This window comes from Atractosteus spatula, chromosome 9 (genome assembly GCF_055471065.1).
Source record: "Atractosteus spatula isolate fAtrSpa1 chromosome 9, fAtrSpa1.hap1, whole genome shotgun sequence".
NCBI lineage: Eukaryota > Metazoa > Chordata > Actinopteri > Semionotiformes > Lepisosteidae > Atractosteus > Atractosteus spatula.
Genome location: NC_142714.1, coordinates 3143707 through 3260588, shown reverse-complemented (window position 1 = coordinate 3260588; position 116882 = coordinate 3143707). Strand labels below are relative to the sequence as shown.

General features: G+C 42.8%; 3 protein-coding genes across 5 annotated transcripts; 1 reads left to right on the top strand and 2 right to left on the bottom strand.

Moving 5' to 3' along the window:
* Positions 1-2679: 2679 nt before the first annotated feature.
* Positions 2680-15380, bottom strand: kcnk13a (potassium channel, subfamily K, member 13a). The gene is made up of 2 exons (XM_088925262.1): positions 14895-15380; positions 2680-5022 (listed from the first exon to the last, which is right to left on the bottom strand). Exons 1-2 carry the CDS (start codon positions 15229-15231, stop codon positions 4127-4129), a joined length of 1233 nt encoding a protein of 410 aa, XP_088781388.1. The 5' UTR covers positions 15232-15380; the 3' UTR covers positions 2680-4126.
* Positions 15381-20249: 4869 nt separating this feature from the next.
* Positions 20250-62968, bottom strand: tdp1 (tyrosyl-DNA phosphodiesterase 1). Of its 2 annotated transcripts, XM_088925861.1 has the most exons (16): positions 62892-62968; positions 61509-62060; positions 61033-61076; positions 60000-60055; positions 58625-58721; positions 55905-55939; positions 54432-54524; positions 51766-51936; positions 51285-51363; positions 50759-50965; positions 49010-49058; positions 46854-46920; positions 45417-45524; positions 33758-33860; positions 28269-28377; positions 20250-21070 (listed from the first exon to the last, which is right to left on the bottom strand). In XM_088925861.1, exons 2-16 carry the CDS (start codon positions 62056-62058, stop codon positions 20997-20999), a joined length of 1842 nt encoding a protein of 613 aa, XP_088781987.1. In that variant the 5' UTR covers positions 62059-62060; positions 62892-62968; the 3' UTR covers positions 20250-20996. The 2 variants fall into 2 exon arrangements, with proteins under 2 accessions (XP_088781987.1, XP_088781988.1); XM_088925862.1 differs by lacking the exon at positions 62892-62968 and having other exon boundaries at positions 50759-50944; positions 61509-62222.
* A 515-nt stretch (positions 62969-63483) lies between these two features.
* efcab11 (EF-hand calcium binding domain 11) lies at positions 63484-107367 on the top strand. Of its 2 annotated transcripts, XM_088924574.1 has the most exons (7): positions 63484-63571; positions 65135-65230; positions 67518-67566; positions 71081-71182; positions 74240-74327; positions 87335-87494; positions 106616-106728. In XM_088924574.1, exons 1-7 carry the CDS (start codon positions 63497-63499, stop codon positions 106652-106654), a joined length of 609 nt encoding a protein of 202 aa, XP_088780700.1. In that variant the 5' UTR covers positions 63484-63496; the 3' UTR covers positions 106655-106728. The 2 variants fall into 2 exon arrangements, with proteins under 2 accessions (XP_088780700.1, XP_088780701.1); XM_088924575.1 differs by lacking the exon at positions 87335-87494 and having other exon boundaries at positions 106616-107367.
* Positions 107368-116882: the final 9515 nt, after the last annotated feature.

Below are 116882 nucleotides of genomic sequence, written 5' to 3'. Positions count from 1 at the left end.
CTGTCCTGTACTGTAGGTCAATCCCAGGACTACAGCTTGCTATAATCCTAAACCCAGATTTAACACAGGGTGGATTTGTACTGTAATTCTTTGATTTAATTTATCAATAGTATGACAACAATCAGCCTTGATGGCCTCTTATTTTTGGGCTTATGAAACAGTTATGCTTTATTCTATTGGCAGAATATATTGGATTTACCTTTTAATGGCTTATCTATAACAGACTACAAATCGGGGTGTCCATGATGCAGGAAACAAGACACCAGGAGGAGCACCAGCGATCTGCAGGAAGACTTTCAGCTTCATTAAGGAAAAACTGAACTGCAGGCGTTTGAGGCCGACTGTTTTCTGCAGAATCCCATCGTGTCGTGAGCTCAGCTGCTCCAAGTTCCCACCTCCAGAATGACAGACACGGTCCTAATTAAATCCTCCCAAACTCGCGGCAGAGAATGCCCCTGGGAGCCTCCTGCAGTTTTCCAGGATGATCTCTTGTTATCTTGTTATCTGACAAGTATATTAGTTGCAATTAGAATTCTGCCTCAAGTGTGTTGGTTTGTCAGGTGCATCACTGTGTTAATGTCAGAACTGTAAAAAACGAAATCTGAGATACCAGGTTTTCAGATTAGCACTCACTAAAGGCCTTCTCAAGATGCTAAACCATTCCCTTTAAAGGTAGAATGTAACTAGACTAAACGTAGGCGAGGATGTCTGTGTCTGGGTGGAACATCGATGAGCATTAGGGTTCACTGTCTTATGGACACTTTCAGAATACCAAGACAAGCCCTCTCTTTTGATTGAACTGACACATATTTTTCATGGTTTTCATTTTTCATTGTTGTTGTTGTCGGAAGTAGTCTCAGAACACTGTCACATCCTGATAAGTGGTTAAACAGATCTTGAATCTTCGAAAACTGATGGGTAGGCTTTGCCAGGAAATATCTGACAATAGAAGTTCTAGCAGGTGGGTCGCTATACAACTGGAAGCAAAATGTATGAAGCACAAGAGAATAGAGTTTAACCACATGTCCTTTGCGATTATTTTATAGTGGTGAATCTGTACTGAGGTTTTGCAGATTGTCCTTGGTTTTACCACATTCCAGCCCTGTATTCGTTGCATTTTACCAAGGTGTGTACTATGTCTTACATCATTCTGAATTACTTTAGCCACACTTACCTCAGTTTTTACCGTAATAGACCACAGGAGAGCTCCACAGTAACTGCGTCATGATCTCTGTGTCGAGCTCTGCAGGAAAGCACATGCCGAGAGCAACATTCTGTGCCATGCCAGTCTATAAACTCCTGTGAACATTGCACGCTCTTCACAGCACAGGTACTGTACCTAAAGCAGTGTCTGTATGTCTTTTTCGTGTTGTAGGACTGAAAAGAGTAAAAACGTTTTCCAGCTCAAAAAATAGATAGAAGTAGCTGTTTAAAATATTTGTTCTGCTATACCGCACTGTGATGGAACATCCAGGCTTGGTGAGCTTTTCAAAAGGTGTCTTTAACTGGCTGCAATTCTATTGACATGACAGAAGCACGATGCATATTTACATACATTTAGACATTCAGTCGGGTTCTGTGCTATTCTGAACATCACCTGGACAATGGCATTGATGTCAGCTGTAATCCTTCTTGTGTTTGCATTATAATTCTGCTAACATCTGTGGATAGGACATACCTGAATTAAGAGTAACTTCACATCACAGTGTTTATGATCTGATGAAACAGAAATGCACTGTACTGAACCCTAATCAGTTAAAAATCAATTAACTCTACTTCAATCATTCTCATTAATGGGCTTCCTTTCTGTGCTAAAATTCTAAATGAGACACAGCTCTGTTCCAGTGCCTCAGAGAGATAACTGTCTGTGTGTCACTCATGATGAGAAATACAATATTCTTCTTGTTTTCGGAAACATATACTATCTTCTCCTAATATTTGTTCTGTAGGTCTAATTTACTTTGATCTGCCCAGTTTTTTTAACACCCTTTATTGCTACAGGATTTTAACTAACTACTCTTATGGCAGCTGTAATTTATTTCTCAATAATTAAATCCAAAGTCAATATTCAATCATTTAATCTGTTTCATTTGTCATTGACTTCCGTTGGAAATATTGTCAAATCATAATTGTGCTGTAAAAAATGAAATCGAAGCTTGATCCCAGTGAGCATTCTTGGTAAAATCGTATAAAATAATAACCCAGATTAAAAAATAAAGACCAAAGGAACTACAGGAGGATGGATGGATTTGTTAGCGATGATTACTGTATCTGTTATATCCTTCTAACCATTAAGTGAATATTCCTCAGCCCGGGAATTATGGCTCTATCATTTTAGGATTATACCCACAGCAGTAACCTTGAGGAGGGCAGAATCCCCGAGACGTCAGTGGAATAAAAAAGATCACATTTTGTACAAAACAGACTGCAGGAATGCAAATAAAAGAGTCTTTATCAGTTTTCAGTGATTTACATTCTGAAAGTGCATTACAGTAGCAAATGCCTTGTAAACAGTACGATCAGCTTCACTAATAAAACCCACTCAGATGATAAAATACGATGAAAGGTACAGTGCTCGATACCAAAACTCTCAACTGGAGCAAGTATGAAAATGATATCCCATAGAAATACCTCTCCTTCAAATATTTTGACATTTTATAAAAAATACTTTTTTTCTCCTTTCTTGCTATGTACAATCAATAGATAATGTTATCTTACATCTTTCCAAGTCAGATATCATTGAATTTGACCAGAAAACAGGGAAGACACGAATGAATGCTCCTAAATATTCTCTTGGCAAAGTAGGACACAATTCACAACACCTTCAAGTGTGTGAGAAGCATTCTGAAGGAGCCCTCTCTCACATGTGTGTCAGTGCAATGCTTTTTCTAACAAGACCATCCTGGACAGTGTCTTTTGATGTCCAGAATTAAAAACTAGTCAGGGAAGAAAACCAGCTGCGTTTTATTTCTCTGCCTCTCACTGCTGAAGGAAGAGGGCTCTGCTCTCTGAACCCACATGCTGAAACAACCCTCTGTGTCAGTTTATCTACACTGCAGACAGCTCACTTCCCTTGCCTATTTATAATTTTGAACAGAAACACAGAACTCCTGTAAGAAAAGATAACTGCGGTCATGCTTGCATTAGCGTATCAGAGATGAAGTGAAAAGGGAATTTTTAGCTAATGCTGCACATTGTTTAGACACCTTAAAATGATCATGACAAAACCGAAGAATTCCTTCTGTGGCTTCTTGAAACCAATACATTAATTTTTCACTTAACCTTTCTCAAGATGATAAAGTTGTTAACAATAAATGAATCTGTTCCAGGACAGCCTGATTCATATCCGTGTCTCCTTGGAGATATTAATGGAGATATGAAATACCTGGAATTCACACTCGTGTCTCAGTGGACTGCACTGATCGGTTCTTTTTCATACAGAACAATTCTTCTCTGCTTTCTTTCCAAGAATGTCAGAGAAGAACAGATAGTGCTGCGTGAGAACTATGAAATAAGATACATTAAGACTAATGTGTTCTTCTTTCCTCTTGATATCAGCCTGAGAGATTAACTTTTTGGCTCAAACATCATGCATTTTTGCACAATCTGCCTGTTCAAGAAACACTGGCACTCCTTGGAAAAAAAAATCAGTTTCACTTATCCCACCTAAGATGCCTCGATGAAGTAAGGTTTTCTCAAAGAAACAGAAACTGACACTGTCAAGAGAGAATCTATGTTGTCAAACTGTTCATAACATTAAAACTGTTACTCCATCACATCTGCACCGGAACCAAATGGAAATAAACTCTTCAGCAGTAGACTGCAGCTTGCACGGTCCTTTGTAACCGTTTATGCTCCTCGGAGGTGAATCTGGCTGTGAAGAAGAGAACTGATGTCACTCAAAATCTCTTTCACCAGCAATCAAACATCTTTTAGATCCAGCTGCCTGCCACTAACGCATGATTCCAAGGCGTAAAACTATTACCCTATCTCCCCCCGCCCCAGGTGTCCAGGACAGGCAGGGGAACTCTGGTGGTTCTGGGGAAGGATCACCCCTGAAACGGTCAGTCAAGTGGACAAGAACCTCGGGTGGCTCCCTGGAGAAGGTGGGGCCTCCCTCCGGCTCTCACCTGTCCACGCTGGTCTCGGCCAGCCGGTTGTTCATGATGGCGAGGGCGCCCACCCCCCCCGAGAAGCCGTTGTGCCGGGAGCCGCAGCCCGGGGGTCTCGGGTGGCCGTTGGCCGTCTCCGACAGCTGCTTCTGCATGATGGCCAGGGACACCTTGTTGGCGGCCAGGAAGTCCTTCATGGAGATCATCTCCCCGGACATCCGGCGCCCGTCGGTCTCGCTCTCGTTGATGGCGTCCGTCTCGATGGAGACGTTCCGCTGGCTCCGGGGTCGCCCCGGCACCACCATGTTCCTGCGCACGCGGAGGCGCCTGGCCGGGCACCGCGGGCAGCACCGGAGCTCCAGCTTCCTCAGGATCCAGTTGAGGATCTGCTTGATCACGATGGAGATGACGTTAAACAAGGAGTAGATGCAGCACACGCCCATGAGGATGAAGACGAAGTTGCCGAACCTGTAGAGGCCCTGGTCCTCGTACTTCATGTTCTGGCTGCTGACCAGATCCCCGAACCCGATGGTGCTGAAGGCCACGAAGCAGAAGTACAGGGAGTCAAAGAAGCTCCAGCCCTCGATGGCCGAGTACATGGCCGAGGCGCAGCAGGACACGATGACGGCGGCCACGCACAAGATCAGCATGACGTAGTAGACGGAGGGCTTCCAGCCCGCCAGGCTGTCGGCCCCCTCGGAGTGCGAGGAGTCCCGCAGGTGGTCGTGGGGCGCCACCCCCTGCCTCCGCCGCTGCCTCTCGTAGCAGGACTTCATCACGAAGGCCAGCACGGTGATCAGGCGCTCCAGGAAGAGGTTGAAGAACAGGATGGTGGCCGCGCAGCCAAAGAGGCCGTAAAAGATGAGGAAGATCTTGCCCCCAACGGTGGCAGGAGTGGTCATGCCAAACCCTTTAAAAACAGAAGAGAAAAGGAAGAGAGCAGGGCTCAAACGCCACATCCTCTCAGCAGGCGGAAAATACATCAAAAGAACACACATCTGGGGGCGGAAATGCTTACAGCGGTATCTGCTGGCGATAACAGTCAAGTTAAACGTACGTTTAAAACGATATCCGAATGCAACCACTTGTGTTTGTTTTCGTTTTTTTACTTAGACTGTTTTTTGAGAGGAAAACAAAATCGAAACATTTGCTCTGTGGCTGGGCTTGGCCTGTACTATAAAATGTTACATTGCTCTACGTTGCACTTCATCAAAGCACAGCTTGGGCTAATTACTAATTAAATGTACCACAAAGTTTCGTGGACGTGTGTGTCAGGGAAGGAACAGAAAGCAACTGACACTGACATTAAAAGTAACGTCTGCTTTAGCTCTGCACATGAAGTTCCTTCCCCCTGCTCTCCTTTAAACCCTCCTTTAGGATGAGCACTGGGATCGGATTTCATGCTGAAATCTAAAATGATACTTAGCAGCAGGGCTTCACAACTCCCAGCTTCCACATAGTTGGGAAATATAAACAGCTACTTTGTCATCTTTAAAACTGCATGGATGACTGTGACATGGACTGGAGCAGCTGAAAGAGCTTCAGCGGCTGTGAGAATTGGCTGACAGCTCATCCAGACCTTCAGATGAATTATTTGTAACAGTCTACATGACTGTTCTCTCCTTGTACTGCAGTGCCTACCTGCCAAGACTGCACCACCTGCACTAAAAACGGCACAGACAGGTTGCCATTGGTGACTGTGAAATCACTGGCAGATACTGTATGTAAATTACTTCTCTTAATTTTCACGCCCGCATTCTTCAAATGAAAAGCCATTTCTAAAGTGACATCAAAAATGTTCAATCCCTACAGAATTGTTAGGGCTTTACAGCCTTTGGAATCGACTCAAATAAAAAAACAATGAACAATTAACAAAGAACACACACTATTTGTCAGGAGCAGTTCTTTCCGGGCCCTATGCGGACGACACGATCCGGAATGTGAGGATACAATTGGGAAAAGAGTCATGCAGGAGAAGGGTCAGGAGACAGGGGGCGTGTCCGAGGAGTGCAGGTGTCCGGGGGGAGTGAATCCCGGGCGAACAATCCAAGGGTAAATCCAGAGGGGGAATCCAAGACGGGAGGTTTAGTCCAAGACCAGGGGATCCATCCGAAGCTAAAACCAGAACCGGGTCGGGACCGGCGGGGCAGGGAATCAGGAACAGGAAACTAAAACCATAACGGAGCCAGACGCGGCAGCACCCCGGGCTCTCACGACACGGAAATCAATGAGAAGCCCCGAGCACTCGCCTGCGTCTGGCTTTAAAGGTGGAACTAAAGAGGGGCTGGAATAAGGAACAGGTGTGGGAATGGGACAGAACGAGGAAGGGCTGGAGCGCCCTTAAGAGGAGGAGTAACGATCGTGACACTATTGCTTCCTGCCCTTTTTCTGTAATATTGAGCAAAATGATTGTTTACCACGTGCAGTTTCATGGCTCCAGTCTGGCATCTGTGACATCAAGGGGTATGCCTGACAAAACTGCTCATTGCTGTACTCTCCATGATGGGTATTAAAGGTTACAAGTAACTAGTTCATTTGGCTAATTGATCCAAGGATCTAATCCAAACATTTCTGTCAACAACATGACTGGATAACACGTTCCACACTCCCACACCTCTTTGAGCAAAGGAAACCCTCCTGTTCTGTGTGTCAGTGCAATGTCCTTCTCTGTAATTTCCACCTGTGTCCTCAGGTGAGCGTTTCACTGCTGAATGTCAAGGCCAGTGAGTAGACTCTGTCATTAGTATCGAGGACTTTGAGAACTTGAAACAGGTTTCCTCATATCCTCTCCGCCAAAACGTCACAGAATCACTCCTTTATAGTTTCTAGCTAGAACAGTTTTGGTTCTCACTGCTAAAATGTTACATACAGTGTGTGTAAATTGACATTGTGCATATTATGGTTCTAGTCTTATTCCTAGTGTTGTGAAATGACCAGAATTAATTAATATTTGCATTTCCATCACCCATAGCAACAGCATGCTGTTCGTGAACCATGAAAGGGATTCCTTGTAATAATACTCAGTGCCTTGCAAAAGTATTCAGACCCAGTTTTTGTTGCTTTAAAGCTAGCTGTTTGAAATACATTTTGAAATAGCAATTAATATTTGTTATACAAAGAACCTACTCCACACATTCAATTCAAAACACAAAAAGGTGAAAGTTAATAGATAATTAATATGAATGTACAATGAGAAGGTCACAATGGCACAAATATTCAAATCGTTTGCTGTGGCAAAACTAAATAAATTTAGGAGGACAAAATTACCTTAATGAACTGCACAATTAGTTGAGTGGCAGTGTCTCACTAATAGTGGTTCACATGATTAGACCTGTCTCTGTAAAGCTCCTCAGTCAGGCAGTGACTTCCAAGAAAAGATTTAATTATGAAGACCAAGCAGCTTTCAAATAAACTCAGGGATAAGGTTTTAAAATGGCAAAGATCAGGAGAAGAGTAGAAAAAGACCCATTACAGAGACAGTTAACATCTCCTCGGGCCTGGCGATATGAATCATGAAAGACACGGCCCGGATCAGGCTGTCCCTCCGGACTGTGCAGCTGGGCAAGGAGGGAGCTGGAGGGGCAGGCCGCTGTGAGGCCAGTGGATTCAGAGTTCGGTGACTGAGAGGCGGGAAAACGCTCATGGATCAGCAATCTCACTGTCACTTCACAAACAGGGCTTGTATGGGACTGAAAAAAACACCTGCATGAGGTTTGCAACAAAGCACCTACTGTAATACTGCAGACATGTGGCGAAAGGTTTTATGGTCAGGCAAGCCAAAATCTGAACTCTTTTGTTGAAATGGAACAGCTGTGGCCTAAAGCGTTAGATCTGACACAAACCCACGCAGGGAGGCACCTGGTCAAAGCCACCAGCACTGTCAGGCACGGTGGTGGCAGTGTTATGCTGGCAGATGCTTCAGTTGAAATCGCAAAGCATGAAACAACAAAGAAACTACACAGAACACTCAGCGCCGTCTTCATTACGTGCTGGGATACTGCGCAGTGCTCTGGGAGTTTCAGTTCCGTTCGACAGGAACAGGAAACAGTGACATACAGTGGTGTGAAAAAGTGTTTGCCCCCTTCCTGATTTCTTATTTTTTTGCATGTTTGTCACACTGAAATGTTTCAGATCATCAAACAAATTGAAATATTAGACAAAGATAACACAAGTAAACACAAAATGCAGTTTTTAAATGAAGGTTTTTATTATTAAGGGAAAAAAAAACCCAAACCTACATGGCCCTGTGTGAAAAAGTGATTGCCCCCTGAACCTAATAACTGGTTGGGCCACCCTTAGCAGCAACAACTGCAATCAAGCGTTTGCGATAACTGGCAATGAGTCTTTTACAGCGCTGTGGAGGAATTGTGGCCCACTCATCTTTGCAGAATTGTTGTAATTCAGCCACATTGGAGGGTTTTTCGAGCCTTAACCGCTCTTTTAAGGTCATGCCACAACATCTCAATCGGATTCAGGTCAGGACTTTGACTAGGCCACTCCAAAGTCTTCATTTTGTTTTTCTTAAGCCATTCAGAGGTGGACTTGCTGGTGTGTTTTGGATCATTGTCCTGCTGCAGAACCCAAGTGCGCTTCAGCTTGAGGTCACAAACAGATGGCCGGACATTCTCCTTCAGGATTTTTTGGTAGACAGCAGAATTCATGGTTCCATTTACCACAGCAAGTCTTCCAGGTCCTGAAGCAGCAAAACAGCCCCAGAACATCACGCTACCACCACCATATTTTACTGTTGGTATGATGTTCCTTTTCTGAAATGCTGTGTTACTTTTACGCCAGATGTAATGGGACACACACCTTCCAAAAAGTTCAACTTTTGTCTCGTCAGTCCACAGAGTATTTTCCCAAAAGTCTTGTGGATCATCAAGATGTTTTCTGGCAAAACTGAGACGAGCCTTTATGTTCTTTTTGCTCAGCAGTGGTTTTCGTCTTGGAACTCTGCCATGCAGGCCATTTTTGCCCAGTCTCTTTCTTATGGTGGAGTCATGAACACTGACCTTAACTGAGGCAAGTGAAGCCTGCAGTTCTTTGGATGTTGTTGTGGGTTTTTTTGTGACCTCTTGGGGTAATTTTGGTCGTCCGGCCACTCCTGGGAAGGTTCACCACTCTTCCATGTTTTCGCCATTTGTGGAAAATGGCTCTCACTGTGGTTCGCTGGAGTCCCAAAGCTTTAGAAATGGCTTTATAACCTTTTCCAGACTGATAAATCTCAATTACTCTGTTTCTCATTTGTTCCTGAATTTCTTTGGATCGCAGCATGATGTCTAGCTTTTGAGGATCTTTTGGTCTACTTCACTTTGTCAGGCAGGTTCTATTTAAGTGATTTCTTGATTGAGAACAGGTGTGACAGTAATCAGGCCTGGGTGTGGCTAGAGAAATTGAACTCAGCTTTCCAAAGATGTGATAAACCACAGTTGATTTATGTTTTAACAGGGGGGGGTAATCACTTTTTCACACAGGGCCATGTAGGTTTGGATTTTTTTTCCCTTAATAATAAAAACCTTCATTTAAAAACTGCATTTTGTGTTTACTTGTGTTATCTTTGTCTAATATTTCAATTTGTTTGATGATCTGTAACATTTCAGTGTGACAAACATGCAAAAAAATAAGAAATCAGGAAGGGGGCAAACACTTTTTCACACCACTGTATGTGACATTTTTAGTAAAGACTGTTGCCAATAACCGGATTTCCCCTAGTCTTAATTAAAAATGTTTTTAACCAGATAAGTCAATTCTGAGAAGTTCCTCGTTTACAGTGGTGACCTGGAGACCCATCAGAGACACTTAGCAATCTGAGCGAAGAGCCCAGCTTGAGGGCAGAGCAGCATTTCAACCCATTTACTGTAGGACAGAAGAACAGTGTCCACTACTGCCTTCCGGACGATCACTGAAAAGGATGCCACAGTGCACTGGAAATAAAAATAAAATCCTAAGGGTTATTGCTACAGTAATAAAGTATGCACCGACGAACTCTTGTGGTTAATATTTGCACATTTGCTTCAGTGGGGCCAAGTGCCATGTGCTTCCTCTTCACACTGAGGCAGACTAAATACCGCTGCTTCAGTCTGAAGGGGGTGACAGCTCACAGAGAGTCCGCAGGAACTCCAAGCTGGGAGCTGCCAATGATCGCATCAAAAAAAATAATTTGTAACAGACTATACTTTTTTTTCTGGCTTTCAGAAAAAAGACTCGACTGCGCTTACAGCCAGAATGAAGGATACAAATCCTATCAGCAGCAATTCTTCAAGGGGAAGCTCTCACAGAGTCCACCATGTTTGGTGAGAAGACGCTGCACTGCTATAATAATGAACACATCATCTTTTTTTTTTTCACTAACATCGTGTTCTGAAAATGAGGAGCAAAATAAAGGCTTCAGAAAACTAGCAACATAAGAATCCTACAAGTTGCCATTGTAGGAACTAAGAATCCCAAGTGATAATTATTTTTAAAAAATTAAATTAAAACCAGAGTCTGTAGAAAGGGATAGGGGCCTAGGTGCTCTTGAAGACAAAGCCACAAAGTCTTTATTATAATCCCGATATTTCGTTCTTTTTAAAAACAATCAAATCACCATCCTTGTTGAATTTCGGCACGGTGTGCAGTTATTGTTGGGGCCTTCTGTATCAGTGCAGGTGCCTCTTAAAAACCCAGCCAGAGCAGGACCTGGCCAGGAAGAGGGGCTCCAGGGGAGCGGGGTGCTTTCCAAAGTGACCTCATGCTGTTTCAGCCTGCCTCCAGAGGGCTGAGGGTGAGTAATAACGACGAGCAGGCGGCTCCGAGTGGACAAGAATGCTGTCATCTACAGGGGTCGCTCAAGCACCCACACCTGATCAGCTTGAGAAACACCTGGATGGCCGCAGCAGCAAAAGGAAACATGAGTGAGAACTACTCTGGATGTTTCTATATAAGCTGGATCTTCTGCTGATGATTGAAGCCGGGACTGAAGTGAACACGCCCACCAGCACCAACAAAACAAACAGTCTGCCGTCTCCCTTCTCCTGGTGCCAGCAAATCTATTGTCATCTACTGTGTGTCACACACAAACCTTCAAAGTCTCTAATGTCTGAGACAAACGCTCCTTAAAGAGATAGATTAGTGGGCTGAAAATTTTCTTTATATTCCAGCATCGCGGATACATCATTGCCCTGCCTCTTGAAAAACAAACAAGCATTTTAATGAGCATTTTACAATAACCTTGGACCCACACAGCCAGTATCAACCAGTCACAATGAGCATATTTTTCCTGAGCTTCCTTTTAATGTCTAGGACAGGTACAACACCTGGAGCTGGACATGCTTTGCCAATTAGTATGCATAGTCCATAACGGTACAAAACATTTATTGAAATGGAAAACTCCGTAAAATCGCATTAGATTTCAGGTAAGGAAAAGCCTTCAAGTGGTAACATCCCCCACTTAGCTGTATTTTGTTATTTTTTACTCTGCATATCAATTGGGCTTTGAAAGCCTCATTCAGAATCAGGCATTGACTGTGCATGAATAAAACTCTCAGATGATCTTCAGTTCTGAGCACTACCTCTTTCAGAGTGGTTATGTTGCGCGCTAAGACTCGTTGGCAAAACTACTTTAAAAAGATCACAATTATCATTTTGAAGAAACTGTTTTGGGGATAAGTGACCCGGAAAGAAAACAAAATAATGTTTTAACAGACAAATATTAGCATTTCCTGTAGAAATGAACTTAGGAACTCTAGGTTCTCTAACTCTGACTGAAATATTTATTAGAAAATAGACTATTCTTCATGCAAAAAGAGGACTTACATCAAGAGTGCCCAAGATTTATGAAAGGGAGAGCCCATGCTCCACTGAGGTAATCAGAAAGAAATAAAAAGAGACTGCTTTCAAATTTGACAACCAGCAGCAGGGAGGGCACTGTGATTGTGCTCCTGTATAAAGGGACGGACTGCCTGTGGTCTGGATAAGCACCAGGCAGGGAAGAGCAAGGCTGCTACAACCAGCCACCTGCATCTAAACATTTATGCACAGGAGGTTTTGAAAGAAACATTCAGATGCCCTGACAGATTGGGAGGGTGGGGCTTCTGAGATTCAGCAAAGGCAGTCACTCGGTGGTCTCGGGCTCGAGATTCCCAATCAGGGGGGCAGGATTGACTCAGCGCTGCCAGGGGTAGGGTCAGGGGCAGGATCAAGGGTACAGCCAGAAGCAGGGCAGGGGCAGGGGTAGAGGGAGGGGTAGGGCCAGGGGTAGAATCAGGGGCAGGACCATGTGAAGTTTCATGGGTGGGATCAGGGACAGGGGCAGAGGTAGAGAGAGGGGCAGAACCAGAGGTCAGGTCAAGGATAGGGTCAGGAGTAGGGTCATCCAGGGCTCTCTCGCCAACCTAGCGACCCCTGTGACTTCCTGAGCGTTTTGCAGTGACAATGCCCTCCTGGACATCCGGTCAGCTGCTGTGGCACCTGCAGCACATCAAAGTGTGAAAGGGTGCGAGGAGCCTGTCTGCACGTCCTCGCCCATATCCCACCAGAATGAAGGACTGCCGTCAGAGTGCATGCCTGTTCTGTTACACACCTGGATGGCAGGACACTCTGTTTGCAGACGGCTCTGTGACCATGCGGTCTGTGCTGCTTGGCTGCCTACAGCAGGCCTAAGGAGGTACTTGGACTAGAAACTCCACAAGCTTTTACAGCCAAGATGGAAATCAAGACAATGGCAGTGTGCGTGCATGTCTGTATTTGAAGGCTTAGAGCAGTGACTAGAAAAAGAAGGGCATCCAGGCAGTGCCAGCCAGGGGCACCTGTCTTGGAGCACACAGGATATTGACAACTTCAGACAGGTCGTACTGTGATACCGAGAAGAGGACATCGGTAAACCAGCCAGAGCTTGGCTAGGAATAGAACTGCTATATTAGCGCAGGGTCTCAACACATGTTCACAAACAAACCAGTCTACACTCTCTGTCGTCTTCACACAGGGAGTGAGGCTTTGTTCTGTTTAGAGAAGAAGTACATAATTTGCAGTTGTTGAAGTGTTATTTATACATTGCTTAGTTCTTATCCTGTTAGTTTTAAATTAATAACCACATACATAGTTATTACTTGTGCCAAACCTTAATGGAAGAAAAGCTCTTATATTACTTTTATCTACATCTTAGATAAATTTAGGGGAGAACTTGTGATATTTTTTTCTTAATTTAATATATACATGTAATATAAAAGTATATTACCTACACCCACCTGAGCAATGCTCTCTTTATAATCACCTATTGCCAACAAATTAAATGTTGCAGACTGCTGCTGCAACGTACTTGAAGACAACCAGAGAGGGCAAACACGATTGAAACAGGACAGAGAAACAAGGAGCATGAAATCTATCTGCTCCCAGTCTCTCTGGATTTCTACTCACAAGGCAGACACACAACAGCTACCTCTGTCCACTGGCAGAGGAACTTGATGGAAGACTCCACTTCACTGAGAGTCACACATACTGGACATCCCAAACTTTAAGAAACCAAGACGATCCATCCTTAAGCATTTTGTAATTATACATATGGGCAGTTTCCAAATAGCAGCAGTTCTGAAATGTGACATTTAGAGTTGAATTGATTATACCTGTTACAGGAAAAATGAAAAAAAAAACAGAGCAAACTCCTCCGACAGACAGTAATATTTCTCATTTCAAAAGGCAGCTAATGCATTAACTGTAGAACCCTGTCATTAACTGTCAGTGGAAAGGAGCCCCCAACTGCACACACTCGAGAGGAGCTGGAATAACTTGGCGGTGTTTACGGTCTGGGTCTCTCAAGTCAAGCGGCCGTTCTCGCGGTAACAGGTGCACATGTATATTTTATGCAGGTATTAAACTGAAAGCCTGCTTGTTGCTTAGTGAACCGTAGTCCTTAACCAGAGACAACAGTGCTGTAATTATCACTCCGATTTAAAAAAAAATCGTTTTTGTGCTTGTAAATTAGTGAGAACGTGTTCCAACGTCTGATTACAGGGAATTTATACAGTAGATGCCATTTGAAATACCTATACCGAAAATACTCGTCTTGCTTGTGAAATTCTCACTGGCGAAGATCCAATCTAATTATCCATCCTTAAAAAAAGATGACAAAATAATTAAAAAAAATAAAGAGACGTCAATTTACCAGATCTATTGTACAACCTGCTTCATCCATATAAACTGCGGAAGATAAAAGGCGGCTGAATTCTCCACAGTACCAGGAGATGTTAAAAGCTCCATTAGAGGAGCAGCCCGTGTACTTGAAGAAAAAAGCCTTCTTTCTGAAGCACTTTGAGTAATGTCGTGGCTATACACGTGATCCAAAAGGCAATGAAAAGCTTTATAAATCATACATAACTTTAAAAGGCATCATCTTAAAGATCTTTTACATTTCTATTATTTCTGTATAGGAGACACAGGTGTAATGATTTATGCAGCAATTTGTGCACATTGAGTCCGCTCACAGTCGGAGCGGTCTGACACCGAGCTGCACCAACTTGATCAGATCTCGACAAACAAGAGACGATGAGGAAGTGCAGACCTGCCTGCTCCTCTTCAGCTGCTGTGAACTACAACATCTTGCAAATGCGTGGTGCAGGCGACGGTGTTATAAACAGCACTGATCAAAAACAAAACCCCACAAGAATGGACATTGCTGTCCAACTACTGCCCCTATCGAATAAGACACATGTCAACCTTCAGAACTGTCTGTACCACCCAACTTTTCAAACTGGCTGAGCGTGAAAGGAAAGCCACAGATGAACACTTGAATCGAGGGAGACCTCATACCTATCGTCGAAACCACTGTCCCAACGAAGTAGAAAGCGCCGGTGAAGTCCCACCGAGGTCTGACACTGTCCACCCGGATGCCGGCGACGTTGGCTTCCTCGTAATGCCGCAGAAACCTCTCCAGGTCCTCCCTGCTGAGGTTGTACCGCTGCGTGAAGTTGTCAAACCGCTGCGCCCAGCGCTCCTTCGCCTGCTTCTCCTTGGGGTGCTCCAGCGCGGAGAAGACGGCGGCCCCGCACAGCAGGTACATTACGATCAGGAGCGCCAGCAGGAGGAACCTCGCCGTGTCCTCTGGGACCGGCCCCACACTGCAACAGCAGCTGCCCCGATTAGCCATTATGTTGCAACAGTCGAGCTCCGCATGATCTCCGATTTCTCTCGACTCTCACCACCGGCGTTTCATTTTTACAGTCGGGTCTGCAGTCGGACTTCCTGCTCGGCTCAGATCACTTTTTTGAAAGCCCTTCGCTGGTGGCAGATTCCCCTGCTAATTGCTTCCCTCAGAGCTCATCCATTTTCAGCGCGCTTATTTATTTGGAAGTAGCGCAACAGCTTGTTCACCCTCAGCACCAACTAATAATGATGTCAGTAATGTGACACCCGGGGGGCAACGTATCTGTGGGAAAGAAACACTACCGTGTGGTATTGATTGGGTGCAAGAAAGCCAGTATCTCCAAACACATCAGCTGTAGGCTGTTTTCTTCCCTCCAGCTGTATAATTTCGCGCGGTCGAAAAGAAAAAGGCAGGTCAGCTCTAATCGTTTAAGGCAGCAGTAAACAACATTGTCACCCTTGCTGGTTGCGGGGTTCCAGTCTCCCGAAGAAGCGCAGGGGTACCCGTGAGAAAAGTGATCACTTCCATTACTGCAGCACCATAGTCCACCCGAAGAAGCGGCGAGAGGGGTTCCTTTGTTCGCTCCCAGCTCGAAATCGAGGATGACTGGATTAAAAACTTGGGCGATGTGTTGCCGCAGTTCCACCGGATCCAAACTTTCACCGGTGAAGCCCGCGAATGTCCCTCTCATCCCTCTCCCCCGGGGCGGCAGGAGCCCGCAGGCGTGCCGTGGCGTGGCCGCCCGGCGCGCAGCTGTGCCCCAGCGAGCGCCCCGTGGTCCAGTATCCCCTGTCGGACCTCTGCCCTGCCCGCACGCCGGTCTCCAAATGCGCCTCGGCTCTCGTGTGCTGCTACACAACCCCAGCGCTCGTCAGGCGCAGACCCTCCATTTCACGCCAGCGATCGCGCGTTCCTCCAGCCGAACCGGGTTTGAGCCCTGTCCTGCTGTTAGACTGCGTTTGGTTTTGCCTTCCCACCCCACCCAGAGTCTGACGACTACGGGTGCTCCGGCGCTGCGCTCGCACTGCTGTCCTCACCGGCGCTGAGCTGTGCAGACCCCGCCGCGGGACTGAGCGAGGTGCGAGGTGCAGCTTCAGCATTAAAGACGCCCTGCTGCGTTTCCCTCGGATTGAAAAACCACTCGGCTGGAAAAGTTCATGGTTGTCACCTGATATTTAAAGACGGGTGTCATAGTGTAAGTCTGAGATTTTCGGAAAGGATGCTGTTAGATTGAAATGACCCTATTATTGGGCTCATGATGCCCTCACAGTTCACGATCCAAACCTTTTCTTTCCTTTGGAGTTACAGGAGTTACAAGCACAAACCCAACGACCTAACCGGTAATAAACCAACGTGTGAAACTAAAAAAATAGTGTTATTTCTTTTTAAAACAGTGGACTGGCGTTCGGTTTAAAAGAGAATACGAGACAGAAAAAAGATGGGATTCTTCGACGTTCATAATGGGGAGCATTGCATACCGTTCTAGATAAAAAACATTACATGTTTAAATATTATCTTAAAACTTAAATGCATCCAACAGCAATTCGGAAGCTCCACCCGCCCCTCAGCTCGTTTATCTAAATTAAGTAGTTTTCTACAAAACCGCAAAGGATCGCATTTACTGATAATTGTATCTGACGTCACTGTGGGTTTCTGTCACAACAAGGGGAGATCTGTCCTAATGCAGTAGACATAAAAACAGATCGGACGAGAGGAAAAATTGGTGTCAGCAATGCTGGTTGAAAAAGGTGTTTGCAAAAAACAACATTTTCACAAAGAGACTGCGTTGATCGACATTCGGCATTCATTTGAAAAGCTCCTGTCTGGCTAAGTGAACTAGCCCAAAACATTTCGGCAATAACCACACTTAATCTGAATGTGCTTGTTCTAAAACAAAGGTGGGGAAACAGCGATCTAATGACAGTGAAAAATGGATGAAGATTTCCAGGAGGATTTTGATAAAGTTCCAACAGAATATAAATTCTCGAATTGCTGGCGGTAGTCGTTCAGGGAAACGTGTGTTTGGATTGAGAATTGGTCCTTAACTAGAAAACGGGGAGTACAGTTAAGGGGTGAATACCCAGACGGGGGGGATGTAATTGCTGGAGTACTGCAGGGCTCTGCACTGCTCTTCTGAATTGATATCAGGGGAGCAGGTTCAGGCGCAGTGGGGCAGTGGTCCACATTGCTGCTTCACAGTGCTGGGGCCCTGGGTTCGGTTCCAGCCCTGGGGCACAATCTGTGTGGAGCTTGTGTGTTTGTTCCCACGGGTTTCTTCCAGGTACTCCAGTTGCCTTCCCTGGTCCAAACACCTACCGGCAGGATAACTGGCTTCTGGGAAAGGTGGCCCTGTGTGTGTGTGTGTGTGTCTGTGTGTCCTGTGATGGACTGGTGTCCCATCCAGGGTGTATCCTGCCTTGGGCTCATTGCTTGCTGGGATAAGCTCTGGCTCCCCCACGACCCTGAATTGGAAGAAACGATTAGAAACTGATTCCAGCGGAGAATGAAACCAGCCGGGTGCAGATGATACCCAATTAGAAGGATTAGCAAGCATTGTAGAAGCAGCAGATACACACATGATTAAAAAGATTTAGATAAGATTAAGAACTAGCCAATCAGCCAGCATTAAGTTTAGACAATTGCAGGCAGGCAGTAAAAACATTAATTATAAAAACAATTAAAAGGCACACAAAATGCTAGGATATACAGTTAAAATGAAATCAAGAGGTGTTATGTTACAGTTGTACTGTATAACACACTTGAAAGGGCTCATTTAGTGTACAGTACAGTGTACAATATAGGCCAACAGGTTATAGAAAATATATTGCTACTCAGGAATCAGGACTACCTAAAGGAATGCCCTGTACTGACAGGCTGAAGGCACTGAACCTTTTTGTTCTTGAACACAGGAGAGTATGAGGGGACCCAACACAAATATACAAAATCTTTAAAGGCAGGCAATGCAGAAAAATGCTTCAAAACGAATAGAGGATCACGGCCCAGAGAGCAGGAGTGGAAACTACACGGAAGCGCATTAAGAACGGGGAGCCGGAGGCACGTCTTTACAATAAGAGGCTGCGGGAGGCTGGAACAAGCTGCCCAGCCGTGCTGGTGAAGCTGGTGCCCTGGGACTAGCTGGACTGATTGACCTTCTTACCTTTCTCGTGTTCTAGAAATGTTACGTATACAATACGACCACATATGCCAGCACAAGTAACTCGGAGACTTACAGTAGCAATGCATGACTTTCCAAGCTGGCTGTGCTTTAAAACTGTATTTTATCCTTTGTTGCTCCGTTGCCAGCTAGCTAGAATAAACCATATTCCACTTTTCCCTTTTCTTGACTGACGGGCTGCGACGGGAGAGATAGCAATGCGATTAGGACATGTTGCACCGAAGAGTCATCATTGCAGAGCAGAAGGCCAAGCCCAGGAATTAAAAACTGAAAACAGCTAGAAAACGCCGGGCGTATTAACCCTTTGACTGACAGTCAGAGAACTGCTCCTCCTGGTGCCGGGGTGTCGGGCTGTCAGAGCCGGTCCCAGACAGCCTGACCCTCAAGGGGAGCTGGGAGCAGGAGCTGACACGAGCCCCAGGCAGTGCGGGATGGCATGAGCCAGCAGTATAAGCATCACCTCGGAGCTGCACATAGGTGCCTCATGGCTTATTGGTGGATAAACAACTGGATCCCAGCATCACGTCTTGCTTCAGCACTGAGCACAATGTGGAATCTGCATTAATACACCTGGCAAAAACGAGGATCAATGCCGACCTTTTCAGAAAAAGTAGCAACGGTTTGAACAGAAGAGGCCAAAGATGAATAAACGAAGCATCCTGATCGGCTGATCAGAGCTTGCAGGGGTGCAGGTTGGGCCCCCACAAAAACATAGGAAACAGATAAATTTGTGGTTGTGATTTTTACCAAAAAAAGGACAAATAGCCAGGAGTAAGAATAACCTATTGATTTGTTCGTTGTCGGTGTTCTTAGTTATTCATACTGGAGCATGAGTGATGCCCAGCTCTTCAGCAGCAGTGTGACAGACCGCAGGCATGGCCTGCAGCCGGGACACCCGCCCTCAGAAGAGCCGAGCACATTTCCACTCTTTAAATGTGCAGGTGGTGGTCACCGAGCTGATAACCTGGCCACCTCGTGGTTTAGCACAGATGTGCTTTAATGGGTTTTACACTGGAAAATCTCTGCTTGTTCACTGTGTAAAGATCCAACTGTCACTGCACATGAAATGTATTTATTTATAGGTAAAAAGGCTATATTCCTATACCAGTCAACCTCAATAATCCAAGAATATTCAAGTATAAACACCTGCAATCACTTACAAGTCTGCTAAGAAACATGGTATTGTAATCTCGTTAATGTAACATTAACATTGATTGGAGCAACAAAAGTACTTTTTTTCTGTATGTCACAAAAGATGTATGCCATGGTAACTGTGCTTCAGTAGATTCAATTTAATTTTCTTTATTAAACTTGTGTGAATGGAAGATGAAACACATGATCCCTATTCAAGACCTTTCTGGTGTACTTTACTTTTCTTTTTCTCTTTAGGAAACAAATGCCTTCATCCACTATCTTTCTATCTATCTGCTATCTTTCTCCTTGTGTCAGTTCAAAACTCATTTTCAATCTGTATTTTGTTTCATAACCATTTACAACCACAGAAATCACTTTTTCAAGGTCAGAATATCCCCGACCGTTTTGTGACTGTTCCTGTTCTTTGACTATTTGCCAAGGGGTTTTTAAATCATCCCTGACAGGCAGGAGCTCTTGGGAGAGAGGCTCAAACCCATTTGCAGGCTGTGCAGGACTCTATGGACCTGCTGGTACCAGGAGAGGGTGGCTCAGTATATCCAAAAAGGCCGACTCTATAATTAGAAGCGTCAGAGGTTTACTGGCAATGAGATTATACTGAAGAAAAAAAGGTCATGCTACAGTACATATCCATTTGTCATTCAACAAACTCTGAACTGAGACAGGGAAAACAAACTGAAACAAGTAACAATACTTTGTAAAGAGATTACCTTTATTTACACACAAAGATGCCAATAATACCTAGCATTTGTTAATTTTAATCTAAAACATTAATACTAGACTGTGCTATTTTTTAATGACACTAACAATTATATAAAGATTAATTCATTAGACATAACATAACAGTAAGAACGACAATGGTAAAGTAACTTTTTTGGAAATATCTAATAGATACACAGTGGTTGGAAAGTCTTTATAAAAGAACCTACAATGCCGAGCTGGCATGATATGACATTAAATGTCAGCACCAATCAGATAATATGTTTAAAAAAACTTGAAAAAGACTAGTTTACCAGGCTGTTTTTCTGATGAAAACAGGGATAATCTCTGTATATTTCATGATCAGTTAACAACAATGCATTCCTGTGTAGTTTGGAGTTTTCCTTTTTCATCCAATAACTGCAGAACAAGGTTTACAGAGCTACACAAAACAATCATTATGAATTAGAATAGCACCATGTTTGCAATACACAACAAGCTAAATAAGAGAATCTACACATATTACCCTCCTATTTAAAATAAGCTTCAGCTGCAGGACTAACTTCAAAGTCAATGCCAGCAGCTCCCAGTTCTCTTAATCCTGGAAGAGGAAGAGGTTGTAGGGCACAGACAACGCAGCTCAGAAGGGCCGAGACTCCTCTTCTTCCAAATCGTCACACCTCCCTCAATGTCCTTTCTCTGAACCTTGGCACTGGCGGGCTCGAACAGGTTTTCCTTATGCTTACGATGGCACCCAGATGTTTCCATTAATGTCAGTTTCTTGGGTATATGGGATATTCCAAATCCAAGGGCGATCTGAACCACAAGCAGAAGCACAATTAGGCCATGAAAAGCAATCTAAGAATTCTGCACCACAAGCCTGAGTACGGTCAAGCAAAGAGAATGCTTAAATTACACTCAAAAATTGTCTTTTTAAGCAATATTTACAAAAATATTGTTTTATGTTCATATTTGTTAAAACAAAAATTTACACCACTCAAAATGCATGTAGCTACAGTAAAATACATTTTCTAGCTTTTTTCAGTTGCATGATAATACACATCTTCAAAAATATCAGGATTAACCACCTTAGCTCTTCACACACTTACTGACTTCTTCCTTCATGCTTGACTGCCTTTAGAAGGAATTTTAAACGGTCTTTCTAAATATCTGTACTAAAGAAGAGACTACTCAGAAGGGTGGCAGAATGCCATGTTGCATCGGATCATCAGGAAAGCCCAAAACATCTGAGACATGAAAAATACTGGTGCTCCGGGAGCGAGGGGCTCTCTCCCTGCGGGAGTCTGTGCTCTCTCCCTGCGGGAGTCTGTGCTCCGGGAGCGAGGGGCTCTCTCCCTGTGGGAGTCAGTGCTCCGGGAGCGAGGGGCTCTCTCCCTGCTGGAGTCTGTGCTCCGGGAGCGAGGGGCTCTCTCCCTGCGGGAGTCTGTGCTCCGGGAGCGAGGGGCTCTCTCCCTGCGGGAGTCTGTGCTCCGGGAGCGAGGGGCTCTCTCCCTGCGGGAGTCTGTGCTCCGGGAGCGAGGGGCTCCCTCCCTGCGGGAGTCTGTGCTCCGGGAGCGAGGGGCTCTCTCCCTGCGGGAGTCTGTGCTCCTGGAGCGAGGGGCTCTCTCCCTGCTGGAGTCTGTGCTCCGGGAGCGAGGGGCTCCCTCCCTGTGGGAGTCTGTGCTCCGGGAGCGAGGGGCTCCCTCCCTGTGGGAGTCTGTGCTCCGGGAGCGAGGGGCTCTCTCCCTGCTGGAGTCTGTGCTCCGGGAGCGAGGGGCTCTCTCCCTGCTGGAGTCTGTGCTCCGGGAGCGAGGGGCTCTCTCCCTGCGGGAGTCTGTGCTCCTGGAGCGAGGGGCTCTCTCCCTGCGGGAGTCTGTGCTCCGGGAGCGAGGGGCTCTCTCCCTGCGGGAGTCTGTGCTCCGGGAGCGAGGGGCTCTCTCCCTGTGGGAGTCTGTGCTCCGGGAGCGAGGGGCTCTCTCCCTGCGGGAGTCTGTGCTCCGGGAGCGAGGGGCTCCCTCCCTGTGGGAGTCTGTGCTCCGGGAGCGAGGGGCTCTCTCCCTGCGGGAGTCTGTGCTCCGGGAGCGAGGGGCTCTCTCCCTGCGGGACTCTGTGCTCCTGGAGCGAGGGGCTCCCTCCCTGCGGGAGTCTGTGCTCCGGGAGCGAGGGACTCTCTCCCTGCTGGAGTCTGTGCTCCGGGAGCGAGGGGCTCTCTCCCTGTGGGAGTCTGTGCTCCTGGAGCGAGGGGCTCTCTCCCTGTGGGAGTCTGTGCTCCTGGAGCGAGGGGCTCCCTCCCTGCGGGAGTCTGTGGTCCGGGAGCGAGGGGCTCTCTCCCTGTGGGAGTCTGTGCTCCTGGAGCGAGGGGCTCCCTCCCTGCGGGAGTCTGTGCTCCGGGAGCGAGGGGCTCTCTCCCTGTGGGAGTCTGTGCTCCGGGAGCGAGGGGCTCTCTCCCTGTGGGAGTCTGTGCTCCGGGAGCGAGGGGCTCCCTCCCTGCGGGAGTCTGTGCTCCGGGAGCGAGGGGCTCCCTCCCTGCTGGAGTCTGTGCTCCGGGAGCGAGGGGCTCCCTCCCTGCGGGAGTCTGTGCTCCGGGAGCGAGGGGCTCTCTCCCTGCGGGAGTCTGTGCTCCTGGAGCGAGGGGCTCCCTCCCTGCGGGAGTCTGTGCTCCGGGAGCGAGGGGCTCTCTCCCTGCGGGAGTCTGTGCTCCTGGAGCGAGGGGCTCTCTCCCTGCTGGAGTCTGTGCTCCGGGAGCGAGGGGCTCTCTCCCTGCGGGAGTCTGTGCTCCGGGAGCGAGGGGCTCTCTCCCTGCGGGAGTCTGTGCTCCTGGAGCGAGGGGCTCTCTCCCTGCTGGAGTCTGTGCTCCGGGAGCGAGGGGCTCCCTCCCTGCGGGAGTCTGTGCTCCGGGAGCGAGGGGCTCCCTCCCTGCGGGAGTCTGTGCTCCGGGAGCGAGGGGCTCTCTCCCTGCGGGAGTCTGTGCTCCGGGAGCGAGGGGCTCTCTCCCTGCGGGAGTCTGTGCTCCGGGAGCGAGGGGCTCTCTCCCTGCTGGAGTCTGTGCTCCGGGAGCGAGGGGCTCCCTCCCTGCGGGAGTCTGTGCTCCGGGAGCGAGGGGCTCTCTCCCTGCGGGAGTCTGTGCTCCGGGAGCGAGGGGCTCCCTCCCTGCGGGAGTCTGTGCTCCGGGAGCGAGGGGCTCTCTCCCTGCGGGAGTCTGTGCTCCGGGAGCAAGGGGCTCTCTCCCTGCGGGAGTCTGTGCTCCTGGAGCGAGGAGCTCTCTCCCTGCGGGAGTCTGTGCTCCGGGAGCGAGGGGCTCCCTCCCTGCGGGAGTCTGTGCTCCGGGAGCGAGGGGCTCTCTCCCTGCGGGAGTCTGTGCTCCTGGAGCGAGGGGCTCTCTCCCTGCTGGAGTCTGTGCTCCGGGAGCGAGGGGCTCTCTCCCTGCGGGAGTCTGTGCTCCGGGAGCGAGGGGCTCTCTCCCTGCGGGAGTCTGTGCTCCTGGAGCGAGGGGCTCTCTCCCTGCTGGAGTCTGTGCTCCGGGAGCGAGGGGCTCTCTCCCTGCGGGAGTCTGTGCTCCGGGAGCGAGGGGCTCTCTCCCTGCTGGAGTCTGTGCTCCGGGAGCGAGGGGCTCTCTCCCTGCGGGAGTCTGTGCTCCGGGAGTGAGGGGCTCTCTCCCTGCGGGAGTCTGTGCTCCGGGAGCGAGGGGCTCCCTCCCTGTGGGAGTCTGTGCTCCGGGAGCGAGGGGCTCTCTCCCTGCGGGAGTCTGTGCTCCGGGAGCGAGGGGCTCTCTCCCTGTGGGAGTCTGTGCTCCGGGAGTGCCGTGCTCAGTGTTGCATGCACTGCCAAGTAAATGAACGGAACAGAACCCCAGTGACCATGGAAACTGGCTACGCAAAACTGGGTTAAACAGAAAAGCAATCAACAGATTTTAGTCAACTGATTTCTTTTTTTTTAAACGGTTCATTAACAATCCAATCAAATCACACTTTAAAAATAACCTTTCAACACAACAACTAAAAAAAACTGTTTTTAAGAGGAACATCTGCGGAAATGGACTCCACCTTAAATAGCTGATGTTAAAAACCTGAAGCAAAATCAAAATCATCGACACAACCACATCCTGACACATAACACCCAATTATTTTTTCTCTATTTTAGAGTGGAAATTAATTTGATGTTCACAAGCACCTTACAGAGAGAAAGAAAATCTAATTCTACTGTGTAGCTTTTCTTCCAAATTTATGTCTTTGCTTTGAGTGAAATAAAAACTTGCCTCCCTTCATCAGTTTCAAGTTGATATGATTCTCCACACTAATAAAATGCAAATGGTACGACAGAGAAGGACCCAATTAATGAAATGCACTTTTAACTCAAAACATAATAAAACTCTCAATATAATCAATATAGATTACAAACTTTCCTGTCCCATTACCCCTTTGTCTCAGAAAACATGAAGGCAAGAATATTGCCATTATTGTTTTGAAATTCAAGTTAACCCTAAAATCGATAATATGAAAAAAAAACACATTCCTCTTTGCTCAAATGCACTTTGGACATTTACTTTGCAGAGACCAACAAATCAATATTTTGTACAGTATTAAATTCTGTGGCTATTTTTATTCTTGTAACAATACTTCATTCCCATGGTTTAATCCAATTTATATTTCCAATTTAAATGTACTGGGCATTCTACTTTACTAATTAAAACAGCTTTCTTTAAATCCTAGCTTTGTCTTATTCTGTGTTTCTGAGAAATCTAAGCTCTAACTTTACTGTAACACATAATAACAGCCTATTAAAAGCTATTACTATATTTTCAATATCTACTTTGCTTTATTAATTCTTCCTGACACTGTAAATGAGAGAATTCATTTAAATGCATAAAACATCAACTAAGGACCATATATTCACTTTGTTAGATAAGTCAGGCACTTTATACAGGATACATGCACACTCTGCTCATTCTCAGTCAATAGGGAGCTCCAAACTGCAAAAGCTAAGGTGTGTTATCAGCTAATCAATGTCAGAAATGAGCTCTCTTTACTTTCAAAACTTCCTTCAGTGCAGCATGGCAATTAAGTGACTTGCACTTGGATACTTGTCATGTGCAGTATGTGTTCAGTAATGTGTGTGACATGACCCTGTAGGCCTTTAATTGGATATTTGTTGCAAGATGTCAAGACACCCCAGGAGACAATTTAAATAACCACTTTGGAGTCTATTTAGCAGGTCCCCTGATGTGCATAAAATTGAGTTTAAGCCATTCTGGCAGCCTGCAGCTGTCAGTCTTTACCAGTCTTCATCAGTACAGCAGTCTGCTGCTAGAGAGACAGCACACGCGGAGGGGCGTGCGGCTTCGTCCTTCGTCCAGGCTCCAACTGCCCGCTAGCTAAGCTTCACGCCCTCACTCACTCCAGCCACACTTCCTTTGAAGAACAAAAACATTCCACACAACTCCATTTCAAGCGGTGTTCTCCAACCACCTGGAAACTGAATGACGTTCAGTTAATGACAAGAGCCAACTGCCAACAACCTTAACTCTGAGAAAGAAAAGTTCAAACATGCAAGTTCCAGTAAGCCCTGGAACATTTCCCTGCCAGGAGCTACAGCTCACTGCCATCAGTTGGAAACCATCTATCTGATGCTACAGTTCAACTGGGCCTGAGGCTCTACCATTTCACTTAATGATTTAAAACCAAAAAACATATGTACTGTAGATTTTACTCTCCTTGTTCTAAACATAATTTTCCCTTAAAAAAGTACAAAACATCTGTACAAATATGATTCCACACAAATGCCAGCAAGATCAGTGTAACTACTGTGGCAGTGTAGTACAGTCAACCACAATGCTCTCTGCTTGCTTCTTTTCCAACGGCTAATCACCAATCTCCTTTTCTCTCCTGTTGGTCTACTTATCATCCTTACACCACCACTATCTCACAGTAGAAAAACCTTGTGGATCAGCAAAGACATGAGGGAAAATATCATTAAAGGAGCCTTAGACAACACAAGCAATGAAGTCAGATGATGAAAGGGGACATTCACTTCCCCATGTTTACCAACAATTTTATCATTAGCCAATTAAAAAGGACGCATCTCTATCTGCAGCTCAGTCGAGGAGGTGGTATTTCAGCAGACCTAGGCAGGAAACGAAATGAAAAACACAGTGTGACAGAGGAACGGCACAGTGAGTGAACGCAGGTGCTGGGGATGTGTAGGCAGACCGTGAGGCACAGTCCTATTCCTATTTCTGGCACGGTGACTCAGCAGACATAGAAGTGAACATGTCAAGTGGAATACAGAATGGGTGTATGAACATGTGCACACGCTGACTTTATGTGTTCAAATATGGAAACTTAAAACTGTGTAAAATGTTTAAGAGGACATGGAGCTCCCTGCCAGACCACTTCAATACGGAGGGGGGGGTCACACAGCTACGACTGGCCAGTGTCAAATCCCACCAGGTCTCCAGTTTTGTTTTTTCTTCAAAGCCGATAGTGAAAATCCTGAGAAAAATACGGAACTCAAAATGAAAAAACATCAGCAAAATAAAATGCTCCTTTTTATTACATTAATAATTTGCTTTGAGCTTCCTTATCCAGCTGCAAGGCTGTGTAGCTGGATAAAGTCAGCGCTGCTCATCACCTGAAGGCTGCATTACCTCCATTACACTTCCATCAGGCACTGAATACACTCATTTTCCACTGTCTGCAGACAGGATAGTGCAAGATGTGAATTATGCACTGGATACTGCTAACATCAGAGAGAACAAGATATCAGGAGGTATTTTTACAATCATCATCCACAAATCTAATCTTGGAGAATATCTTGAGGGACAAAGCATGGAGTAAAGAAAACAAAAGAAAGGGACTACAGTATGTCCAGTCAGTGAGCTGAAGCAGTGCGAGTCCTAGTTTGGAAGCTCGGAAGTTAAGATACTCCTTGCACTGTGACTCAACAGTGGCAGACCTCTGGTTGCTAATGCGGGAGAGACGCTGTAATGACACATGGCACAGACACGTATAAACACGTATAAAGCAGCTTTAAAATGATTCACGTGTACTCTGGGATCTAAGGTGTCAAAACAACACTTGTTGAGTTCCTGCTAAGTTCTCCTTCATTTCAGGAGTAATGTTTCAAAAGGCATTTGCAGATACTATCGCACTGTTCAGCAAACAATGAAATAGTTGCCTTCCTGAAGACCCTGTGTTACAGAATAACCATATAATAACCATGGATTCAAAGGGAAATGAGAAATTAGGGGGAAGATGTCTAGAAAACAAAATCATGGTAGAAATCCCTATGTGTGATTTTATCTAAGCAGGACTTTACGGTTCTAACCTAACAGTCATTAATTAAATACAACTACAAAAACATCGAAAATAAGCGATAAAGGAGGTGGTGGGGTTTACATTTCAATAACTGTTAAAGTTTTAGTTCAAAACAGGTTTATCCTGAAGACGTCTTTACGATCTGTAATTCTTTGACATCGACTTGCTGTGCTGCGCGGAGGCAGCCACACAACTGCTTATTGTTACTCATTCGATCGCGTTCTAACCCACTCGCTTCGCAAAGAGGGGAGGCAACTCATCAGGTGACCACTCCGGGGCTGTCCTGTGGGTTGCAAGGTGATGGTTGAGGGGTGTCCCATTGGGGACAGGGTGATGGTTGAGGGGTGTCCTGTGGGTTGCAAGGTGATGGTTGAGGGGTGTCCTGTGGGGTTCAGGGCGACGACTGAGGGGTGTCCCGTGGGGTTCAGGGCGACGACTGAGGGGTGTCCTGTGGTTGAGGGGTGTTCCGTGGGGGTCAGGGCGATGGTTGAGGGGTGTCCTGTGGTTTATGGGTGTCCCTGGGTTGAGGGGTGTCCTGTGGTTGAGGGGTGTCCCGTGGGGGACAGGGTGATGGTTGAGGGGTGACCAGTGGGGGACAGGGTGACAGTTGAGGGGTGTCCCGTGGGGGTCAGTGTGACAGATGAGGCAGTTGAGGGGTATCCTCTGGGCAGCAGGGTGACAGGGGAAGGTGTGAGGGTTACCTTTGCTGGAATAGTGCACAGGTGGCAGATCGAAGGGAACAGTGAAGGAGGCGGAGGGGCTCTTGCTGCTGGGGAACGGGCTCCTCTCGATGGGGAAGCGGCTCATGTTCTGTGGAGCATAAGGGTGAGAACAAGCAGTCAGTCCTGGGAGGAGTGGGGATCCAGAGACTGCAAAACCCCCAACAGCAATCATCACTCCAACCCAGATGGAGAACTGTGAGGGTATGAACTTGCAACAGCATAAATAACATTACATATGTCAGAAAGTCCTTGCTAAATACTAGAACCTATTCTAGTATTTAGAAATTAAAGGCATTTAGTTCAGAAAAGAACACGAAGGAAGCAGGGCACAAAGAATTAGCAAGAAACCAGATCATTTATTTGACCAATTCAGTTTAAGGCTATTTTATGCTAACATACATCATTCCAACATGACCCCTGTAGCAATGCACATTTTGTTGTGCTCCACAGAAAGGAAAACCATCTGGACCAGAATTTCCAAGCCAATTTCCCAGCACGGTGACCATGGATAGTGTTATAGAAGCCATAGCCCTGCAAATGAGATGTTATACTGAGGTCCTGACTTTTTGATTGTAAAAAAATTCCAATCACTGTTTGTATGAATAGGTAACCCTGGTGTCCTGGCTAAATTCCCAAATCTTTCGTGTGAAACGTCAGGACATCCCCTGATCAGCCATGCAATGGGATTGCAGTGCAGAACTGTGTGTTGCCGTGTGTCACCCTGTTGTAGATGAACGGGTCCCTTTCCTGTATGTAGAGTCCCTTGCAATCCCTTGCATGAGAAGTGCTATAGAAAAGCAAGGAACACGTGACTGTCAAGTATGAGCAGAAAAGCGGTAACGACAGACATTATTCTGCCCTGAAATGCTGACTTGCAGATAGTTAAGAGGTGTAGTAAGAGTTTCCCTCTTCTTACTTGATTTCTTTTGTTTCACAAAGTCATTAATGTTTGCTGAAAAAAAGTCATAGAGAAACAGAAGTATGGAAGGTAACAGAAAGTATAAAGGAGGCCGGGGATCTGTTCTGAATCAGAAAGGAGAGAAAGTTCAGTGCAGAACAGCCTGCAGCGCTGTTACACAGACAAGTTTCAAATGGACTGCTACACAAAGAGAATATGAACTAGCGAAAGCAGCTTTTGTTACTGCAAGCGTCAGTTCTGAACATCAAATCCCAGACAGGTCTGATCTGCCCTGGAGAGAAAGCACACGCCTTTTTACTTAATCTGTTCCTCACATGAGCGTAGAACAGTTGACAGCAAAACTTCAAAAAAATATATTTTAGCTGTCACTTCATTTGCATGCAAGGTGTAACTGCTAGCAAAGGAAGGGTCCTAATGCCAATCTATAATGATAAAAACCCCGTGCACTGGCAGGGGACCTCTCGAGAGGACTTCAGATAAAGAGTTTTGTTGAAAATCAGAGGAAAGTCCTGCTGTTCACTTACAGCTCCTGTAGCCTCAAGTCATCTGCACTTCCTAGCGTTAGCAGCCAAGGGGAATGAATACAGACTCACACAAGCCTGATATACACAGGACTTCTCAACTGTTTGCATTCTGACATAGGCAGCATTGACAAAGTCATCACTGAACGATCACAATGAATATGCACAACACAATTACAGCTTATAGCTTACTTCAGTTTTCAAAGTCTGTATATTAATTGGTATAAAATGTCAAGAGCAATTCCAATCATTTAAAAACAACAACATTAATCTAATGTAGGGACTTTGGGGACCTCTGAAGGAACTGCACAATAAATCAATTAAAATATCAAATAGATGTACACAAATCAAAATGGCAAAATCAACACTCTTTTAGGGTTTTAAAGCATTGGGGTGTTTTGTTTAGCTCTGTGAGGGATCAGAGAAAAGAAAGGTTAGGATAATTATTTAAATTAGAACTACAAATTAGTCAGGTCACAGTGACATTTTTTGGAATTTTGCCTAAGAGGTAGAAAAAAAAAGAATTTGTGATTTACTATTGTTGAACCAATTAAAGAAACAATACAAGTCCAGAGGCAGAAAATGTCAGCAGTGGTTAAGCAAATATCCCTTTTGAGTTTGTTTGGCAAAACAAACTCAGGCCATTCTGCATTGATGACAAGGACTACAGAGGAGACAGTCACGATATCACACGTGCACTCGAACCACAGCACAATATTTTTCAAGAGGACATAATGTTCTTTCAGGATGCTCAACAAAACCGTGTCAGACGGAACGTAAGAGTAACTACTTTCGAAAACAAATCCGCCAGGCTATTTGTACACCACTGCTTCTGGAGCACCACTGCACACTTGGGCAGCGGCAGAAGACTCGGGCTGGATAAAAGGAAACCACTTGAAACCGCTGAGAGTGTTGCCTCCATCAGCCACAATGAATACTAATGCCTTCTTCTTCTCCTCCCAGCAGAGCAGCACACGGAACGGATGGCATTTCTTCCTAAGCGGTGCCATTTTCCACTAGTGTAAGGTTCCGTGCTTTTTTAAAATAATGGTAGAGGCAGTGTAAAGATTCCCTCTATGTAATATTGTTCTTAGCATGTTTTCATTTTTTGCTGTATTGATATACTTCCAGTGTTTAACCTTGCTGCCTTGTGGAACTGGGGCCCCAGGCTCCATTCCTGGGGTGCTCGCTGGAGTTCAACAATAATAATAATAATAATAACAATAATAATAATAATAATAATAATAGATTCCTTACACTTATATAGCGCTTTCTGGACACTCCACTCAAAGAGCTTTACGGGTAATGGGGACTCTCCACCCCCACCAGTGTGCAGTGTCCAGGACACCAGTACGGAGTAACACCCCTACTCTTTTTGAGAAACGCCCTGGGATTTTTAATGACCACAGAGAGTCAGGACCTCGGTTTTACGTCTCATCTAAAGGATGGCGTCTTTTTACAGTAGAGTGTCCCCGTCACTATACTGGGGCATTAGGACCCACATGGACTGCAGGTGGGTTGTCAGCTGGCCTGGAGCGTTTTCTCTTTATGGATTGTGCTGTGGGGTGCTGGCTGCCCCGCTTTCTGTCTGTCAGGCTGTGTTAGTGGGGTTCCCCCGGGAGCTCCAGTTTCCTCCCTCAGTCCAAAGTCATACTGGCAGGTTCACTGTCCTCTGGGAAAACTGGCCCTGGTGTGTGTGTGTGCGTGTGTCCGTGCGTGTGTCCAGTGATGGTCTGGTGTCCTGTCCAGGGTGGACCCTGCCTTGTGCCCACTGCTTGCCAGGACAGGCTCCAGCTCCTCCGTGACCCTGAATTGGAAGAAGTGGTTAGAAACTGGACGAACGACATACTTCCTTATTTTGATCACTACAGTACCTTTCTCTTTTGCTCCTTCATTATAGATCAGTCTAACTTGCCTCCTTCTGACCTCCTATGGTTCTGCTGCTTTCCTGTTTTTAACCAATAAAGCCCAACACATGCTATGTAGGCGCCAGCTCTTCCACGACCAGATTCCCTAGATACTTCTGTCCCTGTTTGGCCTTTGCTAGGCTGGCAGGAGGCCAGAAACATACAGAAGATGCGTCTACTGTACACAGGGCTGCAGAATCAGGAGAGGAAAAAGAAGAACAGAGCAGAAAGTGGACCCAAATGAACAGGACAACAGAGGGACACTGGATCACCCAGCACAGACTCTATGAAACACTCCTGATCTAGTCCTTCACAAGATGGACACACTCATTAGCACACATACAGTACGCCCACAGGCACACAGAGCGACAAATCGGAAACGGCAGTCACCTTAGACTGCTGTGGTACGGTGGTTAAAATAACACTGTCTTGGTAAAGTTCTGTGTTCCTTTTTTTAAAAAGCGGCTAGGGTTCTGGGTTCTTCAAATCTTATGTTATGAGCCCTACTGAGACCCAACAACTCACCCATAAGCATTCTGAGAATGAGCTAACCTCTCCTCCAGAAATAATAAGCACTCCACTGCATGTGCAAGTGAAATGCTAATATGCAGACTACGCTATTGAAATGCAGTCCTGCTAGCTTGAATGGGCCCTCAGAAACACTTGATTCACAAGACAGAGGAAAATTAGATATTTTCTCTGACTGTCAAGGAAACACAGAAATCCTCACCACACCAACACAACCCAGCATTCAAAAGAGAATCTGATGAGGCAAGACCACACCATCACGCTGACCACGCTCCACAACACAGCTTTGTGGTGTGTGGAACCACTAATAGGTATCAGCTTCCAGCGTACGGCTGCGATAAACTGCAAATTATTTTTATTAGCCAAACAGAAGCGCTAATCCTTATATTGGAGACTCCTTCAACAGAAAACAGCCACAACAATACTGTGGATGCTGGAGAGATACAATGGATCAATCAATAACCGCTGTCTATCTCTACACAGCTCAAAAAAGCAAGAGAATAAATGAAGCCTGTGCAGAAAACCCAATTTTCCATTAAAAGCATGGCTGTAATTCCCCCTGTGCAACATCACAGCGATGAAGAAGCACTCACCTGATGCACAAGCTATTTTCAGTCCCCTGGGGACTGTGTGATTTGGAGTTGGCTGATGTCAACCCCCTGCACATCTAGGGTTCCTTACAAGTACTCTGTTGGCTTCAACAGCTCTTTAGATTAGAGAAAGAAATATCCCACTGGGCTTACACACCTCAGTGCAACACGGCAACACCTATGTGGGCTGGAGATGGTGAACAGCCTCCAGACTGGTATCTGACCCCCTGGGGCAGCAGTCTGGCAACCACAGGCAATAAGACTCATCAGAGGACAGACAGGAGCTTTTCAGGCAACAAGACCAGATTTAAAAAAAATAAATCCTAATTTAAGGAAAACTGGCGGAGTAAACACCATGTTAAACTTAAGATACCACAATCTATTGGTGAGAAAACATCTACAAAATCTCTTGTACACAGAACGAGGGAAAACCTGGAAGCTCATTGTTGTTCTTGATGAATGTCATGGACAGACGGCAGCTGCAGTAACGCTCATGAAAGCATTTCTCATGCCGAGAAAGTATCCCGGAGCCCAGGAAGCAGCTGCACACTGCTGAGGGGCTGGGCAGTCTCCTAACTGAGCCCCAGACGTGCTGGAGCGTGGGGCCTAAGAGGTGGGCAGCTGCTGCATCATGCCCACAGCGCGGAGACGCCTTTCTTCTTTCCAGAAAGGACCATTTCTGCTGCTTGCTTTCCCCTGCATTCAGTGGGTGAAAGGACTATGAAGTGGTTGCTTAGCAACTTTTGAAGTATTTCTAAAGCCTACCCTAACAACACGGACAAATTACCCTGCGATTATACAGTGCTGCGGTGAATTCTCCTCTCTTTACAGAGTAATATTAAAAAAAACAATATCCCATAGTATCCAAAACAACATTTCGGGCAGGAATCACTCCTGAAGAAGTGAGCCACAAAGGCACCAAAAAACTAGAAACGAGAAAAGACCGTGGTCTGGAGACAGCACTGGTGTCTCTTCATCACGCAGCTCGGTGTGGGACACTTACAAATGCTGAAGGCAGGAAGAGAACGCCAAGCTCGTAAGAACGAACCGTCATCTGGGTATTATTCTTCTCCATTGTGCCCCAGGCAGCCTTCGACAGGTTGGCACTGGAAGAAAGAAAGCAGCATGTTAATGAGACACTGGCTCTGAAATCCCAGCGACACCAGCTCCCACCGCCTCTGTGAGCGCTCCGCCTGCTGCAGCCCTCAAGAGAGAAATGGGTCAAACAATACACAAGAGATTTCACAAATGGTAGTGCTAATTATACTGGTAATTAATGTGTGGTCAATAAAGCCATTTCCTGAGGTTTGTCATGTGGAGAACTTGCTTTTCCAGGGAGTTTACTTGCGTCAAATTAACTTGACCAGTCTGCCACAGCTCATTGGCTGGGCAGGAGCACAGAGCCTCCGTCTCTCTCGGTGAAACACGTCCTGCAGGGCGCTGGAGAACAGTCTGACCAGCGAGACGCCAGGGGGGACTAGCCGTGCTGCCTCTGGCAGGCGCTCTGGCAAGGTTGCTTGTGTGAGGGAGTCAGGGCAGGCGAGTGGCAGGGCAGCGAGGAAGCTGAAAGTTTCAGGCCTTCAGGACAACTGACCTGGCCCGTTCAAACAGGTTCCGCAGAATGACTACAAATCTCTACCAAGGGTAATAACAAGAGCTTTAGTTGCATCTTTCCCCAGAGACAAAAAAAGGCATTTTATGGTGCTGAGGAGCATACGAGGAATAAAACAAGATGACAAACATTCAATACGAAAGTTCCTTGCAACTCGGAAAATAAGAAAAGGAAATGTACTGTAATTTCTCAGCTGCCTGCTGTTGTTTTTTCCTGCCGAAAACGTGCACATTTCTCACCACCTCCCCAGTGCTCACTTGAGCTTTCCAGCACAGACACGAATAGCGAATTCTGTTTCATCCCAGCGAGCCGCTGTCAGTGCCTGTGCCCATCTCCGTAATGAGAGCTCGCTGCTGGAGCTCAACTCCCACCTTCCCCCGAGAGGCATCAGCTCACCTCATTAAAACAAAGGCAACGGCCTCTGCGACAGCCACAATTACAGCCCCAGCTTCAGCAGACCCTGCTCTCAAAGTTTTAACAGCATTACCTCCAGACATGTCACAGACTCAGAAAGGACCTTTTGAGTTTTTACACTCCAATTTTTTTCCTTCACTGCTTACTGAGGGAAAGGTTTCCAGTTCCCTTGAAGTCCTGCAATAATTCTAAGGAAACAAATGTTTAAGGAGCTACTTAGATTGCAGGCACACAAAACAGATCTAAACCTGGAAGATAAAATGCAAGCGGACCACCTCAGCTAAATCTGCTTGTCCACATCACCCATCTTTCTCTCAAGCCAGCTCACACCTCCGCCCACCCCTCACTGGACCGTCACTCACTACCCAGCCAGTACTCGTGGTCTTATTTGAGAGCTCTGGGCAAAAGGACAAAGGTACAAAACACATGCAACAGATCTAAGAGAATACAATGACATCCCACTGCAGACTCTGGGTGACCACATTGCCAAACGACAAGCGAGGCATCACTTTCGATCTGCTTTCTTAAGAGTTACATCTGCTTCAGTTGTTTATTAGAGCAAAAAGAATCCTTCATTTTTGCTGAAGCATGATACCCCCCAAAAAATGCACAATTTTATTTACAATGGATTATATTCCGGAGAGTTGATTTGAATCAAGTTCAAGTTTATTGTCATTATACGCATATACAGGTATATGGTATAACGAAATGCTATTTAGCTAGCTCTCGGACGATAAGAAGTACAAAAAAAATCCAACAACAATACAACTGTATAAGAAAAGAAAGACAGAGACAACAGGCAATGTGCAACACAACAACAGGTAACAGGTAATGTGCAAAATCATACATCAACAGAATGAGATAAAGGATAGAAAATTATGGGGAGTGAGCTTCTTGACATGTGAGGTAGAGGTAGATTTCAATGTGTGTTTGAGTTTTGGTAAGAGAGAAGGCACTGTAAGGGTTCAGATTGTAGGTGAGAGAGGCTGGGAGTGCGGGGGTAAAAACTGACTCTGAATCCAGTAGTCCGGGCCTGAATGCTCTGGTAGCGTTTTCCAGATGGTCGAGGGTCAAACAGTCTGTAGCTGGGGTGTGTGGGGTCTTTGATGATGCTTAGAGCTTTCCTCAAGCACCGTCTGTCATAAATGTCCTGGATGGATGGGAGAGCAACCCCAGTGATGGACTGGGCAGTTTTCACCACCTGCTGTAGGGCTTTGTGGTCAGCAATACTGCAGTTGCCATACCACACTGTGATGCAACCTGTCAGTATGCTTTCTGTAGTGCATCTGTAAAAGTTAGTGAGGATCTGGGGACATATCTTAGCCTTCTTCAACCATCTTAGGAAGTACAGGTGCTGTTGCACTTTCTTGATCAGACAGGTGGCGTTGAGAGACCATGTGAGGTCCTCGGTGATATGGACGCCAAGGAATTTGAAGTTACTGACCCTTTCCACATCAGTCCCATTGATGTGGATGGGGGCATGTCCGTTTTGCAGTTTTCTGAAATCAACGATCAGCTCCTTGGTTTTGCCGACGTTGAGGGTGAGGTTGTTGTCTTCACACCATGTTGTAAGGAGATTGACCTCCTCCCTGTAGGCCCTCTCATCATTGTCTGTGATCAGACCTACAACTGTGGTGTCATTGGCAAACTTGATGATGGGGTTGGTGTTGTGTTTGGCCTTACAGTCGTGGGTGTAGAGGGAGTAGAGTAATGGACTAAGCACACACCCCTGGGGGACCCCAGTGTTCAGAGTTAGTGTGCCAGAGGTGTGGTTTCCAAGCCTGACAGCCTGAGGTCTGCCTGTCAGAAAGTCCCGAATCCAGTTGCAGAAGGTGGTGTCAAGACCCGGTGCACTGAGTTTCTTGACTAGTTTCTCTGGATACATGACTGCATGTCACTGCAGCTGGTAGATCACTTGACCGTTCGCAAATGCCCGCGAAAGAGAATATAAAAGTATATCAAAGATATAAGAGAATATAAAAGTGCAAACCCAGCCTACAGTGCGGATATGTGGAGCTCTTTGTGCTGACGATCTTCCAGAGACGATCTTCCACTCCTTATCAGTCCAGTTAGAAAACAACGATCAAAAAAGAAAACCCATCACAGGGGGAGAAAAGAGCAGAAATTCCAAGCTAAGTGCATGGTGTAAGACCGCATCAACAAGCCTTTCTTCTGATGCAAGCGGATGCCATGCGCTGCACAGCAATCACTGGCCGCGCTTTAGGTACGAAGCGAAATTCCTTTTTGGCCGATACCAGCAGGAGTACCACTGCAGTTCCTCCTTCTGCTCTTGCAAGTAGCTTGGTAGCTCGACCTGAGAAAGAGCTCTCTCTGACCTTTCACCCTGCATGGCACTCAGCACTCGCACAGGCTGGAGACGAACGCTCATCAACCTCTGGCCAGATGTACAGTGTCCCCGGTCTCTCCAGGGCTGCCTGGGCCTTTGACCGGCTTTCTGCTCAGAAACAATTAATTGTTAGGACTGTGGGCTCAGGGGATGCATGGTCATACAGCCCTGGCTGAGGATTTCTCCTTGGCAGCAGTTATACAACACTCCCCAGGCACACAACTCACCGGTCTCTCCTTTGTAAAAACAAATATCAAAACAAAAACACTCCTCTTGCCAGGAAGTAGTGACATTTTGAATCCGATGTCATTTTTTTGGTTTCCTTCATTATATTGAAGCTGATAAGGATTCAAAAATCCAAAGCAAATGCAGTGTCAAATTAAAAGGAATACATTAAAAATGTATTGTGGATTAAAGGCTAAAAAATTAATTATTAATAAATATGTGAGCTGGTAACATTCTATCCTAAAGCAGCTGTAAAGACATTTTAGCAGTTGGATATTAAAAGTAATGGCATGGCTACAAAAGTTTCAAGCCACGTTTGTTGTCGTCATTGAAAAGTATGTATCCAGGTTTGTGTGTTATTAGTAATTCCAGTTTTAGACTCTATTTTATTCAACTTATTGAATAAGATAACTCATAACAAGAACCTTATCCTTATGGAGCAAACAGAGAAGGTAGATTAAACAGGTGCTCATAAAGCGAGGTGGTCAGGCCGAACAACTGTGTCACGGAAACTGTGCGCCTTGGAGCCACGACCACGAGGATGATCACAGTCCACACCAGAGGACCACTGTGTGTTTCTGGGGCACAGATCCACCAGCACACCCGCCAACATTCAGCCATTTCTGCAGTATTAACATGTTCTCCATTGCCCCACATGTGTGCACAACAGCTCTTCGATGCATTACTGTATATACAGCTGTACTGTATTATTAAACCTCTGCATAGGCATACAGGGTAAACAGTAAATGAGCTGCTGCATTAATAATACCCTGGACCCTCACTTTTCAGGCTAAATGAACCGTGTGCTGATTTGTTTAAAAGCCAGGGCCAGCAGAGAGACAGTCTGGTTAATAGAACATAAACCAAGACCAACAATAAGCAAAACAAATCCTCGCTGTTAGTCAGCCACCGAGCTCCTATAACAAACAACGTGCTCTACCGAATTCCCTGATGAGCAGACCTACACTGTTTGCTCAGCTCAGGGACTAAAGTGTGTGCCTGTAAATACAACAGAAGGATAGAAAAAGACCTACAGAATACATGAATATAACAATTAACATGACTGAATCTTCATGCTGACTTTTTTGTGAATGTAAGGTATTGAAACTTTTTAACACTGACTGACAAAAGAACTTTTTGGACAATTTTTCCATATACTGTATAGTAAATCCATTTTTATGCAGTCTTTTAGAATTTTCTATTTTTGATTTCAACCTTTTTTCTTTGGGAAAACATTGAAAATAAGACATACCCATCATGACATTAATTCTAATACCAATTAATTTTACCTCTAATTTTAACAGTATTTCAAACAGTGCATTGCCAGTGTCTGTAATTTCAACAACTGAGGTCATTCAAGGACAAAATACCAGCTTAACACAGAGCTAATATGCTTATCGAACAGTGCAGAAAACTGTACTTTAGGATCTGAACAGATGCTTAAAATGCTTGCCATTAATAGATCACCCTTGGAATACACCTCGTATTGACACAAACTGCAGAATTCTCAATTGTATAACGTCTGTGCATTACACTCTCAGACTCCTCAGTGGCTCTATTGGAGGAGATTTCAGCTCGGAACAAGTCTAAAAACCAGGTATGAGTAATCAACTGCCTTATATCGTATTGATTCCTCCACTTTCTCCGTATGTTCACAGATCTCCCGTTACTTCCATTACTGGTGCATGATCTACGAAGCCTTTTGATGTGATTGCCATTAAAAAGGCTTGTGTAGTTATTACATACAGTATATGAATATGATTAAGCATCTGGATGATGTTACAATTACTTATTTGTGTTACACATACAAATCAGGAACAGCCCATGTTACAGCTAGGTTTGCCGAAGCAGTCTGTGGCAGAGGACCCAGCTCCAGGGGACAGCAGCACCTGCGCAGGAGCCCCTTTGCATGGAAGGGGGAAACAGCCCCACTATGCATCAGATCAGGTGGGGTGAGAAACTGCTTCAGCAGCCGGATTTAAAGAGGAAATGCAGTATGAAGAATGACAGATGAAACAGCAATTCAGTAAACCAACCAGGCTTTTGTTCTCTACATGCCACATCCAGAGCTGGTCAAACGATAATGGAATACAAGTTCCGAATTCTACAACTATAAAAAAAAAACAACCTTGTTTGTAAATAGGGGTCAAACTGGTATTTACAATGCAAACTGGCTTCGGAAATATATAATTTTATTCAAAATCCCTCCCTCAGGTTTGAGCTACAATTTCACAAACTGGTACCCATTGAGAGACAAATGAAAAACAAAAATTTCCACAATCCAAAAGGGAACGTTCTGCAAATTTCTTCTCAAGATTAGAACAGAACAATCCGATTTCTACTGTTCTGAAACAGTAGCCTATTACTGCTCGACAGTGCTAAAATAATCAGATCTTCTTTATGCTTTTTTCCCACCTCAAGCTGCTGTTTCTAAGCAACAGCGGTGGTCAAGGACTTCAGAGAGTCAGCTTCCTCACATGCAGCTGAAGGCTGACAGCACCCTGAGATACGCAGCAGTCTTACAGTATCTATGGATGCAGCTCGCATCTCTTGCAGCCTGTTGTGTTTCTCACACAGGCCTGTCAGATGGGTGAGGGTACAGTCCGAGGACAAGATGCTTGTTGCAGGATGTCAACAAGGAAACCACAGTATGGCCTGTGCTGTGGATAAACTACTTTCCTACAGGGAGCAGAAGGGTCACACACGAATAAGAAAACCCTTCGAAAAATCACTGACGCATGTCATTCATGAACAATGCATCCAAATGCATGTGCGTGTGGGAGATAGGGTTTCTTGGAAATTCCACTCTTAGCACCCGACTCTGAATGTCATACAAGAACCGACAGCTCACCACCTTCCTTAAAGGAGCACACCCTGTGCGAATGTACACCGAGCAACACAACTGAACACTTAGGACAGCAGAACAGTCACAAAGTTTCAGGAAAAATCAGGAAAATTACAAAAAATGTTGTTTTATTGCACAGAAAATAAAGGTAAAATCATTAAGCCAAGTAACACTTGTCGTTGACGGGGCGGATCAACAGAGGGCTGTTAAGTAGTGTATGTGTGGCCATTGCTGCACATAGGAACAGTTAGGAATGAGGAGGCCAGTCAAGCAGTCCAAGTTGCATCGTGTTCTCAGTGTGGTCTCGCGGGACTCCGTCTCGCTCCTGTTGTACAGTCGAAACACGGATGTCCCTATTCACTGGTCTCGCAGCTCACGCTACTGGTGTTTAGTGCAGCATAACAGCATAACTGGTGGGCAGGTGCAGCATAACAGTCACATTCTCAGTTTGCAGGAGAGCACGAACAGCACGGGGGCGTTAGCTGTCCTGCTGGAATATGGTCACGTCGGGACGAGCCCCCAGGAAGGGCAGCAGGCGAGGTCCCAGGACTGGATCGATGTGCAATCGGGTTGCATCAATCACTACGAGGGAAGTTCTGGGGAGACCAGATACTCCTGGGCAGACCATCACACGCAGAGATTTCCCATTCTGTGGCATGTTGTTCACAGCCTAAACCACACTCCCTGATGCCCATCACAGAGGTTGGCACCAAACCTAGATTAATTACTCAAGAGGCCAGCTGAGCTGAAGCTCCAACACACCAACAACACAAAAATGTTTTCTGATAAGCAGGACTAACTGGTTCATTTCTCAGTTTTCACAAGGCTTGACTTTCCTCAGCCGAAATCACCTCTTCACCTGCACCCGCTCAATAATCTCATTAATGAGGCAATTGTGTGCTTATGCAAAAGTCCAAGTCACTTGTGACGCATCACGGTCAGCCACAAATGAACAATTAATCAAAATGAAGCAACAACATCTAATCAATATGCAAAATATGCATTATTTTTCTGAACACCTGAACAATGCAATACAGTATATGCAGAGTTAGTGAATTGAATAAACAAAAAACAAAGAATGAACATCCATCTCCTATTATTTCTGAAAAGAAAACCTGTTCGGGTAAAAGTCTACAATCCCCTTTCTTTCCTCGCATTTACAGAAATTGAGATATGACGTAAAACTGTTTATGTATTTAGAAGTTAAACTGCAGCACTGTCCTGCGAAATGGCCTCTGATGACTCTTCACCTCTGATCGCTGTGTTCACACAGACTGCTCATCACTGCCTTGACGGTGGGAGATTAATCAGGCCACACATCTGACTGAAATCACCAAGGAAACAGCCAAGGCTTCTTCTCGACCAAATGCTGTGTCTGGCCTTTCATTGCCTTTCTAGCCAAAGTGTGAAATGTGAAAAAGTACTTCAAGTGCATTTTCAAAAAGTACATCTTATTATTTGGATTTCAAAACTCCAAGTAAAATGCATTTTTTCCTGTACACAACGTAGAACTAAGAGCTCCCAATCACTCTAAAGCATGTGCCACATATAATATATGCTGTGATGAAAACAGATACCATTTCAAAAAGGGACAAAACTAGATTTATTTTCGTTTAAAAGGCAAAGCACATTTCTTTATTCTAAAATCTTATTTAAGTTCAATGATAAATTAATTTTAAATCTGCTGGAATGCTTTTATATAACACACTATATAAAATGCTTCTGTTAACTCAGCTCACTGCTGTGGTCCTCACACCACTACAAGAGATGAGGACAATGCAAGCTGTCCTCTTAAACACACACTATCCAGCAATTCCATGCTGTGAGTCACACAGTGCCTACACAGTATCCACTATGGTAGCCAACCAATCACAACACTGCAAACTCACAGGTGTCCAGCAAGTCAATGTTGCAATCCAAGCCAAGAGTATTCTGGCAAACTCACCAACTGCAGCAACTGTTCACTGTTGCTTGTCCCATTCACAGCGGGCGAATGACACAACCCACACTGAACTGGTGATGTCTGGACTACAGGACTCAACCTGCACCTGACTGAGAGCCTTCACTTGTCAGCCCAGCTGTCACATATTAGAACGATCTTGTGAAAGTCAAAAAAGACAGCTGAATTTTAAAGCACATGGCAAAAAAGAAGCAAGTCTTTTGATAATAAATTGGCCTAAAAATAATAGTCTACAGCACAGTTAAATTATTTATTTTGTTATTTGTTCTTAAGGTGGCGACTTATGGGTAAAGATTTAAAAAAAAATAAATTTCTTTTTCAACTCATGACATGAAACACCTCACTTCAATAGAGCTGGCAGAGAAGAAACTATGCACAGTTAACACCAAGTTCTGAGTTAAATATCTTTAGAGAGAGATAAAACAGTTTAAGAAGGTTATCAAAAAAGACTCCTGTTGAGTGAGGTTTTGGCCATATTTTAAGACACATGGCTTTTCCAGAGGCAGAAGCGCACAGAAACCCTTCATCAAAAGAAATGTGATACCTAAACTCCTCCAGAGCATGCTTTGACAAACTAATGTTGACTTAGAAAAGATTTCTCAGGCTCCATAACTGGATGAGATGCAAATGTGGAACTGACTGCCTTGTGTCCTGTACATAGGTCAAGGAGATCTCTTATATTTTTTCTACAAAGGAAGGAAGGAAACAAGTGATTTCTAGCCTTGAATGTGTAAACGCAGCTGCGGCATGTCAGCCTGACAGGATTAATTAGAATTCTAAATTGGAAGGTCAGTTGTGTGACCAACTTGCCAAGAGGGCAACTTAATTTTGTACAACAAATCAGGTCACTCTGTAACACGGTGCTGAGCTGGAGATACCAGGACTTCGCCAGGAGAAAGCACACAAAGGTTATGAGCGAGAGGAGGCTATTCTGACAATCTAGCCCATTTGGAAGTTAGCTGCTAATTGATCTGTGGATCTCATTCAGATGTTTCACGAAAGATGACGGCTTTAATATGGCTGGTGAGAACGTTCTGCACTCAAACAAGCCGTTCTGTAAAAAGGACCTTGTGTTTGCGGTTGTAAATGCACTTCTGTCCACTGGTTCTTGTGCCAGTGATGGTTCTGAAGAGGTCCTCTGGATCGAACCTGTCAGTGTCTTCATGACTTTTGAATGCTTGAACCAGGGCCCCTAACAGTTTTCTGTTAAAGGATAAAAGGGATCAGTGCTTTTATTCTGTCAGTGTAGGACATTCCTTTAAGCCCTGGAAAATATCTGGCTGCTCTTACCTGGCCTGATTCTAGAGTAGCAGTATCTTTTTATAATAGGATGAACACATGATATTAATTATAGCTTTGTAATATTAGGTGAAATATTTCTAATATTGTCTGTGCCTGCAATTCATTATAGTCCTTCTAACTAGATCTTATTCTATTTGAATAATTTTCTGAAGCTCTCCCTTTCTCCTCATATATTTCTTGATTTATTGAACCATTTTAACATATTTTCTCTAGCCTTTCATTTACTGAAATCAAAGGCATTTATTTTTAAAGAAAGAAGGTCATCCACCATGTCTGGCATTTCAGTTTCTGCTGCTAACATTACTACTGGATTTAATAAGTCCATCTGCGGAAATCTGAACTCTCCCAAAAAAAACACTTTGTTCCTTTACAGACTCATATAGAAATGAATTATAAGGAATTTTGTTGCAGGAAGGTCTGTTGCATACTCCTAATACTGTCTTTTCTGTTTAAGTCTGACCTATAAGGTTTCTGGGAACCATGGTCAGTTTCCTAAGCCTGGACCTGCCCCTCTTTCATTTTTTCCATCTCTCTGAAACACTGAAGCCACAGAAAGAAAATATTTTACTATTCCACTAGCTTTAGTGGAAACTTGGCAAACACAAATTGCTGATCAAATCCAGCAATTTAAATCCTTTTAGGGGTTCTACAGGAACACAAAGTGCAACACTCACATCTTGAATACGGCTCTATTGGCCTGTATGAAACTGGCAGCCCTAATTAACAGAGAAGCCGACTAGTATTGATTACAACAAAAGCCTGCGGTCAACTCAGTGCACTCTGCAAACACAGCCTAAAATAATCATGTTAAAAAAGGAAACTGCATAAGGCAGTAGCTAGATATACTTTAAGATCAACTGAGATCAGTGTAATACTCTCCTATAGTAAAGAACTGCAGACAATCATTAAAGACAAATGCCAACGACAGATGGACAGGTCAAATGCAACATCAAAAGTGGCCTTTTTAGGTGCTGTGTGGACACTGATAAAAGAAGACCATTAAAAGGTACTCAGGACGTGATGATCAAAGAGGAGTTACCTGGGTTATACGGATACAGAGGGCTTTTTAGGGATATTTTAAAGAACACGAAGAGGGAGTGATCATTTTATTAAATGACCTGAATTAGGCACTCAAGTATGCATGAAGACATGGAGGAGATTCACAATTCAGAATACTTAAGATGAAACACTAATTTTTTGCCGTAGTACACCGACATGAACTCATTCTAGCCTAAATTACCTCCTTAATGATAATGAAGATATTTCATGGAGTTTCATGCTAGTTTTTTCAGCTGTAGTTGTCACCATCACTATACTGACAGTATTCTCGCCAGGCCCCTTCAGCCTTAACAGTTTTTATAAGTTTCCGATAGTCTTCCTTGCAGATTTTAAGAGATTTTATCTCAAGAGACCAGCTGGCTGGCTGCCCATGTTCTTGAAGTCTTGAATGCAAAAGTCTGAAAATGCAGTTGCCACAAGTAACTTTTTTCTTGCTACCAAACACTCGTGGAGGAGCTGAAATTTATCGGGGCTAAAAACAAACAACTAAGAAAACCACAGCCCAGTACAAAATTTAAAAGCAATATTGATGGTGATCAAAATACAGACAACAGGGCTGCTAAGGAAAAGCTGCACGACATTGACATGAGAAGTCTTCTTATAGAATGCTGTTATCTGCTGAACAACTATACAACCCAAGATCGGTCATTTGAAGATTTTGCTGTTCAGAACACGCATCTAACCAAACAGGATGTTTGGCATACTGATAATATACATGACATTTCCCATCACTGAATTTAACCAGATGCGCAAAGACACCTGTCCCATTTACAGTTTCTTTTTGTTTTTAGTTTATTGGGACTTACATTGTTGTTCCTTTTTCTTACAGTAAATGTTTTTGTTTTTTGCACTGTGAGATGCCCTGTTAGTGCTAAGCAAATGGACAATAATAATTTACCTTGTGACGAGAAACCATGCAAGTTCTTTGAAGTCTGGCGATATCCTCATGTAAGTCTTTATGTGTGGCATTGCATGGCTCCTGCCAGTCACCTCTGCTGACCATTTGCTGGGAAGCAGAACAAAGGGAAAACACTCTATTACACACTCTTTCACATGAATCAAATTCCCATGTTACAAGCTAACTGAACTGTCCTCCTCATGATAAACTTCTCTTTTCCAAAGCTATACAACTGTCGTACAGCAGCTCCCTTCAGAAAATGCAAAAACAAAAGACTTCAAGCAAACAGAAAATAATTTATTCCATTAGCGTGAAACTTCCCTTGCACCAATATATTTCATCAGTCCACTGCTCTTGTAGCACAGGTTAACAAGCTCAGATGATTTAAAATAATCACAATGCATCTGTAATCAAAACCTGAAGATGTACTGTCCGTGTGTGATACATCTAATTATGGACACCATTTTCCAAAAGGGTTATTAATGTGATTTACATCTGCCCTATAGAAAGCACTTTAATGATTGCCCAGCTCGTGCAGACTTGGAGTGGATGGTTTTTCTTCTTAATTTACAGGCATGTTGATGAAATGAGCTAAAATAAACTGTTTTACTTCTGAAACGTTTAGCAGTCTTGGCTTTTCTCATAATGAAGCGAGAATCTTGTTCGTCACTGGTGGGCATTATAAACACTTGGGTAAAATAAGAGGCACATGTTGGGTACAGAACCATTCATGTAACAATATAAATGCCACCAAATAGAATGTTTTTTTTTTTACACTTTCCCAGATAACACAAGGCTGTAGCAAAAAAAAAATCCAGGTTTTGGAAGAAAAATAAAACACAGTAAACAGGAACTGATTTCAAGATCATTGAAAAAAAGTACTTGTTGAAGTCACAAATAACTACCTAGCAAGGCGTCATTGAAACACAAACTGGGATGGGTATTTCTCGGGTGGTTATGACTGCACATCCTGTGAAGAAGCCCAGAAGTCTGACTCACACTGAGGAGAAAAGCCTAGAGATTTACACTCCTCTGACCAAGTGGTCGCTTCACTCTGTTTCTATAAATAAACCCAACCCTGCATTTATAAGACCTCAAATGTCAACACAACTTCCAAAAGGATAATTGCAACTTTGCGCCTAGTTTTCAGAAGGCACAATTTATCATGAAAAACAAATGTTAAATCTATAATTTCCAAACACTATTTGGCTGAAACCTTTTTAGTAGATTTCCTTTTCTTCTTTTTAAAACATCTGGGGATGCACTGGTCTTTTTTACGTTGTTTTTCAGTTACATATGGCTTAGAAAAGACCATGTGGTGTTTTCAGCATGAAGGATTTGTGAGGTGCAACATATAACAAACAGAGCAGCACTTGACAGGAGGAATTCTGCACAAAGACTAAGACAGAGGAAAAAAAAATATTCAAAACTACTTACTGAAAGTAAGAATGCAACCACAGTTGCTTCTGTGCAGTCTGTATGCTGTAGGGCAATGATCCGCCAGCTGTTAAACAATCGAAAAACAGAAATCTGATCTCAGACAGCCACTGTACTGACAGTCAGCCTTCAAGCTGGCAGATTCCTTCAGATGAGACAGGACTCTTTGGGGTTCCAAACCCTGCCGATAATTGACATAGGTCTTTACCACTTGGTTACACCTGCAGAAAATGAGGGGGGGAAATTCAAACTGAAACATTCATAGATACATTGGGCATCTCAAATGGTAAATTTTATGGAATAGGTGCAGCATTCAACATTCTCTGTGTTTAACAACGGCATGATTCCCCTTAAATTACCAGTCACTGCCTCTTGACTAGATATTTGCTTAGCAATTATGCACTGGCCTCTGGGTATTATTGTTAACCACAGCTGCTTTACACAGAATAGTGGATTCTTGTACTTTACATCCAAACCAGGGTGTCTGCAGGAATAAAATAGGCATTAAATGGGATCTGAGATCAGTAGTGTTACACACTCAGCAGAAGAGGAGTCCACTGAAAAGCAGGTTGCCTTGTTCAGTAACTAGCAGGGCTTTCGGTGTTTAAGACCGAGAAGCAGAATTGGCCAAAAGAAAAAATTTAAAGGGACATCCACGCTACTTATGTGCTTTTTAACATTGCAAATAACCAAAGTCAGCACAGAGCCAAACAAAAGCTGGATGGCCAAACCAAACAGCAGCACACTGACACACTAGACCAGCTGTGGGCAAATAAAGCTCAAAATGCCAAAATTGTCTACAACGTATGCCTGCAATCACAAGCCAACGAAACAGACAGAGGACAAGGCTTCAGGCTTTCTTGTGGCAACTTCATTATTTATTATGTATGCAATTTAATAGAAATTGAAATAAAACAGAAATATTATAGAAATAGATTTAAAAGTGGTTATATCTAGCCTAGTCCTAGTTGCCATTTATTGTGCTCTGAGTTTGCACTCAGCTAAATCTGTGAACTCTAGCATTTCTGACATTAATAGTTACATAATAGCTAATTAAATATAGACTATCATTAATACACAATTACGTATGTGCTAATTATATATGAGAATAATACCATGATCTGAACAGTAATCTGCTCATAATGGACGCAGCATGTCGCCCAGGTGGGGGCGGTTCTGGATGAAGCAGCTCCTCTCCTGTGTATGTGCATTAGGATTAGCATTTGGGATAAAAAGCGCTGTACAAATCCAAGGCATTCTGATTCAGCCCTATAATCCCACACCATAGCAGGAAAATAAAGTTGTTAAAATCATCTTTTCACAATGCATGTCAAAAACACCACCAGCAGTTCTCCCTATGCTGGAGGAGACTGGGTTACAGCACCAGAGCATGGTAACAGGAGGGTTACAGACCCTTCTCATGTTCCTCCTTCAGAGGAGGTCGTTGGGTCTGTATTGATTGTTCGCTTGATTAGCTTAGTGGTTCACAGATATCAGTTCCTACAATGTGGTGGGGTATTTGTGGTGACGCACTGCTCTGCATAAAAACTCTCGCCATGCCATATGTGTGCAAGCCCATAACAACCTCATGCTCTGTATACTACCTCTCACTGAGAACACAACGAGTATGAAAGAACATAACCAGCTCACAGATCTTTATACTTGCTCTCACTGACAAGACAGGATTCCAAACTTAATTCCCTCGTTCCCAACATAGGCAGTAGTTTGTTAGTAATGTACCACCAACAGCTCCTGCATAAGGTGACAGTCTTGAATTGACACAGTAGCTCCCTGGCTACTGAGCACTTGCTTCATGCCAATGCCCCTTTTCATGAGCGGAGCAGATGAGGAGCCTCCACACTCACATTCTGCGATCTCAATTCTCAGAGCACCTTACAGATGTTTATATATGAATTTAACAACGAGATTGTGCTGGCTGAACACTGATGCACTGTTAAATACACGTACAAAATAAAACAATGACACATAACAACAGGGAACATACACTAAGGATGCCTTAAAAGTACTTAAAATGCTTTAGTAGCTCGTTTTTATCTTTATTATTAAAACAAAATGTAAATGTCTAAAAATCATGTCAGTTTATGTGTAAGGTGAAGTTTGTGCGGATGTCAGGGCAGGTACAGTAGAAACCTTACCCGGATAGCCTTCCAGACTGGTTCGCACATTTTCCACTGTGGGATACACCTAGGCAAAGAAAAAGAAAGCACCCATTTTCTTTCAATAAAAAGCAAGAACGATCAAGCGAAACTGAAAAAAGAAAACCAAGATGAAATCTAATTTGATGTCAATAACTTGTCTCTTCCAAACACCAATTATCTGAACACCTCCACTAAAGCTGTGTTGTTGAAAGGTCAGTGACCTCCAATCCCACATTAGTGTAGGGCTCCAGAGACAGGCGACAGCCTTTATACGAAAATAATTTCCTTTATTTCATCTCATTGCAATTAAGCCCTAAAAGCAGAGAACACAATACGACTTCATACTTGGTTGTAACTGACTACATAAGCGATAATAAAATCCACTGATCACTCCTAGCATCAGACTGCACAGGGCCAGAAATTTTAGAAGAGCAATCAAATCATAGTGAAACATTAAATTAGGCAAAGTTCACTGTTTACAAATATCTAGGCAACTGGTTGTCAAGTGCTTTCATTTTCACAACCTACATTAATAAATTACACATTAATGTCAAATGGAGAAATGGTTTCCTTCATTGCAACAGATTATCTTCTGCATGCTCCTCCTGGTATACACTTGTGATAATATCCCCACTTCTCATCTTGGACAATATAGAATCAATATACTTTGAAGGAAGGTGTCTAAAGTGATTTTTAGGAAATGCAATCCCCTTAGCCATCTTCTACAACAAGATTCATTTGTGTCACTATTGCATTCACCGTGACTGTCCTTTTCTGCACATTAGTATGATACTTCACTCATTTAACTCAATTTACAGATCTCTAATTGGGAACTGTTCCTGTCTCTATAATTTACTGCTATTTTCCGCGCCTCTGTGCGGTGTAAGTTATAGTGCTGTTATCAAACTAAACTTGCAAGAGGAGATTCTCTTTCTGGTTATAAGTCATTCCCTTATGAGTGAAGACTGGAATAATTTGCAGATTAAGGTCAAATATCCACCTTCACATCACAGAGTGCTTTCAGATGGATGATTAAATCTTTTCTGCCTGACACTTGCACTTGTTAACTCTCCTGGGTCCTGTTATGTCCTGTCCTGTTATTTCAGATTTATTCACTGTTCCTTCTCACTGCTTTGGACATCTGTGCAACACTGGTGTAAACCTTGTGCCCGAGTCCCCGCTTTAAATCAGATATACTTCCTCCACTGAATGAGGGATTTAAATAAAACAAAACCACGCTTCATGAACAGATCACAGAGCCAATGAAACCGATCCTCTACAGCTGGCATTGCCCTCGATGCACTTCTCTAGCAGAAATGGCACAAAGCAAGATGACAAACTGCAGCCCTGTTCTCAGGATGGAAATAACTGTTCAAATTCACAGATCTGAAATTCACAGAAAGCAAAGTAAACAGGCGGAGCCACACGGCAAGAACCCGCACAGGTCTTCTGCCCTAAGGAGCCGCGACCCGTCTCCTTTGGTGTTGGGCTTTACTGAGATGGTAAGGAACCGCCTTCCTCAGGTGTGAGGGAGAGAGGCGAAGTGGCAAAGGAATGAGGCGAAGCAGAACAAAAGGCAGAGGGCCGGGGACCAGAGGAGAAATGGGCATGCAGATCCGAAAGATCGTAATGGGAACGACTGACATGGAGAGATCTTTGATCCTCCTTTGCAGCATACGCACGCTAACGAGGCCCCTTGCTGTGTGTCCTCCTGGCCCTCATCCGAGCTCCGTTTCAGTCACTCACCAGATGCAGAGGGGATTCCGGGCACAGCGCCTTCTTTTTCCCATTCCCCAGGGTTGACAGAGAGCTTTGGAATTCGGAGGCCAACCACTTGTTCTTTTCCCAGCCCATGGAGCCGATGCTTGAGAACTGACCGACAACAGGCCAGGACTCGGCGTTGGGGATAGGCTGTGTATTTTCACTCAGGAGCTGTAAGGAAAAACAACAACACTGCATAAACAGCAACTCCCCTTGTGATCGTCTGGGTTCATTCCCACTTGTCTTCAGCAGAGTCAGGGCAGCTCTGCCTGTAGGAGAACAGTGTGCACAGGCTGCCCCTGGCAACACACACAAAAGCAGTTCTGAAATGTTTGCTTTTATTGAGACTTTTAGATGCTTAAAAGGGAAGTTTAATTTATTTTTTCAAATGTTAAATTACATATCACCTGAAATATGTGTTTTCATAAAATGTGTGTTAAACACTAAAATCTGCATACAGGAAGTACACAGTGAATGAGAGAGATGTGCCAGGAGATGTTTGTTCTCTCACCTTCCTCAGTTTCAGGTGCCCCCATTTCTTCATGTTAGCCCCCTGGTATCGCCCAGGGGTCGAGCCAATAAGGTGAACTCTGACAAAACACACGAGATGCCAACTTAAACAACCCCCCCCGTTCAGGACACACTGCGCATCAGGAGAAAGTGAAACGTTTAGCACTAATTAAAAAAAACAATTCTACAATCATTTTATAAAGTCATCAGGCACAATGAGCTGTGGAGTATGAGCATAGTTACTATATAAATACATTAAATCTTAAAAGGAATTTCCACTACGTTACTAGAAATGTAAAAAGTAATCCCTTGCACAGAGTAATTTGCCACTCTTAAGGATCACTAGTTAAAAGTAACTTTCCCTGTTATAAGAATCGCCCAGTTGACTGTGCCCGGGCTGCTTCTTTGAAATCTGGGTGTGGTGTTCCGCGCCAAGATCAGTAGCACCAAGGTAAACGTTGCCCCTCAGGTGTGCCGCTCACCTGGTCTCTGACAGGTCGTGCTCTTTGATGCGGTCGGCCCACTCGTTCAGGGTGGGGGAGCGGTAGGCCTCCAGGTACTCGATGATGTCGTGCTTGAACTGAGTACGAGACTCTCCAGCGCTTGCAGGGCTGCCTTCAGGTAACTTAGGGTAGAGGGGACTCATCCATATCCTGAAGGAAACAGGAACAGGCAAAGTATTGTTACATGTAGTCACCCCACATTTTTTCATTTGCATATTACCCTAAAATGTCTCGCAAACATAAATACAGCTCCTAAAATAAAATAAAAATACAGGCATACAGCCTCAAAGAAGAAATATAATTCCATCCACTCAATGTAAATGTACTTCTGCTATGTGCTTAGCTTAAAATCAAGAAATGCAATTAGCAACAACCAAACACCTTGTCATTGTTTGGTGATGGTTTAGTCACTGACACTGAGGCTTTCTGGAAGCAATTATCAAGAACATCAATGTTCATGTGCACACCTGTTTCCCCGCTGCAGTGCTGATTATGCAACAAACAGACAAGGCATCTAATCAAATGGTAATATTGAGCTGCAAGCAGGTTTACAGTACCTTTATTTAATATTATTAATAATTGATTTAATGCATTCCCATCATGGTGTAAAGCCACAAATGAACCTCCTGTTCAGAATAAAACTATTGTAATTGAGACATTTCTGGAAGAAGACTTCCACAAATCAGTGGGAGACTGATTAAAAACAATCAGAATTTGTCCAAACGAAGTGCCAGTTTCACGGGTTTCTGCAACCATGCTACACGGCGCAATGTGTCTAACGGGACTTGCAGTCTGAGGCGATGGCAGCACGTGCTTGAGCAGCGGCTGGGGTCCTGCCTGCGAGCCGGAAGGCCGTGGGGCTCCAGCGCTCTGCGGGGCGGAGGAGTGCGGGAGGAGAGCGCTCCGGGAGAGGCCCTGCACTCCCACTGCTCACAACACGAATGGGCTCTTGCACAGCTCGTCCACACGCTTGAAAACCTGCTCTTAGCTGATGTTTCTTTCCAAATAAAGGATGACAAAAAACATAAAACAATCAATGATTGACAGCGCTGACAGAAAAGGTCACATCTGCTGTGATGATCACAAGATCGTATACCTGCCTCGAGAGGCACAGCGATGGTCTTCACACACCTCGGAGACAACTTAGTGTTGCAGTTTTACAGAGCTACAGCAGAGAAGATTCCTCCCTGGTGTAAATTTTGGAACTGACATCTTTACGGTTCCTATCACCGCGCGTGAAACTCGACACCACGGACGATTCGAGGGGCCTGGTTGTCTCGCGGTTTCCTGTCCTCCCTCCTTCACTGTTAACACTCATGATTTAAAATCGCTCGGGGCTGCCGAGTCCACCTGCTGCTAGTGTTCCCAGCTACAGAGCCTTAATTCCAGTCCTGCAAGCAACGCAGTAAAAAACACTCTTAAAAGAAACCAGAAATGAAAAACACAACAAATCCACAGAAACGTGTATTTTCCAGAAACCAGAAATCCTCTGAGATTGAGGTCTACCTTAAGCTAGTACCCACAATCTTAAACCTTTTTAGCTTTAGTTTGGCTAAAACCTACATGGACTGCAAACCCTGTATAACAGGTGCCTTATTCATCCTTCAATTCAAGACCAAGCAAAGGAGAAACGTGCCTGGATTCCACTTAATTTAATTGAAGCCGAAGAATGACTACAATATATTTAATCCTTGAATTAATATGGCTCAGAGTACAGGAGAGAAATTAAGCTAATAACGTTTCTCCTTGAAGGAAGCTGCATTAATAAAAATGGTACAACATGGCTGTTAGATAATAGCTAATGAGGCAATTAGGGAAAACCCAGTTTGCCAGTTTGGAAATAAATTGTTTGAGGAAATGGATAATTTACATTATTGAGCAACAACACTGAAGGAAAAGGATAAAGCCGAGAATGTGCTTGAAAGCCAAACTTTTGAAAAATAGTCATAAGCCTAGTTATACTCAGGCAAACACTAATTTGTTTTAACTTCAGCACCCTCTGAATATCTACTCAGTCTGCTGTCATGGAAACACTATTAACATCAGTTAATGTAGGACACCCATTACAAATATGAAATGTATTTTTCTCCAGAAAATAAAAAACACACGACGCAGCAATTATGGTGAGGACAATGAGAAACGCTAAGGCCAATTTCAGATGCAATTAAAATAAAAACATGTTGAAAACATCTGATACCATTAAGCATAACTGTCATTCGAAGGCATCGCATAGAAGCGTGAATTCCAAATCCGCTTCACAGATCAAACAGACCAGAGACCGGAGTCCAGACGGACTCAGAATTATCTCACCAGTGACGAAACCAAAGAAGGATGGATTAATAAAAGCTACCTCATTGTTCCATAGAGTTGCTCAATAACATGCTTTATTAACCCTTTGCTTTTTTTATCATCAAGTTCTGTCCCAAATGTTAAACACATGACTTTCATTATCACTTACATATATATAGCTTATTCAATGAAAAATGACCCAAAATGTTGTTGTTAATACATCATCCCTAAAAATAACAGTAATTTTAAAAAATCATGTCTTATACCTAGCCTGCAACCCCAGGTTTCCGTGTAGCCAGGCACCCCACTAAAGTCAAACAGCCAAGGGGTACCCCTGAAGCCTTCCGAATGCTCACCCCTGTGTCTTCTGATACCAATCAGCTGCAAACAGGTTCGCTGTGTGAATCACGATTCGAAATCCTTCTTCATACAACAGTAACATCAGCTTCCTGCGGAAAGACCACAGGACAAGATGCAGCAAGAGTCTGAACCGCTTCAGGTAGCTGTAGGTACATCCCCAGCAAACCCTCAAACCCAACACATCTCGCATGATTTAAAGTGGAACGTTTCGTGACAGCATAAGAAAAGCTACAAGCAAGTGGAGCCATTCATTCCATCTAGCTTTTATATTACAAACCAGAGTGTACTGTACCAGAGGCATGGCACTCGATTAATAAAGAAGAAATTAAGGCTGGGTGCCAAATCAATATGCAAGTATTAAAAACAATGCTTCATACTGATTCACTCAATGACAGCACAGTTGCTGTTCAGTTGTCTTAAACCTTTCTCCAGCCTCCGTAGATTGTCTTGCAGACACTGCAGAAAACTCCAGACCTTCAATTGTGCTAAACTGAATCATCAAAATCCCTTTGATGGTATTTGCTAAATAATATACACTATACAAAGTCTATGTATATTATGGAAAGAAAGGAAATTCATGAAAAAAGGACAAGACAACAAGGACATAATTGAATGTGATGCCAGGATGGATTTATTATTAGCTGTATGAAGTGTTGCAAAGGTAGGTTCAGTAAGGATCACAGACAAAATAAACTATAAAGTAATAGTCAGTCTCCATCCAATTTTTTAAAAATTGAAAACAACGTAAAGAATTTAAGCGATGCAGGGAAGAGCAGGAATCATACATGAACAGGCAAACATGGGCAGGTGGGCTTGTTTCATTTGGAGAGCTGCTTTACTGGTATAGCAGCTAAAACAAAACTGTCGAACATCTGAATCTGAATATCAAAAGATGATCTCCTTCAAGGTATAAGGCAATATCTGGAAATAATCCCCCTTCAAAACTGAATTTAAACCCTTCAAGTGCTTAACAATGAGGATCTCCATTAAGGAGGCTCCATTAGAAGCTCCCTGTGCTGCTTGAGAAACCAACCAGCAATCTACAGGCCCTCTCAACAGGTACAACCCCTAGGCCAAGCCTACTACTGCCAAAAGGAAAGCGTCTTTCCAAAGGCATTTGTAAGCGGCACACAAACGAGGGAGATGTGTCTTTATTTTTGTCTCCGCAGCAGTAACAGTAAGTGGAACGTACTCTTACACAGAGGAGTACCCTCTCCAGCCTGCACACTTCCCACCGGGGCAGTGGAAGAGGGGGCTGGTCGCGAAACCGCTCCCGAGGGGCCAAGCCAGCGCTCAGACTCAAACCCAAGAGCCTGCTCCCGCTGCCGATCATGGCGGCCCCCGCCCGCAACAATTCCGTATTCCGTTTTTTTTGTCTGGCGCGGACAGATGCCAACAACACTCAAAGGGGGGTGTAAACAATAAACAACAAAAAACGGATTTGCATTAAATGACGGAAAAACACTTACGTGTGGTGAGTACCAAAAGCTATGTCCAGTTTGGCCTGGAAAGACAAACAGCTGCATTACTGAGCCGAATGAACCATGGTTTAAATATAAAATATGCTGCTGCACCCAACCAGTCTACAGCAGTTTTATTTACACAACAAACATCTAATTTATTAATATTAATAAGGAGACACGTACTGATGTATAAAAAATATACAGAGCTGTGGAGTATTAGAAGTTCAAGTTAAGTATTGCAGTAAATCTACTTGTTTCAGTAGAAGCAACATCCATCATGCACCTCTGTAATTGACCACTTTTGTGTGAAAGCACAAAATGTTCAGCAGCTTGGTGCTGCCTCCTGCTGGACAGCTTGGAGAAGACAAACTGTCCCTTCATCACTGAGACTTGGGTGAATCCTTTTCCTTTATGTGAGGAGGAGAACATTCAGTATTCTCCTTCATCCCTGCATCAGCAGAGAGCTGCTTCTTCCTGGTGAGAATCAAAGCCAAACCAGAGCCTATACTGGAACAACAGGGTTCAGGATAGGATGGCAATCCGGAGAGGATTTCACTCCATGGCACAAAAGCTCACACACAATGGCATAGAAAAGAGTGCACACTGACACTGACACAGACACAAGAGCACACACACTCAAAGACTCACAACAACAAACATAGGGAGCGCATTCAAACTCCACCGAGAAGATCCCCAGACCAGGACTATTACATCCTTCTTCAGTCGCCTCTTGTCAAACCGGTCTCGCATTAGTAGTGCTGTGAACATGCTTAATTTCAGAATGTGTTGATAACAGGCGTCTTCATCTCTAATTTATGTAATTTTTTATATTTGTGAAAGGCCCTGGATGTTCACTAGCACAAGTGCACGTTTGACCCAAGGGGAGTCAGTACCTGGCACAAGTGCACACGTGACCCAAGGGGTGTCAGTACCTGGCACAAGTGCACACGTGACCCAAGGGACGTCGGTACCTGGCACAAGTGCACGCGTGACCCAAGGGATGTCGGTACCTGGCACAAGTGCACGTTTGACCCAAGGGGTGTCAGTACCTGGCACAAGTGCACACGTGACCCAAGGGGAGTCAGTACCTGGCACAAGTGCACAGGTGACCCACGGGGAGTCAGTACCTGGCACAAGTGCACGTTTGACCCAAGGGGAGTCAGTACCTGGCACAAGTGCACGTTTGACCCAAGGGGTGTCAGTACCTGGCACAAGTGCACACGTGACCCAAGGGGTGTCAGTACCTGGCACAAGTGCACACGTGACCCACGGGGAGTCAGTACCTGGCACAAGTGCACACGTGACCCACGGGGAGTCAGTACCTGGCACAAGTGCACGTTTGACTCAAGGGGTGTCAGTACCTGGCACAAGTGCACACGTGACCCACGGGGAGTCAGTACCTGGCACAAGTGCACATGTGACCCACGGGGTGTCAGTACCTGGCACAAGTGCACACGTGACCCAAGGGGAGTCAGTACCTGGCACAAGTGCACACGTGACCCAAGGGGAGTCAGTACCTGGCACAAGTGCACACGTGACCCACGGGGAGTCAGTACCTGGCACAAGTGCACACGTGACCCAAGGGGAGTCAGTACCTGGCACAAGTGCACGTTTGACCCAAGGGGAGTCAGTACCTGGCACAAGTGCACGTTTGACCCAAGGGGTGTCAGTACCTGGCACAAGTGCACACGTGACCCAAGGGGTGTCAGTACCTGGCACAAGTGCACACGTTACCCACGGGGAGTCAGTACCTGGCACAAGTGCACACGTGACCCACGGGGAGTCAGTACCTGGCACAAGTGCACGTTTGACCCAAGGGGTGTCAGTACCTGGCACAAGTGCACACGTGACCCACGGGGAGTCAGTACCTGGCACAAGTGCACACGTGACCCACGGGGTGTCAGTACCTGGCACAAGTGCACACGTGACCCAAGGGGAGTCAGTACCTGGCACAAGTGCACACGTGACCCAAGGGGTGTCAGTACCTGGCACAAGTGCACACGTGACCCAAGGAGTGTCAGTACCTGGCACAAGTGCACGCGTGACCCACGGGGTGTCAGTACCTGGCACAAGTGCACGCGTGACCCACGGGGAGTCAGTACCTGGCACAAGTGCACACGTTACCCACGGGGAGTCAGTACCTGGCACAAGTGCACGTTTGACCCAAGGGGAGTCAGTACCTGGCACAAGTGCACGTTTGACCCAAGGGGAGTCAGTACCTGGCACAAGTGCACACGTGACCCAAGGGGTGTCAGTACCTGGCACAAGTGCACACGTGACCCACGGGGAGTCAGTACCTGGCACAAGTGCACGTTTGACCCAAGGGGAGTCAGTACCTGGCACAAGTGCACACGTGACCCACGGGGAGTCAGTACCTGGCACAAGTGCACGTTTGACCCAAGGGGAGTCAGTACCTGGCACAAGTGCACACGTGACCCACGGGGAGTCAGTACCTGGCACAAGTGCACACGTGACCCACGGGGAGTCAGTACCTGGCACAAGTGCACGCGTGACCCACGGGGAGTCAGTACCTGGCACAAGTGCACGTTTGACCCAAGGGGAGTCAGTACCTGGCACAAGTGCACGCGTGACCCACGGGGAGTCAGTACCTGGCACAAGTGCACGCGTGACCCACGGGGAGTCAGTACCTGGCACAAGTGCACGCGTGACCCAAGGGGAGTCAGTACCTGGCACAAGTGCACGCGTGACCCAAGGGGAGTCAGTACCTGGCACAAGTGCACGTGGTCATAAGCATCAGCTTCTTGCTGCAGTCTGTTCTTGAACCCGCGTTTTTCCCCATGGACGATTGTCACTGGTGTATGCCTTCAAAACAAGAGACGCAAGTTTAACTTTCAAGGTGATTTTTTTCAAGTCTGGCAGGAAACTCCTGAGATTCACACACACCATCCTTTTTAATCAGTATAAGTCCCTTTCTGATCCTTGACAGTTCATACAAATGCTGAAACATCTTTTGAAATACATTTGAAGAATTATGTGGTAATGGAAAAATAATAAAAAATCTAATAATAAAAAGTAGGTTAAATCTACTTTTGTGTCATTTATGCATTTTGCACCTATATACAGTAGCACCTTGAATTCTAAGGGCATCAAAAATGTTTTATATATGGGGTAGATCCACTTCATCCACTACTGAAGTGCAGCCCCCTTACACAGCTCAGGAGCTCAGAAGTGAGAAAATATTTGATCTGTTGAATTACAGAGGAAATTTAGGGAGGCCAGATTGCTCAAGCCAGGAGAGTGGAGTTAACACGCGAATAGTGCTTGGGATCTTTACTGACCACTTGGTCAGGAACTTGGGTTTTCAGCTGATGTCCTGCAGCACTGTCACCACCATACAGCACTGGTTTAAAAATTCTGGTTCAGAGGGAAGAGCACCACCTACTTGTCCACTCACACCACTTACAGGAGCAGCCTTAAGAGGTCTCCTTTATCAATGCTGATCTGGCCCAAGATAAAACAGTTAGATTCCTTTTTAACTCTTCAAATGAAGTGCACTGCAACTGCCTGTGGAGAATCAGCCTGCCTCTGTCCTTTGACCTTCACACACAAGGCTCTCCTGTCTTACTGTAATTCCTTACACTTATATAGCGCTTTCCTGGACCCCCCACTCAAAGCGGTTTACAGGTAATGGGGATCCCCTCCACCACCACCAGTGTGCAGCCCCACCTGGATGATGCGACGGCAGCCATAATGCGCCAGTCCGCTCCCCACACACCAGCTCTCAGTGGGGAGGAGAACAGAGTGATGAAGCCAGTTCAGAGATGGGGATTATTAGGAGGCCACAATTGGTAAAGGCCAGGTGGAAATTTGGCCAGAATGCTGAGGTAACAACCCCTACTCTTTTTCATGAAACGCCCTGGGATTTTTAATGACCACAGGGAGTCAAGACCTTGGTTTTATGTCTTATCCAAAGGATGGCACCTTTTTACAAAATAGTGTCCCTGTCACTATACTGTACTTTACTGTGGCCGGATGACAACAATGCTGATTGTTCTCCCCTTTACAACGATGAGCTGGAGAGACTACAACGCCATGTGCTCAACACCCTTCCGCCAGCAATACGCTACATTCCAGACTTACCTAAACTCCGGTGGGTACTGCTTCACCAGCCAGTGCACATCCACACAGTAATTAAACTAAAAAAAATTAAAAGAAGGAAACGTCAGTTTCTGCACAAAGATGACAGCAGGACAAGCGCTAGATATAAAATGCTTATCCACATACTCTAGGCGTTGCATTTCTTAATTTCTTGCAACTAAAAAAAATGACCATCAAGACATGTATCTGTTTTTTTTTAATTATTCGACTACAAGACTGAAGTGCAGCCCAGGCCACCAGAGGGGTGACTTGGCTTTCTGTAACAGGCTCAGTACAACCACTTCCATAGACAAAATGAAAATTCTCTTTAAACTGAAGAACCACTTCACTTTATTTGTGCCAACTGTGTACAACCATGAATTGTTTACCTATCACCCAGGAATTTCATTATCACAAATTTATTAACATTTTAAATAAAAGATCCATTACTTAACAGCAGCTCATTTGTTTCACACATTTTATGGTAATTTCAGGAATACCCAGGATGAGCTGAAAAGGACTGGGAAAGAAGTCTTTCAAAATGAGTGGAAATTGGTGACAGAAGAGATCTCTCCAATGTGCCCAAGTGCAACTGAAACACAGCCTAGATACATCCTGGAATGGAGATGTCGAACTTACGAAATTCATCCACCTACGCTGGTTTCATGGTTTTTTAAGTCATTTTTGAACTTCTGTCACTGGACAGAATCATGTGTGCTGTTCACAACACATTGTAGCTCTTTCAATAGTTCCTCATTGTCACACAAGAGTCCCTAAATCCTACAGAAAAATCAACTCACTCAGTCAAAAAATATTGTACAGCCACTTACAATCCTGATCACTTGATCCCGTAGACAGTATGTTCTCTTTGATTATTTTTTTAACTATACTTTCTTTTAACTGGCAGTGAAAAAAAAATATTCATAACTCATAATATTCATAATGCGCATACACTACATGTATGAACAGAACAGTATGACAGACACTTAATCTCTCGCACTTCATGAATACCCACAGGACTCAGGAAATTGCTTACCTGAACAGATTCCTTCAGCGTCCCAAATAAAGGAGAGAGGATATCTAATAAAGAACAATTGAAACCAGTTACTACAGTATTGCTCAGCACTGTAAACCTCCAGGCAAAAGAAGACGAAAATCATCTGTCTATACAGAAGCAATATGGTCCTACAGTACACTCACCATTTCCAATTGTAGATGACAATATGTGAACCCCCCCCCCCCCCAAAAAAGGCAAAGCAAACCAAATGATTTCATGCACAGCTCCAATCTTGGGGAGCCACAGAATCTGTGGGTTCTCCTTGCACCTCTCTTCTCATGGCCTAATTGAGCAGACTGGACTAATTTAACTGTGAACAGTGTTCAAGGGCCTGCAGCTGCTGGCTATTGTGAAGAGGCCCAGAGAGGCCCAGAGAGCCCCCCCGACCCTGACATGACCCTGACCCTGATGCGTTCACCCCTTGAATCCGCAACACGCCGGCTCACTGAGTTTACCTTTAATGTTCAGAGCCCCCACGTTGTACTTCCTCTCTATGCCTGTCACTTTGGTGAGGTAAAAGCAGAAGGGTTCGCTTCCTTGCAGCACATCCCAGGTGTCCAAGGTCTCATCCACCTCTGGCTCGCATGAGGCTAACGGCACCCTCTCCGGCACACTGCTCTCCTCGTCAAGCTTGACCCTTTTGGGACTGGGCAGACAGGTCTTGGTTTGTTTCTGGCTCTCGGGCTCAGAGTCAGACCCCTCATCACTGCTTGAGAGGGCCCAGCCAGAGTCCTCCGGCTCCGTCTTCCTCTTGAGGGCGAGGTACATCTCCCCAGACGCGCCTGGAGATTCAGTTTTCACAGGTTCCCACAGGCTAGAGGCTTGTCCAGCTTCAGATCCAGGAGACAAGGGGAATAAATCGAGCTCATCCTTCGCCTCAAGCAGCTTGTCTGTCTGTCGGATGTTGTCTGAACTGGAGTACTGAGTCCTACTCTGTACCAAGGCAGAGTCTTCCTCATCGCTGCTGGATAGAGTCCACTTTCCATGCTGGCTCTCCTGTGACATCCCTGAGGTAAGTGAAATAAACGCAGGATAGGAGCAAAATCTGCCTTACTCAACACAGAAGACCTATTTAAACTGAAACAAATCAACGAAAAAAACACATGACTGCGTCTGTGTTTATCCTTGGTCCAGCATATAACTTAAAGAGTGTGAGTCTTCCGTTTAATAATGCCACCTCACAAATGTTAAACCAGGCAACGCCACATGAAGGAAATATCTTATTATTCACCAGTCGGTGCCACCAAAATTCCAGCCCTCGTTTTCTACACAAAAATGTCTCAGGTGAAAATCAACGTAATCTAAAGATGTACTGTAACAAATTAGGCAAGGATCGTAAACGTTAAAATAAAATGTAACTTAAGGAGTAACATCTAGGTCGCGTGTGAACTTTTTGTTAGAATGGAAACAGTAAAGAGGTTCAATCTCAAAAGATAGGAAGCGGTATTAATGCTCGGGAAGAGATTGTTTTTGAGTTGTTATGCCAGGTTATAAGGGTATTTTTAATGTTAGCTCTCATAGATAAGATTGGTTGGATTCATATAACACTTTCGGCGTCCGGAAGAGGGGTTCGGTTTCTCCAATGGAGACTGCAAGCATGCATTAACATCGTGCAACCTTACAAGAAAAAAACTGCAAGCAATACAGAGCGCACCTACTGATAATAACACCATTGCTAATAGCAACAACATCCAGCGGTCTGTTTTCCAAACTATTTAGTAAAAGAGCCTAACACGCACTTTTGCATAATTGTTTGTTCGTTTCCGGCTTCCTAGTTTTCACTTTTTATAAATCTGCACTATAAATGGACGCCGTGTAATACAAACTTGAAAACTTACTGAAAAGGCAATAAAACGGTGCAGGGTGCTTTTCCAGACGAGAAATTCACAACTGGGTTTAGAATTAAATGATGGTTGGTAAAATAATGTGGTTGAAAACGTATTACTAAAACAATAAAAAATCTAAAACTTTCTTTATTCCATTATTTCCGAATAACAGAACTGTTTAAGGCTGCAGGTATTTTAATTTTAACTAGAACGCCCCCGCCATTAAGCTTTGTCGACCCCCTATGTTCAGAAAAAATGGTGCAACAACATTTTAGTTCCCCGGACGACAAAATTTTCAAACATTAGCAACGTCTCTTCCAAGCCACGATTGCATTGACATGCTTGACGAAAAACTCGAACTTAGTGGTATGCGAAATAGCCTTTTTATTAATGGACTTTAATAAATCGTTAAGATGAAGAGAGACGGAGCATAAACTTAAAGTCAAAACATTTTGATGACGTTGTCGCCCTAGAAACGGAAGCCCGCCAGGCTGAGCCAATCACGTTCCGGATTGCACACCTGCCAACCCGAACGGACCAATCAAGCGTCACCTTACAGTATCCAAGCGGTTCTTTAAAAAACTGATGTGGTTTCCGTAAATACAGTTTAGTTTGCAATGTGTTCGTACAAAACTAGTCTTGCCAGGCAAGAACCGAAAATTTCCGAAACCGATATAAAGAAGTTCACCTTGGTAAGAACCATTTTAACTTGGAATGATATTTACTGTCCCAGTGCAATTCTGTTATCTTGGGAAATATACATTGATTATTATTTTTGTTATTAGCCCCTTTGTCGAACCAGGCAGGTCAGTTGAAACAGATTTTCACAATGGTTACCTTGCCAAGAGGACTAGGCCATTACAGCGCGGAAAACAAGAGCAGGTGAAACCACATAACGTTAGACATGGTTGAACGATGAGCCAGAAATCATTTGACAAAACTGTCGGGAACGATTTTGATATGAGTGTAGAAATGACTTATTTTTGCGCCCCAAAGCAGTAGTTGGTTGAGGTTTAATTTGTTGGCAGTTTTACCCCCCTTAAATTGTAGGATAGTACGAACTACTGTAATACATTATGCAGACAGGAAGGTGTTTTTCCAACTAAACTGAAACCAGAGAAGTATTCGTCTGGTATACAGACAAAATCAAAGAGTAAAGAAAACAAGTAATTTCTGGTTCATAGCCAGCAGCTATATCACCCTGCAGCTCACAATTGGCAGCCCACTGCTCAGCAGGTGTGAGCCTGGTCAGTACCTGGATGGGAGACTCCTGGGAAAGCTAAGGCTGCTGCTGGAAGAGGTGTTAGTGGGGTTGTAGCAGGGTTGTGCTCACCTTACTGTCTGTGATGGGGACACTATCATGTAAAAAAAAGTGCCATCCTTCAGATGAGCTGTAAAACTGAGGTCCTGACCCTCTGTGGTAAAAACAAAATCACAGGGCATTCTCGGAAATAGTAGTGGTGTTACCCCTGTAGTGGTGTCCTGACTAAGTTTCCAACTTGTCCTTTACCAATCATGGCCTCCTAATAATCCCCATCTCTGGACTGACATCGTCACTTTGTTCTCCTCCCTGCTGAGAGCTGGTGTGCGGGGAGAGTACTGGTGCACTATGGCTGCTGTCGCATTATCCAGGTGGGGCTGCACACTGGTGGTGGTGGAGGGGATCCCCATTACCTGTAAACCGCTTTGAGTGGAGTGTCCAGGAAAGCGCTATATTTACGTGTAAGGATATTATTTTTAGAGATCACGATGATGAGTGTGAAGGGGCCGCCAGGGATAGGTCTTAAAACAGAATGAGCTTATCAAGTCTTTCTCAGGGTAACGATGTATAACCCACAAACCCACATCGCCATAGTGCAGGATGGGGAGTGGCCTCTGCACCTGTCAGTCATTTCTTTTTGCCATTTGAAACAAAATAGAAGGATCTGCTAGTAGTTCAGGAGGTGTAGTGGGTGGGTTCTGAATCCAGTCCTGGACTGGGGTGCCGTCTGCGTAAAATTGACTCTCCCTGTATTTGTTTGGGTTTTGCCCAGTTCCCTCCCACCTCTCAAAAACATGGTTGCTTAGCTTGACTGGCATCTCTGAATTGTCCCTTGTGGGCATCCTAGGGCTGGCATCTAATGGGAAATCCTACCTGGAGCCCGCTGTCTCCAGGATGGGCTCTGGGTTGCCATGACCCCAGCCTGGCATAATTTCTTAAAGCTTTAAGAATAAAGGATGGGTAGATACTAATTTTATCCTTTTGGTCAACACAGGTTTTTCAGCAATGTGATGAAAGCAAGAAAGGGTACTTAGACAGAGAGGATCTGAAGATTGCCATAGTCATGTTATTTGGCTACAAGCCATCAAAGGTAAGCTTGCATTTGTCCAGGTCTTGCAGATTGCCATCAGTGTACTTGTGCTTAAGCCCACTGGAAAACTGGGTTGCAAAGACCATCTACAGACATGACCGATTACATCTAAACGAGATGAGCTGCATTGATCTTGACAAAAGGATCCAGAAACGTTCAAGCTAGAATGGAAGGCCAACAAGCCACAGAAAAGCCAAAGACATGCTGGAAAGTTAACAGCCTTCTGTTAACCGAGTGTGATTGTGTGCCCTGCAATGGACTAGCGTCCTGTCCAGCGTGTATCCTGCCCTGTGCCGACTATGTAATTGATCGGCTCTGGCTCCGCTGCGACCCTGGATTGGAAGAAGTGGATGGATGGCTGGTGTCAAACATGGCAGTTCCTCTAACAAATAAATTTCATATCCATGCCTTACAAAAACAATAGGGAGTGTAAGTGTAAAACTAGTTAAACAATGATCTATTTTAATAAATGATTCAGGTATTTGCATTAATTGAAAATAAATTAGAAAAGGGCTTTCTGCTTTGCCAGTGTTGCATACTATTCTGTTTCACACATTGTGCTGTCTTAAGGCAGTAGAGGGCACTGTCGCTTTTTTCTTGTTTGATACTTGTGATGAGATTAAACAAGACAAGAAACGGATGTAATTTTAATGTGACAGTCAGTATTTCTTGTAATATTTTAATTCTGTAAGGAAATCTGTACCCGGTGCTTTCACCCTAGATCAAAGAAATGGCAGTTTGGATTTCATGGGAGTTGTTTAAAGTGCTGAAGATCCATTTGTTCCAACTAGAAATCTGTTGTAATTCTCCCCATTAGATTTTCTTTATAATCTTCCACATACATCAGATGGTAAATGCACACAGAGATTTTCGCGTCTGGGACTTCTTGTGAATTGCTGTGCTTTTGTCACTTTAAAGTTCTTGCTAATGGCAAATAAGCCCAGCATTGTTACCACCTCTCGGCCTGATCTTGTCATGTGGTCAAGGCTAAGCAAAGCAGGGACTTGTCGGGACTTGGATGTGAGACTTCCAAGGAAAACTGGGTTGGTGCTGTCATTGGAATTACCGGAAAATAGGTGACGCTGTTTCACCTGGATGAGAATTTCCACACCAATGCCCTGGTATAATGGGTAGTGACATGGCACTGTGGGATATACCATCTCTGAGATGAGACATTAAGCCTCTTTGACTACTTAGTTATTAAAAATGTCATCACGCTATTCATTAAGAGTAGAGGTGTTAATGCCGGTGTCCTGAGTAAATTCCATGCTGGGCTTGTGCAGTCTGACCTTCCTGAGGTTCCCCATCAGATAACCGGTGAAGCGGTTTCTCACTTCTCTATCTGATCTGCTGTGTAGTGGGGATGCTAGTTTGGGATCTTATGGGGTTAAAAGTGTTCTATGAATTAATTATCATGGAAGATTTTTCATTAGAAATTAATTCTTAGTAGCCTGAAGAAGGCTAAAACAGCACATCCCTCCATTTTCTAACCACTTTATCCAATACAGAGTTGTGGGGACCCAGAGCCTATGTCAATAAGCAGCGGGCGCAAAGCAGGATACAGCCTGGATGGGACGCCAGTCCATCACAGGGCGCACACGCTCACACCAGGGCCAGTTTTCCCAGAGGCCAATTAATTAGTATGCCTTTGGACTGTGGGACAAAACCCATGCAACCAAAATGCGAACATGCAAACTCCACACAGACTGCTCCCCAGGAAGTGAACCCAGGGCCTCAGTACTATAAACCCATAATTTCAGTTGACATTGGCTACAGAACATTTAAATAACAGCTGCCAAGATTTAAACGCACTCAAGAATTTGAAGAAATCAAGATGCTGCCAGTTTGGGTAGACCTTGTGTTTATAGAAGTGCAGTTTACCGATATCAGTTATAGAATTCTAAAGTGTTTTTGTTAAGAGTGGTCTGCAACTCTAAATTAACTCACGTTGTGCTGTTGGTTTGTGCAACATTAGTTTTGTAAATGCTAACATAGTGGTTTAACCACACCTCGCCCCTCAATATGTGGGCAGTTAATACTTAGAGGAATAATAACAAATTAATTTTTTTTTCCATGCAATTAAATTTTTTTCCATACAATTTCCATGTAATTAGTCTTTGAAATAAAATATCTGTTTAATGTCATGTTCTGTTAATACTAGGTGTATGTGATAAAAAATGTATTACAGTTATTTTTAAAGCTTTTTCCATGTTAAACTCTGTTCTGCTCTTTGGAATGATGTATAAGATGAGAACCACATAAATTGATCTTCTTTTCTGCGTTACAGTCGGAGACAGACTTGTTACTGCATCCTGTTCTACAAGCAGATTTGCCAGGTGCTGTAAAGTAAAGCTTTTTGTTCCAAAACAAGAAAACAAAACAAAAATATTGCATTGATTTTCTTGTAGGCTTTCTAAAAGAATGTATAATGATTAAGAGTTCACCTTGTGTTGTTAAAATGTGCGGTATGCTCTTAAAATAGGGAATTGTTCCGAGAGGTTTAGAAATTTTAATTTTTATTTAAAAAGAAATGCATATTAAAATATTTCTAAAAGTTTAAATTTTGTATGTTTTATATTTTGTATATTTTTTTATTTATGTGGTTATTCAATAATTACAAATTTTACTGGGAAAAAGACATCAAATGTAAATGCAAGTTTTCAGTAACTAGGAAATTAGAGTAATATGAACTGCTGGCATCCTAGCTGCATTTCTGCAGCCATTTTAGATTATCCTCTTTATTGTAAGATTTCTGGATGATTTCATTGTAATTCAATTCCTGTAACCTTTCTGTAGAAAACATTGGTCAGAAGTTGGTTTTGGAGCTAATTCTTTTAGATCTATCATTTTTTGTATTGTATTTGTCAATCTGTTATATTGCGTGACATATACGATGATGTATATTATGTATGCATGAAAGCCATTTAAAATCAAGCTGTATGTCATTTGTTAAAAGGGGAACAAATGCACAGCAAAGGCAATCCAGTATTTGCAGTGGCGCTATTATGACACTTCAATATGCATTTTAAAAAGCATGTTTTATTCCTTATTTCTCTTAAGAGAAATTAAAATGGATGCTTGATTAAAATTTAGTTTAATCATTTTACCCATTGCCAGTAATTAAAGAGGAAATAATATTGGCATGAAATGTAGACAGGCTTTACAGGGTCTTTGACAGGCAAGGTTTCAGCTGATGAACATTTAAAGAAAGGGAGTTGGCTAGACATTTTTTAAGCAAAGATGTTAAGTGGTTGAAGACCTAGATTAGTAAGTAATTTGTCTCTTGTTTTAAGCCATGAGCAAATTGCTTTTGTATACTGCCCTGTAGGAAAGCTCGAGATAATCTAGTTATAGCAGCATGCTGGTGTGATGAAATATTCCACCATTAAATCTTGCTTTGAGCAAACGTTGAATTAAATTGCCGCTCTTGTGTATTTTCTGCGATGACTAAATTAGTAACGGTGATGGAAGTGTGGGATGTTGCTCTGAAGTAACTGACAAGACTTGGCCCGGCTCTGTCGTATCCACGACTGGCAGCCATAGGGAGGAGAAAAGGTCCCGACTCTGCGTTCCCTGGGATCTAGTCAGTATTGCCTCTTTCGAGTAGTGGCTGCATGTGTGATTTTTGTCCTGTTTTTGTTATTGTTGGCTCAGAAGAACGGTAGAAAAGCAGTTAACTACTCAAATGTTAAGTCAAAGGATGCCTTTCTCGAACAACTTCCATTTGAGATGCAGTAACAGTGTGCTTTGTGACAAGGTTAATCTCCTCTCAGGTGCCTTTTTTCTTTATATGTGCTTTACTAAGTTTTTGAAATCTAAGAATATGGTTCCCTAGAATCTATGCAGTGAAGCTCAGCTGAAAGGACACTTCCCCTGCTCAGACACACTGTTGATGGGAGTTTCTGTCTCTTATAAATGAAGTGTGACTTTGTTCAGCCACCGAGAAGAAATCAGAATTGCAGAAAGCAAATTAGTTTAGTTTCTGGCCCACCAAATCAGAAGAGCTGATTGAGGGGTAGGCGTTACATATTCATTACGGAAAGAGCTGGGGAAACGCATCTTGTTTATATTCATACCTTATCAGCAGTCACAACATCTGTAAAATATTGTAGTCCATGTGTTGAAGCACCGAACAGCAATTTATTTTTTTCCTTCCTAGAGCATAGGGATTGTCTTTGGAAATTAAAGAAGCTGTGTGACAGAGTGGAGCTGTTCATGCTTTTAAGAGTGATGATTAGTAATGTGCTAAAAATGTATTACCTGCATATCTCTAAAGTAGGTTCCTTAAACCTAGGTTCAGTAATAATTGCTGTAATATATCAATTACAGTAGCAGTGACAATAATGTACCAGGAATTGTAATTTGAAGCATTTAAAAAAGTAAAAAACACTAAATAGGTCTACTTCTCTATTCACAGTAATTCAGCATTGAACAGTGTAAATATTTAGTTTCATCATACCATCCCAAAATGGTGTGCCAATGACCCACTAGGTCCTCAAATTATGGTATGCTTGTGGACCAGGCTCAGCCTCACCATTACTAGAAAGTAGACACCTGATACAAGACTTTGCTGTGAAATAACTTTCCTTGGTCTTTAATAAGCATTTACCAGAACTTAGAGAATTGCCATTGTGTTGAGGTGGAAACGAGTTTTATTTAAAAGGATAAATTAGTTTTAGTCAGTGGTGTTTAATAAATTCAGGGCAGCAGGTTGTCTTGGATATAACCATTCTCTTTTTATGTTACAATTATGTTATTCAAGAATAAGTTGCCAAGACGTGCTTGATTAAGATGTCACAGTTAATCGTTTTTGAAAGAATTTGAAAGTTGGGAAGTAGAATACAGCCAATACTTGTTTAATCAACTCCTTTGGAAGCAGCCCATCATGCTGAACTTTCATTGCAAACAACAGATGCACTGTGCTGTGTATATGGAGAGCAGAATCTGTCTATTTACTTTAGCACTGTTGCTTTATCAAGATAACTGGTACATGACAGGAAGTAAAAAAAAATGTTGCTTGCCTTCACTTGTGACTTTATAAGAGCTTCACTATTTTCAAGCTGGCTTTCCAACAATCTAATAAAACAGTCTACTCCCTGCATTACTGGAGATATTATCCAAGGGCAATTGCATTACTTGGGCATTTTGTAGATGTTCTGCTTCAGCTTAACAGACTTAATCAGTGACTTACCGGGTTAGGATTTTCTATTACTGTTTGTTTTGGGTTTTGTATGTTTTTTTGTGCATTATTTCTTTTAGAGCCTTAAAGCTCAACAGACTACACTAAAAATTGATTTTTGGCAAGGGAAGGGTGTCCTGCTTGAATGTGCTTTGAGTGTGTTTGTTTTTAGAGAACGTTTTACCTCCTTTCAATGTCTGATCTTGTTGTCCCAACCACCCCATAGGAAAGGGTTTTGGCTGGAACTCCTAATACTCATGTCTTAGTCTCTCAGCAGACAGTTGCTGGCATCACTGCAGCAACACTGCTGCTTGAGTTAAAGAACCTGCATACAGAGGGCATAAATCATTATCCCCGATCTGAAATATTCTGTGCATATTTATGATTCCCCAACAGTTTGCTTTAATTGTTAGCTGTCCTGGAGTGTTCAGGATATATTGCAGCAGAGTTGGTGATTGTAAAAAAAAAAAACAAACATCTAGGACTCTTCATGCGTTTCTTAATAACAGTATCCAGGAAAATAATATACTACCCTGCAGGTTTGAATGAGAGAAATTCCTCTTTAAATTACTGTACTTAACCAGGGAGTACAGGGCCCATGCAAATGAAGCAAGTGTTTTCTGACAGCGCTGTACTAACACTGATTCCATCTTTCTTTTTGTTCTTCAAAGGAGTCCCTTTGGATCACTTTATAAACCTCATGGGGAGGAAATTGTCAGCGCAGGATCCATTTGAAAAGACGAGGCAGATCTTCACAGCGTTTGATGTACACTGTGTGTTTCTTTATTTTTTTAACCACATTGTTAATTCTGTGTTAGCAAATATACCATAATTAGTTACAAGGAGGGAATATTTAATGTTAATGACTTGTTTCTATTAGTACTAAGGAGATGTCTGCATTAGTTCCATGGACTACAGGCATAAACATGATGTTTTAAGGCGATATGAAGTTTGTCAGAATTTAAAAATTGACATTTGTTTTCTGAATGAAGCTGATGATCAAGTGAATTAGTAATACATATGTCCTCTTTAGTCACTTTTCATTTTGCTTCTAGTCCCTTGGTATTTTTATAGTCTTATCGATATTTGATCTTAAAAAGAAGTGCACTAAAATATGAGAGCACTTTAATTTTATATATAGCATATTGTCAGTACTGAATTCCCCAAAGCCTGAAGCTAAAGTTTTTTTTGTACATATGTTGTGATTTATCACTGGATGGCACACAAAGCAACATCACAATATATCAAGCAGTTCAAATTGATTCCTTTACTTGCTTCAAGTGTAAACTGACTTGCCTGAATCCTGCTTCATACATGATTCACAAAGGTCAGGTACAGTTTGCAGTATAGGGCCCTCTAGGCACTGAAAAAAATGCTTGTACAGAAAATGCACCTTATGGCATTTTTTAAAAAAATGCTGGAATCTTTTTAGCAGAGGTAAATGATCACATGATTCAAAACTGCAGAAGATGAAATATCAGCATATGTACAGTGTGTTACTCTTTGCCAGATCTCAGGGATTGCGCCTTTAACACTTTAAGTGTAGAGTTGTTTCTGGTGCAAAGGTAGCTCTGAAGAGTCTGTGGTACAGTTTAACAGGGGAATTTCAATAGAGGGCACTATGAGTCTTAATTTACTGCGGTTGTTTGCCTGTAGGTAATAGGGACCAGTTTTATGTGAAGTGCCCTGCATTAGGTAGATGATTGCAATAGATCTGAACGAGTCCACTATTTTGGCGTAAACACACAAGACCTGCGCTTGGAATGACAGTCATGATTTCTAATTAAGTTTTAATTGCTTTTCCTGACATACTGTAGGGAACAGGGATAGTGATATGTTTCCTTCCCACCCTACAGCATTAATGTCAGCATAGGTTGCTGCTCTATCTCCCCATGGATTTTTTTAAGGTGTCTTTCCTTTACATTGTTTATTAAATTTGAATTTTCTTTATTTTCTGGGCTTAGAAAATGTTGACATTTATACCTACCGTAGAACATGTATTATCCATACAAGTGGAACAAAAAAGAAAATGTTCTAGAATGGATTAAGGATTTAGGTAGTCATGTTTTCAGTCGATGGTGGCAGTGTGAAAGGAGATTGTCTGGATTTAGAGGTGCTAATTCAAAAGAAGAATCATGTCCAAAAAGTTCACAAGTCTCCTATCCCTTTGAGCTACTGTACATAATAGACACTCCCTAAATGTGCAGCAATACAAGGAAAATTTTGCTGGAGAATTTCAACAAAGAAGTGAAAGTTACTGTAGAAGAGGGGCAACAGATGATTCAAATTTAATTCTTGTTAAAATGGGCAAAACATTTCACTTCATTAACCTCGTTGACCTGCAATTACAGAGTGGAACTGCTATGTTTGAGAAGCTAACAATATCCTTGAAGTGCCATAGAGCATGTTCAATTGCTCCCTACTTTGGAGTCAAGCTGTGTTCTGCATTGACATTTTCTTTAAGTAGAGTTAAGCAAGGTTATTATGATTAACTGGGATTTGATTTGTTTTTTATGATGTTTGTGTTCCCATTCCCTTATTGAATGGGATAAGTTTTCATCAAGTGGGCTACAAGCTGTGCTCATCTAATATCTAATTCAAAAGAATTAAAACAAACGCAATTTAAAAGAAAACAACTTGAGAAACTTAAGTAGGTCTTACCTCAACATTGGATGGATGTAGAAAAGTATTTCCAGTCTGGTGGGCGGTGCCACTGTGCTCTGGTGGCTGCCGGGCTGTGGATGAGACCTTAAACTGAAGTCCGGACTGCTTGGTCCTTAAAGATCCCATGGCCCTGAGAGTTATCCCTGGCTGCTGCATGTCACCCAGGTGGGGCTGCACATCCGTGGTAAAACGTTCTATACAAGCTCTACAAATTATTGGTAACTGTTTTCATTAATGGCTTACAATTAGCTTTTTATTTTTGTTAAGTTTTCTTAAATTTAATGAGCCTATTTAATTGCTTTGACATCCATAATGACCCACTGTATCCTTCCTCATACGCAACCTTGATCTAAGCATTTTGGAAGGGAGACTAAACATTCAGTCTTTTTTCCTTAAACATCTTTGAGATTAATCCATTGGGTAGAAGTATTTTTTTCGTCAGTAAAATGATTATAATTTATGAGCATTGCAACATATGAGTGTTTCTTGTGCTGTTGATTTAAATTTGTGTATATAGCATTTATAATGCATATGTGGCCTCATTATTGTACAAAATTTCAAATAACTTCCTGTGAAGTACATTGATTAATTGAATTTATTAAAAGGCAAATGTACTTAAATCAGAATATTTTAGACTTTCTAGGCATTATATTTCTTAAACTGTTTTCATGGGAATGATTTGCACTAATTAAAATTCCATGTACCAGTGCTTGTGAAACTAAGGTAGAATTAACTTGTGTTTAACAGATCCCTAGATCCCAGAAGAAATATACTGTGAGGCATCATAAGGTTATCCCAAGCTGCTCCTCTGTCTAGTCAATCCTGAAACCATGGCTGCTCATTTGTAACATGAAATATAATAGCACTCCAGGAATTAAAAAACAGAATCCCACCCAAGTGATCATCTGCCTAAGTGCTGGTGATGGCAGCTTATGTGATGAAAGTGATAGAGATAGATTATGAAGACGTGTTAAGGAGATACAGAGATGGCGCAATTCAGATTAAGATTATTTATTTGCTTAGCAGACTTTCTTATCCAGAGCAATGTCAGATAGCTGCCTCTAGCACAAGAGAACAAGCAGAAGTAGTGGATACAATGAAGTAATGGTACAATCAGGTGTCACCAAAAAATGGAATCTAATGCCTTTTGGTGTGTTTTTTTAAAGGTCGTGGCTTCTTGACACTGGAAGATTTCAGAAAGGCGTTTTCTTCTGTTGCCCATTTACAGGACCAGACAGTGCAGGAAGCATTTAGGTACGTTCTCTTCATATGTGTTCATTTTACTTCAACAATGGATTTTAAGAATGCCTGTACTTTTTGTGTGTGTGTTTTTGTGAAGTGACTTTTTTTTTTCTCAATGATTGTGGGGATAGTTGGGGATTACATACTGCTTTGCTGGGCTCATGGTACCAGCTGTAAATAGTTTTAAAGACGGTATATGAAAAAAGGAGATGCATGCCAGTCATGTTTTAGGGTAACCTTTTTTGGGTAAGACATCAAAACCCATTTAATGCGTGAATTAAGCCCAGTTTAGAGTGGGGTATCTGGGGTTGGAAAGCTTTAAATTAAACATGAGAGTCCACATATCTCTCCTGATGAGTGCGTTCGTGGAAGACCACCGCAGTAAGGTACTACGGTTTAACAAAGTTTTGCAAAATAAAATTCTGTTTGGAAGAGTAGCTGCATGGAAATCCTTAAAATTGTGATATGCAATGGCAAAAATGAATTCTACTTTTCTCTTTTTTTACCTTCTTTTTTCACAGTTTGATGTCTTCACATTAAATGCAAAGTGTGCATTTTTATTTGCAGCAATGCTTGCAGAAAACGTTGATACATTCCCTGCAATTGCTTTGTAATCTAGTTAGAAATTTAAAATAAAAAGGAAGGGCATCGAGGAACTCGAGTGTATGTCTTTTATGTAGCTCCATTAAAATGCTCTCGGCTGCACGCTTATGTAAACTTTGATCTGCTTCTTGAGCTGGATCCACAGAGGACATCCTCTTATTAAGTCAGGTTACGTTCACATGCCAAACCTGTCTTCTGCTGAGCTTCATCACAATCGATTTCTCTTGAATTTATGCTGAAGTTTTGTTGGTGCCAGTTTCCCAGCTCTGACTGTCTGATTAGCTGTTGGCAAGCATCTTTCAGAATCCTACAGGTTGGTTGATGTATGTGTAGGTATGGCAGGTACTACATGTTAGTACTCGCCCTGTGCCCTAAAAAAGTAGTTTTATTTAGTGAGAGAGCCTTAGGCGGCAACCTTAAAACTCTCTCCATGTTTTACACCGAAAGTAATAAGGATTTTCACCTTTGATCGTTTCCAAGCTCAAAAATGTCTTTTCATTATTAATTGATTTGTATTTTTTCATGTCCAAAGTAACTTATATTTGTACTGATTTATACAGATGGTCATTTGACTGGAGCAATCTTGTGAAGTCCCTAGCTAAGAAATGCAAAAGCAGCACCTCATCTTGAATTTGAGTGGAACAGTTATGAGTCCTAACCAATGCTCTATGTTGCTGCCCCAATTATTAAGAGACTTACATTTTTTTTTTCCCAACTGTTCATGAATTTTTCTATCAGGGTTAAAAAAACACTCTATAATAACTGATAATTCAAGACCATGTGAGTGTGGTATGTGTATTGCCATTAAGCACTTGCATTTCTTTTTTTTTTACTGGACATCCATCCATAATTGGAAAGCTGCATGATGGCTGACTTTCAGCAGGGATCCTATCCCAGGATCATGTGGTGTTAGCCACGACTGAACCCATGGTGGGATGCCAGACTATCGCAGGGTGCACACATGCTTCAGAGTCTCAAATCAGACTAGCTAGCATGTCTTTGGGATGTAATATCTAAAAGACTCTCACTTGTGAATGAAATGAGATAGGCACAATACCAACACACTGCCTAGGGTTAATAATGATATCTCAGAATGTGGTGTAATAAAGATGAAGGCTCCAAAATTCTTTAATTTAACCGTTGAGCTTCAGAAACCTCAGAACGATACCTTCAAGTTAACCTTTTTCGATACTGAGTATACGGGCCATCCCTTTTAACTTTGTCACAAGTTTTCCAGTACTTTGCAAATGTTATTCTAGTGTCTACTCACTGCTGCTCATGAGATAATTGTTCTTTGATATGCTGGGTCACTTGCTTTTTTTCTGTCCATTAACTGTCATCAGCCACTACCAATATTGCGCAGCGTGGCTCACACCGTGTTGCCTTTTGAAACTGGTGTGAACACGCATGCAGTGCTGGGGGGTTTATTCTTCCCTCCGCCAACCAGCAGAAGCAGCCAGTGATCCTCACGGGGGCTGGATCTGCCCTCGGTGATCCTCACGGGGGCTGGATCTGCCCTCGGTGATCCTCACGGGGGCTGGATCTGCTGGCACCTTGACAGAAGCAGCACTAAGAGTCCTAACCTTCAGACAGCCATGTGTTCCTTCCATTGCTGTTCTGCATCTAGTGCAGGGAAGGATAATAAATAAACAATATAAAAAAATGAAGTGTTCTGCAGTGTTTATCTAGAAGCCCAGGGCTGTGTTTAGGACACATTATCACAACAAAGTGGCGAATAATGACACTCCCCCTGGTGGCTCCAGGGGCTGAATCATTGTCAGACTCTTTCTTCATGTACCTTGAAAGAATAAAGCCGTGTCCATTTTTTTTCATTTCCTTGCAAAAGAACAACACCCTTGTCCTGTCCTTTTTTGTCATAATTATAGCTGAACAATGAGCTGCCTTAAGGCTGCGCACGATTAACAGAAGGCTGGTGTCTTTTATGCCTGTTAGATTTATAGACATGTGCTGCAGTTCTGAATGAATGTTAACACATTTATCTTCCTGTTGCTAGTTGCTATGGTTACAGGGTATACAGTACTGGTGTCATCACACCTTCAGCATTGCCTGCGGTAGTTTGTTCTTTTGTTATTACCGTTTCCAAAGCAACTATCTGTCATCGGTTTTCCATAAATACCTGGGATATAGACTCTCGCAGTCATTGGAGGATTATCAGGCTCTGTTCTTTCTAATTTGGATTCTTGGGTCTCAAAATGGATTATATTTATTAATTTTGCACATTCCATGTTGTCTTCTTTTTAGAACAAATCTGTGTCAAAATGAAATCTGTTCACTGTTCAGCTCCTCCTTAATTTTAGAATTTACATTTAATGACAAAATCTGTTTGTTCTGAGTGGCCTGTTTTTATGACCTTGAGAGTCCTTCCAGGAAAAGCCTGTTTGTAACTCCCCATTTTTTTCATAATGTACAATTAATTGTAACTTTCGTGTTTAATTACCTTCAGATTGTTTTAGAACACTTACAAACAATATTGAATGGGGGATGCATGCATATCAATCTTATTTTACATATAAAACATTTAGATAAAAACCATCAAGCTTTTGGTGCTTCATAGTGATGCATACTGTAGACTTACAGTACATCTTACATAGATTACAGATTATAGACATTGGCCGTCTTTCAGCTAAGGATTTAAGCAAGGGATGAATTGTCACACTCATCGCCATTCATTGCAGGAAAAATTCCATTAAACAACTACGTCCTTGATTTTTCTATTGCAGTATCAACACTTCTGTTGTCCTTCTTCTGTCCTGTTGTCCACTTCTGTCCTTCTGCATAGCTTGTTTAATGTTCTAATAAGGAATGAAGAATCACTTAATTGTCATCCCTAAAAATAAACATCACATTACATTAGGTGCAAATATTTTTTAAAGGAAAGGGTATGTGAATTTCTCCCAGTTGCTTCCTGAAACTATGAAGGAGAGAACAAACACCTTATTTGAGTGGTTCAACGATTTCAATGTTTGATGTCAAGCACAAGACTCCCGCATGTGAGGTCAGTTTCTGTGTGTGGCTAAGTTTGAAAATGGTGACCAGGGCTGATGTGGCATGACGTCTCCTCAAAGTCCCGATTCATTTCAGGAGTGTTATTGCCATCCATGCTTCATATAATCGGTTGACAGTTTCCTATGAGGGAACTTTTGTTTCTGAAAATCCTGTAACAGATCAGTAGCAAATTACCCTTGCCAGTACCCAGCATGAGCACATTTACTGCATATTGAAAGTTTGCCCTTTTCTTTTGCCACAATATCAAGGTAATTAAATTTCTTTTGTACTATTGTGAAAGGAAGTATCACCGCCCCTGCAGTTTAACGGCTTGCCTGTGGAAGCTCTCAGTACATAAATCCCTTGAAGTACCTTTTTTTGCCATTGACACAATGAGCTTAATGAAAGCACAATAAATCAAACGCAATCTGTAATTCGTCGTCCATTGAAAAGATGTCTAATGGTTCAGTGATATGTTGCTTTTGATACCCCAGTAAATGTTGAGTGAGTCTTGACTTTGCTTTGGTAGCTAAAGTTGAATATTTGACAGTTGTTGATGAATTGTACAGAGCCACCCTTCCTTCTCAATAGAAGCTGTTATTCTTCTGTATCAAATTACATACACAAATTTAAAGCCATTCTTCCCTAATGGGTTTTTATAGTCATGCCAATGAAAGCTAAAATGAATAGGAAGCAAATTTAATTATTTTCACTGTTCTTATTAACTTAAAGGTGGAATCTCTTATATTACATTTAATCTTAAGTCTTACATTTTACGAATGATCTATACATCAATGTTACAGAACTCTAGTATGTTTCTGTATATCAGTAGATCTGCCTACCTGTGCCAGTCAGCGATTTTGTTTTTTGGCATTACTTAATGACGGCATTGTGTTTCATCCTGTCTTAAGCCGTAAAATTATCTAGGACCAAGTCATGTAAGTGTTTTTCTCACTCTTTTTTTTTTTAGAAAATAGGGACTTGGAGTTACTCCTTCAGCAGTCATGTAGGTCACACACTAGAGAGGAGCAAATTGCTGCCCTGGCGAGAGTAGGGAGTCTGAGAAGCTGCTGTATGACTGATAAAAAGCTCCCTGTTTATCTAGGGTTTCACTAGGCCTGTGTGTAGGGTACCACTGCTTGGGTATCATGGGCAGAAATGTGACATATTGTGAACTTTCCCCAGGCCTGCTTTCAGGTGATGTTACTTTAAATACCTCAAAAGGCTGGCAGAGCCTTAAGACTAGAATTTGGTTCTTTTGTCACTAAATCATTTTTAAAATAAATTATGCATACCCTTGCATTTTTTTCTGCTCCATTTCCACGTGACTACTATGAGATGAAGTAGAATGTCTACCTCTTCAATGCTAATACTATTTAGTATAAATGTTCCTTTAATCATCTTGAGGTGTGCTTTAATTTTTCATTGCTAGACACCTGAGTAAAATATTAATTTAATGCATCAGTCGTTTCACTTAGCCTGCAATCTTTCTGTTATTATTTAGGTGGCATCTTACAGTTTTTGCTGGTATAATACTGAAAGAATCTTTCTCCTCATATCTTTCTTAATTTTTTAATATCATTGGGCTTGGGCAATTCGTACTGCTTTCTAAACTGTGATTTGCAGAACATCTCATTCTCCAGACAACTTGACTCATAGCCAGACCTCATATAATCATGCTGTTAATAACAAGGTAACAAGGAAAAATATTAGTGAAACAATCAACAGAGCTGTTTGCTCAGTATTTAAAATATATATATATATATGTGAATAATATTAAGTAAGCTCACAATGAGCTATTAATGTAACATGTTCTCTTGAATTTTGTTTTGTCAGGATATTCCTGTCTCTGGCTGATGTGAAAAATACATCAGTTGCCATTCATGTCCAGATCTGTCTTATTTCTTGTGGGAATTCAGATGAGCAGGCATTTCTCTGTGCGGTATCGAAAATACTGTATCTAAAGCTATACCTTTTTAGCCGCATTTTTGAAACATAAATCGTAAGTATATATATATCCAACAAAGTTTCTTTGAGCGGTCTTTGTATGCAGGTTTTTTGCTGCAAATCGTAAACATAAATGGAAGCTGAGCTCTTATGATAAGAACAGTAAAATTCATTTACCTGCTCCTGGTTTCAGTACCTGCTGATATTCCCGCACTTTGTTGAGTTAAAATGCTGATAATCTTTAACCCTTTACAATTTTAAGGCTGCCACACAATGCACTTCTTGTTAGTTATATGTTTGTTTGTTATACCATGTTTTTCATTTGGTGTGCACTCAATTAAGCTTTTTATATGCCCTCTGACCAGTTTGAATAAATGAAGATGATGATAATAATAATAATAATAATAATAATTGCTTACACTTATATAGCGCTTTTCTGGACACTCCACTCAAAGCGCTGTACAGGTAATGGGGACTCCCCTCCACTACCACCGATGTGCAGCATCCAGCTGGATGATGCGACGGCAGTCATAGTGCACCAAAACGCTCCCCACACATCAGCTCTCAGTGGGGAGGAGAGCAGAGTAATGAAGCCAATTCAGAGATGGGGATTATTAGGAGGCCATGACTGGTAAGGGCCAATGGGAAATTTGGCCAGGACGCCGGGGTTACACCCCTACTCTTTTCGAGAAGCGCCCTGGGATTTTTTTAGATATTCAAAGGTTGATAGAAATGCTTCTAATGTTATTATTTTGCACAGGAACCTGGCATTTTTTTTTGTATAATGGCATTCCCCTGTGCCATTCTTCAAAAAATATATAAAAACAAGTCTGGTGTTTGAGTTGAGCTTAGTTCTTCCTGCCCCTTAAGCCAGATTTTTGTTATGATGGAAGTGAACTTGATGGGAATTAAATTTCTCTCGGGCTACATAGATTGTTCAGTATGTACTCAACAAAAAAGACAAAGAATAGGGTCGTGTGTTTCCACAGAGGAGGCTTCTGCATATTTGGCAGGCATTTTCCTGCCCCCATTTGATTTATACTGCTCTGTGTTTTTTTTTATTCTATAATGCGTTAGGGCAACTTCTGAGAAGTCAGAGCGAACAAAGGACAATGCAGTCAATGCAACCCTGTTAACATTGCAACTTCAGTGTCAGTCTTAAAAGCATTTAGGCTAACCATGCAACCAGGAAAGAGGCATTGTAGGGGCTGGCACAGTAGGACTGGCTGGTCACTGCACTCTGTCGAAGGACTTCTGTTATATAACAGAAGTTTTAAAACTTTTCATTTTAAAAACCTGGTATCTGAACATTTCAGCAACTGATTTCTGTTCTGCTGTTCTGTATTTCCTAGGGGGTGATCAGCTTGATTAGAAATTAGAAAAAATTGATTAGAAAAATGCTCTACTCATCGACCCATTTTTTTCAACCCCTAACGATTTTCACAACTTACTTGAAATCAGTCATACCGTCCTATTTTTATTTTTCTTGTGTCGTGGCTCTAAAATAATTTCTGGGTGATGGATTTTTGGCAGCAAGTGAGAGGAAGTCTTTGGGGAAAAAAAAGTCTGCAAGAATTTGGTGAAGTTCATATTTGCATTTGCATATACCTCTACTAAGAAATCAAGAAGTACGTTTTGCTGAAAGCTCTCGCAAGAACAACTCTTTCTGAAGCAAGTATTGTAAATAAAACATGATGCACAAAGCCCTCAAGTAAAACTTGCCTGTGGCAATACAGAAGTGTGTTTGCTGTGTGAAAGAAGGCAGTGCTTGTGCCATGTGACATTGTCAAGATGGGATGGCTGGTGTGCGACCAGCTGTGTTTGCCCCGTTTGCACATCTCGCTCCCCAGCCATGTGTTTTTCTGACATGCCCCCTGTCCGCAGCCAGGGCCTTCTGCAATGTTTGTTTTGAGGCAGTCTGAAATATTGTTGAGTTGGTGTTAAAAAAAACCATACACATTCGCCTTAAGGTCCCAGAGCCGAGTATAAAAATAAACCCCTGAAAACAGGAGATGTTTGTTACATAAATGGTTTGTGGGGGTCTGGGAAAAAAAATGCCCTACTGTGTTGTGACCAAAGCCCTGGCTGCTTTCTAGAAACCTTTAGTTCAGTTGGCTACTACCACTCACATGAGTTAGAAGAAACAAATGCCTTATTATCCCGGGCAGAGCGGTGGCACTGTGGCTCAGGATCTGCGCCTGTGGCTGGAAGATTGCCAGTTCAAATCCTGCGGCTGGCAGAGGAATCCTACTCCGTTGGGCCCCTGAGCAAGGCCCTTAACCCCAACTGCTCTAGGGGTGCTGTGCAATGGCTGACCCTGCGCTCTGACCCCCAGCTTCTCTCCCCGTCTGTGTGTCTCATGGAGAGCAAGCTGGGGTCTGCGAAAAGGCAAATTCCTAATACAAGAAATTGTATATGGCCAATAAAGTGATCTTATCTTATCTTAAACTGAGAATATCACTGTGTTAATATTTCAGGAAACCGCATATCATTTTTTCAATAAATTAAATTAAAGAAGCAAAAGAGAGTGTATGATGCACAAGAGCCTTTGTCTCTCAAAGAAGTTATTTTTGTTGCTAACCATCTGGTTTTTGTGTCGACATACTTTTTGATGCAAGTAAATGGAAAACCAGCAGTCTGTATATGAGAACCTGACTGATTATTCACATTATAAAGCCACTCCAGCCATGCAATTTCCCCTGCTACAGAAATGAAACAGCCTGTTGTGTGTGCAGGAGATTACCCCCGATAGGTCATTTAAAATGATGGCAGGCTGGTAAATGAAACCTTGCTCTTGGAATGTGCCTGTTTACTGTTGTAGTTATGGAAAAAAGTCTGCCGGTGTTAGTTTAATTAACACATTAGCGAATCAACAGACCTTATTCTCTGCCTTTCGTGCTTGAATGTGCAACAGTCTTGCCCTGTATAAGCACATACTGTAACGATTGAGTCTTTTGATACATTGGTAGATAGTCCCATATTTGCATAAAAAAACAACTTACTCTCTTATCTTGGTTATGAGTTCTGATTTAATGAAAATTAGTGTTTACTTGTCAGTGTTATGTGAAGGAACAATTAGTATCATCATAAGTGTCAGGAAAAGAAAAAAGAAAACAATGTCTGTGCTCCCCGTAGATGTAATTAATCTTTAAAAAAAACACAGTGCAGCCTTTTATTTTACTTTGAAGTTTCTACTTCATTATTGTGAGATACATTTTAAAACATTTTGTGGAAACCAGCTCTGTGATAGTGATACTTCATTTTACATGGTTTATGATTCTCATTTGAATAACTCAATTAGCATATGTTAGAAACAATATTTCCTGTTCAGATATCAAACGAACCAGTGTTGGCTTCTTTGGAGTCCTGAAAGGCAACTGGGTTTGAAGGAAGGGAGGTAGTGTGTTTTGTGCTTTTTTTAAAAAAAACCCTGAGAGCACGTCCCAGCCCTTCTCCTGCAAAAAAGCCCTCCCCCACACAGATCTGTGTGAATCCCTCAGTCTAGGGGTTGCTGGTTCAAATGCAACCTCTGCCTGCCTACTGGCTGGGAGTCCCCAGTGTTGGTGCTGGGACCAAATGGTAGATGTGTCTGGGTAACCCTCTGAAGTCACTGAAGTGGAGCTCTTATAGCTTGCTGAGAGCCAAAGTATGTGCAGCTCTCATTGACTTCTGTGTTCGTCTTTCACCATGACTCTTACTGAATTTATGTGTAGCCATTTAACCTGGGTCCAAGAGTAAGGATGTATATGGTCTTGAAAATTTACCATTGGCAAACACTATAACAATAGTGAAAAGTAAAAAACCAAGATAAGATCACTTTATTAGCCATATACAGTTTCTTGCATTAGGAATTTGTTTTTTTGCATACCCCAGCCTGTTTTCCATGAGACACAAAGACGGGGAGAGAGAAACTTGGGGTCAGAGCGCAGGGTCAGCCATTTATACAGCACCCCTGGAGCAGCTGGGGTGAAGGGCCTTGCTCAGGGGCCCAACAGCATAGGATTCCTCTGCCGGCTGCAGGATTTGAACCGGCAACCTTCCAGCCACAGGCACAGATCCTGAGCTACAGAGCCACCGCTTTGCCCTGGAGCATTTATATTTACTGTAGAAATGTTCAACTTTAACTGGTATTGTGGAATGATGCCGCTCAAGGGTGGTGTCTTATAGCTCCAGGACTTGATTTTAGGCTCTGGGGCCTATCTGTGCGGAGTCTGCATGATCCTCCCTGGGTCTCCTGGTGTTCTTGCTGGCTGTGCCTGTTTCCTGCTGGATCCCAGTGATGTGCGAGTCCGACAAGGTTTTAGCCACTCTGAATGGTGCCTTTTTCAGAGGAGGCTTCAGGGCAGCTCCATACTGCTGCAAGAAATAGTGATTATGGGACTGCAGAGAAATAAACTCAAGGTATTTTTTGGCTTTTCTGGTGCTGTGGAAACAAGGTGCCAAAGTGAAGTATTCATTGGATTTCATGTGGGCTAAAGAAAAAAGTAACTGTCATGTTTTCCCCTTACATTATAGCAATATTTCAGTTGCAAAGAAAATGAAGTCGCTAATTTAAAATACTGAAAAGTTCTGAGAAACATACATCGCTCAACCCATTTTTTAGATGTTTAGACATTTTAGTCCAGTCTCAGGCTAACGGCAAAAGTGAAACCCAAGCAGCTTGTACAGATTTTAAAGCGAAAGTGTCCACTCTGAAGTTTTCTAATTTTTCTCAGTCATTAAATTACTGCATCATCTAATTAAATGGAATTTGAAACCATTTTTTCTTGCCTTTTCCTTCCAAGATGGGGTTTACCTTTGATCTTTACAGGCAGGAGGCTAAATCCATCCTCCCGATGAGACATTAAACCAAGGCTCTTGACTGCTTAGTCATCAAAGAATATATTCAGAAAAGAAAAAATAAGCATTTCCCTTCTGAATGGAATAGGTTTTCTTCTATTGGGGTTGCAAGCTATTCTAGTGTAATATCTTTCTAATAAGTGGGTTTGAGTTTGTGCCGTTTGGTCTTCCTAATGTACCCCTACATTCGGGTGCTGGAGCAGTTTCTCTCCTCCTCTTGATTGCTGTGCAGTGGGACAGATGTTGTAGAATGGCTACGCGTCACTCAGGAGGGGCCAGACTTCACTGGTGGATGTATTTGGTCCAAACGGACCCACAATTACAGAGAAGTATAATGCAATCATGCAATCATATGATCTTGGAATCATTTGGGTTGAAGAGTGAGATATAAATGCAAGGCCATATAATAATGGTATAGATCCTTGCCACTTTTTTTACTAATGGTCATGAAATGATGCCAATTAGCCAGTTCTTCTGCAAAGCAAATAAGGAATAAATGTATGAAAAGCATTCCTTTGATTCCTGGTTTTGCTCCCGTAGTCTGACTTTCCATTTCTGTTTTGATGTATTAAATTAGCAATCAAAATGTTATTTACTGGAACATCAGTAGCTTGTTAGCTAAAAAAATCCATATATGCAGCTCTGTGCCTTCAGCACTCAGTCTATTTCTGTGTATCGATGCTGTAGACTAATATTGAAAACTCAGGGGAGTTCAGGAGCTGCTCTCTCATCCTTCTACTTTCACTTTTTTAGAAAACATTAGATGTAGGGCCTTCCTTCAAAGGCATGCAGTATTAAGGTTTCCTGCTCTACACAGAACTTTTAAGTTCTGCTGTTGGTTTGCATACATCTGGAACATACCCCTGGGATGTAAACCTGTCTCCAGTATGCCAGTGCATCTTGGTTACAGATAGAAGTTATTATCTGATAGACAGGAGCAAATCAGAACTGGTCCTTTAACAGTTATGTTTTCCTATGTCTACTTGTAGATGTGCCACCTTTCACTCATGTTCTGTATGGTTTACTATTTTACACTGTATTAGTTTTGTTTATACTCAATTTATTCCTCTTAATAAATAAATGCTTCTTTACCTTTTACTATTCAAAAGTTATGAAAAATGGTTTTCTAAGGAACTGTAATTACCCCCATAATGTTGAATGAGTCATATAATATTTTTCTGTTTATTTCTGGTTACATATATTATATTGGTCCCATGGAAGGGATGTTCTTAAGGCATTACACAGAAGGGCTGTTGTGGTAAAACTGTGTGATCTGCTGTTGTTGTCAATATGAACCAAACACCATAGCACCCGTGAAATCATGTACAATACATCTTTGATCATTTTCTAATCTGACTGGCTGCTAAAGATGAAAACAGATATGAGCCTGTGGACCACTCTTGTTCCTGAAGTGTTAAATGTGCAGCTAAATGTTCAGTGTTTCAGCTCTTGGCAAATGTTCTCCAGCATCCTAGCATTGAAGATTATTCATGGAAGATGCACACTATTTTGCCATTGCAGTCCATTTTTAGATTCTCAACACTTGCAATCAAGAGTAAGGGATAGTGGTTTTCTAAACATTTTAAAAATACATTTTAATTTTGGATCCACATGCCTTCAACAGTAAATTGATCAAGCTTTAACCAACTTACAGAAAAGTTAATAGAAATTATTTTACTCAAACAAACAGCCCAGTGCTTATTTGCTTTGAAAAGGTCTGTATTTCCAAAATATATAGTCTTAGTTGGTGTGAATTCTATAAAAATGGCTCACCACTAAATTTTAAACTTTTATGGTCCTCTGAGCTGCAGTAGATTAAGCCATACATGCTTTTCCCCTGTTTATCTGGAAGTATAACATGAAGGATGGTTTTTGATGGAGAGCTGGTGATAGTCCAAAACACTTGCTCTATAAGTGGTTACAGCAGACGAAAGATGACCAGAGGGATAGGGTGACAAATGAAGCCGCAAAACATAGAGAGATAATTGTCAAGAACTGAAATTGTCTTGTATGGCTAACGCAGACAGAGTGCATGTCAGTGACAGATGCCCAAGTAGAAGCCGTGACATCTAGCATTGGAAAAGACAAAACTAACAGCTGCCTTGTGGGCTGTTGCATCTGAAAGGAAGGGTGAATCACCTGAGAAAGAGGGAGGAAGTCAGCAATCACGGTGGCAGAAGCACTTCTCTGCGGCTGGAGTAAATGTCCGTGCCTTTGTGTTGATGCCTCATTTTTAAAAATTTCTCAGCGTGTCTGTCCTCTTGCCAATTAGAAGGCATGCATAATGCGTTATGGAAATAGCACCTTCCCCCCCCCCCTTCTTCTACACAGAACTTTGCTGCTTCTTTAACAAGGAAATAAACACATTAAATAGCATAATTAATCCATCTTGCTAAGCCATGGAAACAGTAAGCTGCTCTGCAGCGATAATAAAAACAAAAATCCCAGCAGAGACGTTGTGTGCAACCACTGAGTAGGAGCTCTTGGTGTTGATGCGGGGAAGGCTCGTTTGGGTGGAAAGGAAGGGAGCAGCGGACATACAGGAACAGTTCTTTCTGTAGCTACTGTGCTCCCCAGAAGCATGGCAACATCCATCCATCAGTGACCCACTTTTTCCCATTCAGGTCCGTGGTGGAGTCGGAGCCTTTCCCAGCAAGCAGTGCGTGCAAGGCAGGGTACACCGCTGGACAGGATACCAGTCCATTGAAGGGCAGACACACAGACACAGCCACACGCACACACATCCAGGACCAGCTTTCTTCCCAGAAGCCACTTAACCTACCGGTATGTCTTTGGACTGTGGGTGGAAACCGGAGCTCCCAGAGGAAACCCGCGCAAACACAGAGAGAACATGCATACAGCACCTGACTCACATATTTCTTAAGGATCCCATCACAACACTCCCACGAGAAGGTCGCAAAGGTCATACTGCAAGATGAAAAACTCTCATTAGCGCCAAAAACTGAAAAAAAACAGATTAGAATTTGCTTGGAAGTGTAAAGATGAGCCAGGAGAGTTTTGTAAAGTTATCTTGGTTTCATCAGTCCAATAAAAACCTTTACCAAACTGATGGAAAGGTCAATGTGTGGAGAAGGCAAGGCACTGCAGGCACTCATGGACAACGTGGTAGTACTGTCTTGGCCTACATATGCTTGACTCCCTCTGGAACAGGCTTATATGTCTTAATTGATGATGTAACCAATGATGCCAAGGGCAGAATGAAATCAGAAACATGTTTTTAAAGGGACATTTTGGCTGCTTATGTAGGTGAAAATGCCGCCTTATTTTTGGGCGATGCTTCACCAAGTAGCATGACCTCCAAACCCCGGGTGCAGCCAAGGAGGTTGTCAGGCGACAAATCTTCCACATTTCAGAGAAAATGAAAAACATGGGACCCATAGTTAAATCCAACAGAGCATTTATTTGAATAGACACTGAAGTCTGCATACACCAGGAATAGGCGAGAAGTCAGTGTGCCTGTAGTAAAGCATTTCAAATGATTACACAAAGAGTTTGCTGTGCAAACTTCATGTTGTTATTACCTCAGAGAGAAATGCACCCTGAAGTTTACACTCTGAAATGTACTTCAAGTGAATGTGTCCTGGTGCTTATGGTCACTTGAAATCACTAAGTTGAACACAAAACTATGTTCTTGTTCTGATGTAATCAAAGCTACACATGTAATTAGCAGACAAACATTTTATATGAGGTGTTTTTCCTATTAATTGAGTGATCACATATACAGATTGCTTGACTGTAAAGCAGAAATAGCTGTTTTGACGGTGCTGCCCCTAGAACTCTGTGGGTCAGTGGACAAACATGATCAGACCTTCCAGACTCAGGTGCTTTTTCCATGCGTCTTAAAAGCTAATTTGAATCTAAAATGTGTGGTTTTGTCTCGTCTGATACGTTTGTTCTTCAGACCCGTTGAACATTTAACTGATATTGGAATTTTGTCTCGCCATTTTGGGCTGCAGTATTATGATATGATTTGACAAAATCCTAGAAAAGACTGTGTCTCATGTGATGGACTGTAGAATGAACAGCATTAACAGAGTGTGGTTGGCTTGCCCCGTGTATAATATAAATCTGAGGTCTACCAACTGGGAAACTGAGGGGCTTGTAGAGGCAAACCAGTCTGTGTAGTGTGAGTAGTACAAGCTATGGGAAAAACTTGGATTCGGCATCTTTTGATCTTTTGTAGAAGGCAGTAAGCAAACAGTTAAATATTGCCTCTCAGACCCTTGTCAAGGTATCTGTTGTGTGTGGTATTCAAAGTACGGCAATCTCTTGCTGTATGGGTTTTCGCTTAAGCAAGATGTAGTAATTTCTACCTGTTTTTTCATTTAGCAAGCAGACTTTCACTCCTTCACTCTGGGATCCCATATTTCTGAGTTGTGTTGGAATTTATTTTCCAGGAATTGAGGCATTTACTTTTTTTATTACTTTTTAATTTTTTTTTATTATTAAGGCTCGCGAGCATTAAAAATATATAGTACACCATAGTACCTAATGTTTATATGTTTGCTACAGACTATAACGATGCAAGTCCTGTACAGTACCATAAAGATATATAAGATATACAGTAAGATCACCTTATTGGCAATTTCTTGCATTAGGAATTTGTTTTTGTTTTTTGGCATACCCCGGCTTGCCCGCCATGAGACACACAGACAGGGAGAGAAGCTTGGGCACAAGTGTTAGTTTTCCTACCTGTTGTTTATGTATGGGCTAATGACTCTTAGCATATTACTCAAATAATTAACCAGGAATGTTATTCTTTTCATACTTGGGTACATTTCTGTAAAGGTGACGTGTGGTGCCTGAGGGAACTGTTCTGAGATGTGGAGCATTCCGAGCAGTTTTTTAAGAGACAAATTAAACCGAAAAGGAAGTGCGTCCAGGTTGCTGCCGGTGTTGGTCTGATTTCCTGTACCTGTTAAGGCTGCCTGAGCTTGACCGCTTGCACCTCCCTGAGCACCGGAGGAAACACTTCGGTGCCTGCAGCCTCTTCTGGGCTTTCTTCCTGCCCATTTCCGCCGCCGCCGCCAGCGAACTGTGCGCTTGGCATGCAGCGATGGCTTGGTCTACACAGGTTCGCCATCAGAGCCCACTGAATTGGCATCAGGAGAGCCACTCTGCTGTCACTGAAAATTACAGTCCAGACCACTAGTTTCGGATCCCTGTTTGCCCTTCATGTGCACACAGATTACAGCCTGGACCCCAGTGTAGTGGCGTACGACCAGGAACAAACAGGGAGGGGAACATTTCAACTTGGATGGTCGAGAAACAAGCTATATTAAAAGTCTTCACGTAGGGAGCTGCGTCAGCATACGCAGGCTGCAAAGGAACAAATAAAGGTTTATTCCATGCTGAGAAGAGAAGAAAGGAAACATAATGTTGTTACTTGTTCCTATATTAAAATACTCTGATTGTGTGTGATTATGAGATAGTAAAGAGTGTGCATTTTTAACAAACACAGTGCTTTGTCTTTGGTAATGTTTCATAAGATGAAGTGTTTAGAAGAGGTTTTCCGAATCCCAATCCTTTAGGCCCACACACCAGCTGGTTTGCCTAATCGAAGCCTTAATTGAATTAAGAAGCTGCTTGATTGTAACGTTTGCAAGTATTTTGTTTTCGGCTCAGGAGTTGATTTGATTGGGATTAGATTTTATTTAGGAGATGCAGTGGTTAAAAGGCTACCTCCAATAGCTTTAAAATCTGAGAACAGTCACGCAGTTCAAATTAATCCTGTTATTAAGTCGAAGTTCAGTGGTGTAGCTGACAGCTTGGCTGGAATGAGAACCGACAGGAGTGTGGGTCTCTGGGACCAGGAGTCGGAATCCTGATTCACCAGCCACACTTCTTCATCGCACTGTCTGTGGTGAAAGCATTGCTGCACCAGCACGGTCGGTCTGAGGAGTACAGTTTTATAGGAATAACAAACAGGCAGAGTGACAGCTGTAACCTTGAGGATGTGACCACATTCTCAGGTTTGAAATACAGCATTAAGAGCAGCACATTCACTGGGATAATAAGAAATTTGCTGCTATCATCCTCTAAAGAATAGAAAGAACTAAAGAACTTTTTCAAAACTTAGAGCCAAGCGAGTGTATTTTATTTATGTACTATATGACCTGTGAACATATATCTGAGAGAATTTATATTATTTTGTGGCTGCATCGTGTAGCCAAGCATTGAAAAACTGTCAATACAAGTTGTGTGGCAAATTAATGTTTTAAGAAGAATAAACAATCGTCCATCTTAGTCATTTTACGAAATTGAGCTAATTCATACTTATTCAGGTTATTTTTATACCTTAATGATTATGATGTAATTGAAAGACAGCTGTTCATCAGACATGGGTCTGTTTTGGAATGGCACATGAATATTTCTGCAAACCAAAGCCGGGTATAGCAACAAGCTTCTGCACATTTTAAACAGAAAAGTTGCTGTATCTTGAAAAGGAAGTGCTATTCCTTATGCGTAGCTGAACCTCGGATAAAAACATCCATCCGGCATGTTCTTCATTAGATGTTTCTTTATTTCAGTATCACTGTTGTTTTGCTTTATTTTTACCATTTCTCTGTCAGTATATCTTATTACTCAATAGTAAAGAGGCTGTCTGCTTCCATTTGAGCACAAGCTGATTTTTTTGATTAAGATAAGACAGCTTTTCCAATGAGTTGTATCAACAAAGGCACAAGGGCAAGCGTACTTTTCTCCCAGACAGCAGGCTCATATTTTCCTTTGAGAAGGAAGGCAGGACCCTCAGGAAGGTCAGTGCACATGAGACTGGTGCATTACGTTATCCTCCTGAGTGACAGGCTGATAGGTATGTCTAGGATCATTAGAATCAGCTGACACTTTAGACACCAGCTCCTTCAAAACTGCTTGCTCCCTGGAAGGCTGACTGTAGCACCCGGTAGATGTTGAATTAAATAAATGTTACGCCTGCTGGAATGCTGCAGTTGCCACATCATGGACTGCTCTTCCCAAATGCTTCAGCCTGTTTGCATTTTTATACACCTGTGAGTAGATGGTGTTTTTAACAAGTTTGTTTTCACTCTCTCAGTGAAACAGTGTCTGTTTAATGCAAACCTGTAGTTTGCTCTGTCAGTTGTTTTTGTTCCTACTACTCGCTAAAGAGTATATCACTCATGAATAACGGAACTACAGATTTTTATAACAAAAAGGAGATTCTTAATAGTTTTTTTATAAGCTGTTGGTATAAGCAGTAGTAATTGAGGAAAGTGTTTGCTGTCATCTGCTATGCTCAAACTTGCACATGTGCACTAGGCTAGAACAGTGGGCATGATCGCAGCAGGAGCAGAGTGTGGTCTTCTTCAGGTGTTATATTTTAGATTTGCTTTGGTTTATGTCTGGGCAGCTTGGTGCACATTGGTCAGCATTGCTGCCTCACAGAGCTTGGGCCCTGGGTTCAGTTCCAGACCGGGGTGCTATCTGCGTGGAGTTTGCATGTTCTCCCCGTGTTTCCTCCCACAGTCCAAAGACATGCTGGTAGGTAAACTGGCTTCTGAGACAAAAACTGCCCTGGTCTGAGTGTCTGTATGTCTGTGCGTGCCAAGCGATGGGTGTATCCTGCCTTGCGCCCGTTGGTTACCAGGATAGGCTCCAGCTCCCCTACGACCCTGATTGGATGAAGCAGTTAGACAATGGATAGGTGAATGGTTTAAGTCTTTCATTTTCCATTAGTATTACTTCTTACATCATAGCACCAAATGGTTAACTTTTTGGGTCTTTGAGTGCGGAACTAAAATAGCCACTCAAAGTACAACCAGAACTGCTTCAGCCACTGATGAAATTTCCACTGTCCCATCTGTCTTACTGACACAGCATTGGTTGCCGATAGTTTTTTTCACAGCATCCTGCTTCCCTCCTGTGTCAGTTTATGTTAAAGCAGATGGACTCTCAGTGTAAAAGGTTCCCATTCTCTGTCCGGTCAGCGAGAAAGAACGACATGACTTTGTGTAAAATGATTTGTTAGATTAATTTGGAAAAAATAAATAAAACACGCATTGCGTTGTGCAATGACCTGTAACCCTCACCTGATTTGTCTGGAAGCCTGCCACTAGGTTCAGATATAACGTGTCTTGCCACAGTGCCAAAATATAACCGTTGTTCCTTATAAACCAAATAGCTTCAGAAAGTAAAGTGCATTAATTAATAAAACATCCTTTTAGAATAGTCAAATTATGTTTTCCAGATTAAATTGTTTTCTGCATTTTATTTTCTGTAATGAGTTCTATAATAGGAAACATAGAGTACTTGAGAAATCAAAAGCTGTTCTGGGTTCTTAGAGGATTAAATGATTACCATCTCTCATTACTCCTGATCTTATAATCAAGTTCAAAATGCCACTAGATACCTCTACTGAAGTGATTGTGTTTGTCACAGATGTGCTGGATTAATCTACCTCTTGGTTAAAAAATTTAAAGCAACTTTTTTTACACTTGGTTCATTAAAGGGCAAGGATACTTAACACTTTATCATCTTTCTCCTGTCTCAGAACCTGCAATCTGTAGTGATTGTATTTTTATCATTTTTATCTTATAGGTTATATCATTTGGGCACTGCATTATGTTTTTGGGACTGTACTAAAATAAACTTATGGTGGAGCTTTTCTGCTTTATATTTTTAATTTATTACGTTTTGGAGAGCTGAAGATGGTGTGTGCTTTAGTGGCTGTCAAATGTTGTAATGGAAGAGAAGCATTATGTAGCGCCCTTATTTAACATACCTTGTGTTACATCAGTAGATTCAGAACAAATTCAATCCCTACGCTGTTTTGAATCCCATTTGTTCAAATTGACAAGAAAGTTGCAAGTCTTTTCCAAAACTATATATTTGTGCTTGTTTTTTAGGTGGACACATTGTCAGTTTGTATGGATTGTTCTTTTTCATTACACTGAAACAGCCAAAATATAGTATCTAAAATGTGTGAATTACTAGTACACCACCCACATCAAAACAGTTCTGTTTTACTGCATAAAGCTACATGAAAGTAATTTTGACTTGAAGGTAACTATTCCCTTAAATCAACTGTACAAGGTGCTTACTTGTTCTTACATTTTAAGGTTTTAAGATTTTGTCTTTGTTTGAACTAGTAATTAAAGTTTTGTATTAGTCACAGTTGTTACAAAAGAGCTGATAATGGATATTTTTACTGAATAAAGAGAACTTTAAAAATTAAAGTCACAGAACTCCAGGACTGTGAAATTAAATGCCATTATACCTTTTGTGAAACAAGTTTCTCTGTTGTCCAGTCACTAAACAAAAATTGAAGATTAGGTGTACCCTTTGATTACTCAGAAGACCAAATTCTTTCATCATGACCAACCACATTTTTTTCGTCAAATTATAAAACATAAATCTTCTATTAATTAATGAGGGCTAGTGTACTCATTTAATTAATCAAATAGAATGTGTGCCACAAGCATGAAACAATACAGTTTTTGCATGTCTGCTGACACTGGCAATAACTGAAGCAGGCTCTGAATCAGAACATATGTCCCTCTCTCTGGAGCAGAGGAAATTTGTTGTTCATGCGGTTTTTGACTGCTTCGAAAATTCTTACTGTGAAATTGCACAAGAAATAGGTGTCCCATCTGCGAGTCATGCGTGGGAAAAAAGTGCTCTTTCAGCAAAGGAGGCAAATCTTTAAGCCCTATCACTCCCCATTAGGAGTCCTGGCCTTCCGTAATGTAGTGCTTTAGAAGCATAAAATCAATTTGCACTGATGAGGGAATTATTGCTGTAAAATTGTTAACATTGTTTAAAGCAAAAAAAGAATAATAGGCAGTGGAACTCATGCACTTCCAAATCAATAAACGTGACAACTTTCTAAATATCTGGATTGCAAAAAAAAACCCTTTGTTGGATTGTCTAGTGCTGGGTTAGGAGTGGTTTAAGGGCAGAAAGTTAATTCTCTCATCTTGTAATCTTGAGGCCCAGGGTTGGTCTTTCGGTGGCAGTGCGGAGTGTTTGGTTTTCTGATACAGGGCAGAGTGACAATTAAGCCACTCAGCGTATAACAGCGGGAAAGCTCAGGATGTTCAGAAAGAGGTCATCAGGATCAGCTCCTCTGTGGCCGGGGGTCGTCTGTAGTGGGTCATTATGGTGAGGTCCATACTGAGCCTTTTCTTTTGCAATGTTGAACAGATTCTTGTGTGGGAGGCCAAGACCTGTCAAGTGTGGAGCAGTGATTAGAGTTCTTGACTCATACCTGCAAAGGCATAGGTTTAAATCCCAGGTGGGGAATTACTGTTGTCTGCGTAAGCAGGCAAAATGTTTCTGTGAAATTTAGAATTCATTCTGCTGCCACCTTTCATTGCATCATCAAACATGAGTGAGCCAGTTCCAGAAGTGGGTAGTACTTGCTTCACAGATCAGGTCTTCTTCTTTGGAACATTTGTAGTGCCTTCTTAACATTTCAACCTTTTCCCTCAGTTTAATGAAAGGTTATCTTGAACAAAACTGTCTATAACAATCTCCTAGGTCTTCTTTGTACCTCTGTGCAAATTCTAGCATGTTTTTGACTATAGGCTCCAAACACTGACATCAACATGAGACCTGTTGTTAGGATGTTTGAAACAGTTTTATAAACCTAATTATCCAACAACAAACACCTGACCAGGTAGAGACATCTGTTAGTCAATTGTCCCAATACTTTTGCTCTTTTTCTAATTTCTACTTTTTTATTTAAAAAGGATTAACACTATCAATCTCTACCCCCAAGAGAGTAGAACTGAATGGACTTTATTAAAATTTAAACACTTAGGAGTGCTTATGCTACTTAATCTGTCGTTTTTTTCCATGAGAAACGATTATCATTTGAGTGCATAGTGCAACTCCTAGTTTAGAATTCACTATCCCAATACTTTTGAAGGGCACTGCAGGTACAAATGTAAGTCGCTTACAGCCAAATAAATTAATTCTCAGAATACTAAAATAAAAAAGTGTGCTAAATATTTTAGGAGCCCGTTTTTATTCTCAACATGCAAAATTAAAGTGGCACTGACCTCTTCTTAATTGCAATGATTTCCTGACCAGAGATCCTGATCTCTGACAGCCTTTCTCTCCATCACATTGAGTCCTGAAACATTAATGCTAATCTAAAAGGGCTGTGAAACAAAACCCTTGAAAGGAGTGTTAAGCACAAAACTGTAGATTACAAATAGATACACTAGAGTTACAAATATTAGGTTTTAAAATGGCATTTGTAATGATACCCTTGTCCATAATCCTATCCCAGAATTGTTAGAAAGTTTTTGTTTTCAGTGTTAAAACTCTTAAGTATAACTACTGCTGATTTCAAATGCCTTCATACCCCCTGTGGCGACAGAAAAATGGTTTGTTCCACTTTAGCCATTCTGCAGCCTGCAAGGCATTCTGGGGTGATTTCAGTCTGTGAATCAACCCAATTAGCATCTTAATGAATGATTCCCTAAAGTTGGTCCTCTGTGCCTGCAGACTGTGGAAAGCAAATAACAAACCGTGTGTTGCACTCACTGATGTTTGATACATGTAAACATGTTATTAAAAGAGACAGTGGTCAAAGAGTTTCTTTAATTTTCAAAGGTGGTTTTCAAAATGTAGGTAGTTTCACATGAAAAAAAACTGATTCAAGCACAGAATATATAGCCTCATGTGTGTCCTGCATTAGGAGACTCGAGACAGATGTAATTATTCATATAATGTCATGTAGCATTTAAAAGAGAAGGAAATCCGTTTTGAAAATTCACATATGGCTGACAGGGATGTATCTTTCAGAAGTGACATATCCACTAAGGTTGATTTGTCTTTCAAGAAATTGGCATCTTGTCCATCATACCTGTAAATGTTTGCTTATTAAGGACTCAATGGACTTCACCTGAATTGAGCCGTCTCATCTGTATTACTTGGAAAGATGCGCTCTTGAAAATCCTCAGCAGTATAAAGCTGAAGAGTGATCATCACATTAACTGTTCTCAGCTTGGTTTGTGCCAAGGTTTCAAATGGGAAATATTAAAATCACATGTACCACTTGCTTAATAGAAATACTGTCGCTATTGCTTTGTTATTAATGGCAAGAGCAGATCTGTTCAGAAATTAAGTACTGTAGCTCAGTAATCATCTACCCTCTGTATGGATTTACACTTTTTGTCGAGTGACACTGTGTGTCAAAACGAGGGGCTCTTGAATATTTTTAAGAATAAAAAAGTTCTTAAATATCTCCTCATCTCTAGTTTGACATTTATATTCGCACGTGTGTGTGTGTGTGGTTTGTTTTGGTACACTTCAGTATCTTCAAGATACCTCTTTTTAATGTCAAACACCATTAGACATTGAAATGCATTCTGTCTGGTTTACGCAGTGGAGCTGAGCAGCAGCCTGGTGGTACTATGACAGCCTTTCGCAGGTGGTGTGCTTAAGGTTTTTGTGGATGCCGGGGAGCAATAGCTGCGAGACTAGGTTTTGAGCTTGTTGTGCAGTTCAGTGACAGGCCAGCGCTGGTCCACATTGGGCCGCTCTGTCACACTCCTGCCTTCTCCTGTCTGAAGGCCCGAGCACTGTGGTTAGAGCTCCCTGCAAATGGACAGCAGGATCGGGGAGCTGGGCATTGTGTCCTGCTCTGATGATAAACACATGAGTGCCTAATCACAGTGCTCTGGATTGGACTGTCACATTGATTCATCTCAAATTGTGGCTTTTGTGTGCGTGTGCTGGGGGTGGGGGTAAGCTCTAAACTAAAACAAATCACTTTATGGAATATTCTTCCAATAGCAAGACATCCCCAGCTTTATTTTATTATTCCATTTAAGAAACTGAAGATGACAGATTTGTTGCAGTAATACATACATTACTGATGTATGTACGATGCTCTGGATGGGAGACTTGTCAGTTTTATTTCCTTTCCCTAGAAGTGTAAATGCTGAGTATACCAGCAAGAACATAAATTAACTGTGATGCTTGCTTTATTTTTCAGGGCTCCATTTATTTGATAGGCAGATCTCATTGAAACATGGATTTTGAGTCATATGATTATGAAATTCATCACCTCTAACAGTGCAAGTCTCTGAAGAGTGTTTTGTCTTTCAAATAATGAGAAATATCAATGGAAGCTCTGTTTGAACAGCAGTACCATTTGCACCTGCCACTAATTAGAGCACTTTGAATAAACACCATTGTTCTTGTGGTAATGGTACAATGTAATAAAAAAGATCTCAAACAAAGAACTCTGCTCTCAAGGACAATACTTAACGATCTCTGATCCACTTTTTGATTCATGAGCAGATGTTCCAGGCCAAGACAACTCCCAACCAACTTTTCAGAAAAAAACCCTAAATAAATTTAAAAAGATCAACAAGAAATTCTTTTAATGAGCAGTCAGACTTTTCTCTGCTTTTATCTTGGGGTGTTTTATCATTTAAACCCCGCATAATTTCTTTAAAAACCAAAACAAAAAAATACACAATCAAAAATTGAAAACATACCATTGGGCCGAATGAAAGCCCAATTTCAAAGAATTAATAGCAGTCACTTTAATCAGTCTGAGCTACAAGTATTGGAATGTAAAACACAGTTCTAAAAGGAGTAACAGTATTTTTATGGTGGATATAATGTCTGTGTTTCTTTCTTTTGTTGTCATCTACTCAGGCCAGGACACTAATTGTTCAGCACGTGTGCTTTCCTCCGGGGGGTCAGCTGCTGTCCTGCCTGTGTGGCATCAGCTCAGGTGGTAAGGAGGAGTGCTTGTGTGTCATCAGGGCTCAGGCTTTCCACACAGCCTAGTGGCATGAGGGACTGGCTTTTTAAAAACGAAATTTTAAAGGTCAGCATCTATTTTAACGTGCGATGCCTCACTGCGATTCTTTTCCTCGGCAGCAGCCCAAACGGATAATAGGTGTCCCCCAGCTTTTACAGACCTTGTATTGGCTTATTCAGTCTCATTAATCTCACTACTCAGGTGACTCTAATGAGCCCTGGAGGGTGGAGCTCAACCTGGTTGATCACAGTGTGACCTGAATGGGGGGCATCCGGCTCCGGAGAAATTGCCATGAATTGAAGAGACAAATCAATCCCAGCAGATAAGTTTTCGTGCTCAGTTCTTCCCAGCTGAGCTCGAGAAATGAACCAGTTTAGTGCAGCTGAAGGAGCTGAACCACCCAAGGCTCCTGTTTTCACAGTGGCTGTCAGTGCAGTGGTTCGTGGTCAGAGCTTTCCTCTGAAGCGCGCACTGACTGAGTAAAGAAAAATATGTTTACAAGAACTGTGTTGAGGGTGGTGAAAATGCAGTCCAATCCTGGCATAAATATGCCTAATATGCAGATAATGGTTAACACAGCCAGCAGGGATCACACAGCCATGTACTAGCAGTAAGGCACACACTTAAGGCTAATCAGTTTGCTCCTTTTCCAACGGTACATGTAGAACAAAGGAGGTAGCATTGGACTTGATAAGTTATTTTAAATGAACAATTACAGTTTTTACATTAATGTAGGGTTCTGCTTTCTATACACGTGAAATTGTAATGAAACCCAAGCAAAAAGTTGTAGCAAATAAAGTCACTGTGTCTGCAGCAGCAGCCTGCTCTGGCCTTTATTAAGTAAATAAGGTCAAACTGCCATTGAAGTCAAACCTAGCAGAGGATCAGGCAGTATCCTGTACAACACCGTGCACAAGCCTTTAGTCTGGTACAGAAGCTCACCTTGGACTCCGGGAAGTTGTGTGAGCCCTCAGATTAAAATTACCATCAAACCTGAAAATACATCTGAAGTTTTTTGAAACAGAGCATTCTTTTTTTTTCTGTTGCGAACTTGGGGAAAAAAACCCTAAAAACTGACCTTTTTTTGTATAATTTTAAACAGAGCAGTTTTAGGCTTGTAAAGCAGCTTTAAACAAAAGGCAGGTGAGGGAACTACAACACAAATTTAGAAAGCTTAACACCTCTTGATTATCAGCAGACCCCTAGAAGGGCGAGGTTGGTTTTATTATGCATTGTTGACAAATAATGTTTTGGTGAAATAGCTTGGTCATTTTATGACATAGAGTGTTTTGTGCCAAGCCATGTGGCAGTGCAGAAAATAGCTGCATGGGGTCCTCTCCTGTGCTTTGCAGGAGCCTGAAGTTGTGTGTACTCGTCTTCTGAGGTGTTTTTTGGCCTTATTTGTCAGTACCCCCTCAGATGTCTGTGATAGATTCGCCCACCTCTATCTAAACCAGTGTGCAGCCCTACTGGAGTCCCATCAGCAAAGAGGCTGGCCCTGGCCCTTGAAAAGTCTGTCTGGTTAATCAGCAGAGAAGGCACCTTGTTGGAAAAGCTGTCATCCTTACATCTTCAATTGGCGGGTCATTTCATCCCCAGCAGGATCTCTTTGCGTGAAGCGTAATTTCTCCTCTCTCTGCTCAATTGGTGTGACAGCTTCTCCTCTAATGTAATGGCAGTTCTAAATTCATCATGAAACCACTGCAGAGAGAGTGTGAAACTAGCCAAAAATGACAGTAAGATTTCTCTTGTTAAACTTTTCCCCTACTGATAGAAATTTACACTTCATATACCTTGTGAAATAATATTGCAGTTATAAGCTCTGTTCGTCAGTGCTACCACAGGTGCTGTCAGTCGTTCTGATGAACGTCAGCCTAGCAGGGTGTAAACCCAGCTTTCATGAAAAGTAATAAACTTTTGTTCTCCGGGAATGAAAAAGGAGGCCAGAAAGATGGATCTTTTCCCTTTGTTTTGTTTTTGTGTAACAGAAAGTATGGCACATTGTTTTTTTGTAATTTACAGGTATTATTAATCCAAGTGGAAGCATAATTTAGGCAGTGTGTTCAAATCAGAAAGATGTGGTTGCTAGTACAGTATGTAAGAAGACAATCATTTCAGAGCAAGATAATAAGATGAGATCACTTTATTAGCCAAATACAATTTCTTGCATTAGGAATTTGTCTTTTCCACATATCCCAGCTTGCTCTCCATGAGAATAGGAGACAGAGAGAAGCTTGGGCTCAGAGCGCAGGGCCAGCCATTTATACAGCGCCCCTGGAGCAGTTGGGGTTAAGGGCCTTGCTCAGGGGCCCAGCGGAGTAGGATTCCTCTGCCAGCAGCGGGATTTGAACTGGCAACCTTCCAGCCACAGGCGCAGATCCTGAGCCACAGTGCCACTGCTCCGCACATATAGTGCTTTCTAGAGATTTATTCTCTTACATGTGTACACAAGGCTGTGTGCAGTGAGTGGAGGAAAAGTCAACTAGTTAACAATGTTCAAATAGTCAAGAAGTGTCTATAGACTCCAGACAAATGAATTTGTTTGAATGGATTCTAGACTGCTTTGAATATCACTCATTATATTGTGTGATCAAATAGTGTTCATTTTAAAGTTGTATGAATTCTACGTAATCAGAATACAAGAAAGTCTCCTGAAGTAAATTCTGAATGAACATCACGGTACTTAATACAGCTGTAGCTTTGCAGACACCAGTGCAGTTGAGGCATTGTTATGAAGACACTGAGAAATGATGGCTGTGGCGAATGGGCTCAGCAGCTTGAGGCATGGTATAGCTACTTCAGGATCCAAACTGGAGTAAAATAAATTGAGTTACTTGTGGCTTAAACAGACTGTTGCCTGGTTTTGTATAATGAATGGTACACCTTTATCGGCATCATGTTTCCTCAGAATTAATGAGTTTGCTTTCTTAGAGTAACACATTTTAAAAACCTGTATTGTGACATTAGTTTTTGCCTGCATTACATTCTTTCTATACAATGTGTTTGTCCACACAATAATTATTTTCCAGCTGGGCAAGAAGTTTCCTCTTAATACTCTTGAAGTAATACCTGCCTTTCCAGGCAAGGAGCTGTACAAGTAACTGCAACTTGCAATTAACCAAATTGGGACAATGCAGAAGTACAAGCAGCACAATCTTCAGTGATGTCTCTGGAAACATACTGTTGTTTTAAAAAAACAGTACATTTTTAACACTAAAGTGCCCAGCATTTTATTCAGTCTGCTCACAGCACCATGTGACATTTTCTGATCAGGTGCCGTCTACCAGGAAATGTTTGGGGCTGCTGAGGAAAGACTTAACCTTTCAGTTCCTCACGCAGTCGCCATATGTAGACAAAGTTAATCAAAAACAACAGTGTAATCTCTGTCATGGTGGGGCTATAGTAAATATGGCTGGTTGTAACCCAGCTGTTCTGGCCATGTTTTTGAGAAGCTGAAAACTTACTCCTTAAAAACAGAGGTTTGCATATTTAAATGATTAGTGATGTAGATTTATATATATATATATGTTTACATATAGAGCTCCTGAATTAACACCTTTTCTGGATGTGGAGATGTGGCAGCACCAGGCACTGAGTTTTTGTGGTGCCATGTGCTGATCCGGTGCTTTATGGCTCTTAACATATCTCTACAGCGTTCAGTAAATGAACGGTGCAAGTGCACTTGGAGCAGCCATATGAATATTGTATAAGCTGTTGCTCCTGGGCCTCTCACTCAAGAAGTTATATGTTAAAAGCGTGCTGGAAAAAAAAGTCATTTTTCACTTCTCAGACTTTCACTCAGAAGCAGCGAGCACTAATGTTGTGTTCAGAGCTGAGAGAGGCTGCTCACCCGTGTGTTTGCTTGTGGACTCCCATGCAGACGTTTTGTTGCATTGAGGAGCTGCAGGCTGAGCACATCACAGACTCCAGCACACTGGTCTTGGCAAACCGCATGCATGCTACACAGTAGGCATTTCGAGCTATGGCAGCAGTTTGTTTATGTAAGTTATTGTGAAGTTATACATATGGTTATACTCATTTCTTTAATATGTTATTGCTTTTAACAATAAAATGGGTCCTGTATCAAGTTGGCAAGACTGTGGGCTTACCCTCAAAATAAGGTTATCTTTGCCTTCAGTAATAACTTTCTCCTAATTACATGATGGTCTTGGACATTTAGTCTATCGGGAGTCAGTTTATTTCTCCTTAAACCAACCATGAGCTTATTGCTTAATTGAAGTGAAAGCAGGGTCTTGCAACTGTAGGAGGAGCTCCTGTAAGTCACATGCATATGAACGCTGCATAGTTATGCCCTTCTGATATGTGAATGAGCTCCAGAAATTTGTCATTCAGTCACCTAATTTTTTTGACGTCGATGCACTAGCCTGTAACTTTTAGCATTTTGCTGTCATTTCTTAAACAAATAAATAAAAAATGATGACTTGGCTGGTTTGCTGATGTGTTGATTAGCTAAGCATTCACTAATACAGCTGCCACACTGTCAGTAATGAGAACAACATTCCGGAGCCTAGCAGGATTATTCTGATTATGATGGTATTCCAGCTATGACAATGTGGTAATTAGAAGATCTGCATGCATCAATGATCCTTCATCAGAGCTTAGCTTCCAAGAAATTTTTCATTTCCTACTGAAGGCTAATAACCGCCATGCCACAGCATACTTCAAAATGCCATATCCTCAGTACCATCATTTGTTAAAGCTGCTTCTGCCATGCTGTCCAAGTATTTCTGGGCCATAATTAAATTCAACAGCAGCAAACTTTGCAGAACTAAATGACAAAAATAAATTGAGTGTCTACTGGAAGTCAGAGAGTAAATAAAAAGCCTGGCATTGACTGAAAATAGCAGATAATTAAAAAAAACACTTCTGTGGTATGTAAAAGACAAGTGTACTTTTGTATGTTTTAAAATGCTTTAAAAACATTAATGTAATATAGGAAAATGAACCAGAGCCCCATTCTTACGGTTGTGAGGCTGTACCAAAGACAAACGAGGATGTCCCAGGCTGTCTGGCTGCCCTTGCTCTGCACACAGGCGTTCTGTCCTGCCCAGTGAGGAGACATGCTTGCTGGCACCTTGTTCTGTTTATGGTTCAGCTCCACCCTTTGTAAGCAAAGGGTTGAAAACTGCACAAGCGAAGGTGGCTCATGGGTTCCCCATCCTGCTGAAGGGGACTATTGCTCTGTCAACAGCAGCAAAGATGCGTGAAGGCAGACTTGTCTCGTCTTCAGTGCTAGGTGGAAACAGGGAGTGGGTTAGCCTGTGGGAGGCCGGGGTATAACATTTTGTAATTTTGTAAGAAAAACATTGTGATATGCAAGATAACATGCAGAGATTTTCCTTAATATTCTGTAAGTAGTTTTGGAAATGTACATCACATGAACAGCTCATGGGGAATGGAGGTATTGTAGTGACTGCTTCCATTTGTCCTTCTGTCTGTTGTGTTTCAGTCTGCTGTACTGTGGTGTCCAGACTTATTTGTGCACATTTAGCTGAATGTAGCTGAATCTTCTATTTTTAGAAGCCTTTTCATATATTGTACAATGTATGAGATCATTGTCAAAGCTGCTATTCATTGCAGCATCATAATTTAGATTTTTATTTTTAGAATTATGTCTATCCGCTTCTCTCCAATATGACATAGCTCTACTCTTCCATGGGGGAGTGGCGCAAAACTGTACTAATATAAAGAAAATCTCTGGGCCTGATAGTGGAAAAGTTTTTTTATTAGCAAATATGATAAGCATTGTTTACATTTATGTTGTAGTTTTAATCATGAAAGATCCCAGCATGCTTCACTTATAAGATATGATTTTAAATGACCAAGTAGTCAGGATCTCCTACGGCACTGAGGCCTCCATCGCCATGACTGAACATTGGTGTGGAAGTTCAGGTCCAGGGGGAAGACTGCCCCCTAGTGCTCCACCAACACCACTACAATCTACCTTCTCAAGATTTACCATTCCAGTACTAATGAGGCCCAGCCTTGCCTAACTTCCAGGATCTGACAGAATCAGACTACAAGGTGGTTACATTGCTATCCCTAATAACGAAAATGGCTAGCAACACAAACCAGAATACCTGCCAAAATCTGCACACTGAGGAGGAGACATCAGCCATGTCTCCATAGAGCCCTTCTACTTCCACTGACATTAGAATGTAATTAGAGCTACAAAAGACATTCATCTGAGTGGGGATCAGCGACTTGGAACAAGAAAGCATGATTTTCCAGTTGCTGAATACTTAATGTTGTTTTAATTCTCCTCCCTGTTGCTACTGAATTTTACTCACATCTGCTGTTTTCTCAGTTGATCAGTTTGAGCACTGAGTAATAAAGAAGTCATATTGGAAGAAGGAAATAAGCTAAGAAAAGCAGTAAAATTATTAATGTACTGTTATGTATGTTCAAAATACCATAACAAAAAATCAATGTTTCATATTAGTTATTCCAGATATATATAAAAAAGACCAACATTTTGTATTTTCCAAAGACTGATGCTCTGCAATGGAAGACTTTTTCATTATACTGATTTCACAATGGTGTTTCTGTTCCTAGGAAGTTGCTTCTTAATAGAAAGTAGCTTGAACTATTTTATTGCATTATATTAACCTGTTTTTCAAATGTTCAGACATCAGATTTCTACAGTACATTTTCATCTCGTTGTTCTCTTTCGAGAGTTATCTCTTGAGGAGCTCGAACAGTGGTGGTGGTGGTGGTGGACGAAGTTGTTTAAACAGCGGTGTGGAAAGGGGAACTAGACTGAAAGTCTGCTGTGAAGTTCAGTATTTATGAGCAGTGGGTGCGTCTCCCCTTCAGTTACAAGGCAATGAGTACTCACTGTCTGTCAGGAGAGAGCCTAGGGGAGTGTGGGATCAGGATTGGAAGACGAGATTGAGCTGCAGGAGTGCTTGTTTGCTAGATAATGAATAAGGTGTGATGCTCTTGTCATCCACCTTCGACTGCAGCTCTCGATGCCATTGGTGCCTGGCACCCCCAGATGCAGTGTCAGGGGTTATAGTGCAGGATCTTCTCCAGCACAGTTCTTCCTATCGGCTAAAGTCACCACTACAGGCAAGGACTGAAAACATTGAATCTTATTATAGGAACAGAATATCGAGGATTAGCCACAGAATCATATTTGTGCAAATGATTAAATTAGCAGTGTATTTAAAGGGACACGTGGGGTAACTGTGTATTTAAAGGAAATAGTGTAATGGTAAAATACCTTTGCAAACTTGTTTAATAACAGGCAGGACCTAATTAATGGGAGCCATAGCTTAAAGATACTCTTTCCTCTTTTATCCTGCAATGCTCTGGTCTCAGAAACTGCAGCATCCTAAACTCTGAAGTCCTCCATGGCAACAGCAGTCCTAAACTCCACCCAGAAATGTGGTGGTGATATATCGTCTCTATCCTGTAAACAGGCAAAATATGCTTATGTGTCTTTGATCTAAACTGGAATAGCTGTTAAACTTTGAATTTAACCCGATTTCATGGTCTGGTCTCACACAAACATAGTAGTGCAGTATGTAGTTTGGGTAAAATTGAAAACAGTATGATTTTTAGTTTACCGCAGCGTGTCTAACAAATTGGTTGCAGAAATGTGGTCCCAAGGCTGATGTGAATGTAAAATTTTCCTGTGTAAAATACTATTTTGTTACCCAGCAAAGAATCACGAGTGCTGTCAGTGTCCGCCGGTCCTGTGGACGGGCGAGACCCTCACTTTTGGACAGAAGTGGGCCCAGCCGCCTTGCTGTCTGCCTGCTGACGAAGCCTCGACAGTCACCAGACGCAAAATTCATTTTCAGTTCAATTCATTCCCAAGTGAAAGAAGTGATTGGGGGGTGGGGGGGAACAAAACACAGTGTCTTCGGTTTAAATCTGAAACACCCTGCCTAACACGCCTGAGCTCTGCACCTGCTTAAAGACGTCTTTGTGTCGGCCTGAGCCCAGCTGTGCAGCTCTCTCCTGCGCCCAGGGGACGGGCCGCGTGGCAGCGCCAGCGCCAGCGCCAGCGTGGCACGGGGGAGGGAGGACGCCCGACAGCGGCTCTCTGAAGAGGTGGTGCTGCCCGGTGTCTCAGTCACTGCTTTTTGCCTTCGATTTTCCCATACAGGGAGGTGGATCGGGATTCAGACGGACACATCAGTTTTAAGGATTTGGAGTTTGTCCTCACCTACGGACGAGGTGACTCGTAGCCCCCGGAAACCAGCTGGAGAAAGCCATGGGAATCAGCTCGTGCTGAAAAGAATCTTGTAAGATAAAATCATTTCAGTATGACAGGGTTCATATCAAATGATGTGAAAAGCAGATGTCTATCGCAGTACAGATATTTTAGATATGTTGTGCTCCAGCATCATATTCCTGCAAATGATTAAATTACCAGTTGTGTACCCATTCATTTAAAGGAAATATTGCAGTGGTGAAGTACCTTCACAAACTTGTCTCGTAATAGCCAGGCCCTGATATGTGGGGGCCATAACAGAAAGGCACTCCTTCCTCCATTTCTGCAAGGGCCCGATCGCGGAAAATGTTGTATGACGGAATACAGAAACCGCACAACCTATTAAATGCTGTTCTTAAAGCTGAATGTGTTTTACTCCTCTCTTAAAGTCTATGAGCACCTGAGAAGCTATAGCACATGGCATCAAATTGAATATTATATTACATAAGATTTTTTTTAAATCAGTTTTACAAAAAATGCTTATCCATGATGTGATATTAAGAACACTTAATATCTTCAACTGTGTGTTTTCAAGGGATTTCAGAGTTCCTTCTTGTTACACATGATTATGAAACTGTAAATACTTGTTTGTGTTTTGAGAGATTTACTGTGCTCCCCACTGAATAAAGATTAATTTGTTTTCGTAATCAAGCCTGAGTCTTCATCTGAACAGCACATACACTCTTTCCACAAGCTCCACGAGAATGCTCTAAAGTCAATGAGCAAGGAAATGAACTGGAATAAATAAAAGCTTTAATCAAATACATTTTAATCTGTACATGGAGCTATTTTAGAACTCGCGTATTCATAGAACAAATAGAAATTAGATGTGTTTAGCTGCAAGTACTTTCAAAGAACTATAAATTGTAGTTCTATAAACTATAAACTGCAGAAGCCCTCCACTCGCAGCCCAGGCAAGTATAAACATGTAATATTGTATATTGTTGAGTTGCATTGTTAATCCATTAAAAAAATAATAACAGAAATTGTGGGGAGGCATTTATCAATGGAATGGCAAAGCCTGAAGAAAAAGATTATGGTTATTGTATACATTGAGCATATGTTTATGGTGGTGTGCAGTAGCTTCTTCAGAGCTCTGGGGGCCTGGGTTCAGTTCCTGGGGTGCTATCTGCGTGGAGTTTGTATGTTCTCCCTGAGTTCGTGTGTGTTTCCACTGGGTGCTCCAGTTTTCTCCCTCAGTCCAAAGGATATACTAGAGGTTAACTGGCTTCTGGGAAGAACTGGTCCTGGTGTGAGTGTGTGCCCTGTGACGGACTGGCGTCCCGTCCAGGCGTATCCATGTGCCCACTGCTGGCTGGGATAGGCTCCAGCTCCCCCACGGCCCTGCATTCAATAAAGAGTTAGAAGACGGGTGGATGGAAATATTGTTTAAGTCGCAATCTGTCGGTACTGCTGAAGAGCAGCCCAGTCATACAGTGCCAGTCTGTGTATCTTTTGTGGAACCACACAACGAGCACCTTGGGATTGCAGCCCTGTAGCTGCAAAACCGGCCTGACAATCCAAAACATCCTGGGGAAAAAATGTCTTCCTAAACTACTGTTTCTTAACACAAGGGAAGAATAAAAAAGTGCTATCTATTGGAATCAATGAGTCACCAAGAGAATTTCATTAAAGTGCATTTTGTTTAGCCATTTGACCTTGGCTGGGTAGGTTTCCACCTGAATCTGGGTTTCTTCCATGCCACAGGGGTATCCAGATACAGAAATGTCCAGTATTAAAACTGGATTTGTTTTATCTCCTGTTTAACACATGCGTAGAGTTTTAATTGGGCCTCGCTCCTTTCTATTCTTGTTACTGCCTGTGTCTTTAGGGACTTGAGGGATGAGTCAGCAGCTGGCAGTCCCAGACTGGGCCATATTAATGTGCAGTGGCAAGTCTACTGTAAACACAGATCTGCATAATAAGGGAAATAATTACATAAGAAACTCTTTTTTTTCTGAAAACCTTTTAAATGAATCTATCCACTCCGCACACAAGTTAAATGACGTCTGCGGTATTTGGCTGTGCTGTCTGAATCTATTTGCCTCTTTATGGAAATTAACAGAAAAAAAAAACTTCTGAGCATGAAATATCATTAATCAGGGATGGCAGATACAAATGAGAGGCCTTGCACTCTGCACTACCTTCTCGGAGAGACAAAATGTTGCCGTGCTGTGCTGTGAAGAAGGGACGTATCTGAAGCATCACTTGACTCTACAGAGCCTTAATTTCTTCAAGGAACAGGAGTTTCTGCAAAGGTCTCCCTGTGCTTGTACAAAAAGCCTAGTTAAGAGTACAAAACTAGGTTTCCGTATAAATGCCCTTCACATGACACCTTATTAAAGCCGGGAGGGTGTCTGTTAGGTGACAGTATAGTTTTGTAGTGCTGTGTAATGTGCTTTAATTGTTTTAGCACTTTTGTCTTTAAATAATGGAGCAGCACTCCACCTTTTATCCACTGTTCAGAAAAGACAAGCTGTTCGCTAGGTCTGACACAAGGCAGTACCCATACACCTTCTTTATGAAAGTGTAATTCCTGTCCCGGTTGCGGAAACAAATATTGCTCCTTTTTTACCAGAAAATATATTAACATTTTTTGATCAATGGCTATCCCTCCATTTTCTAACTTAAATATTTTCTTGTGTGACCACGTGATACCACAAGGGATGTGGTACTGTAGGATATCATTGAGGCCTAAATCGTTCCACTGAAGTATTATTTAAAAAGCAATATTTATTATCATACAACAGTGCGTATGATGTGCTGTTTATACCTTTTACTTTTAAATGTAAAATCAGCTCCAGCTGTTGCAAATACTGCACACCCAGCTTGTGATAATGCCTCTTCCAGAAGCTCACTGTCACCGTTGAATACTAACGCCGTGAGTTGCAAGTTATGAGGCTGTATGAACATATTGATTTTCTGAAGGGAAGCCCATTAAACTTGATTTAGAGATTCTTTTTTCTTATTCTCTTACCTTTAAGTCCAATTTAGCCATTCAAGAGCTCCAGTATAATGGAAACGATGACAGAGGAATATTTCTGATTTACTGGAATTTGCTGACCAGAATAGCAGAGTAGAGCTTTTTTTTTTTAATTCGGAGCGGGCAGTTATTTCTCGTCTTCTTCCACCTCCAAATCTGGAATCACCAATTTTCAATCAAGCTGGCTTCTGTGGTACCACCTTGAGCCTGGGCCACCTGTCATTTCTTGCACCACAGTCTCACAATTACCATCAGCTAGGAGAGACTCAGCTCTCCCTCACCAGACACAGGACCCACTGTGCTACACAGAGCTGCTGCTCCTTACCCACCTCACTGTGTCTACCATTGGAAACAATGGTATTTGGTACATTTACCAATCCACCTCATGTTACCAGAATTGAAATTGTACTGGAAGTCTGTTATAGGGTCAGTGAGCTTGGCTGTTGCAGAGGGAGAAAGGGCTTGATGAATCTTCCACATTTTCTTGAAGAAACTACAGAAAGTGCAGGCTCCTGTAGTGCTGCTGACGTGTTTCTGGAGTTTCGGGGAAGGCTTTGACAAGATCCCGAAACCGGGAACTCATTTCCAGACTCGAAGCTGGGGAATGAATGACGCTGATAGAAATAAGATCCTAGGGACCGGGCAGTGAGGATTTAGGAAACACAGATCGTGCTAAGCTTGATGCTGTGATAAGGTTCACTCAGTGTACCAGACAGCAACTCTTCCTGTGTTGTAACCTGATCACAACACGGGTGGCTAATGAGCCTGACCCAGACCCTGACCACTGGTCTGCAAGTGCTTTGTCTGTTGGGTCAGTAGGCACTGGTGGTGCCTCATAGATCAGAAGCAAGTTGACACTTTGACATTGTTGTGTAGATGAGTGCTGTACTTTGGTCTTGTCATGTTAAGCAGGTGTGTGAGAGTAACTGTGTCGTCTGTGCTGTCCTACTCTCCCCTCTTTCCTCCCAGCTAGGCTCACGTACAGAGCACACTAACCCTTCCCTCCACGAGAGTGGCTTCCCAACTCCGTCACACACAGCTGACGCTTCAGGTGTGTGGGGGGCGTCCCCAACCAATTCCTGATCTGCAGACCGGTTCAGAGGGAAAATCCCTCATTACAATCGAAATATTTATTTTTCACAGATATGAAGTCCAAGAAGATATGGTGCATACACCGTAAACAAAGTTGAAATATTCTTGACAATATAATCTTTTGAAAATTTGAATTTATTATTTTGACTTGCACACTGGTGTCTTATTGGCTGTTAAACCAACTTGGTCTTTTCTTCAATACTTCAGAGATTCAGGGTGAAACTGTATCACATTTTTTTCTGCTTTTTAGACCACAAGCCTTCAGATGTGAATATCTCAGAGCGCTTGTTCTTCAGAAAGTGTGCTCTAACACACTGAGCTGCTTTTCTCCATTCTTCTCCAGTTTCTTTGTTGTGTTTTAACAGCCAAGGGCTCACTCAACAAATGCTAATTAAAAGCACAAACAGATTAGAAAGTGCAATCAACAATTCAACAAAGTCCTCATGCTATTAACAATGAAAGTTACTGGCCAGTCTGCACAATCAGCATTAGAAGCTGATGCAGCCCAGGTTGTATGACTTACATACTGTACTGTATTCCAATCTGTGCTGTCCTCCTGTTGGAAGACTGGGTTCACTTCCTTTAAGACAAAAACTCATAGTGGGGCATAATTATCAACACAGAAAGATTACAGAACTGCTACATGCCTTGCAGTTGTATTTACATAGAAAAAAACTGAATAAAATTAGAATTTGACCTTCTTAATTAAGCCTGTACAGCATGACACTATATTTTATTATAAACCACACTGTATGTTATAGTATACAGTACCTGATATTTGCTATTAACTACTTTTAATGCCACCTCTTTAGTCATGTCCTTTTAAATACAATTAAATTGTTTACAATCATGAAACATTTTGTTTTGTGTCAAAACCTTGACAGACTATTCATGCAAAAAAGTGTGGATTTTTTTTTCTCCTGCCCCAGAAAGCAAAGACAAATTTAAAACTGTTACTCACCTTTTAAAAATCTGCTTGCGTTTTGTCGGGGAGAGATTCTGTGGAACGGCCATGTGTGTGGTAAGTAATGTCACATTGAAAGATACATTGTGTTATTATTTCTTTCTCTGCTGCATTGCTGAGCTGAATTTCTATTTTCAGCTAGTCAAACCAGAGCCAGAAAAGAAGAAAATTACAACCATATGGCCAATAATTGTATTTTGTTTTGCTTTATGCTAAATTTAAGTGTCATGTCTTACCCAGTAAAGGTGACACTGTTGTGTCTGGGCCAAACACGTCTGCGCCCTGTGCCCAGATGTTGTCATACAGTATCTATTTTGAGGGTGTTCATTTTTAATAGAAATGCAGCCTTTACTATCTTGTGTTTTGTTTGGCTTCTTGTCAAGTTAAATGGTTTTGTATGTTAATGCACTTCCTTAAAAACACCTCGTCTTAATCTGAGGCCAGTCCCTGCAAGGGTAATTCTCAAGATTAAGTTATTGATTCTGGCAAAAATGTTCTTGCACGTAACCTGAATCTCAAGAGCAAAGGCAAGGAAAATAAAAATAAAAATCTTTGCGTTCTTTTAAGCTCTTTCACAGTTTGTCAGTAACATTTATGAATTAATTTAGTGGATTAACATTAAAAAGCTGACAGTGGGAGAGAGCTCCACATGCCTGTATTCTTGAGTAATTGAGACTTTTATATATGGTATGCTTCATAAAAAGTAATCCCATGCATGATACATGTTTCTGTTGTCACTTTACACAGAAACAAACAAATATCACTGCGTGGCTGCTCAATACTGTTGGCTGTCTAGCTCTGGTTAAGGATGACTGTCTAGCAATTCATGATCCTCGGCTACATGGAATATCAAGACACTTGACTCTCCTTGCACCCAGGCAGTGAAAGACATCAACCTCAGACATCAGGGTGCTGGCAAGAGTGGAACAAGCTGCCCAGCCGTGTGGTGTGGTTTTTCCTATGTACTTATTCTGAGAGGCAGACACAGACATGACAGGAGGCTTTCAGAGTGACTCTCTAAAGGCTGTACTCCCTATGACAGCTGAGGACATTTGGAGTTAATCAGGAAGCCGGGACACACCTCTACAGCACTGTGACTAAGGGCACGGTCACCCTCTCAATAACAGTGAGGTGCAGCATGTCACCAAGCATCTTTCAGGACCCTATGCAGACAGCACAATCCAGGAGGGAGTGAGACAAACACAGGGAAAAAGACTAGGTTAGGGGCTGGAAGAAGAACAGGGGGTGTGTCCAAGGTACGCTGGTGTTCGGGGGGAGGGTGTGTCCAAGGCAAACAAGTCCAAGGGAGTCCGTAAGATAAACCAGGGAAAGCCAATGTCCAAATCCGGGTGATCCTTCCTGACACAGACAAACGGAGTTAAAAGCTGGAGTGGGATCCGGCGAAGGGTCGGGGGAATAGAATGGGGGTAACTGGACCAGACGCTCCGAGTCCCGGACTCAGAGGGTTAGGATGCCACTGTGAAGCTGATGTCGTCGAGTCGCTCCTGGAAGTCCATCTTCCAAAGCTGAGCCCAGATTGGCAGGAACGTCTGGCTTTTATAGCACGGAGGGCAGGAACAGAAGGCAGGTGCAGGAGATTACGAATAAAACAAGGAAGGGCTGGTGCATGACACAGCAACACAACAGCCTGAGAGAGGAGACAGCTGGAAAGAGTCGTGTGCACAGCACCCAAGATCATCAGAGGTGATCTTCTCTCTCTTGTCTGGGAAGGTGTCCACAGACCCCTTTCACCTCCTTCCACCCTGTCTTTTCTAAACATCTCCCTTCGGGGAAGAGGTTTCAAAGCATCAGATGTAGTCTTGCTCGTTCTAAAACAGCAGCTGTCCAGAGGCCATTAAGCACCTCAGTATGTAGATCTTGGATGGATGTAGATCTAGGAAGTTGCATAATATGTGTTTTGTTTTTGTTTTTTTTATCTGTGCTGCACAGAGGGCAAATTCCCCAGTTTGTTGACATGGCAAGGTTCGAAGTCTTGAATCTTGAATCTATGAATGTACGGTTCTCTCCTGACAGGGATCGTTCCCTTAAATGCTCTTTGAAACCAACTGTGCAGGGATTCCTAACAAGGTAGTTCATTCCTACTTCTGGAGCTCTGCAAGGTCATCTGTACAGATTGGAGAACACACTGCCTTGCCTACAAGCACAGCTGGCAATGACTGTAAGAGGACAGTGAAAATGTGGGGCAATGGAGAGCAAATACACCCCAGTAGCCTAACCATGTTGAGCATCCCTTGGTTTATCGTCATCCATTTAAGGGCTACAGCGGTCCAGTTTCATCTTTGTCATCATTATGCCTTGGTGCTTGATAATGAAATGTAACCGACACTTTCAGAACATCAGCTAGTTTCACAGATAAAGATACTTTTTAAAACACAGCTTCAGCCTGCAAATGCATTGGCTCCAAACACGAAGCAGCCTTACTTAAAAGCTAGCAGAACTGACTTTTCCCAGTGGCTTTTCCCTTGCTGGGCAAACAGGATCACCAGTCACATTTCCTCTGGAATGTACAAATATCATATGCTTTTTATGCAGGAGCCAATACCAGAACTGAAAATGTATGTACTTAGCCAGAGACGATCAGTAATACAGTGACATAAATAAATGAGTTTGTGATTTCAATATGTATTTCATTAAATCACAGTATATGTTGAACAGAAATATCTGTATAAAATAGCCCACATTGTTGTTTTCATAGGGTAAAGAATGTCCACGTTTACAGAGAGAATTGCTCTGTAATCGTAATTATTCCGTTGAATTTTCCAAGAAAAAGAAGCATAGAAAAATATAAGCATAGAAAATGAACAAAAGACATGCTTTTCTTCTCAAATGAGTCAGACTACATGGTATTTTGGTGCAGTGTGAGAATGTCTTATAGTATATTTTTAGTGATTGCCTGTCACAGTTTAAGTCAAATGTTCAGCATGACAATACCATTTCCTGTTTTTTAAATCCTGATTCATTTATGCCAGAGGCAAAACTGTAGGATTGTGCCTTAAAACTGAGCTCAACGTGACCGCTTGAGTTCCAGTTTGAAGCCTATCTGAAGAAAGACGGGGACTAAAAATACAACACAGCATCTCAAACCCTTTACCTGACACCCTCCCCTGGGTCCAGCCGAGTTCTCATACGAGCTCCGAGATCTGATATTGATCTCCTAAAGTGTCATTGTTGCCTCCTGTCTTTTCTTTATTTAGCTGGCAAAGCTCGTTCTCCGTGCCTACAGTGAATTTCTTCCTGACGAAGGAGCGAAGGGGCGGCGCGGTGCGGCAGTGGCGATCGTTGCTGCCTCGCGGTGCTGGGGCCCTGGGTTCAGTTCCGGTCCTTGGGTGCCGTCTGTGTGGAGCTCGCCCAGCACGTTCTCCCCGTGTTCACGTGGGTTTCCTCCGGGTGCTCCGGTTCCCCCCCACGGACCGAAGACATACTGGGAGGTCAGCTGGCTTCTAGGATAAATGGCCCTGGTGTGAGTGTGTTTCTGTCTGTGTGTGCCCTGTGACGGACTGGCGTCCCATCCAGGGTGTACCCTGCCTTGCGCCCATTACTCGCTGAAACAGGCTCCAGCTCCCCCGTGGCCCTGCTTTGGATAAAGCGGTTGGAAAATGGATGGATGGATGAAGACACAAGAAGGCAGTCTATCCTCGACCAAGAAACGCAGGGGTTCTCAATGCTGGTTCCGGGGGGCCCCAAAACCTGCCAGCTTTCACAGCAGCTGAGCTCTAGCCTGAACTGGAATTCTTCATGGAACCAGTTAGCTGCTCAACTTAACATTTGCAGGTTTTTTTTCTCCACTCAAAGGTGAGAGATTTTAGGTTACTTCAGAAACGCAGTAGTTAAAAGGCCGCTTCTTCCTTATTTAGAAACTGAATATAATTAAGGAGTTCAAATTTAACATAATAATAATAATAATAATAATAATAATAATAATGATAAGCCTGAAACCTGGGGCGTGAGGGGAGAGGAGACAGGAGAGAGGGGTGACCGAGGGGTCCCGGGGTGGGGGGGGTCTGGTCCGGACAGTCTGCTTCGGCACCCCCCACCCCGGGGATCCAACAGGTCGGGATCGTAACGCCCTCAGCCCCGCTCCTGAGGGATCGGGCGACGGATCTTTCCGCCGGCCTCCCTCCCTCCCTCCGTCCCTCCTCTGCGTTTCGCTTTCAGTCACCCCGGGTTAACACGACCTCCGCGCCGGCAAAAGACCGATAAGTTTCAGTCTGAGGGGCGGGGGTGTGAATAATGCCTGATTTCCCCCCGGGAAGGCCACACGCGTCCCCTCCCGTTTCCCTGGGTGGAGAGGGGCCGAGGGAGGGAGCGCACAGCCGGGATGGTTGCTATAGAGACGGATCCGCTGGCGTTGTTGAGCCATTTTTATACACAGACCAATCCCGGCAGGCTTGGGTTCCCTCTAACTTTTTTTTTTTCCCTCTCTCAAAATTTCAATCTAATTATATCGCACTGCTGTACACGATTTCACAGCCACGACATGGGATAAAAAAGGGGTGAGTAGTTGCAGTTTGCGGTGCGTTCAAGTTAGCTCCGCGTTTACTTGCAGTATTATAATTATTATTATGAACACAAGCTAATCAGAGACGTCAGCCCTCCTCCCTGATACATTGCATTTTAATTGCAAGCATCTGAACTAAGCGTGGGAATTTTTAGGCAATGAAGTACCTGGATGTCATTAATAATGAGGAAATAGTACAGTATATTCCTCTCCAAATGTGGAAGTTGATTCCGAGCCTACGTGAGCCCTGAGCTCGCAGAGCAGAGCTTCACTTCACATCAAGGAGCTGCCCTGTGCTTGCGAAAATAACACTTTTGTCCTAACTTGAAGAAGTCACAGGAAATTAAATTCGAAAACCTCGAAGCTGAAAGAGCTGAAGGAGCCGCGCAGCGAGGGTCCGTACAAGTGTGGCTACAGATGCCGTTGGCTTCCTCCGACTCCCTCAGTGTTGACCCCGAACCTGCACCGCCGTCCTTCGCTGAAGGGGTTAGTTAGACAAGAGCCACATCATCAAATGAACGATTTATTTTCCTCCTCGCATTGCAACGCAGGGTGAAGGTCAGGCTGACAGACATCGTTATCAAGGCCTGCGACTTGCAAG

Bases quoted from the DNA above. Each gene is read 5' to 3' on its own strand.
- tdp1 (XM_088925861.1), bottom strand. From the start codon at position 62,058: ATGTCACAGGAGAGCCAGCATGGAAAGTGGACTCTATCCAGCAGCGAT. The intron at 51,364-51,765 runs GTGAGCGGCACA...GTGTTTTGTCAG, and splicing joins CACGACCTGTCAGAGACCAG to AGTTCACCTTATTGGCTCGA. The intron at 45,525-46,853 runs GTAAGTAGTTTT...TCTGCTTCCCAG, and splicing joins TGGTTGCATTCTTACTTTCA to CAAATGGTCAGCAGAGGTGA.
- kcnk13a (XM_088925262.1), bottom strand. From the start codon at position 15,231: ATGGCTAATCGGGGCAGCTGCTGTTGCAGTGTGGGGCCGGTCCCAGAG. The intron at 5,023-14,894 runs GTATGAGGTCTC...CTGTTTTTAAAG, and splicing joins GACAGTGGTTTCGACGATAG to GGTTTGGCATGACCACTCCT.
- efcab11 (XM_088924574.1), top strand. From the start codon at position 63,497: ATGTGTTCGTACAAAACTAGTCTTGCCAGGCAAGAACCGAAAATTTCC. The intron at 63,572-65,134 runs GTAAGAACCATT...TGGTCAACACAG, and splicing joins ATATAAAGAAGTTCACCTTG to GTTTTTCAGCAATGTGATGA. The intron at 67,567-71,080 runs GTGCTGTAAAGT...TGTTCTTCAAAG, and splicing joins TCTACAAGCAGATTTGCCAG to GAGTCCCTTTGGATCACTTT.